General features: G+C 43.5%; 3 long non-coding RNA genes across 16 annotated transcripts; 1 reads left to right on the top strand and 2 right to left on the bottom strand.

Moving 5' to 3' along the window:
* Window positions 1–57,570: 57,570 nt before the first annotated feature.
* Window positions 57,571–111,489, bottom strand: LOC112671019 (uncharacterized). Of its 11 annotated transcripts, none has more exons than XR_007410567.1 (10): window positions 111,069–111,482; window positions 105,625–105,724; window positions 86,966–87,073; window positions 86,008–86,117; window positions 78,992–85,356; window positions 68,427–68,526; window positions 60,542–60,568; window positions 59,368–59,563; window positions 58,217–58,308; window positions 57,571–57,715 (listed from the first exon to the last, which is right to left on the bottom strand). It is a non-coding gene; the product is annotated as an uncharacterized LOC112671019 (long non-coding RNA). The 11 variants fall into 11 exon arrangements; XR_003143324.3 differs by lacking the exon at window positions 111,069–111,482 and adding an exon at window positions 70,011–70,122 and having other exon boundaries at window positions 85,239–85,356; window positions 105,625–109,623; XR_007410569.1 differs by lacking the exon at window positions 111,069–111,482 and adding an exon at window positions 107,475–109,621.
* Window positions 111,490–112,801: 1,312 nt separating this feature from the next.
* LOC112671021 (uncharacterized) lies at window positions 112,802–118,991 on the bottom strand. Of its 2 annotated transcripts, none has more exons than XR_003143333.3 (3): window positions 118,864–118,991; window positions 117,163–117,384; window positions 112,802–116,936 (listed from the first exon to the last, which is right to left on the bottom strand). It is a non-coding gene; the product is annotated as an uncharacterized LOC112671021 (long non-coding RNA). The 2 variants fall into 2 exon arrangements; XR_003143334.3 differs by having other exon boundaries at window positions 118,461–118,941.
* On the top strand, window positions 118,918–120,214 carry LOC112671020 (uncharacterized). Of its 3 annotated transcripts, none has more exons than XR_003143332.3 (2): window positions 118,918–119,330; window positions 119,433–120,214. It is a non-coding gene; the product is annotated as an uncharacterized LOC112671020 (long non-coding RNA). The 3 variants fall into 3 exon arrangements; XR_003143331.3 differs by having other exon boundaries at window positions 118,918–119,215; XR_007410572.1 differs by having other exon boundaries at window positions 118,918–119,215; window positions 119,437–120,214.
* The last annotated feature ends 23,965 nt before the right edge of the window (window positions 120,215–144,179 follow it).

Raw genomic sequence — 144,179 nt, forward strand, 5'->3', positions numbered from 1 at the left:
TTTGGGACATCTCCCTCATGAGCCCCTAAACATGAGGCTTGATGAGAGCTTCTGCATAGGGCCAGCCCCCAGCCCCATCGAAGCTAAGCACGTCTCCTAGGTATGTCCAAAATCCTTTATGAGACACAGGTGGTCCCATTTTTTTTCTTGACAGCAAAGTGGCTCAGTGAACCTGAGAGATGCCAGGCAGCCTGTGTTCAACCGAATGAGAGGTGTGTGCCCGAGAACACGCCGACTTTCAGGAGCACCTGAAAGATCCAAAGGTCCTAATGGAATTCAAGTTCTGGATCCGGTTATGACTTCAGGTTCAGCCTGTCCCGACCTTTACTGACATTTGGCTACTTAAGGTAACAAATAAGAACTTGTGCCTAAACTGTCGTTCTGACTTGGGTTCCAGGGCTTCCAGGAACTTGAACCCAAAACCGTCCTCGACCATGAGATGCCTTGATGGCTCAGTCAGCTAAGTGACAGTCTCTTGGTTTCAATGCAGGTCATTATTGCAGGGTCGTGAGACTGAGCCCCTTGTTGGGTGGATTCTACTGTAGACTCTCTCTCTCCCTCAGCCCATTCCCCCTCTAAGTAGGTAAATAAATAAAATCTTAAAAAAAAAAAAACAAAAAAAAAACTGTCCTCAAACAGCTATGGACTCAAGAAGTCTTCACTCTCCTGGATTGAAGGAGCTGTGGTCAAAGGGTCTCCACTGAAGCCTGGGCAGTGGCTGCGGACGGAGAGGTCGTGGCCTGGGAGGGGCTCCCTGCACTCCCGGACCAAGATGCTCTCTGGGTAGAGCCCGTTCCACACTGGCCGGCGGGGGTGGCGGGAGTCAGCTCAGGGAAAGGAGCTCGGTGTGGTCTCTCTGAGGACACATGGAAATGTGGGGCCTTCGGGGACAGGGCTCCTCCGGCCCTCCCGCAGCGGCAAATGCAGACCCTCCCTCTGCTCTTGCTGCCTTCCTTCCCTCTTGCAGACCTTCTCCATCTCCCCAAATAATTCTTCTCTCACCTTCTGTCTGGCTCTTCTGTCTCACGGAGACACTCCCTCCAGTCTGGCCACACCCTGTGCTTTCACGTCTCTGTCCTGCCTTTCCCCTCTGGCCTTCCCGTAGCCGTGGCTCCCTCCCTCTCTGCTCTTCTCTCGTCCTTCCCTTCCTTGTTTGAGATGACATCATCTGCCATCCCTGTGTCTGTGACCCACCCTCCTGTCTGTATCACTTGAACAGGAGCTCTTCCAAAGGCAACTGCCTTGAGCCTTGAGTTCCAGCTCTCCTAGGAAGTCAGATTGTTCCAGGAAGGGGGAAGCAACACGGGTTAGAAAGACCAGAGAGATTTGTTCGCCTCGCAAGCATGGACCTCAGTCCTCAAACATTCCAAAAAACAACCTTCCTGAAGCCTGGTTTGCTAACTTGAAAAGAAAAAAAAAAAAAAAAATATATATATATATATATATATGAGTGCCCTTGGGGTGGGGCCACTAAGTAACACTGCCCTGGGCAGAGATTTGGCAACATGTGCTCAAGGCCTCTCCTCATGATGCAACTAAAGCCACCACCAGAACACTCTGCAGATAGGGAGGCACCTGTCCTCTCCGGGGACTCTTCGGGCCCCACTTCATGCCTGTCATGTTCTCCCTGACCTGGGACATGGCCTCTCGGGTCATCTCGCCACCAGGGAAGGAATTTGCTATGCCCGGGGAGGACTTGAAGCTCAGCCTAATCCTGAGGCAGCCCATGATCTTAGAGAAAGGACAGCGTTTCACCCCGCGAGATGGCAACTGGGCCATTGGCACAGGCTTGGTCACCAAGACACCAGCCATGACTGGGGAAGATGAGAACCTCAAGTGGAGTTGAGTCTGGCCTCTCTGGCTCTGTCGTTGAAGGCCGCACTGCCCTGCGTTCTCTCCTACTCTGATGCTCCCTCCCCAGAGCGTGGGCTGCAGTCCAGCAGTGCAGCTAGACTGACCCTTCCTTGGTCAGGAGGGGCCCCAGGGCTTGCCAGATGAGGTGGGTCAATAAACTGTTCTGTGAATAGTGAGGGGAAAAAAAAATCTGAGGCCCAGATGTTTATAATAATAATAAACATTATTGGATGTTTGCTTGGAACCATCACAAGATCACCTTCTCTCCACACTTGGTAACAAGCCATATGTCCTACAGGAAGCATGGCCAGCTTTGCATCCCGGATTTTCTTTGAGGGGTGGGGGGTGAGAAGGGGTTGGGCACATCTCCAAGGAGAGAAGTGAGAATGGAAGACTATTTTTATTTCAGTAACTAGGGAACTGCAGATGTCCTGGCACTTAAAAAAAAAAATTATCAACTAAGGAGGAAGACCGTGGGCAAATGCAACCTTAAAGAAAGGCCCAGTCCAGTTTTGGCCTAAAAATGAGGCCACAGAGGCTCATGATGCTGGCTTTATTCAGTCACTCTCCCCAGAGGTCATGGCCACTCCTCTGCAGAGCACAGTGCCCGCATTGTCCCCTGCCCGTCCCTCCCACACAGGCAGCATCCCTGGGGTGCACAGCTACTTCTCTCCCATAGAGGCCCACTCACAGCGTTATCCTCATTTACAACTCTGTGTCTTCCCAAAGACATGGTTCTTTGAAGAAATCATCATTGCCAGAGCTACAGGTAATAGAAGAGCTGAAGTAAGGTCCTCGAAGATACGGGAATCCTTCTCATTTGGCCCCCACAGCACAATAATCCTTTCCCCTCTAGATACCGTGAACCCCAGCCCATTTAGCCCATGTGGTATGACAAGGTGTCAGGGTACAACATGCTATCCAGGGAAGTAGAGGCCCAGCGTGCATGTGCTCGCCCCCACCCCCCGCTCTCTACGTCCAGGCTCCAGGGAAGGATATTTCCTCTGTCACAGGGAGTAACGTGGACCAGGCACCTCAATGGAATAGTCAAGTCCACGGGGGCCCTGTTGTCACACAAAGAGCTGTCTGACAAGGAGGCTGAGTTAGGGCAGAGGTGGAGGCCACGGAAGGGTATCATTACTGGACACGGAGAGGGACACAGGGCCTTGACATGGGGAAGTTATGCCAAGTGTTGGAGAATGGCCTTGAGCGAATGGGTGGGCTTCCCAAAGAATCTGTCCTTGAAGATACAACGTGGGCCAGACGTAGGAGTTTGGGACCCAAGCTCTCCAGTTGGAGGTAAGATCCTGGCTTTGGGATAATTGGAAAGACATGGACCCATGTCAACCTATTTTTCAGCCCACCCTAAAGTTTCGTCTGTCGTCACGCCCCACCTCCTCCGCGGATTGCCAGGGTCCTTAGGACAAGGACTTGGTTCTATGCCCCGCGCGTGTCACCAAGTGCCTTGCGGGCGCCGACCCCCCAACTGGCTCACATGTTACCATGTGAAACACCAGCAAAGTTGCGTCTTCCCTGTCTGGCCCTTTGCAAGACCGAAAAGGCAACTGGTTCTGGAGAAAAAGCAGCTGTCCAGGACTCAGTGTCACTGTGGGGCCACATTCTGTGTTGAGCCTCCTTGTTCTGCTAATGCCTCAGAGGAGCAGGTGCCGGGAATCAAAGGTCGCCGCAAGTTCAGGCCCCGTCCCCCCTCTTCCCAGACTTTAGGGAACTGTCTGCTGCCACTTTCTGTCCAGTACAGGCTTGTTCTCTGCATGTTCCCTCTCGAGACTCTCTCTCTGGGAACCCAAGCCACGCAAGGACAGCTCTCATCCTGAGGGCCACGGGCCGGCCCTTCATCCTCAGCGAGGAGCCAGACCTGCGGGAGCGCCGTGGCTCTCCAGGCCAGGCCTCCCTCCACCTGGGTGCCTCCAGCCAACCTCTGGTCAAACCCCGGGGAGGCTCCGTCCCACTGTCTGACCCCCGAAGTCAGGGCGTGGGATGACGCGCTGCTGGTTGAAGGGCCTGAAGGCTGGAGCGCGCGGGCCCGTAGCGGCAGGTAACTGCTCAGTCAGCCCGGGCCTTCTGTCTGCCTCTGCTCCTGCCCTCGAGCCCCTCCCGCACATCCCGGGGAAGAGGAACAGGCCACGAGGGACAAGTCCAAAGAGGGAACAAGACAAAAGCCACAGGAGAGAATCAGGAGAAAGTGCTCTACGGGGCGGGCACTCCAGACGGAGACCCCAGCGTGGTTCCGCAGGGAACAGAGTGTTCTTTCACCCCCTCACAGCTCAGGAGAAGCAAATTCTAGTTAAAATTCAGACAGGTACACATTTCCCTCACATCCCTGCCCTTCTCTGACCTACAAAGAGGTGACGTCGGAGAGAGCTTCAGAGTCTCTCCACACGGGCTCCACTGGCCTGGGTACTCCGAAGGCCAATCCGCCTCTTCTAGAATCAGGCAGCCCCTAAACTATTCAGAAATATCCTCCTTCTGGACTGGAGACAAGGCCAGAACCAGCGACGGCAGCTTGGCCATGAATGGTTGGCTGCCAGGGGTCCAGAGTATCTGTGCTGAACCCAGGCTCCAGAGAAGTTTCTAGAAAAAAAAAAATTCAACTGTGGAAGCTCATCTAGAAGAAGACTTGAGTAGTCAGGATTTAGCCACCCAGAGTGAGTTTCTCACCCTAGCAAACACAACAGTAGAGGGGAAACAGGACCTTGGACCCCTGTTGTTAATTAATCTGCCCCCTGCCCGGGATGGCCATCCTGTTGCCTCAGGACTGAATACCCAGCGTCTTCATATGCACTATGCTCCTCCTTCCCTCCCTCCCTCTTCCCTCCTCCCTCCTCCCCTTCCCCCTTCCTCCTTCTTCCCTCTCTTCTTCCCTCCTTCCCTCCTCTCCCTCCCTCCCCTTTCCTTCCTTTCCTTCCTCCCTTCCTTTCCTTCCTTCCTTCCTTCCTTCCTTCCTTCCTTCCTTCCTTCCTTCCTTATTTCCCCTCTCTTTCCCTCCCTCCCTCCCTCCCTCCCTCCCTTTGCCCTACACAACCAGATGCACTGTAAGGCTCTGAGGTCTGGGACATGGCCATCGACAAACGGAGGCCTGAGTTGGACCCCTTCCTGTTCCGCATATCGGCTAGGAAGCTTTGACCAAGCAATTTAATGACTCAGTGTTTTTGACTTTAGAAAGGACCCAATAACACCTGCTTCATACCTCTGATCATCCCGAGCACTTACAACAGCGTCAAGCAAACACTCGACAAATAGAGCAAAGAACAGCGCTTGTCCTCAAGATGCTCAGGGCCTAGGTCATGGCATCCAGGAGAAGAGGAAGGCCGCGGCCGGGCAGGGGCTCTGCGGGCCTGCCAGGTGCCGCCACAGGGAGCAGTCTGAGGCCAGGCCCTGGAGCCCAATCTCTGGCCTGTTCCCAGCTAAGGGACGTAGGTGACAGGAGGTGAATCTAGAGACGGGTCAGACCGCTTGTGATTTAGGCCATTATTTCCCATCTCTTTCTTGCACAAAACAGGCTGCTTCTTCCACGCATGTGATAGCATTTCCATGGAAACCACTTCATCAGCTGGGCCCCATCTTACTGATACTGCAGTAGAATTTTGTTGTTCTTGGGAAACCGGCCTGGATTACCAAGTGGGGGGCACAGGCACTTGTAAGACGCCGTGTTTGCAAGCACAACCATGCCGTCCTCCACGCATCTTTTTCTTCCTGGAGCTTTTGACTAAGCTGCTTTGTTGCTGCTTAACCAGCGATGGTGTCATGATGCTTAAAAAACAGATACTTTTAGTCTGTCAAGGGCTTGGTTCTCATTCAGAGGTCACCAAGGAGGCAGAAAGGAGGGTCGGGGAGGAGGAAGTGATGAGCAGAGGACACAGGGTGCAGGCAGTTATGAAGACAAGAAAGTAGAGAGGAGGAAGGAAGAAGGTCAGGTTATGGATTGTCCACAAAGTCCAAAGTGCACACAGAGGGGACCCAGGCCCCGTGAGCTTGGACATGGGCTCTGGGCTTGGCACACCCCTGCCTGCCTGCTGGCTCTGCTGCCTGTACACACACCACACATTCACATAAATCACATGCATCACACACACCATCTTTCATTCACACACACATCCAACACCTCTCACACGCACCCCTACATCACACCCCCCAGCATAGCACACGCTTCCCTACACATCATACATCCCCTATGTCTCACATGCGTCACACACAACACATTAACATGCATCACACACAGCTCACATACACACACGACATCACATACACACCATACCACAAGCATAGCACACAGCACACACATACAATCACACATACCATACGCACATATGCACACATATACCACATACACATCACGCACACCATATACACACCACAGACACACATACATACACTGAGTGCAAGTGCATAGGATTTATACAGTCAACCAACACACACTGAACATACCTAAAAGTAAAACTTCATAAGTATTTATTCTATATGTTGGCAAATTGAACACCAATAAAAAATAAATTTATTTTTAAAAAAAAGTATTGTAAGGGATATAGTGGTGAGCAAGATGTGATCCCCACCCAGAAAACATTTTCAAGGAATGGAGCCTGAGGATGGGTACAAAGAAAACAGACATGTAAGCTGGTGTGTGTGCTGAGTATTAAAGCTGCAGCAGGTGGACCTCCGAGGGCCCTTACACCTGGAATGAGAATCAGAAGCTCAGGCTCCATTAACCACAGGGTCCAGGGTAATCGTCAGGCTGTTTCTGTTCTCTCACCTGTGCAGGGGGGGTGAGATGACTGACCTCACAGGACGGCTGCAAGGAGCAAATAAAGATTGCCCGTAGAGTGCTGTAGGGAATTGCTCTTACCAAATCTTACAGGAGTTTTCAGACAAGGCCTAGAGGAAGACGCACATAAGACGGTTCCTGAATTTCACAAAAGCTGTGAGGACAATTATATGGCAAAGGGAGTGATGTGAGCAGAGCCAGGCAGGAACCTGCTGTCCAGCTTGGGGCAGCCGGTGGTGGGGAGGGTCTGGAGTGCTTCGCAGCATGTGAGGGATGGGGGACACAGAGTTGGACACAAACTGTGAATGACGTTTAGTGTCCACGGAGCATTGGTCCAAGGGCTCAGAACCAACCTAAGTTGTCCCGTGGGGAATCAGAGCAAATAAACACATACTGAGTGAACACGATTATTTGCAGGGAATATACCGGGAAATGGGACCCACAGACTTGTTGACAGTACCGGGGCCCACCTTACACATGCTCATGACTTGTCTTTCAGATGCTAAAGCCAGGAAGCAAAGCTGAGGCAATTAAATGTCCTGATAGTTAGACTAAATAATGCAAAGCAACTGAATTTTTGAAACCAACCGATTATTTGTCTAAAGTTTTACTTTTTCATCCAAGCATTTGATGCGGAAGTCATCTAAATTCATCAGGAACCTCAGCAAACATGTCACAATGAAAGGCTCATCTGTTTCCTCCGAGGTGGAATTGCCCTTCTCAAACTGAGACTTTTGAATCAGAGCCATGTATTCCGGAATGTTGGAAACATTCCCATAATATTGTGTTAAAAAAAAAAAAAAGAGACAATGGGCCCCAAATGTTAATCCCCAAGCCACCAAACGGAGACTTAATACCTCATTTAAATACAATTTCATCCCCTCCCTGAAATGGAAATGACCCAATCTGCAATGACCTGACCAGCACCAGTAATGCAATCTGCATGTTAGACCCTGCTGTCCCCTCTAGAAATGGGACTTTGCCACAAACAACCAGCTCTTTGCTAGTATGACTTCCTTGGCCTGCCTTCTTCTGCTTATAAGTCTTACATTTTGTTCGACTCAGAGCTCCCTTCTATTTGCTAGATGGGTTGCAGTCTGACTCATGAATCATTGAATAAAGCCAGTAAGACCTTTATTTATTTTTTATTTTTTTAAGATTTTATTTATTTATTCATGAGAGACACAGAGAGAGAGGCAGAGACACAGGCAGAAGGAGAAGCAGCCTCCATGCAGGGAGCCCAACGTGGGACTCCATCCCAGGACTCCAGGATCACACCCTGGGCTGAAGGCGGCGCTAAACCGCTGTGCCAGCCATCCAGGGATCCCCCAATAAGACCTTTAAAATGTACTCAGTTGAATTTCGTTTTTTAACAATCTCAATAGCTAAGAGATTCTTGGGATAAGGGGTTGGTTTCCCCTGATACTAACTAGTAATGTCTGGCTGACATTGTTCTAGAATAAGAATGAATAGCTAATTCCCAAAGAGATCCTGGAAAACCAAATCTCAAAGTGTTGCACACCACGCCGAACTCTTAAAATAACCTGCGCATAAAATAAGGTTATGTTTCATAATAACCTGGACAGCAGTTGCTACCAAATCCAATTTGAAAAGAAACTGAAGGTCAGAGAGGCAAACTCAGGGTTGGAAGCCAGGTTTTCCAACTCCAGCTCCATGTGGACTGGAATGATGCCTGTTTATGTAACAACCGCCGCCGCTGCCGCCGCCACAGGCACATACCATCAACAAAAACAGTCACCCTCTGTTGAACACTGACCCTGTGCCTGCCTGCAAGGCCATAAGGGGTCCCCTGAAGACTGTGCTGACTCCTCGGCCCCCCTCACTGGCCCTCCACTTTCACAGTGACTTCCTATAACTTGTAGGATCAGTAGACCCTGAAAGTGGAGCCTTCAGGCCTTCCCAGGCTGACTGCTCCTGGGTCAGAGGGGCTCAGAGGACCAGCCAGTGTCATCAGGGCAAGTCAAAGATATTCGAGGAAAAACTCTACAGTGAAGAATAAAATATGAGTGCTTGGTGCCCAGAGAGATGCAAACTGCCTCTAGGAGAAAGGAACACATTTCTTCCACTGAGGATGATTCCTATCTGTCAATCTTCTTTAGACACACAAAGGTCTGAAGAGGACAGCCAGCTATTAAAATGACTAAGCACTTGCTAAAAGTACCAGTGTTCCCGGGGACAAGTTCATTCACATGTGAATTAAGTGTCCAGAGTAGTTAAAATCATCCAATTATATGCTCAGGATGGAAAGTCAATTTAAGACAGAAACAATGAAACTGTCTCAGGTCACAGGGATGTGTCTAGAAAATTCAGGGTGGGTTGGGTGGGAGGGGGTGCTTGTGAGCCTCTGGACACAGATGTGAGTGCCAGGCAGTACAGAACAACATTTACCTACTGAGAGAAGGAACTGTCTGTTGACTGGCTATGACGGACCAGGAGGTGCGCAGGGATTGACAGGACGATTTTGAGTAGTCATTTTGGAAAATCAGAATTGTACAGGGCCTCACAAGGGCATGGGAGGGCAGGAGGGAATCTGCTGATAGCGCTTGCTGAATTAAAGAGCCTGTGAGAGAAGAAAAGGCACCATCCCTTTCCTCCTCCATCTTCACCCCTTCCAAGTACCAAGCACGACTTCTGTGGTGGTCCAGGAACTCTTTGGATCCACGACCATCTGACCAGCCAACTCAGCAAAGGAGAGAAGACAGAGAAAGAGGAGAGCAGCAAACCCATGAAGCAGATTGCAGAGCCCGAATGCACTGCCTGTAGGCAGGGGAGGGGCAGTTAACCTCCTCTTGCGGGCCTACCTGGGGAGGGTGACACGCTGGGCTCCTCAATACTGAGGCTAGTTTTACTTCTCCTCTGTATAGAGGAAGAAAGCACAGCGACACACACTCCCAAGGGAGGCTTCGGAGGGGCTCTCAGAAGCCTGCTAAGCCAATATGGTGCTCTGTAAGACAGACTCAACATCGGTTGCTCCACGGTGTGGCAAAGGGCAGGGGGAAGAGCACAGAATGAGAAAGAATATTAAGACTTGAGAGAACATATGGCACTCAGCAAAACCCAGCCCAAAGTCCCATAGATCTTGGCCTGTTCATTCTAATGAGTTCACAGGCACTGAAATACAGCCCTCTCTTCTCCTTATGGAAGCATAAACAAATATATCAGCTCCTTTTCCATAAACTGGCATAAGAGTCTAAGATAGTGCAAAGCTGGGTTTTTTAAATCAAAATTAATTCACAGATTCACTGCAACCCCAACAGAAATGCCATCATTATTTATATAAATTAATGAGACAATTCTAAAATTCTTATAGGAGTGCAATGGTCTGAAAATAGCTAAAATGATCCTGAAGGACACAAACTAAAACTAAAGGATTTACGCTAACAGCTACCAAGCTACATCATAAGGGGATATTAATTCATGTAACATGTTATTGACTCAAGAATGAGCAAACTAACCAATGGAATAGAAACAAAATTCAGAAAACATAAAATTCAGAAACAAAGACATGTCTATAGGATCACATGATTAATGAAAAAATGGCACTGAGGGCAAGGGGGAAAGACAGTCTTTTGAATGAATTGTGTTCAGACTCGTGTGTGTGTGTGTGTGTGTGTGTGTGTGTGTGTGTGACTTACATCATGACCTGCACAGAGATCAGTCCCAGATGAATTATTGCAGAGGTAAGCACAGGAGATACCTTCATGCCCTTCAAATAGACGAGTTTCTTCAATAGGACCTGAGGGGACTAACCATGAAAGAAGATTGAAATTGGATAAATTAGATACTATTATTAAATTAAAGTATCAGGTAATGACAGAGTAGTCTGCTTCAGACATCCTGCCCCAACAACCTGAGGCTCAGGAAGCAAGACACACACACACACACACATTTAAAGGAATGTTGTGAAGCCAGCAGAAACCCGAGGAGGTATGACAGCTGGAAGAAGGGAATCCTACCAGCTGAGGTCACCTGGATGCAGCTTTACCACAAGGGCACTTCCCTACTTACGCAGAGCGTGCTGGGTGTGGCTCAAGCAGACCTCAGACACCTTGAGGCGAAGGGTTGGAGGTCCAGCGAGAGACATTTCTCCTTGGAGCTCTGGCATCCACGTTCCTGCACATGTTACGAGAGAATTACTGACCAACATTTGTTCCAATCTTTTCAAGGATGTTAGTGCAGCAGGCAGGCTTCGGTGATAAATATGCATCACCCTCCAGAGCGAAGGGCACGTGGGCTCGTTTTCTAATAGAATGCAGATAATGTTCCCTTCTGGGACAAAAAGGAAGCATGCTTAACCCATTTTTGGAAGATTCAAGATTCAAGCCACCTGGGTGGCTCCATCAGTGAAGCATCCGAGTCTTGACTTTGGCTCAGGTCATGATCTCGCTACCAGCTGAAGGCACACTGTAGAGAGGTCATTAAAGGAAAAGGACTAGAACACGTTACTGTTGATGACTTGGTGGCTGAAATCACACCAAAAGGCAGAGCTCTGGTACCTGATAGTGTAAAGAAGGAGCTCCTACAAAGAATAAGAACATTCCTTGCTCAGCATGCCAGCCTTTAAGATTGAATTAGATCGTGTTGTTTTGTGGTTTTATTTCTGAAAGTAAAACTTGCCATAAATTAGGAATCAATTTCCCAAAATAAAATCCTTTTTTGTATGATGGTATACAGTTTTCAGTAATGATGTATACATTGTATGGATTTTTCCCCTAAATTTGTTATTTTAATTAATTAATTAATTAATTAATTTATTTATTTATTTATGATAGTCTCACAGAGAGAGAGAGAGAGAGAGGCAGAGACACAAGCAGAGGGAGAAGCAGGCTCCATGCACCGGGAGCCCGACGTGGGATTCAATCCCGGGTCTCCAGGATCGCGCCCTGGGCCAAAGGCAGACGCCAAACCGCTGCGCCACCCAGGGATCCTTAAATTTGTTATTTTAATAAATATCTCATGAATAAAAAAAAAAATCAGGCTCTGTGCTAAGTGTGGAATCACCTGGAGAGTCTCTCTCCCTCTCCCTCTGCTCCTCCCCCTGCTCGTTCTCTCTCTCTCTCTCTCTCAAAAAAAATTATTTTTAAAAGATCCAGATTCTCTGAGTTCAGAGTCTCTCTTCTGTGACCGAATCTACTGCATGTGCAGGTATCGTCTGGCCCTTTTCACATCACCCTAAAGGGAACTGGAGCTCATGGAATTGCCTCGAAAATGCTGCTCTTCCGGCTACTGCGGTGGTGTGAGTAATAACCCATCTTTTGTGTCTGACTCAGGAATCCTGTGCCTTCTACCACCAGCCTTAAAACTAGGTTGAAACCGGGGCGAGCGACCTTGTTAGACTGGAAGTAGAGCAAATTCTCAGACCCTCTACAGCTTGTAGCAGTTGTTGCGAAGAAGATGGGATGTCGACTAAAATGTGACTTTCTGTAAGAGGAAACAGGGGGTCTCACGGGTCTATTGACAGGATTTAATGGAATTCCGTAGGAACTGGTGCAAAGATGGTCACGAAACTCTATGGTTCACCAGGTAGGCTTGGTCCTTCACATTGCTGCTCGAAAATGAAGAGAAATTGGGGAAGGAGCTGTAGGCTTGAAGAATGGAAGTGGGTTCAAATTGTTCAAAGACAGCTGCCTGGGGACACCTGGGGGGCTCAGCGGTTTAGCGCCTCCTTCAGCTCAGGGAGTGATCCTGGAGACCTGGGGTCGAGTCCCACGTCAGGCTCCCTGCATGGAGCCTGCTTCTCCCTCTGCCTGTGTCTCTGCCTCTCTCTCTCTCTGTGTCTCTCATGAATAAATAAAATCTTTAAATAAAAAAAAAAGAAGAAAGAAAGAAAGAAAGAAAGAAAGAAAGAAAGAAAGAAAGAGAAAGAAAGAAAGAAAGAAAGAAAGAAAGAAAGAAGAAAGAAAGAAAGAAAGAAAGAAAAAAAGAAAGAAGAAAGAAAGAAAGAAAGAAAGAAAGAAAGAAAAAAAGAAAGAAAGAAAGAAAGAAAGAAGAAAAAGACAGCTGCCTGAAGAGTGTGTTGGTCACGGTCAGCTGTCCTTAAGATGCGGGACTTGCTCACCAATCTGGCAGTGAAACTTAGTGCCCCCAGTTTCAACAGCTCATCCTTACACTCATTGTGGACGGGCAGCTAGTCAGAGACACACATCTACAGTGTAGGAGAGGGGGGAAGGCAGCAAAGAAAATTCTTAGGATTCGGGATGATTTGTGGGGAATGAGGAAGGTTGTGTATGATGCTCAGAAGGAAGAGGGTGGGAGCTGGATGATCTGGCGCTCAGGTTCTCCTACAATCTTTCGCGCCAACCTGAGCCTATTCCAAGGTGACCGCAGTCGCATTGTTCCTTCCCTTGCCCCGTGGGTCCTGGCTGCCGTACGGAAGCTTTGGCCCTTTCGAGATATTCCCCTAAGACACTTAAACTCTCACAGGGAAGCACAGATGAAACACCGGCTAGAATCATAACACGAGTGGAGAAAGAAACTGACCTGAAGGAATCTGGGTAGACTCTTAAAGGTCAACCCCGATGCTCTAGAAACCAGCCTCCCCGCCCCCGCACCGTCACTCATGTTAAAAAAAGACACACACTTACACACCTACACACACACACACACACACAGACATGAGATTTTATCATCTTTATAAGGCAGCCAGTGCCCCAGATTAAGGTGGATTCTTTTTTAAAAGTCAACGCAGTGCTAATCAAGCCTGTGTGAGGCAGGAAGCGATGTGGCTGTGGCTGTGGCTGCCTAACGAAGATGCCCCCAGAGCTCACGAGGATGATTTCAGAGTGATGATGAGCTATGGGCAGCCTCAGGGCCACTCAGATCTAAATGGAAATGCCCGCCGGCTCCTATCTGTCCTCCCTCCCTCCTCATTCTCCCCTGATCCCAGATACTCTGGAGATGAAGATGATTAGAAGTGAGGGGAGGACCCTGCTCTGAGGGCCACTAAAGATCATAGGTACCCATATGCTGGGAAGGACGTGCCCTCATGTAGCTTTGTTGGCCGTGGGCAGCCACATCACCATCCTACCCAGTCCATGGTTTAAAAAGTTGAAGGAAACCCAAATTTGACAAGGAGAGTTTAGAACAGGTTCATAGGGTGGAAGACAAATCCAGCTGTGTTGTGGGTGGGGCACCACAACCACCACCGATAACCAGAAGCATGGCTCTAGGTACGGTTTCTTTTTCCCTCTCTCTTTTCAGGTCTGTTTTCCTAGCCAGTAACTTGGCCTTGCATATTGAGCTCCAGCTATACGTTACGTGCCAAATTGGAGAAGCAATTCATATCTTGATTCACAAAAGTTTCAAACGCAGAAATAAGAGAAAAATGCAAAAGTGCTCTGAAGAAGAATACCTGTAGCAGGGAGGGGCCGCTAGCATTAGGGTTCTGGGAGAGGGGCATACAAGTGGCTTTAGCCAGCAAAATATGCCTGCAGTGCACCAGGAAGGCAGCCGGAGCTACCAGGTTGGCCTTGTTCTTAGCGGCCGTTGTGACGATTTTGGTGGCCAGTGTGTATATCTTAATTGATCAGCAGTTACGTCCTTATGGCCTCTTTGCTTCCCCCACCAATTCCACCCAACAGGTGTCTGCTAAGTAATAGAAGTGGAAGCAGTGGCTTGTCCTACTCCAAATCTGTGCCAGAGTTTCTGCTCTTCCTCATCAGGCACTTCGTCCCGACACAAGCTTGGCAGTACTGAGGAAATACAAAGAAAGAGGCCTAAATACATAAATACATAAATACATAAATAAAACAGAAGAAAGGGGAATACCAAGACTTCTAAAACCAGATCTTTCAGGGGATCTCATAGGAACAATGAGGGCAGGTGCTACGGAAGTACCACGTCCAGGGCAAATGGATTTCACAATAGATTGATCTTTAAATAATTCAATAGAAAAGGGTGAGAGGGGCCTGTTGAGTTGATTTTCAATGTCTTACTATGTGTGAAATTATGTGGTCACATAAAAAGGACGCTCTGGTTTTCCCGCTATTAACAGCACACCGCACACATTGAAAGCCACAGTAATTTGGTAAGAACTGTCACGTTTCATTTATTTATTTTTTTTTAATTTTTATTTATTTATGATAGTCACAGAGAGAGAGAGAAGCAGAGACACAGGCAGAGGGAGAAGCAGGCTCCATGTACCGGGAGCCCGACGTGGGATTCGATCCCGGGTCTCCAGGATCGCACCCTGGGCCAAAGGCAGGCACCAAACCGCTGCACCACCCAGGGATCCCAGTCATGTTTCATTCTATGGTTGTTACTTCTTGCCACTGTTGCGGTGTGTGTGTGGGGGGGGGGGGGTCTGTGTGTATCCTTCTTACCTTTGTTTTTTTTTAAGATTTCATTTATTTATTCATAGAGACACAGAAAGAGAGAGAGAGGCAGAGACACAGGCAGAGGGAGAAGCAGGCTCCACGCAGGGAGCCCGACGCGGGACTGGATCCCCGGTCTCCGCCTTCTTACCTTTGTTTTGCATGGTTAGTCTATGTTTTTTTGCTCTTCTTCTTCTCTCTCTCTCTCTCTCTCTTTTTCCCATGATTTTTCTTTCCAGGAAGACATCGTCATCTTATTTGTCTGCTTCTCCGGGTTGCTCCCTTTCTCCTGAATTCTCAGCTCTTAATTTCTTTCTTCCATCTTCTACCCCCCCACCATTGACTTGGCTGAGCTCTCACTGACTAAATCTTGTGTCTCAGTGTCACCCTCCCCTATAGAGATGAGATCAGGGGGGAGCAGAGACTCCCTCAAGTCTCTCTGGGAACCACATGGGTGGCTAGACTCAACCCGGAGACAGGATGGGCCATGGAGGAGGAGCTGTGGCCAGACAGACAGCTGAAGGCGGCAGACAGCACCTGCGAGCCAGGGAGCCGCATGGCCCCCTGCCCATGAATTCCAAGCAGTTTTACTCCTGATGAGAGAGAGGAACCAAAAGCTAAATTTGGAGTGAGAGAAACATGGTCTATTCAAAAATAGATACTTCTTCTTTTTACAAAGAGTTTAAACCTTACTCAAGCACCTCACATATGTTGTATCACATCTTATGAAAGGAGAATACTAGCCCTAGGTCCTATCATCGTGCTACCACTTATTGCTTCAGGAATCCCATATTCTTAGCATAAAACCAAGGAAATTGTCCACCAAGTGCTACAGAATTGCGATCCCCATTCCAAATATTGTACGTGTTATCCCATACGCAGTGAATTTGACTGTCTTTGCTTAACTCTTTGGTGTCCCGCTGGCACAGCCTCCGTGACTCGTTATTTTACCCTTAGCAACTCCATGTATGCGTGACAGGCTGTGCCACGAGAGACTGGAGCTCTGGGGTATGGCCTCTGCTCTGGGGTAGGGAGGAGACAGGAAACACGGAAAGGAATAGAGAAGGGAGAATAAAACAGGGGTAGGTGCGTGTGTGTGCAGATCTGGCTACCTGGGGAGCCTGGGCGGGCCTGGGTTTGCTGCCACATGACAGAGCTGTGGCCTCACACGAAGCCTCCTGCTCCAAACTTTTTAAATTAGATCTCAAGGGAATGGGGGGGGAGGGATGAAGTATCAGTATTTCAAATTTTTCTGTGCCAAACATATTGCTGTTTATCTACGAAGTCAGAACGTGGTAAATGAGAAGAGAGACTCATTCACACAAAGCAGGATGAGTGGTACGGTGGGAAGTGGGGATAGGCTCCTCACTAGTGGGCACGGTGGACTTGGAAGGAGAAATGGGAAATGGGGGAGGACAGGGGCCGATCTTCACAGATTCGTGCAAATGCCACAGACTTCAATGACACCGTGGGCTCCAGAGATGCAGGATCATTGAGACAGTGATTCACTTCGTGCCCAACAATTTCTGAACATCATCACCCAGGGCCGCGCATGCAGCACTCTCTCAATAGATATTTGTAGATTGAACAAATGACGTCATATACGTGTTCCCCCAGCACCTGCCCTATGAAAATAGTTGAGCATATTTTTGTGTAAAGATGCTTGAAAAATTCATATGTAATTCCATTGCCTTTGAGATAAGACTGATGTCACTGAGGCCCCAAAGCACACAAACCTGGAAGCGTCTGATGGGATGAGAAGAGTCTCCACCTGCGGCACAGCCTCCTCCTGCAGAAACCCTCCGTCTGCTCACAGCACCGCCTGAAGCCTTGCGGGCGGGCTTCCTTTTTTTTTTTTTTTTTTTTTTAATTTTTTATTTATTTATGATAGGCACACAGTGAGAGAGAGAGAGGCAGAGACACAGGCAGAGGGAGAAGCAGGCTCCATGCACCGGGAGCCTGACGTGGGATTCGATCCCGGGTCTCCAGGATCGCGCCCTGGGCCAAAGGCAGGCGCCAAACCGCTGCGCCACCCAGGGATCCCGCGGGCGGGCTTCCTCACTCACTTGGCCACGTGTTTGTGGGGTAGAGCCCAAGATAGGGTCCGTGTACCTGTTGGAAGGAAGTCAGATGTTCAAGCAAGAATACCATACCCTTGGATAAACATGAATCCTGGTCTGCAGGAGAGATGTTGAGATGGTTCTACCATTAACTGAATGTGCAATGGTGAGCAAGCCGGTTAATTTCTCTGAAGTTCAGTTCCCGTGTCTCTACCTGGAGATAATAACACTATCCTTGCGGGGTTATTGTGAGGGTTCAGGAGTGGGGTGCTGCCTCAACGTCTGGAGCACATGCAGAGCTTCATCAGGTGGTGGTTCCTTCCTGTCACCAGATGTGGAAAACCTCATTATCAGCACAAGGAGATTTCACATGATGGCACAGCCTGTGATAATGAGGAGGAGGAGGAGGAGGAGGAGGAGGAGGAGGATCTGAGACGCTTAAGGGCTCCAAGAGGTTGAAATTCTCACAGTCGGTCACATGCCAGTTGATAGTGGAACTGGACATCAAAGACAGTCTTTCCTGGTTCCAAGGCCCGTGATATCATCTCTTGCCTCCGGGTGACGTGGCACTCTCAAGCAGCCGTCACCGTGTGTTCTAAGCAAAGATTTTCTCTTCAGGTGTGAAATGAGCTAATGGCCTCATCCTGCTCTAATATTTTAAGGCCTGGAAATAGTAGAGCAAGCCACTGTGGGATTACGCTCTAGCTGAGGAATCGTCTACGCCTTTACAGGACAGTCTGCCCTGGAGAGATGGTTTGTATGTTCAGTTTGGAAGAGAAGTCTCAGTCCTTGGGGTCAGAAGTAACCCTGGGTCCAGGTAAACTTAAACACACTACCCGGCCCGAGCTCTCCCTTCTCTGAATGTAGAGAATATTTAGTGTGGTTGGGGAGGGAGTTGGTTTGTCAAACTGGCAGTAAGGATTTGTCTGAAAGCCTGTAAGAACATTCATTCTAGAAAAGAGCTGAGTCATGTCTACCAGCAGGCTGGAAAGGAGTTATTGGGGGAAATTAAAATGTATAAACCACAGGGTAGAAAGGCCGTACGGAGAGAATAATATCTCCACCTTAAAAAGGCAAGACTTACACATCTTACATCATTTCATCTTCAAGAACACTCTGCAGGCATCTGTGATTTTTATTACCACTTTATTGATGCCACAAAGAGGCACAGTGTGGTAAAGGGATTTGCCCCAAGTAAGAGTGATATTGCCTGGCCCCAGGTACCCTGCACAAAGGGATTCTGATAGGACCCCATACACGTTTCAAACACGTGCCCAGGCACACACAGACACATGCCAGCACCCACCACCGGGTGCTTTAGAAATACCCTATGAGGAGAGAAGGCGTGCTGTGCCGCAGAAGATAATGAAAAGGACTCAGGCCTCTCTCACATACAGGACACCCCGCGTACTCTCTTTGGGACTGAGGGGTGAGGATTGGTTAGTCAGCAGAAAGAATGCACTTTATGGCTCAGCTACACTGGTTTATGATGCCCTTCAGCTTCTCCTTGCCCCACTGCTCCTGCCCATTTCTAGACCAGCTCTTCCTAACATCTCAACTCACTCAGCTACACACACACACACACACACACCATTGCTATTGAGTGCTCAAGGAATGCAAACTTATTTTAATATTGATGTAGGCACAATTCCATTAGGAAGACGAATCTCATGATAAAAATAAATCTAGAATAAAGTCAAATCAGAGTGTCATCTGGATGATAAATTTGGGTGTTTCTCACAGCAGAACACACATCTTTCTAGCGGAATGTGTCATGCTGTCCAAGGCCCAACCTTACAGCTCTAGAAGGAATTAAGCCTAGTGATTAACAGTGTGAGGTTTGAAGTCAGATTTCAAGATGTATGACCTTGGACAAACCACTTTACCCCTCTGTGGCATTGACAAACGGGCATAAAAACCTCATCTATCTCACAGGGCAGTCCTGACAATTAAAGGGTGTAATCACATGAGGAATGTAGAAAAGTATCTGGCATGTAAAGTGTCACGTAAGCATTAACTCATTACAATTTACGCTCCTGCCCTGTTTAAAAGTCTGGTGGGTGAAACTCATTTCTTAGCATTTTCCCCCAAAGCACTAGCAGCTTGCAAAGTGTGCAGGAAAGCCACAACCGGCACAGCTCAGGGCTGAGGCACTGAGGCAGCACCAGTGCAAACCCCATAGACTGGACTGGGGACGGATCAGAGGCTGCATTTCTTCCTTTTGCTGACCTGACAAAGAGGAGCCCTCCCCGCCTCCCCAGCCCCAGACCTACTGAACCTGCTTCATCTCCAGGCTAACACGTGGCCGCCAAAGGTACCCGGAAGTTCAGAACCTACTATCCCACATACTTGAATATTGACTTGTGCCTGAGATAAAAGCAGCTGACTGGGCGGGAGGATCGGCTCCAAGGGATGCCAGGCACTCTCCCTGGGGCCTGCGGAGCCAGCCCACAGATGCTCAAGGCACAGGAACCCAGACGCCAGGTCCTGAGTCCCAGGAGCCCTGGAAAGAGGCAATAGTTCTGCAGGTGAGGCCCAGGGCAGGGGGGGCTCACATGGCACTGTGGGGAGAGCCCTGGCCCCAGCCCACCTGGTGCGCACCTAGGCTCTACTCCTCCCTGGCCTGCACGGCCTGCGGGGAGCGGCTTCTGCACGTCTGCACCTGTTTCCTCCCAGAGAAAGCAAGGCTAGGGGGGTAGATACATGGAAGGTCGCATAGGCACGACGTGGAGAAGTGGATGGGACTCGCAGCAGGACCCACCCGAGCCGGGAGGGTGGGAAGCGGCGCTTGCTGGGATCCCAGCCTCTGGGGAGAAGTCACTGCGCTAGCAGGTTGCGGAGAAGTGGAGGGGGATGAGGGGACTCTGGAAGCAGCAGGATGTGTGGCCTCCAGTGGCGCCGGGGGACAAGGGGCCCGGATGGCCAGGCATCCTGCAGGGGGGGATGAGCCCCGGCCGGGAGGGGCAGACCCGGTGGCTCCTGCCGAGGTCGGGGCTGCAGAGAAGTGAAGTCAGGGCCCAGGGCAGCGACGGTGCCGCTTGGCGCCGGCCGACAGGGGAGCCGCGAGCTCGCCCTGAAGCACCTGCACAGGCCTCGGGGGCCCAGGTGGCCCGGCCCCGCTCTCCCCTGCGCCCCGAGTCCCTTGGCTTCTGCGGACTGGCACTCTGTCCAGAACCCCGCCCGCCACTCAAGGGGGTGGGTGTTTCCCGAGGTCGCAGAGCAAACACCTGAGCCAGGATCCAGGCCCCGGAGCCTCCCGGCTAGATCCTCCCCGGCTGGATCCTCCCCGCTGGATCCTCCCCGCTGGATCCTCCCCGCTAGATACCCCCGGCTGGATCCCCCCGGCTGGATCCTCCCGGCTGGATCCTCCCCGCTGGATCCTCCCCGCTGGATCCTCCCCGCTAGATACCCCCGGCTGGATCCCCCCGGCTGGATCCTCCCTGCTGGATCCCCCCAGCTGGATCCTCCCGGCTGGATCCCCCGGCTGGATCCCCCCAGCGGCAGAGGCCCGGGGCAGCCGGCGCAGGCACCTCCACGCGGCGGCGCTGGCGGTTCACCTGCCGCAGGTGCCGCAGGGCTTCCGGGCCGGCCCGCACGAGAGCCGCGTGCACCCTCGGAGCCGGAGCCCGGCAGCGGGCGGGCCTCCTGGCTCCCAGCGACCCCCGCCACCCCGGCGGCCCGCGGCCCACAGGCGGCCCCGCGAGCGGCAGCGCACAGCTGCACGGTGCGGCCCAGCGGCTCCGGCATTCCGGGGGCCGCGCCCTCCCCTGGGGACACCCCCGGGGCCCTGGGTCACCCCGGCTCCCGCAAAGCTCCGCGCTGCCGAGGTCCTTGGGGGTCTCTCGCGGGTCACCCTGCGGGGCGTCAGCCTGCGGGGACCCCACGCCCGGCGAGGGGCAGGCCCACCCGGGCAGGCTGCTGGTTCCCGGCGGGCGCGGGGTCTGCGGGGCCGGTCCGTGGCCCAGGTCAGCTGTCCCCCCCCCCCCCCCCAGTGGCCGCAGGGGCGCGGCAGCCCGGGGTGAGGGCTCGGCTCAGGCCCCGCGAGGCTGCAAGGACGCGGCCGACGGCCCGGGCGGCCCGAAGGGACCAGGAGGAGGGGGTCCGGGGTCGGGGGCGCCAGAGGGCACGGGGCGACACCCACACACCCAGCTGTCCTGCCAGATGAGCCCGCCTCCCCCGGGGTCAGCTCCGGCCTGGGGGTCTACGCGGGGTCTAGGGGTGTCTAGGCAGGGTCTGGGGGGGTCTAGGCGGGGTCTAGGCGGGATCTAGGAGGGTCTAGGGGGATCTAGGCGGGGTCCAGGGGGTCCAGGGGTCCGGGCGGGGCCGCGGAGGGGTGGGGGCTCGGGCGGGTGGGGCAGGTGGGGTAGTCGAGCCCGAGGCCCGCAGCCGCGTGCCCCCAAGACCCGGCTGCTGGGCTCCTCGGCGTCTGGACGGACGGACTCTGAGCCCGAGGTCCCGCCGCTCCGGAGCAGTTGAAAACCCTTTAACCCTGAAGGGAACGGGCCTTGACACCCCCGACCGGGCCGTGCTGCGAGCAGGGGCCACCTGCCTGCTCCCCAGGCCTGAGGAGCCCGCACCAGGGCCCGGGGCAGGGAGACGCTCCAGCCACGTTCCGGGGGGCGGGGGGCTGAGACGACGGTGGCGGTGCTCCCCGGAGGGGAGACGGTGTCCCTGAAAGTCGCTTACATTCTGCAGAGCCTGTGACTCTTAGGCCTCGTAGTCCGTGACCCTGTTTCCAGGGATCCGCAAGAGGAGTGGGGGGTGCTCCCAGTCAAGGTGAGGCCTCCCGCTGGTCTTGGAGGAGGGGGTTGCTCCCAGTCACGGTGAGACCTCCCTCTGGTCCTGCAGGAGGGGGTGCTCCCAGTCTCGGTGAGGCCTCCCGCTGGTCCTGCAGGAGGAGGAGGGGGTGCTCCCAGTCAAGGTGAGGCCTCCCTCTGGTCCTGCAGGAGGGGGTGCTCCCAGTCTCGGTGAGGCCTCCCGCTGGTCCTGCAGGAGGAGGAGGGGGTGCTCCCAGTCAAGGTGAGGCCTCCCTCTGGTCCTGCAGGAGGGGGTGCTCCCAGTCTCGGTGAGGCCTCCCGCTGGTCCTGCAGGAGGAGGAGGGGGTGCTCCCAGTCTCGGTGAGGCCCCCCCGCTGGTCCTGCAGGAGAGGGTGCTCCCAGTCTCGGTGAGGCCTCCCGCTGGTCCTGCAGGAGGAGGAGGGGGTGCTCCCAGTCAAGGTGAGGCCCCCCGCTGGTCCTGCAGGAGAGGGTGCTCCCAGTCTCGGTGAGGCCTCCCGCTGGTCCTGCAGGAGGAGGAGGGGGTGCTCCCAGTCAAGGTGAGGCCTCCCTCTGGTCCTGCAGGAGGGGGTGCTCCCAGTCTCGGTGAGGCCTCCCGCTGGTCCTGCAGGAGGAGGAGGGGGTGCTCCCAGTCTCGGTGAGGCCCCCCGCTGGTCCTGCAGGAGGGGGTGCTCCCAGTCTCGGTGAGGCCTCCCGCTGGTCCTGCAGGAGGAGGAGGGGGTGCTCCCAGTCAAGGTGAGGCCCCCCGCTGGTCCTGCAGGAGGAGGAGGGGGTGCTCCCAGTCAAGGTGAGGCCTCCCGCTGGTCCTGCAGGAGGGGGGTGCTCTCATCGAGTCCACACGAGGAAATGAAGCCCGTTCCTGTAGCCGAGGTACTGACTTGTGAGGACGCGCCCGGAGCAGTGTGGGGAGCAGGGCTGCTCTCCTGGGTCCGCCCCATCCCGGGGGGCCACCCGCTTTCGGGCTCTGCTCCCAGGAGCCACACAACCAAGGGTTAGTAAATAAGTGAATAAGTCAGTTTTATTTCTGACAGAGGAGTCTCCTCTTGCCTTGTCCTGGAGCCCTGCCCCGCTCTCCGGCTCCCCGAGCTGACCTGTGGGCTGGAGAGGACAGGACACAGGGTTGGCCCCTTGCCTGAGGGTTTGGGGTCCCGGAGAAGGGCCGGTGGGGTCTGGTCTTTCTAAGGCACATAGGTCCGGGCTCCCCTGAAGCCTCCTGGGAACAGGATGAAGCAGGGGGGGAGCTGGGCCTGGCAGCACAGCCCAAGAGCACGGGAGGGCCTGCGAGCAAGTGTAAGGGGTCGGAGAGGAGCAGACCCCACAGGGAGCTCAGCCGGAAGCTGGGAAGCCACGGTCTCTCTTAATGATGAGAGACGCAATGTTCTTTAATTTCTAAAACCTTTTGTTAAACATTCTAAGAACATCATTAGCCTTAAGTATCAGGAGCCTTTAGCTATGGTGATGTAAGAACCTTCTAGATACACATGTATGTGGCTGACGCACAAACCCTAAATACGAATGATTAACAAAGCTGCTATAGATCCTTTCCCCAGACCCAGGAGGGCGCAGGTTCCTGAGGCCCTCGGGCGTCTGGGGACGAGTAGGCCCTGCCTCCAGGTTAGCTGAGTGGGCGAGACTCTGCGCTGGGTGCACAGGTGCCGGGAAAGTCTCCCTCCTTCCAAATACGCCTTTATTTCATTTTATTTACATTCAATCCATTAGCAGATCGTGTACTATTAGTTCCAGAGGTGGGGTTCGCTGATTCCCCAGTTGTAGAGACCACCTAGCACTCACCACATTCCACATACTTCTTTTCCATCCTGCCACAGCACCTGCAATTCCTCGCCAGACTTCAAAGTTCGATTTCGTATTTTCCTTCTCCAGGTGTCTGCTACTCTCGGGGCCTGGTGATCCCGAAGCCGCTTTCCCCTTGCGCTTGCCTTATGACTTAATGAATTCTTGGTTCCCACTGAGGGTCAGCAAGCTGAGAGCAGCCTCCGGCCGGGATGAAACATAGAAGAAATGTCCTCTGGGGGTGGGGGGGAGAGCAGGTAGGGAAAAAACCATAAAGCATGTGACTCGAATCCAGGCCCTAGAAAAGCAAAAGGCCCCGAGCACCTGCCACCATGAAAGTAAGTGGCTATGGAAATGCCAAGGGGAGAGGAGAGAGGACGGAAGGTCCCAAAGATCCGCCACGTTGATGTGGCTGCAGTCCTCCAAGTCCCTCACCTCCTGCCCTTCCTCCCTGTCTGCGCCTTTGCCTCTGCTGAGGAAGCCTGACCTGCCCGCATCGGCTTACGTGCTGCTGAGAGCAGGAGAGGCCGTTTATCACCCCGACAGGGGCCTCGCAGTTGGGCAGTCCAGGCCTCTAACGTGCTGGTGCCTAGGAGGAGACGAGGGAGTCAGACGGACTCATTCCGTGAGGCCCTTGAGCGGGACCCCTGCTGTACCAGGCGCCCCGACCCCCTGCCCACTAGTTGCTGACCTGCTCCCAGACGGTCCCTAGAGAGTCCAAAGGACTCGGGACTGGGCTCAGAGGCAGTGGGGCTCCCACGGCAGTGCCACTGCTTCCCCCGGACTGGGGCAGGGTTAGAACAGGGTAAGACCCCAGGCTGGCTGCTGGCCCATCGTCACCTGGCCAGGCTGGGGGCAAGAGAGATGTCTGGCTAGGAAAGGCACGGCCATAGGAGGGAAGCTGCCTGAGAAGACAGAAGTCCCTGCCACATTCTGTTGTTACAAACCAGCCACATCTCTCCCAGTCCCTCCAACCTCTGTGAAACACGTTGTCTCTCTGAACCTCCGTTTCCTCTGACGGGGTGGCCCATCGGAAAGAGATGGAGAGAGAAGTCGAATGTTATCCCTTCTACGGCTCCTTAGCCGTGCTCACAGCCTTACATGGTGTCGCTCAGGTTCACCCACTTACAAGCACCAAGGAGGCTGCATCCCATTATCCGGACGGTTCCCACCTCAGTAGTCCCACGCTCTTGAGGACAATCTGCATGACCCTGGGATCTGCCAGCTGTGCCACGCGGTCCTGGGGGCCTCATCCCCGGCATCAGCTCAGCTGAGGGAACAAACACACTGAGGTCTCCTCCTGCTGCTGGGCCGCTGCACAAAGGCTCTTGGGAGGCTCATTTTATTTAATCCCCACCGTGCTCCTACCTGATATTCTGACCCCCCATTTTTAGAAATGAGGAAAATGAGCGTTTTAGAGGTGAAGTAAATTCCTCAAGGTCTCATGGGCAGCAGGTGATAGAGGCAGATTTGAACCTGTGGCTCCCAGGCCTGACACCTATACTGCTCTGCTATATATAACCTGCCTTTCAGGTTTGGCTGTTCTTAGAGCCCACAGGGCCTGGTCTGCTTCCCCGGAATCTCTCCTCATAGAGACCTCCATGCTGGGCAGCCCCGGTGGCGCAGTGGTTTAGCACCGCCTGTAGCCCAGGGCGTGATCCTGGAGACCCTGGATGGAGTCCTACGTCAGGCTCTCTGTATGGTGCCTGCTTCTGTCTCTGCCTCTCTCTCTCTCTCTCTGCGTCTCTATGAATAAATAAATAAAATCTTAAAAAAAAAATTAAAAAAAAAAAAGAGACCTCCATGCTAGTCAACACCCACTGCCTCTGGAAGAACTCGGTCTCCTTTTGACCCCAGAAGGCCCAGTGTGCACAGAGTACCATGAGTATCCAGAACCAAAACTACAAGTCCCGCAGAGACATACTTCTTTGTTCACACTGGAACTACAGCCCACACTCCAGGTTGGTTTCCTGTCTCATAATCAGCCTCTTCCAGGGGAAGGGTAGCTTGGGCTCCTTCAGGGGCCGCCTCACCACCTGTCCCCAGGGGCTGACCTCTCCCTTCATCAACACCACAATCATGAGAGTAGTCAGTACCAAGATCAACACAACAGTGGTGGGTGGGGGGGTCATTTCTCATAACCATTTCTTCTAAATTTAAAAACAAAGGTCTTTTCATTTTAATTTTTCTCTTACCCCATATTATTCAATCTCTAAGTACCTAAATTGAACTGGGATTAGGAGCCCCAGCTGTAAACTTTCTGCATACTGTGCTCTGCCATAGTTTAAGCAAAGACAATGACCCTGCATCATGCATGTAGTGTGCTATAAAATCATCTAATATGAGAATCACAGGGAGTGTAGTAAATGCCCAGAAACAAGAAAGCAATTGTCTTTTAAACTTGCTTGACCACTGCGTGCAGCCTTTAGCATCAAATGTACTTTTTTGAACTTTAAAAATTTCTTTCGTTAACTTGTTTATGTGTATGCCATATCTTCTCAATTTCTAAGTTCTCTGAGCTAATTTTCTTTAAAGATTCTTTTATTTATTTATTCATGAGAGACACAGAAAGAGAGGCAGAGACACAGGCAGAGGGAGAAGCAGGCTCCACGCAGGGAGCCTGACGCGGGACTTGATCCCGGCAATCTGGGATCACACCCTGAGCCAAAGGCAGATACTCAACAGCTGAGCCACCAGGTGTCCCACTCTGAGCTAATTTTTGAGAGCTGTCACTTATCAGGCTACTTCCGCATGCTAGACAATGTCACAGGTGATATACCCGTTCTATTCACTTGGTCCTGATGGCTGCTCTGTGAGTTCATCTTAGGTGCTATGTAACTTGTCTAGAGTCACAGGTTGTGTGAGAGACTCTGAGGCCTGTCTGACTGTCAGGACTTGTTGAAACATGGCCAAGCCCAGTCCTCCATTAGCCAAGTGCCTTGAGCAGCTGAGCCTTTTCTGAAGAATTTCATATTCCTGTTATTAGAAACAGAGAATAAGCTGGAGGTGACCAATGTTTCGAGGTTCAATCATCCTGAGATTTACTCCATGACAAGAGGGCCTCCAATTTTTTAAAGCAACAAAACCTTTTTTTGTACTTACTGCTTATTTTTTTTCTTTTTTCCCATTTGAAAAACTAGACATTTAAGAATTAAGACACCCAAAAGTAACCACATCAAAGAGGAAATTTAGAAAACCATCACAGGGAAAAGAACATACTTAGATAGGACCTGAGAAGACTTTACACTTTCACCTCAGGCTAATCCCTGGCAAAGAGATACTCTTCGACATTAAAAAAAAAAATCAAACCTAGGGTAAGGGGAATAATCTGATTTCCAGAGTTACCATAAGTTTACACTGTCCAGTTTTCAACAACAACAACAACAACAACAACACAAAGCATATGAAGAAATAGGAAAGTATGTCCCACTTAAAGGAACAAAATGAATTGACAGAAACCATCCCAAAGAAAACTTAACACTGAAGCAGCTAGATAAAGACTGGAAAGCATCTGTTTTAAAGATGCTCAAAGAGAAAAAGGAAGACATAGTCAAAGACAAGAAAAAGACAAGAAAAAGAACAAAATAAGGCTATCAATAAAGACATAGAAGTCATTAAAAAATTCTGGAGCTGAAAACTATAATAATGGAAATTATAAATTATTGGAGGGATTCCAAAGAAAATGTAAGCTTTAAGGAGTGCCTGAGTAGCTCAGTCAGTTAAGCATCTGCCTTCTGCTTAGGTTGTGATCTCAGGGTTCCGGGATCCAGCCCAGAGTCAGGCTCCCTTCTCAGCAGGGAGTCAGCTTCTTCCTCTGCCCTCCCCACTGCTTGTGCTCTCTTGCTTTCCCTCTTAAATAAATAAAATCTTTAACAAAAGGGGAAGAATCAGTAAACTTTAAGATAGAGCAATTAAAATCACTGAGTATGAGGAACATTAAGAAAAAATAATGAGGAGATCCCTGGGTGGCTCAATGGTTTAGAGCCTGCCTTTAGCCCAGGGTGTGACCCCGGGGTCCCAGGATCAAGTCCCACATCAGGCTCCCTGCATGGAGTCTACTTCTCCCTCTGACTGTGTCTTTGCCTCTCTTTCTGTGTCTCTCATGAATAAATAAATAAAATCTTTAAAAAAAGAAAAAGAAAAAATAATGAAGAGAAATAAGCAGAACTTAGGGGGCCTGTGAAACATCATTAAGTATATGAACATAAGCATTCTGGAAGTCCCTGAAGGAGAAGGGAGAGATAAAAGAGCAGAAAAACTATGTGAAGAAATAATAGAAAAATGTTCTAAGTTTGATATAATACATGAGTGTGTAAATCCAATAAACTCAACAAACTTCAATTAGGATGGATTTAAACAGAGCCACACTGAGATACATTACAATCAAGCTGTCAGAAGAAAAGGCAATCTTGAAATCAGTAAGAGAAGTGACTTGTCAAATACAAAGAATTCTCAATAAAATAATCAGCTGATTTCTCAACAGAAATCTTGGAACCCAGAAGGTGGTGGGTTGATATATTCACAGTGCTGAAGAAAAACAAAACAAACAAACAAATAAAAACACTGTCAACTGAGTTTTATATTCAATAAAACTATTGTTCAAAAATGAGGGTGAAATTAAGACATTATCAGATAAATAAAAGCTGAGAGTATTTTACCACTAGATCTGCTGTACAAGAAATGTTAAAGGGATTTCTTTAGGTGGAAATGAAAGGACTTGAGACAGCAACATGAAACCATATAAAGAAATAAAGATCTCTGGTAAAGGCAAATATAGATGGGCAATTAAAAGCTAGCATTATTGTAATTTTGGCTTATAATTCTACTTTTTCTCTTCTACATGATTTTAAAGACAAATGTATAGATATAATCATTAACTCATTTTACTGGGCATAGAAATTATAAAGATGTAATTTTTGACATCAGTGAAAGAAAAAAAGGAAATGGACCAGTAAGTATAGGAGTATTTTGTATGATAATGAAGTTAAGTTGGTATAAATTCAAGTTAGTAGTTGGTATAAATTCAAGTTAAGTTGGTATAAATTCAATTGTAGCTTTAGACTATTAAATATAATATCCATGATTGACTTATTCCACTTAGCATAATGCCCTCTAGTTCCCTCCATACCTTTACAAATGGCAAGATTTCATTTTTTTTTTATAATAGAGTAGAATTCCATTGTATATATACCACATCTTCTTTATTCATTCATCTGCTGATGGACATCTGGGCTCTTTCCATAGTTTGGCTATTGACAATTATTGTATGGTCTTAATCATATGTGGAATTTAAGAAGCAAAACAAAGGATCATAGGGGAAAATAGGAAAAAATAAACAAGATGAAATCAGAGAGGGAAACAAACTGTAAGAGACTCTTAATTATGGGAAACAGACTGAAAGTTGCTGGAGGGGAGGAAGATGGGGGAATGGGGTAACCGGGTGATAGGCATTAAGGAGGGCACGTGATGTAATGAGCACTGGGCATTATAGAAGACTGATGAATCACTGACCTCTACCTCTGAAACTAATAATACGTTATATGTTAATTAACTGAATTTAAATAAAAATATGCAAAAAATTCATGGTAATCTCAAAAAATTACACATGGAATATATAAAAAAGAAAATAAGGGAAAAAAATGCCAAAACGTTTTATTACCAAAAAAGCAACTAGGGGGATGCCTGGATAGCTCAGTGGTTAAGTGTCTGCCTTCAGCCCAGGGCGTGATCCTGGAGTCATGGGATTGAGTCCCACGTTGGGCTCCCTGCATGGAACCTGCTTCTCTCTCTGCCTCTCTCTCTCTCTCTCTCTCTGTCTCTCACGAATAAATAAATAAAATCTTAAAAAAAATTTTAAAAAGCAACTAAATACAAATAAAGATGGTAATGGAAGAAATGAGAGACCAAAACCTATGAAGCTTATAAAAAACAAACAACAAAAGGTCTATTCTCTTCCTTATTAGTAGTTATTTTAGATGTAAATTTGTTAAATCCCTAATCAAAAGACAAAAATTAGAAGAATTTTTTTTAAACAATACAATACATTCTTCAAAAAGAGACTCAAGTTATATCCACAAACCCTTTGGAATAAAAGGGTGGGAAAGATATTTTGTGCCAAAACTAAATAAAAGGGCTGGGTGGCTACTCTAGTATCAGACAAAATAGGCTTTAAATCAACAAAGGTTACAACACTAAATGATCTTATATATTAATAAAAGGTTTCCTACAGCAAGAAGATATAAAAATTTAAATAACCATACACCTAATAGCACTCTCAAAATATATGAAACAAACATTGACAAAATTAAAGAGAATAATAGACAATTCATAGACAATTCTATGACAATGGTTGGATATTTCAGTACCTCACTTTCAATGAAGGATAGAACAGATAGAAAAAGAAGTGAGGAAATAGAGAACTTGGTAACACAATACATAAACAAGACCAAACAGACATATTTGAAACATCCTATTCACAAACATCAGACTGTGCATCCTCTCAAGTGCATTGTGGGAAATTTTTCAAATTAGATCACATTATAAGGCAACAGAACTAAGTCTTAATACATTTAAAAACACAGATATCATACAAAGTATCTTCTCTGACCGTAATGAGATCAAGTTACAAATTAACAGAAAGAAAACGAAGATTTACATATATGTGAAAATTAAATAACACACACTCAAACATTAAGTTAAAGAAGAAACTACCAAAAATTTTAGATAATTTATTGAGACCTTTGAAAATGAAAATACATCACACCAAAAGTTACAGGGTGCAGCAAAAAAACAATTTAAGAAGAAAACCTAGCTATAAATGCTCACATTAAAAAAGAAGAGAGGTCACAAATCGAAACCCAACTCTCTATCCATGGAACTAGAAAAAGAAGAAAAATTTAAATTCAAAGCTTAAAGAAGGAAAATAAAGATTAGAGCAGTGACAAATAAAATAGAGAATGCAGAAAAATTAGAGAAAATCAACAAAGAGTTGGTTCTTTGAAAAAATTGACAAATCTTTTGCTTGCTTGCTTAAGAAAATAGAAAACTCAAGTAACTAAAGTAAACAAGAAGAAACATTTACAATTTTACAGTACAAAGATTACAAAAGAGTACTATGAACAATTATACAGCAACAAATGGAGAATCTATATAAAATCATCAGAGTCTTAAAAAAGCACAAGGCACCAAGACTGAATCATACAAAATATACAAAATCCGAACAAAGGTATAACTAGTAAGGAGACTGAATAATCAAAAACCTTCCAACAGTGAAAATTTCTGTACCAGAAGAATTCTACCAAATATTTAAAGAATTAAGAATTCTTCTGAAACTCTTCTAAAAAGTTAAATAGAAAGAAATACTTCCTACCTCATTCTATGAGACTAGCATTATTCTTACACCAAAACCAGATAAAAGGAAAATAGTAGACCAATAGCCCTTATCAATATAAATGCAATAGTCCCCCCAAAAAATATTTGCAGATTGAATTCAGCAGCATATTATTTTTTTTTTTTTTTTACTTTCACAAAGTGGACTTTCCTCTAGAATGCAAGGGTGGTTCAAGATGAGAAAATCAACCCAGATAATGCAGCTCATTAATAGAACAGAGGAGAAAAGACACATTTTTGCCTCAACTAATTGCAGAAAAGGCATTTGACAGAATTCTATATACAGTAAAAATAAAAACTCTTAGAGAATTATGAACAGAGCTAAATTCTTCAACATGGTAAATAGTATTTAAAACACACACACACACACAACTAACATCATACCCAATGGTGGAAGACTTATCCTTTCTCTCTAAGATCAAGAACAAGACAAGAATGCTCATTTTGCTGCATTTTAACATTGTACCCAGAGTTCTAGCTAGAGCTATTATGCAATAAAAGAAATAAAAGGAAACCAAATTGCAAAGGAATATGAAAAACAATCTCTATTCACAGATAACATTTTCCCATAAAATAGAACATTCAGGGAATCCATAGAAAAGCTACTAGGGCTAATAAACAAATTCAGCAAAATTGCAGAGTACAAGATCAACACATAAAAATAAGTTATGTTTATCTACATCAGCACCAAACAGTCCAAAAAGGGAAAAAAAGCAATTTCATTTATAATAGCATCTAAAAGAACTGAGTACTTAGAAATAAATCTAACCAAGAAGGTAAAAGACTTGTATGCTGTAAAGTACAAAACATTGTTAAAAAGAAATTCAAGAAGGCACAAGTAAGCAGGAAGGCATCTAGTGTTCATGGATAGGAAGACTTAACATTACTAACACGACACTATTACCCAAAGTGATCTACACATTTTCATAACCCTTATCAAAAATCCAATAGCCTTTTCCAGAGAAATGAAAAAGTCAATCCTCAAGTTTATACGAACTATAAGGGAATCTGACAGCTAAAATAATCTTTCAATACAAGAATAAAGTTGAATTCGCACATCCCAACTTCAAAACTTTTAATAATTTCTTTTCAATATGAAGTGCTGGGAAAACTGTACAAATGCATGTGGAAGAATAAGTCATCCCTTTTCCTCATGCCATATACAGAAATTAACTCAAAGTATGCAAAATGCCCAAACTTAAGGGCTAATACTATAATAAAACTCTTAGAAGAAAACTTTGGGGATAATTTTTATAACTTTGTGGATCTGACACCTAAAGCTCAGGAAACAAAATGAAATGTAGATAAATTGGACTTGATCAAAATTACGAACTTTTATGTATCAAATGACACTATCCTGAAAGGAAATAGACAACCCTCAAAATGGAGATAATTTGCTAATCATATATATGATAGTGGATTAATATCCAGATTATATAAGGAACTCCTACAACATAAAAACAAAACAATGATGAAAAAATCAACCCAATTTTTAAGAATATTCAAAGGATTTCAACACATATTTCTTCAAAGAGATATACAAATTAACAATAAGCACATGAAAAGATATTCAACATGATTAGTCATTAGGGAAACGCAAATCAAACTACAATGAGATACTACTCCATTTGTTCTAGATTGGCTATTATAATTAAAAACAAACAAACTAGTGTTGGAGAATAATCTGAAAAAATAAAGTAGTCATTTATTGCTAATGGACATGTATAATGGCATGCTATTGTGGAAAAGACTGTTCCTCAAAAAGTTAAGCATAAAACTACTATTTAGCAGCAATTTCACTGCTAAGTATATATGCAAAATAATTAAAAGCATAGACTCAAGCCGATATTTGTACAACAATGTTAATTGCAGCATTGTTCACTATAGCAAAAAGGTGCAAACAACAGAAGTGTCTGTCAACAGATTAATGAGTAAACAAAATGTGGTATATGCATACACTGGAATTATCGCTCAGTCCTAAAACAGGAATGAAATTTTGACAAATGCTACAACATGAGTGAACCTTGAAAAACTTGGGTCAAGTGAAGTAGGCCAGACACAGGAGGAAAAGTACTATGATTCCACTGATATAACAGTTACAGAGAACAATCAAATTCACAGAGACAGAAGGTAGTAATACAAATTAACAAGGTCTGTGGGGAAGGCGGGAAGAGGAATTATCATTTCATGAGTACAGTTGAGGTTGGAGATGATGAAAAAAAATTTTTTTTAATTTTGAGTCTGGTTAGTGGTGATGATTATATAACATTGTGAATGCATTTAGGGCCACTGAATTATCTACCAACAAAGGGCTAAAATGGTAAATACCTTATTATTTACATTTTACTATAATAAAATGATTAAATAAAAAATTAAATACATATCTTCTACTTGCAGATTAATAAATGTTTAATCTACCTCTATAAAACAATAAGAATATTGACTAGAAATTGCCAAAGTCCACTTTATTATTCAGTTATTTCAATAACCAAAAGTTTGAAATCATCTGAGGAATGGTTATTCAAGAGAAATATCTGAATATTTGTTAAGAACAGCCAGCTTTGTGAGATTTTAAGTACCTTATTTCCATCCTCCTCTACCCAGCTCTGTGGTAGAGGTAGAATATCCTTCTCTTTTTATCCATAGTGGTTGTGAAATACGGAAGTCTAATTGTCTTTGGTTTTGGAGCTCCTGGAAAATCTGCATTTCAGAATTGTAAATATTAGGCCTAACTAGCTGTGCCTTAGAAGAGTCCCTTCACAATCTTTATCAATATTTGACCTGAAACCTTTCTCAGTGGGAAAATTCCTATCTTCAGGGTATTTGTTAAATACAATTAGTAGCAGTTTTTTGTTATCATATTATCCTGAGGCAATAATACAAATCGAGGCATACAAAAATTGCCCTTTACAAAAATATAATATATATATATATATATTATAAAGAAGACATGGGGAGGAAGATGTCCATGGGAGGCTGTCAAATGTTCCTGGGGTTCTAGAAGCCGTGTATGTGTGCCCATGAACCAGAAAACTAGAGAGAGCCCTGCTATTTTACCTCTTTCTTACTTTGAGCCCCTGTGCAAGTGGACTGAGTTAGAGCTTTGGATTTCCAGAGCAATGAAGGCTTGCCCAAGCTCACATACAGTGTCTAAGCAAAGAATGGAAAGTTGATCCAAGCATTAAGGAAATCTATGTTTGATAATTAGTGGGCCACTAAGCTAACCACACATACTTAGTGGTCACACAAAATAATAAATGTAGAGTTTACAGAATTAACTCAGGAAAGTCACTAAACAAATGAAAAACAACAACAGCAAAGAGCAACAAGAAATCCTGGGGAGCAAAGGTATGGTTCTCAGAGATGCCATATTGTATGATTTAAAATGTAGAGTTTTCAGAGCACCTGGGTGGTTCCGTTTGTTAAGTGTCTGACTCTTGATTTCAGCTCAGGTCATAATCTCAGGGTTGTGAGATTGAGCTCCACATTGGGCTCTTCTCCCTCTCTCTCCTGACCTTCCCTGCACTCTCTCTGTCTCTCAAATAAATAATCTTAAAAAAATAAAATGTAGGGTTTTTCAATGAAAAATTTACAAGATACACAAAGAAGAAACAGGAAAATATGGCCTGTACACAAAAGAAATAGCAATTAGTAGACTCTTCCTGAGGAAGCCCAGATGTTGGATTTACTCCAAAAAGTCTTTAAATATATAATGATAAATATGTTTAGAAACTTGGGACCCCTGGGGAGTTCAGTCCATTAAGCCTCTGCCTTCAGCTCGGGTAATGATCTCAGGGTCCTGGGATGGAGCCCCTCATGAGGATTCCTGCTCAGCGGGGAATCTGCTCCTCCTTCTCCCTCTGCCCGTCCTCCCTCATGTTCTCTATCTCTCTCTTTTTCTGTCTTTCCCTCTCTCAAATAAATAAATAAATAAAATCTTTAAAAATGCATTTTAAAACTATAGAACTCCATTTCTAAAGAATTAGAGGAGTTTATTAAAGCAAAGTTACCAAATAGAGAATACCAGTTAAGATGTAGAGATTATTACAATAAAAAACAACTAAATAGTATTTCTAGAATTGAAAAGTATAATAACTGAAATGTAAAATTCACTAGAGGGACTCAAAAGCAGATTTTAGCTGATAGAAGAAAGAATTTGAAAATAGGTCAATTGAGATGATTTGGTCTGAGGAACAAAAAGAGAAAAAGAATGAAGAAAAATGAAGAGAACCTGAGAGATCTACAATAACAAGCACATCAATATAGGCATAATGTGAATCCCAGAAGGAGAGAATAGAGGTAAAGCAAAAATGGTCAAACTTCTCCAGATTTATGAAAAAACATTAATCTACACACCCTAGCAGTTTAGTAAACTACAAGGGATGAACTCAAATATAGTTGTACTTAGGAGCCTCATAGTCAAACTCCTGAAATACAAACAAAAGGAAAATCTTGAAAGCTACAAGGGAGAAGTGATTCATTATATATGAGTAATCCTAAATAAGACTGATGCTTGACTTATCAAATATTAAGGAGGCCAGAGGCAGTGGGAGAACAAATTCAAATATCTGAAAGAAAAAGATTTTTAATCAAGAATTCTATATCCAGAAAAATTGTCCATCAAAAAATTAAAGAGAGATCATGAATTCAACAAAAATGACAGAGTTAAGAATTCTGAAAGGAGTCTCTTCCATAAAAGCAATGAAAACTTGGTGTAAATGTCAGAATCATTTTTTTTTTTTTTCAGAACTCTGGAACTTAAACAAAGGCTTAAAGAAATACAGGGAGTTTTTTTGTTTGTTTGTTTGTTTGTTTCCTAGGAAGATAGCCGAATCTTGAAAAGAACAGCAAGCTTTGCTATATTTCATCTATCTCTATTTCCATTCTCCTCTTTCTAGCTCTGTCATTGCCTAAAACCCAACAGTCTATAGAAACTAATGAAAACTAGCAGCCAGTAGCCAAGTGGTAGAAGAACGAGGTTAGAGCTTCTTCTAAGCCTCATTTCCAGAAAATTTGCAATATTTGACTTGTCTGCTAATTCCCTAGAGATCCTATTTTTAGAGCTGCCATTATTTGACCTGACTCATACCTAGTATGAAAACCCTTGCCCCAGGGGCATTTGTTGAAAACCTCTGGAGGTAATTGTTTAATGTAAAGGCTGCCTCAGGTGGTAAATAACAAGTTGGAACAAATCATAAGCTAACCAAAAAGCTTAAAAGAAAGCTGGGGATTTAGATGTTGACAGTACCACTGAAAACCTATAGCATATAGGTTTTCCTATATGAAAACCATGAGAAAGTGGAAGGTTACAGGCATATGGAGGACAATATTCTTGGCAGGGTGTGTGCATGTTCAGGAAAGATAGGAAAAGACCCCAAGTGCTCGTGTCTACCTGATATTAAGGCTCTGAACCAGCAAGGAGTGAAGGCCAATGCAGTCATCAGCTGCCTGTCTAAAGCTAAACATTGACAAGCACACAGAGTATCTTAGCAAAGACTAAAAGATTTCCATTTCATGTATTTGAGGAAATTTCTGTCCAAATTATAAGCTGAGCACTAAACTAAATGAGAAAAAACTTCAGTGTCCAGACACTACAAGAAATACATATTTTAAAGAATTAGATTGAAAAAGTCCCCAAACAAATAAATGGCCACAATAACAACAGCCCACATCCGGCTCCCTGTTCAGCTGCCTGCTGCTCCCTCTCCCTCTGCTGTGCCCCCTGCTTGTGCTCTCTTGCTCTCTCTCTCTCTCTCTCAAATAAATAAATAAATAAGATCTTTAAAGACAAACTCTTTAAACAGAGAACAAACTGGTGATTGCCAGAAGGTAGATGTGTGTGTGGGGAATGGGTGAAATAAATAAAGAATATTAAGAGGAAGAAACGCTCTGTTATAAGTCATAGAGATGAACAGCACAGCACAGGGATTATAGTCAGTAATATTGTAATAATGTTGTAGGGTGACAGACGGCGACTACACACATCAGGGTGAGTATTGAGTAATGTATAGAATTGTCAAATCAATATATTGTACACTTCAAACTGAGGCAGTATTGTGTGTTATTTATATTTCAATTTAAAAATGATTATCTTATATATGGTCTACAAGAAAACTCTTTTAGATTAAAACCACTGATAGCTAAAAGGTACAAAAATGGAAAAAGATATACAATGCAGACAGCAACCAAAAGAGAGCTGGAGTGGCTATCCTAATATCATGCAAAACAGACTTTAAGACAAAAATGTTACAAGAGACAAAGAATATTTATGATGATTCAAAGGTCAATCTATCAATAAAATATAACAATTACAAACATATGTGTACTCAACAAGAGGTTAATGAAGAAAATAAGAAATCTTTTAGAATTTGAGGGGAAAAAAAGTAATTCAGCAAAATGAACAGATACTTCAATAGCCCAATATCAAAAATAAATAGAAAAAAAAGCTAGACTGCATATTATAAAGGAAATAGTAGCTTTTAACAACATTATGTACCAGATATACTTGACAGACATCTAGAAATAGAACACTTCACTCAACAACAGAATATATGTTCCTATATGGATATGGAACCTTGTTTAGGGTACACAATATGTTAGGCCATAAAACAAGCTTTAATAAAGTTAAAAGTCTTGAAATAATGCAAGGTATGTATTTTTTAAAGTAATAAAATTACTAATCAGTAACAGAAGAATATCTAGAAAATTCACATACATAAAAATTAAACAACATACTCTTAAATAACTAATGGCTCAAATAATAAATCACAAAGGATATCATAAAATAGTTTGAAATGACTGAAAACAAAGGCACAACATGCTAAAATTTCTGGGCACAGAAAAAGTGATTGGAGGGATGGTTATATATACTCAGATCAATAACCTAACCTTTTATAAACTATAAATTAGGGGCATCTGGGTGGCTCAATGGTTGAGAGTCTTCCTTCGGCTCAAGGCATGACCCTGGGCTCCGGATCGAGTCCCACATCGGGCTCCCTGCGTAGAGCCTGCTTCTCCCTCTGCTTGTGTTTCTGCCTCTCTCTGTGCATTTCTCATGGATGAATAAATAAAATCTTTTTAAAAAGAAGCTGTAAATTAAATGCTATAGTAAGCCAAATGCACAGTAAGCAGAAAGAAGGAAATAATAAAGATGAGAACAGAAATAAATAAAATAGTAAATAGAGAAAAAGTTAAGAAATTCAAACTAAAGGTTATTTCTTTGAAAATATTCACAAAATTGGCAAAAATTTAACTAGCCTCAACAAGGAATAAAGAGAGGGTTCAAATTACTAAAATCAAGAATGAAAGAGGAGTAATATCAAAAATGGCAGGGTAGGAAACAAAAATTTTCTATATAATTTTTGGAAGCCAAATCAACTAATATATATAAAAAAGAACTGCAGACCATGACCAAGTCAAATTTATCCCAAGAATGCAGTTTTAGTTCCAACAGACAAAAATCAATTAATCTAAAACACTACATTTATATAATAAAAGACAAAAACTGCAGCAGCATCTTAATAGATGCAGGGGGAAAATACTTGGCAAAATGCAAAATTCTACAGTCTTTCATGATGAAAACACTGGGAAAATATTAATAATGTTAATAAAATCAAGCATAGAAGAAACTATCATGAGATGATAATATCCCATTAACAGTGAAAGAAGGAAAACTTTCTTCCTAAGATCAGGAACAAGACAAGAATGTGCGCTCTCATGACCCTTATTGGTCATTGTACTGGAGTTTCTAGTTTTGACAATTAGCAAAAAGGAAATAAAATACATCTAGTTTAGAAAGAAAGAAGTAAAACAGTTTCTATTTGAAGATTACATGATCGTATACATAGGAAACCCTAGAAATATTCCGAGGAAAAATTATTCAAACTAATGAGTTCAGCAAAATTGCAGGATATGATCCCCACATACAAAAATATCAATTGAACTTCTATACAATGGCAATGGACAATTCTAGAATGATACTTAAAGAGCAATTCCACTTAAAATAGCATGAAAAAGAATGAAATACTTAGGGATAAATGTAAAATGAGAGAAACAAGACTTGAACTCTGTTTATGCAAAAGATATTTAAACAAATCAAAGACCTAAATATATGGAAAGACATCCACATTCATGAATTGAAATGCTTATTATTTTTAATATGGCAATTCTCCCCAAATGATCTAGATATCCAATGTAACCTCATCAAATCCCAGCTGTCTATTTTGGCAAAATTGATAGATTGGTCCCAAAATTCTTATGGAATTGCCAAGGACCGGGAATAATCAAAAGAATCTTGGAAAAGAGCACAGAAGATTCAATGGTAGTTTCAAAAGATAATCAGAACTGTGCAGCACCGGTGTAAGGATACACATAAATATTAATGGAATACAATTGAGTGACCAGAAATAAACCCTGACTGTTGGTTAACCTACCGTGGCAGCCCAACTGTGTAAAAGAGTAGTCTTACCGACAAACGATGTTGGGACAACTGCATATCCACAAGCAGAGGACTGAAGGTGGATTCTTACCTCACCTTGCATCATACATAAAAATCTACTCAAAATTCATCAAAGATCTAAATGTCAGAGAACAGACTTATGAAATGTTGGGGAGATACAGATACCAATTCCTCGGTTCTTAGATTAGGAATTTTTTTGTTTTTTGTTTTTTGTTTTAGATATGACACCAAAAGCATAGTAATATAAAAGAAAAGTACACTGGATTTCATCAAAATCAAAAACATTTGTACTGTGACAGGTTATTTAAAAAAATGAAATGACAACCCACAGAATGAAGAAATATTGTCACATCAAATATATATTAAGGAATGAATATCTAGGATTACAACTTATTAATGGAAAGGCAACTAACCCAATTAACAAAATGGGTAAAGTTCTGATTAGAAAATTCTCTTATTTTTATTAAGGTTCATTTGACATGCAACATTGTATTAGTTTCAGATGTAAAACATAATGATTTGATATTTGTGTATATTGCACAATGATTACTGCATGAGTCTAATTAACATCCATCAGCGTACATAATTACAGGTTTTATTTCTTGTGATGAGAACTTTTAAGATCTACTCAGCAATTTTTAAATACATAATATAGTATTATTTACTGTAGCTGGCATGAAGTACATTACATCCTCATGACTTACTTATTTTAATAACTGGAAGTTTATACCTTTCTGCTTCTCTTACAAATTTGAGCTCTTCCCCACTCTCACCTCTGGCAACCAGCAATCTGTTCTTTATGAGTTTGGGTTTTTTTTTAAGATTCCATATATGAGTGAGACCATATGATATTTGTCTTTCTCTGATTTATTTCAATTAGCATAAAGCTCCCAAGTTTTATCCATGTTGCCACAAATATTAAGATTTGATATATATATATAATGGTTTTCTACCTATCTATGTATCCATCTATCATCTATCTATCTACATTTTTTCCATATATATATATCATGGTTTCTGTGTCTATTCATCTGTTGATGGACACTTCTGCATCTTGGTTAATTGTAAATAATGCTACCATGAACATGGAGGTGTAGATATCTTTCTGAGTTAGTGCTTTCATTTCCTTTGGATAGATTCCTGATGTAGAATTGTTGGATCATATGGCTGTTCTATTTTTAATTTCTAGAGGAGCCTCCATACTGTTTTCCATGATGGTTGCAGTAACAATTTACCTTCTCACCATCAGTGCATGAGTATTCCCTTTTTCCCACACCTTTGCCACACTCACTGTCTTTTGTCTTTCTGGTAATAGCCAGTCTAACAGGTGTGACGTGAGATCTCATTGTGGTTTTGATTTGCTTCTCCCTGATGATTATTGATGTTGAATGTCTTTTCATATTGGCCATCTGTATGTCTTCTTTGTAAAAAAAAAAAAAAGTCTATTCATATCTCTTGCCCATTTTTTAAGCTGGTTTGCTTATTGCCATTGTTTTGCTATTGAGGTTCACAGAAAGGCTGGGGTAGGTTTCTGTCTGCTGTCTGTACAGTGTCCTGGGGTTGCTGCCCCACCGAGAACTGTCTCTCTGATTGTTACAGTCCCAGAGGCCCTGAAAGCAAGCCCTGCTCCCTGCTAGAGCCAAGACATCGGTGTGTATTCCCTAGATAGCAGCCATAACACGGGTGCACAGATGTAAGAACCTGGGCACCAGGTATACGTAAGAGATCCCTGCCAAGACCCTGGAACTCTGGGGCCTGCAGAGGGAGCCCGCAGAATTAGCACCTGTCCCCTGAGGTCTCAGGAAAGGTTTGCAGTCGAGTCTCCCGTGTGCATTTAATTAGAGGCCCGTCCCTCAGGCTGCGGCCGTGATGATAGGTAAGAGGACTCCTTCTCAGAAGACTCGGCTCCTGGGTCTGTTGCCTTTGGCTGGGCCCTGGGCATGAGGGATGCTTGATAACTCTCACTATCGGATACAGTCGTGCAAGACCTGTGGTGTAGGCCCCACTGGACACCAGAGCTGAAGATAGAAAGGTGTCCCGGGCAGCATCCACAAAAACCATGGCACCAGACAAGGTTAAAAGCTCCTTTCTGGAAGATACCATTGAGCTGGAGTGACGCTTAGCATGTGACTCTGTCGTCACAAATGAGGTGCCTGCATCTCTTCCACCTGTCAAACTGGAGTTTAAACCCAAAACGTATCTTTCGCATGATGGTCGTGTCCCATTCCCTTAGCTTTTGAGCTTCCAGGCGCTGTGAACCCAGCGTGGCACTTCAGGGTAGTAGGTGGTAGGACCTGACTGCAGAAGGTCAGTGCCAGCCCCAAACTCTCTTTGCGGTGAGAAACCAGGCGAACACGTGTTAGGTGTCCCCTCCCCAGCTCCGCTGGTTTCTAAACTAAAGCTTTGCTGCCGATTGTGCTCAGGAGCCTGCAGGTGGTGGGCCAGAGCTGAGCAGGTGGTGGGCCAGAGCTGAGCAGGCAGGATCGGGGCTGGCCGGGCGGAACACATGCACTAGACCCTGCGGCTCAGAGCTGCCAAAGCTTAGAAGCAGGAAGGGGTCGGAACCCAGGTCTTACCCCTTCGCTCCCCAAGGTCTACTTAGGTGAGTTCCCGCGGCTACACAGAGCTGAATGACCCAGTGCACACCATCTGCCTGCAATGCAGCGGGCTTCATTTATGTAACAAAACCCTTAGAGGCTTTAGCCCAGGGGTGGGTGACTTGCAAAGTCTTGTCCTTTGTGAGACACAGACACCAGATCCTGTCCAAGGCGAGATTTAGCAAGTGTCCCCGCTGCCACAGTGCCTGTCCTCACGCAGGCCTCGGGCTCTCCTTGGTCTCATCTTCCCGCCCTCAAGAGTGGTTACTCTTCCCACGTGCAGGGGTTTTCCCTCTGCTTCTCTCCACTCCACACTCTGGGTGGTACCTGGTGCGTGCAGGGCCAAGGTGCCCCTGGATGCCCCTGGCCCAGTGGACCCTGTCCCCTACTCCCCTTCCCTCCCCGCAGGCATCTCAGCCCATCCGTGGGTGTGTGGCCTCCGAAGGGTTGGCGTCCCCCAGCGATGGAGACTGGCTTGCGAAGCTCTGGCGGCCCTGATGAGGGTCGGGGCAGTGAGCAGGCATGAGACAGAGGAGAGAAGATGCCAGGGGGACGGGCAGCAGGTGTGTTCACCTCGTAAGTCATTTTGACGCAGACCTTTGTCCGTGTCTCACAGCTCCTCAGGACCTTCCTTGGATCTGGAAATTTGTGTCACACTGAAGGCACTCTTCTCCTTAGCTGCTGATTCCTCTGGGAAGGGGATGCCGAGGACTCAGCTCTGACCCACACTTTACAGTCTAGTCACTCAACCGCAGCACTAAGCATGGCAGCAGCACACAAGCCAACATCCCGATTGCATGTCTGTGTGTTTATTTATCTTTGAGCGACCTGCAAAACACACTGCAAAATCCCCCCCAGGCTCAGGCCATGCTCATGCCGCAGGAGCCGGGAGACAGCCTAGCCGCGGTGGTCCTCCGAGCTGCTCTGGCATCATCTTTGGTTCTCAGCTCATTAGACCCAGAAGAGGACTGAGGGACCCTGTCAGTACCTGGTCTGAACACAATCCCGTTTTCTAGGAAGTAGCAATCAAAAGGGGGCACCTGGAGGGCCCCAGTAGAGAAAGAGCATCGACATTTGGACGTGCTGACAAAGTGCGGTCACCACTAATTCAGAGGAAATCATATAATGCTTTAAAAAACAATGCACCAGGTGCTGTATGCAACCGATGATGAACTACATTGTACCTCTGAAACTAATAAGGGAGCGTATGCTAATTATATTGAATTTAAGTAAAAAGTTTTTTATAAAAAGCACGCCTCTTGGAATCAGCCCAGAGAGCTTTAATGACATCGAGTTCTCTGCCAGGGATCATCAGCCCAATGGTGTGAAGTTAGAGACTGCTGACAGGTAACAGCTCTGTCTACCACCATGAGGTCTGAAACAGAGTTGCTGCCTCTCACCAGGAAGCCCACCTCCTGTGTAGCTGCTAAGCTTGACTTTGCTTCTGGCCGTGTTGCAGGCTTTTTGCAAATCAATATCAAGGGCTTGATAACTTGCTCACATTTAACATATGCCAGGACAGGGCATTAAGGGAAGCTATTAAGGCTCCAGCAACCAATCAGTGCTCGTCACTGTCAGATGCTTAATGCAAGCTGTCATATCAAATCCTCACAATCACCTTGGGATATAATGTAGTAACCCTCATGCCACATAAGGAAATGCAGGCTCAAGGGATTACGTAACCTACCAAGGCTGCAAGGCTAGTGGAAGGCAACGCTATGATCTGAACTCAACTCTATCAAAGGGGCAGACAGTTTTCTTTATACATCTTTGGTTTGCAAGGTAATTATCAATATGCCATAATAATATATTGAACTTTTAAAAAATATTTTATTTATTTATTCATGAGAGACACAGAAAGAGAGGCAGAGACATGAGTAGAGGGAGAAGCAGGCTCCTCACAGGGAGCGGGATGTGGGACTCGATCCCAGGACCCCGGGATCATGACCTGAGCCGAAGGCAGGTGTGCAACCACTGAGCCACCCAGGTGCCCCAATATATTGAAGTATTAATTTGTGTTCCTAATATTTTTGAACTCTCATCCCACCTGCCTAATCAGGTAGATTCAGGCCCCTTTATAGTTATTCCATCACCAAGATTTTTTTTTCAAGATGGAAAACTATTCCTGTCTATTGTAAAAGCTCACACCCATCAAAAAAGGAGTGTGAAATATGTACGTCAGGGAGAAAGAGAAAGAGTGACATTTAGAAGTGCAAGGAGTGGAGGAAGAGAAGATGAAGGTGGAGAAAAGAGACATGGGGCCCCATGGAGCTTCCTGTAATGTCCCAGGAGTTGACAAGATGTCCAAGGGAGATGTGAGCAGTGCAAGAGACGTCACCTCAGCACAAGGGTCTCCATCCTGACATAGACCCTAAGCTCCCAGACGTACTAGAGTCTCTAGACCCGAAGGAATCACATGGACTGGGGCATCCGAGATCTAAGAGACAACAGGGGTAACTGATGATTAATGGCCAGAAGGTACTGCCCAGTGCTTTGGCACAATATATGCCACGGGAACTTTGCCCAACTTGCAGGAGCCATGAAAAAGAATGATGTTGAGATTCCCACCAGCCCAGTAGGAGGGGACTGAGAACAAAGATTAAAGTGATTTAAAGAAACAAAGATTGCTAAATTTGTCACCTTAGAGTAAGGTTCCTATCTACTAATTTAATCTTGGTGGAATTATCTTATATGTGTTAATCTAGCCTCACATTGTACCATTTTGGAGCCCTTTGACATTTCAGTTGTTCTTCCTTTATTAGATTCAAAACTGATGAGGATATTTGCCTGTTTTAGATAGAGATGTTCTTACTCCATATTTCAAGCTCTTTGTGCCAAGCTAGGTGGATGAGGAGTTCACTGTGTGGGTTTCCCTGATGAGGGTAGAGTTGTGGCTGAGCTGATGGGGGATACATTGTGGACTAGGGCTGAGAACGTGTGTTAGTCAAGATTCTCCAGAGACAGAACCTAGAGGATTTATACAATATCTGATACTATATTGTATTATACTGTATAATACTATATATTATATATAAGGAGGTATACGCTAGAAATGATCCTGAAGAGAAATCATGTGTTTGTCTTTCCTAGAGACCTGTAGGATATCTATAGGAGCTATATCTCTATCTTCATATATCTGGGGCTTACTGTAAAGAAATGTCTCCCATGATTATAGAGGCTGAGAGGTCCCAAGATCTGCAGTCAGCTAGCCAAAGACCCAGGCAAGCTATTGTTATAGTTCTTGTCTGATCCCAAAGACCTGAGAATTAGCAAACCGATGTTACAGTTTTAAGTCCAAAAGCTGGAAGGCTCTTTAACCCAAGAGGTGTTGATGTATTGGGTTAGTGTGAAAGCAGGAAAAAACTGGTGTTCCAGTTCTAGGCAGTCAGATAGGAGTTCACTCTTATTCCTTGAAGGGTCTGCCTTAAAAAAATTTTTTTTATTTAATTATTCATGAGAGACACGGAGAGAGAGGTAAAGACATAGGCAGAGGGAGAAGCAGGCTCCCTGTGGGGACCCAGATGTGGGATTTGATCCCAGGACCCTGGGATCATGACCTAAGCCAAAGGCAGATGATCAATCACTGAGCCACCCAGGTGCCCCATGGGTCTGCCTTTTTAGCTCTTCAGATTTCAGATGATTGGATGAGATCCATCCACATGAGGGAGGACAATCTGTTTTACTCAGTCTCCCAATACAAATGTTATTTTTTTTCCCAAAAGTCCCCTCAAAGACATACTCAAAATAATGTTTGACTAAATATGGAATTCCATGGCCTAGTCAAGTTGACAATAAAATTGACAGAAATGACATATTCATACTAGCTGGATATTTGCCTTGAAACAAAGCCAAACATTGTATTTATTTCTGTAGCAAACATTTTATAAAACTAAGTTGGTATCATATGAATGTAGAAGTCAAAATAAGGGACAGGAATAACATATCTGTTATTTTTAATCAAAAGTTATCTAATCATCTCAGAGTGTTTACCCTCATCCTACAGATCTTCCAGAAAAACAAACATGATTTTCCTCCAGTATCAGCTATTGTGAATGTTCTTTCTGAAATCTAGCTTAAAAAGAGAATGTTATGGTAATATTGTCTACTACCAGGAGTTGAAAGTAAACAGGGTATACAAAAGTGTAGAAATGAATGAATAAAATGCAGCAGATGCACTTTTAGAAATACTACACAGTAATCAGGGAGATGAACCATGTGTATACTCAGCAACATGAGCAATGTTGAGGTAAAACAAAAAAAAAGGGCAAGAGGCAAAACATGATCCACAGAACTGCTATTGAGGAATAATAATAAAAACATGAAGAGATATGAATGTCAGCAAGACAATGGACTAGGAAGCTCCAAGCCCTTGTTCCCCAAAAGAAACATTAAATAAATAGATGGACTAAAATAACTTTAAGAGTATTGAAAATCAAAGATCTATAGCAACAGTGAATACCCAATCAAGCAAAAGCTATTAAAACAGTAGGAACTTTCATGGCATTTTTACTCACTTGTAGTCCACTACCCTACCTGGCATTTCTGTGGTTTGAGGAAAGCAGCAGCCTAGTGTTTAGTTCCTTTCTGTGAAGTGAAAAGAGCAAGGAGTGTATAATTTGCAACTATCTAAGCCATCTGGAGGCTGCCAGAGGAATTGGTTTCTGTGTCATCTAACTTAAAGCTTGTATTTTAGCTAAAGGTGGCACAGTTGAGATCTCAGGAGGAGAGGGCACAGCTCATTCACAGATTGAGTAATAGAAGTGAACAGCTAAGGCCTCAAGAGAAGCAGGAGTGAGATTCTGAGAGAATTTAAGACACGTCTATGGAAGAATCAGAAAATAGCACACACACAGGCCTAGGGAAGTGCACATCCAGAAAAGACCTGCGAAGACAGGTCTTCACTCAGGCTGATCTCAAAGCACAGAACAAACCCTGATAATTAGTGAAGATTGTCCTCCCCGTGGAGCCAGTCTATCAATTTTCAGTAAAAGACCACAAGGCATACAGAGAAACAGGAAAAATGACCCACTCAATGGAACAAAATAAATCTCCAATAAGCATCCATGATGAAAGACAGGCATCAGACTTACTAAACAAAGACTTTAAAGCAACTGTCCTAAATATGCTCAAAGAACTAAAGTTAAACAAAGACAACATTAAGAAAACTCAGGAAAATGACATAGGAACAAAATGAGAACATCAAAAAGGAGATATAAATTACATGAAAAAAACAAACAAATTCTGAGCAGAAAAATAAAGTAACCAAAATGACAGTCATCGAAGTGGGTCAATGAAAAATTTGAACAATAGAACAGGTTACATGAAATTATCAATTCTGATGAGCCAAAAGAATAAAGAAAAGTAAACAAAATCAAAGAGATGTATGAGACATGATCAAATGGACCATATGCATATTATGGGAATTCCAGAATGAGAGGAGGAACAGAGAAGAGCAAAGAGACTTTTTGAAGAAATAATGGCCAAAAACTTACCAAATGTGAGGAAAGACATTGACATACAAATCTAAGTACTATGAACTCTTTGTAGGATAATCTTAGAGACCCACACTGAAGCACATTATAATTAAAGTGTCAAAAGTGAGAGGCAGAGAGAGAATCTTGAAAGCAACAAAGAGAAGTGTTTCACCAGGTGCAAGAGAGCCTTCATTAAGACTACTGATAGATTTCTCAGCAGAAACTTCACAGCCCAGAAGACAGATATAAAAAACAAATACTGGTGTAATTTTAGTTTATAACTCCAATTTTATTTTTCTATAGGAATTAAAAGAGGAGTATAAAAATAATTATAAATCTATGATAACAGGTACACAATATATAAAAATGGCATTGTGACATCAATAACATAATGCAGACTAGGAAGTTATAAAGGACTACAGCTTTTGTATTTAATTTAAGTTTAGATGGTATCAACTTTAAATAGATTTGCCATAGCTTTCGGGTACTCTACTCAATCCCTGTGATGATCATAAAAAATATCGATAAAATACATACAAAAGGAAAGGAGAAGGTAATAAAAATATGTCACTATAAAAAAAACTAGATATGAAGAAAGGCAATAATGAAATGAGGAGTACAAAGGCCATAAAGCAGACAAAACAAGTAGCAATATAGCAATATTAATCCTTTCCTATCAATAATTATATGTTAAGTGTCCATCAGCAGTCCAATGGATAAACAAATCATGGTAGATTATTATGGAATTCTATATTATGTTTATTTAAACATAGGAAATGATGTTGCTTCTATGTTTCTGCCAGTGCTGATATCTTTCTAAACTCCTGCAGTTTTAAAAAACTCTTCCAGAAAAAGAAATCTATGAAAACAAATAAAAGCAAAGAGATATGTGATAAATATATATATATATATATATATGCCAGATTCTGGTGCTGACAATACTGAAGACATTGAAGCTAAAGGTAATCCCTCTCCATGTTGTTGACCAAGGTGTAGTTGATTACGGCTGTAAACCCTTTTCTTGGCTCCTTTTGAGAGATGAAGTCTGATTCCTTTCATTTTGAATCTTTGATAGTTGCAGTGATTTGTTTCACATGTACAATGTGGTGAAAATTACATTTGGAGATATTCAAGGCTAGGATATAAAACAGCCTTCAGCTTTCACCCGAGGCTCTTAGGAAAAATAATCTAAGTGAATGTAGGCACCATGGAAAAGCTGGAGGACTCCGAGGCAGCCAGGCTGAGAAGGCCACATGGAGGTTCTCTAGTCCATAACCCCAGCTAAATGGAGCTTCCAGCCACCCCTGCAAAACTGCGAGGACATGCGAGAGAAGCTATGAAGGCTCTCCAGACCTGCCCACCCACCAGCTAAGTCCCACCGAGTGACCTCAGTCTGTGCCCTGAGTAGCAGAAGACTCACCAGATGAACTCTGACTCAATTTTTGACTCAGTTTTAAACTGTGAGCTATAATAAAATGGCTATTATTTTAAAAGTCACTAAGTCTTATAGTAATTCTATATATATGATTATATATCCTATGTTTTATATCCAATAATTATATATTATATATTATATAATAATATATTATTCTAATATTATAATTATATTATAATATAATTATATTAATTATTATAATATAATAAATTAATATTAATAGAATAATATATTATATATTTAATATTAAATATATGTTTTATATATATTTTATATAAAACACCATTCCAATGGGTGGAATGGGTGTCAAACAGAAGATAGAAGGTCCTCAAGGAGCCTACTAGGGAAAAATGGCCAGGGAGAAAATTTTATTGGACATAGAATGCAAAGGATCCCTTGTTGTATAGCGATAAAATTTGAAATTATTTCTGCCTTCAGTAATGTGGAATGAAGAATAGAAACCTAATAAGCTGGTAGATTTGCAAAGATTTTTAGGAAGAATGTCAAAATTGCCAATTGGTTTCTCATTGCAGCTCATAACAAGATATGGATAAAGAAAAATATAGTAAAAAGCTCTCAAGCAAAATTTAGAGATAAATATCAAGTACCAAGGACTTGCCAGGCTCTACAATAGAACTCTTTCTTATTCCCAATCTCCCTAGAGCCAAAAAGTTCAAAGAATAAGAAATAACTTCAAGGTAAGAATCCTCTCCCAGGGTGTCTATAAGCTCTTTTGCTCAGACTTCAGGAATATCTAAGGGTATGTCTTATAGATGCTCTTAACTAGAGAAAGTGTTTCTAAGAGTATCAAGTATCTACAGAACACTGGCCCTCAGTACAAGCCAGGATGTGATTGTCTTAGAGATCTGTGAGTATAACTTTTGCTAGTGGACAACAAGATACTTACGTGAAATAAGATCACAGAAGCCCACAAAGTTTTTAAAAGGTTGTGTTGATAAATGCACCATCAACTTGGTCTAAATACAACAGAGACCATTTAAAATGAAGAGTCCTCTGGTTCCACCACTTTCCATGAACAACCAGAGAACGTTTTCCAGAGGCAAATATAGATCATTTCCTATACAGGGAAAGTGATTCAAGGGCAGAAACAAGATTTAAGAGGGCAGAGCCAAGAGTCACAAATAGTCATTTCTGTGTTTTAGAATGAGGCTCCAGTTAAGGAATTAGAAGTGTGTGCCTAACTAGGTTTCAGAGGTGCTATGACCTACACATTCTCTCCCTTTCTAAATTGGAGTATCTATTTTGGTTATCCTATATCTGCTCCATGAGTGCCTATTGGGTGCAAGAGGGGCAGATAATTTATCTTTTTATTACTTAAGTGTTTATATTGAGAACTAGACACAAGAAAGTATATCCAGGAAGGAGCCTTATCTGCTCCTGGACCTGATTTTAGGTAATAACATCCGGATTTAAGTAGTGATGTCCAGGCATTATTACCAAGGTGCCAGATAGAAGTGAAGCCATTTGAGTCCTCCAGACTTGCTTATGTCCCAGGCAAGAACCACTAAATAATCTCCGTCAGCACTGCAAGGAACAGAAAGATCACCCAGCTGAACCCTGCATGAGCTTCCAACCCACAGAATGATGTTATAATAAATTGATTGTTTTAAGCCAAAATTTGGGTTAGTTTGTTACAGCAGTGGAAATCAGAACACTGGCTTATGTATATGCCACATACCATAAGACTTTTTCATCCTGCCTTATAATTTACCTGCTTCCTATCTACATATTTTGTCAGAATGTAATTTCTTCAAAAGGAGAGATACTACCTTAATCATGGTTGTATCCTTCAAGTACTTAGCTCACAGTCCCCAGTCTGATTTAGGGACCCAGCACAGCAATATTTGGACCAGGACCAGGTGGGTTTCTGCTTTCATTTCTTCCACAAACACATTTTAGTTCTTTCTCTAATTCTAATCATTGTATTAAAGAGTGGGCATACAAGGGTGCAGGAACGGGCCTTTGTCAGAGTGCATAGGGGAAAAAAAGAGAGAAGAAAGTAGAAAAGCACAGGACAGTGGTAAATGTTGATTGTGGAGCACCTAACCCAGGTAGAGGAAGTTAGGAAATGTTTAAGGAAGAATAGCATAACCTGAGCCTTGAATCACCTATCATTATAGGTGATTTAAAGAATCAAGGATAGGAGATGGACATTTTATTAAGAAGGAAGAATATACCCAATGAGAAAGGTGCAGGAGAGAACCTTCTACTCTGAAAACAGCAGGCGGAACATGGTGACTCACTGCAGCATGTGGGAGTTGTTGAAAGTTGGCAGGAGGTAAGTGCTAGAAAAATCAGCAAGACTCTGTGTTCCATAGTAGGGATTTTAAATCAAAGACAATGGGAATCTGTTCCAAGATTTGAGCATTACATGGGGAAAAGCCCATTAATGCATCGGTAGAAGTAGCAGAAGTCACGACAGCAATCCAGGCAGGACCTGACGTGGATGAGAACTGAGGCGGTGAGGCGGGGATGGAAAGGATAGGACGGACTCGTGAGGCATTTATAAAGCAGAGTCCCAGGACTTGGTGTGGCAGCAACAAAAACTAACCAGAAAAAAATGCAGGTTCAAATTTGGGTAAAAGAGAGAGAAGGAGAGATGGGAGGCTGGAGGTAAGACCGAGTCAGAGTTGAGGCACAGGTTGGAGAGACAGCATATGATTAGAGCTGCAAACCAAAAGGAAATTCTAAATCCAGCTCAAATATGTTGCATTCCAGCCTCCTGTGCAGCATGCTCTGGAGAAATACAGCAGGCTGCTCCGGTTCACAAGAGGCCATGGGACGAAGGTTCACACTGAGGTGGTGACTACACCCAAGATGCTGCATGAGAACAGTCATGGAGAATGTGTGTGTGGGAGCATCCAGACTAGAAAAGGCATTGAGAAGTTGCATCTTGGGTAAAAGGAGGGAGAGCAATGCCACATAGAGGGAGGGTGTTTGTGTGTGGCAGGTGGGGCTTCAGAGCTTCAGAAGCAGGAGGTAGCCCTGGGCTTCCAGTGCCATAATAATGTTGCGGACGTTCAAGCGGTTATGGCAGGTGAGAACAAATGTGTGCATTGACAAGGGTAACGTCAGTTGTGTGGTGTGTGTGGGCGGGAGGGTGTTTCAACACAATCAGCAAAGACTTTCTTTTTTCTTTCAAGGGAAGCATATTTTTGGAAATAGCCATGGGACCTAGGTGAGCTCTGGCTGAGCGCATGGGCTGGAGAAGGAGGGACCATCCCTCCTAAGACCTGGCGCGAGGGAGCCATGTTCTCAGGGGACAAGCGGGTAACAGTGAGGTAGAGGGAAGAGAGGACCACTCAGTGAGGAGGTTATTGCTTGTTTTGTTTTGGATTTATTTTTCTAAGTGGCATAACCACCTTCCAAAGCACGTGGCTGCAGTGTTTGAGGGGGGTTGTGACAGATGCACTATGGAAGAATTCGAGTACGTGTGACTGGACGTGATGGACCTCTGACACTCGGGCAACAGCTGATGTTAACAGCTATCTAGAGATTACAGCTCCTTCATTCACACCTGGGAAACCTCAGGCTGAAGAATGTCTGAAAGCATTTTCTTTAGAAATTCACTTTTCCTTATCTAGAAAAGTGAAACCACCATGAATTCTCCATTCTTCATGGTGGTCTTTAACTTTTACTAAGTAAAATAATACAAAATTTAACAGGATAGGTTCTAGACTAAGAGCGCTCATAGTCAATTCCTGAATCCACCATTTACCAGCAACTTAAACTTGAAAAACCTTCCTATTTCCTATATTTTTCATGGTTTGTGAAATAATGTTCTTAGCTCAAAAAGGGTTGCTGGAGGATTAAATGAGATAATGCATGAAAAACACTTAGAATGTCCGATTCAGAATGAACTTTTTGTGAATATAGCTGATTATTATTATTAATAATAGTTATTTTCCAGTGGGCCCTTCAGGAGCTTCTTTGCGGGTTTGCCTGTGAACGGGGAAACGGGGAAGGGCACAAGCTGTTGAGCACACAGCACCAACCAGAATACCTTCTGCCAGGAGAGGGATCCCAGCTAGTTTCTTCGACTATGACACTGATTCTAGATGCTTTCTCTATTCTGCTGATCTAACTCCCATGCTATCAAAGTAAATATATAGGAGAATGAAAATGATAAATTTTAATTAGAGAGGGGAGGCCGGAAGGGACAGGGGAAGGGGGAGAGAGAGAACCGTTCGTAGGCTCCACACACAGCACAGAACCTCATATGGGGCCCAGTCTCACAGCCTTGAGATCATGACCTGAGCTGAAACCAAGGAGGGAAGATCAATGCACCACCTCATTTTACTGATGAGGTCTTGAAGTACCAGAGGGCGTGGTAAGCAACTCATTTTACTCACCTTCCATGGCTGCTCCTATGAGTATCCAAGGTCTCCAACAGCGAGAATATCTTCCTGGTGCAGGAAAATAACCATAAGATCACTCAGGAATTCTTCACACAGCAATTCCTTTGGGTAACTCAGAGGAGTCACTCCTCAACAACGCCAAGGGTATACCATCAAGACACTCCTGAAGGCTGCTCTGAGCTCACAAAAGGAAGATTGAAGGAGTAGAAGGAAACTACTATTTCCTCTTCCCCCTCCCTCTCTCTCTCCTCATTCTCTTGACCTTTAAGAGCCATTCAATGCCCTGGCCTGCTCCTAAGATGAGGACTGAGTGGACCCAGGATAGGTTATCTCTCCAGGGGAGACAGCAGCGAGGTCCAACTGCCAATGAATCCTCCCAACAAGGTGCTCCTTGACACAGGACACTTTAATGAGCCTGCCCAGATCTGTGTCCTGACACCAGGCTGGAGGAGGAGAGAGAGAATGATGGGATGCTCCTGTCATAGGAACAGAGAGAAATTATGCACATGGTCGGAGGGCAGCTGGTTCAACAAGAATATAAACTTCTCATTAACAGTCAACTGCTTCTTGGCAATGAGAAGGTGTTTGGCAGAGGCTGGAGGCGGAGAGAAGAGGAGAAGGAGGGAGGAGTTGTGCGGAGCTGCAGAGGGAAAACCCACACATAGCTGTGTTCCTATAGCAGGCCCTTGTTGGCTTGACCTCCACCGCCTCCAACAGCTGATCTGTCCTGGTAAGAGTAAGTATGGGTGATGTATTCTTCATCTCAACAATGACTCTCCAGGAAATAAATTCATCTGCCTCTCTGGAGAATTTATTTGAATGTTTTAAATAGCAGAAATCCCCATGAAGTAGATAGGTCCAGAAATACAGATTGCACTCAGAATAGATGAGCTATTACCTTGACTCTTAACTGTTATTCACCTTTATGTAATTTGGATTTGTTACCTGTAGTTTATTTGCCAGAGAAGGAGTGAAAATAATGAAAAATTTGCTTTTACCAGCATCTGTCTGCACACATGGCAGCCTGGTTTCCATCCCGTAGAAGAGACCATAACAGGTATGCACAGCAGAGCATGTAAGAAACAACTTGGAGATGGGGAAGTAGCCGGGTGCAGTGCAATGGGCCCTGGCTGGAGTCCAGGTGAACATCCTACACGGGGTACCATTCTCACTGTGCAACTTTAGACAGATATGCAGCCTGCTGGACTTCAGTGTCATTAAAGGCAAAATGATGATATTACCCATAAGCAGCAAAACTAGAAAAATATGGTGTTTTCACCAAAAGGCCACTAAACGGCAATGGGCAGAAATAATCCACAACTATACACCAGCATATAAATGGATTTCACAGGCATAACGTTGAAGGCAAGAAGCCAAACATAAACAAGTACATATCGTATTACTCAATTTCTATAAAGTACTAAGTGGACTAAACTATGTTAGATAAATTAATAAATTCCCCTAAAACAGGAATGACTGCAAAAGAGCTCAAGCAGGGGTACTAGGATGCTGGCCATTTTGCTTTCTTGACCTGAATCCTGATTAAATAGATGTGTTCAGTTTACGAAAATTGACCACCCTATACATATGACATATGCACTTCTCTGTACTTCAAATATACTCAGGAAGCAGTTAAAAACAGGAATGAGGACAAGAATAAATTGAATAATTTCATTCAATTAGTTTCATTCAGCCCTAACAGACCATCTTTCTAGTTTGGTAATCATTACAGTTTTTAGTTTCTCTTCTTTTTAAGGCTTCCTTCCTTTTCTTTGATGCTTTTTTCATCAGTACATAAGGATTCAAGGGCGGATTGCGCGGAATAGAATGGGGGATTTAGTGCCTTCACTTGACTTCCTGTAAGCAGCTCTAACTTCAGGCTCAGTGGGAAAAGAGCCTGGGCCCATGAGTTTCCATCAGGCTTGGCTTTATCAGTAAATGTAGACGATTGTCATTTCTGTATCCCTGGTAGAGAGTTCTCAATCTAATCCTTATCTCTGAGCAGAAAAATTGAAACCGTTCTCGGATTTGGTAGTTTGTAAAAAGCATTATAAGCGAAAGAGCAATTTTTTATTTTCTGTGAACAGAAATGATAAACTGTATTTTTTTCTCATTACCTTCTTTAGTTTGATGCCCCAACATTCATGGAGAGCACAGGGCGTCTTGCCCTTGATTAAGGTGTGCTATTTTAAGATGTTTGCAGCATTGGGTATGGATTTATGCAGCTTTTGACACCTTCTCCCCTAGCTCTCTTGTGAAACAGTGAAGCAGCTGAGTGAAACTCTAGGGTCTGGAGCTAATGAATAGAGCTGTGTTTTGCTCTGAGAGTGGAGGACAACAGTGCGGATTCCTCTTCACCCTCCATCCAAATCCTGTAGCATTTGATTTGTATCTGATAGAGAATAAAAGGCAACTCTGCTCTGAGTAAACCTCAGAGTTAGAGGGTTGTTTTTTTTTTTTTTTAAGTAGAAAATCTATTTACTTTTATTTTTTATTTTTTATATAAATTTATTTTTTATTGGTGTTCAATTTGCCAACATATAGCATAACACCCAGTGCTCATCCCATCAAGTGCCCCCCTCGTGCCCGTCACCCAGTCACCCCCACCCCCCACCCCCTCCCCTTCCACCACCCCTAGTTCATTACCTAGAGTCAGGAGTCTCTCATGTTCTGTCTCCCTCTCTGATATTTCCCACTCATTTTTCCTCCTTTCCCCTTTATTCCCTTTCACTATTTTTTATATTCCCTAAATGAATAAGACCATAAAATGTTTGTCCTTCTCTGATTGACTTATTTCACTCAGCATAATACCCTCCAGGTCTATCCACGTCAGAGTTAGAAGTTTTAAGCTAGGGGGTGGGTGAGCCACCTGGCAGGTGGGCAATAAATAAGCTGTGCCCATGACTGTAAGGTCAAGATGAAATTTCCAGTCCAAAATCAGGCAAAAGTAATGTGGTAAACACCTCACTGGGAGATAGCCTGAAACTCCACATTTAGACAGTGTAGATGGCCAAGGTCTGGAATGGCATTTGGGAGCCAGAAGGCCAAGATCACTGCAGGGCAAGTAGGGCGGGCTGGAATGTTGCAATAAGGTAGAGCAAAAAAGTAGTAACTCCACTTCAGTCAAAGATAACAATCTACCTTAGACAGGAGAGAAGCCCAGCTAAAGTGAGGGACTGAAGGATGGGGGAAGGAGGAGTGCAGAGAACAGAAAGCCTCTGGCCCGGGAAAACTGTCAATATAACTTTTTCAAGAGGCAGCTGTCACTGGCTGCCTATCGGTTTATAACTAAGTTACTCAAAAATTACTTATTAAGCCTCTACTCCCTGTCAGTGGCAGGCACAGTGTTGATGCACTAGGAATGCAAATGTGAAACTGACTGAGCAGCATACAGATGCATGGGCGTGCAAGGACAGACGAGCAACCGTGAGTGAGTCCAGGGATGTCTACAGGCAAGCACAGCTGCAAGATGGAGGAGGAAGGACGGTGCAGTGCAATACGCCACGTTGAGGACATTTTGACGACGTAACCCATTCACTGGACAAATAGTTATTGAGCCTTGTGCTCAGTGTACCGTGTAGGACACAGGACAGATGTGATCCCCATGGCTAGAGTGTGTGTAGGCAAGGACTGGACCTTGGTGAAAATGGTGATTTACGGCATAGGAAGGAGTTGGGTGGAATGATAACATGGGTAAGAAATTAAGGTTTGTGGAGGAAAGAGAGAAAGTGAAGTACTCAAGAGCTGTCTATGCCTTGTCTATTTTCACATGCACCAGTGACTTCCATCCTCTCTCTGCGTTGGTTACCGCCTCATCACATCCAAACTGGAACAGGAGAGTGGGGAGACCAAGGCTAACCCGATGCCCCACCACACTCAATGTAAATGAATGGAATGAAGTGAACTGGTTCCTATGAGGCTCAGACGTGGTCTTCCATGTCTTTAGGAGCATCTGATCTTACCTAAGGAGCTGCCTGCAAGCAACTTGAGAACCAAGGAACAGTCTTTTAGTCCAGCCTGGCGAGGCTTCCTCAGCCTTTGCTACCAAATAAGACAGATAAAGGTTTTGCTTCTTCACATTATGTTTGGGCTCAAGGTTTTCCAACCATCGTCAGAAAAAAAAATTTAAGCAGTGAATATCAGTATGAGGCTGAGGCAGTGAGAGATATGCTTTAGGACGTTTCTTAATAGGGTATATGAGTCAGAATGACTACTACCACTGGAAAACCACAAAATCTCAACAGCTTAACGTAAGAATGTATATTTTTGGCTTATACAAATTGTGATGTGTCTTGAGTTCTCTTCTCCAGGGAAGCTCTTTTCTTCTCCATGACATTGCTCAGGCATCCAGGCTGTTTTGGCTTGTGTCTCTTTCTTCTCAAAATGTGGTCTGTAGCCACAAAAAAGGGAGAGGATGAATGAAGTTGGCACACCAACCGTTAACTGCCTCAGCTTCAAAATGAAGTTTATAGCCAGAACCCATTGGCCAAAGTGCCCCAATCCAACTAATAAGTAGACTAGAAAAACTAGAGGAAACCAGGATATTCCATTAAATTAAATCTCTGCCACGGGGAGATCGCAACTTCTAGTGCTGAAAAGTAGACAGAGCAAAGAACTGTCTGACCCTCTGCCCAAGGCCCTCTGGGCCATAGTGTAAACAGTTCATCACTTCCTGGTCTGTCCATCCTGTCCTGGACTTTGGAATTACAGTTTTTCCCATCAGGGGATCTAAGAAGGATGAGGTCATGAGCTAGCAACTGTGCATAAATTAGTTCTTGACTTTGTTTAGAACATGCTTGGCTGAAAAATAAATATTGGCTAATTGGATAAATTAATATTATTGCTGACTTGGCTTTTTCCTTGATCCCTTGTTCAAGTTTATAGATCTTACCTTACCCTACCTTGTTCCTGGTCACCTGAGGGCTTATTTTGGTACCGGGATCCTAGCTCTTCCTAGCTTATCTGCAGTGTTTTCATATCCTTCTGTAATAAAACCAAACATCTTTGACTATATTTTCCCCTTCCCTCTGATTTCTTTATTACTAACCCCATGCATATGGAATGAACTTCTCTGCTCTCTAATCCTTGGACTTTCTCAACAGAAGGGGTATTAATCGGATGTGAAAATCAAGACCATTGACCAGGTGGTGATTAATAATGTGTGGGACTCGGGATCCGTGGGTGGCGCAGCTGTTTAGCGCCTGTCTTTGGCCCAGGGCGCGATCCTGGAGACCCGGGATCGAATCCCACGTCAGGCTCCCGGTGCATGGAACCTGCTTCTCCCTCTGCCTGTGTCTCTGCCTCTCTCTCTCTCTCTCTCTCTCTCTCTCTGTGTGACTATCATAAATAAATAAAAATTAAAAAAATAATGTGTGGGACTCAATGTGCATAAAAAGGAGCATCTATCTATCATCTATCATCTATATCATATACCTATCATCTATTTATCTCTATGTCTTCTCCTCTTCTCTTCCCTAGAGAAACTCGATTTCCTCTTTTCTACTTTTACCTTTACTTATATATTCAGGCACCATTCCAGGTGCTGGGACCACGTGGAGAAATAAAACAGACATGGATCTGCTTTCATGGGGGCTTGAGTCTAGTGAAGGAGATGGACATAAACAACTCAATTTTAAAAATTGGCCACATATCATGATAAGTATATTGCAAAGTAAATAAACAGCAGTGGTCTGAGAAATAATTTAAGCAGAGAAGAACAAAATTTCTTTTTCTAGGAAATGATATTTAAGCTTATTTCTGAAGGATGACTAGTGAGAAGTTAGGAAGGAATCAAAGGAAGAGTTCCCAAGCATAGGGAACAACATCGCCTAAATTTCTGGGGCAGGAACCAAGAGAAAATCAGCAAGGTTGGTTCTAGAAATTCAGGTTATGTGGTGACCATTAGCTGCCCTAATTTTATCAACATGATTGGTACAATTATTTAGAAAAATAGCTTTCTGGTCCTTCTGCCTAGTATTGAAATATATGCTACATCCAAGGGGAAAGGGTAAATGATAGAGGTCAACTGTTGGGGATGCACACCTTCATATAATCCTTCTATTTTCTCCTTGACTCCCATCATATGCCACTTCTGTTGACTCCAGGTCTAGAGATTCTCCAGAGGTGTCAGGCTGACTGGCCTCTCCATCTCATTTTTCTCTGTGTTTACATGACACGGTGACTTTTCCACATCACTATCCATAAATATGCTTCCAAGTATTTTCTGTCTTCTAGAAATCTGTTAAAATATCACACTGCCTATGGGTGTGCATTCTTTGATTTCATTGTCTCATATTTCTTTGAATTTATTGCATCACATTTTAATGGGGGTTTAGCATTTTGGTGAAGTACATGAAAGTGATTGGTTGGCTATATAGAACAGCTCAATTAGGGAATGGAAGTCAAGGGATTTTGATTCTGTTGTTGGTTCGTTTGCTTTCAGATGGAATCTACTTGATCAGTTCGAACACTGATAGGAATGACCCAAGAAAAAGGAAAAAGAATTTGTGAGAATTAGGGATCACTAGAGAAGCAAAATCCTTGGAAAAGTGAAGCAAGATTAGATCGAAAACACTTGGACAGAGACTGATAATATCATCTGATGTTAACACTATGGGCTCTGGTGCCAGATTTTCTAGTGTCTAATGCCATCTTCACTATTTAATACGTGGGAAAGTTTAGCCTATCATGACTCAGTTTCCTCATATGGAAGAAAAGGGAATAATAACAATGACTTTCTCATAGATTTTTTTTGTAATTATTACAAAATTATAATTATATAATAAATTATAATAAATTATATAAATTATAATTATATTATATATTATTATAGCAAGTGTGCAGTGGCTGATGCATAGAACAACCTTCATAAATACTAGCTTATTTCTAAAAGAGGAGAAAAGTTATTTCCTCTGCTTTATTAGGAGGGAGAAGATAATAAGTGAAATGTTAAAAAAAAAAACATGTAGTTTTTTGGGGGGAAGTGGACTTTGAGCTCCCATCTGACTTTTTCTATTTTCTAATAGGGGAAGACAGGCAATAATCTAACTCTGGGAGTGAGGAGCATTCTAAGAATCCATGTAAAATGTAGAATATATTAAAAGTTGATAAAGGGAATGGTAGACTGAGTTCATTTGAGAAACATGGTAGTTCTCTTACTCATACTGAGAAAGGAGATCATGAGTATAAAGTGATATAGTCAATCTTATGATATTACCTTTTTTTCAGCAAAGCTCCATTATACCTGTGTTGGAGAGGGGGAAAAAAAGCAGATGATTGATTCTTTTCAAAGTTAGAGTTTAAGAAAATATGTCTAGAAAAGTGAAAGAAATGAACTTATATTTAAGGATATAATTATAACAGTGGCCCATGGATTTAAGATAGGAAATAGAAAGACAGACAAAAGGTCCTGCATGGATAGAGTAGTGGAGTAGATGATATAGATCTTTATAAGGGTGAGGAATGAACTCGGTCAGGGTACATAAGCACATAAGTAGGATGTGTTGAGAGATAAGAGCCTAAGGTCAGAGTGAGCAATTTGAATTTATTTCCATATTTTTCTTGAAGATGGCAAGAGGTCCAGGGTATGACTGCATAGGTGGTATCTGCCATGAAGAAGACAATCACTAAAGAAGTCACAACCTGAGAGGCTTTGGTTTGGAAAAAAATGCATGTGGTAAGGTGTCCAAAAATGACGACAGGGTTAGGGGTAGAGGCAGGGAATGTGAGGGGGTATGGACATTTGTCATGAACGGAAAGGAGAGACCAGAACTCAGTGGATGACAGGAAGATAGGAACATCTACACGGCCAGTAGGGTGAGCCTCAGAGGGTCATCAGTGTGTGCGTGTGTGTGTGTGTGTGTGTGTGTGTGTGTGAGCACAAAGTGGAGGGAGGCAAATATCTCAAATAAAGACCAACCCTCACTATCCCACTGCTCACCAGACTCCGCCTTTCCTGCACAGCCTCATCTGTGCTTTCTGTTTGTTGCACTTAATATACAAGTTTCATGATAACTTCAGGAAACTTTCTCAGCTAATGCAATGTAGATGTATTCAGCTTGCTGTCTCATTTTACAAATACAATTTTTCCATCGATGTATATAATTGCCTCAAAATTCTTGCAAGGTTAAAAGGGAACTATCTCTTAAACATTAGTTTTTAAATTATGTATCACAATTAATTTACTGAATTTTTGAGCTTTATGACTTTTTAAATTGATTGTCTGAAAGCGAACTTCCAATTATCAAAGGATCAGATATTCTCCATTCAAAATTCCCCTGAGAGTAGCAGGAAGCTGGTTCAATATTTTCAAGATCCTGGGTCCCTTGTGACCAAATAGTAACTTGAGCCTCAATATGGGATCATCCAAAGTAAGCATTTCCTTAAGTGGGAGGTTTTGAGAAATCCAGAATCTAATTCTCAAGGCCACTGGAGCAATTGTTATATTTGGAAAACATCTTGCTTTCATTTTAGACACCAGGGTACCAAATGTGCTCTATTACATTTACACTGGAAATATGAAAACAGTCAGACAGCCCTGCCCAAATCCTGCCTTTCACAAAAGGATGAAAGCACAGGTTGTCAGAGGTGGTGGAGCTTAGTGTTAATCCTTCTTTTCTCAAGTGTCTATGGCATAGAAATAATATTTAGTTTATTGAGTGTTTTATGTGCAGGGCACTGTGTAAGTACTTTACATATATATCTGTATATCTCTCTATGATTATTTATATATATATTTAATATATATTCATAGACAGATGATGAATAGAAAGATAGATGATAGATAAGATCTCCACTTTTAAACCCTCTCACAAACTCCTCATTGTAGAGAGGAATTAGGACGCTAAAGTAACAAAAAAGAATAATTGGCTCTGAAGAACCAAACTAGAGTGGGGTCACTTATGTGAAGAATAAAATAAAAAAGGTCAGTGTAGGAGCATAAAGGAAACTTAACCTAATCTACAGGATTTCACAGCTCTTCTCAGAAATCACCCAGGATGCCAATCAACCCCAAATGCCAAGTCTGTCCATGCCTTCTCTGGACTGCCTTGTCCCCCTGACTCAGCTTTCTTGATCCAAATAAGAAAGACCACCAGGGACGCCTGGGTGGACCATCTGCCTTCAGCTCAGGGCGTGATCCCGGGTCCAGGGATTTAGTCCCACATCGGGCTCCCTGTGAGGAGTCTGCTTCTCCCTCTGTCTCTGCCTCTCTCTGTGTCTCTCATGAACAAATAAAAATCTTAAAAAAAAAAAAAAGACCATTAGGCAACCAAATAGCTGAGAAGTTAGCCGATAACTTCTGCATTTACTACATAAAAACCCCTTAGTCTGTAAGAAACTTAGAACTCCTGGCCCCCATGCCCCTGAACTTCCCAGCCTGCAGTTCAAAAACCTTGCAAAACATTTATGCGTCCATGGTGACTTTCCTCTGGGTGCCAGGCATGGGTGCTGTACCCACCAAGCCCTTTAAGTTCTCCATCCCCACAGAGTACGGGGAGTCACCAGAGGTAAACACTCTCAGACTCCAGTCTCCACTTCCTTGAACTTACACTCCTCCTAGTTTTATTGCAAGTTCGTTTATGTCTGGTGCATCGTACTGTCATGAGGCCCAGCAAACCTGAAGAGGCTGCAATTCCCTCCAGAACCCTCATTCATATCTCTTTTTGTCTAGATGGCACAGTCTTACAAAAACAGAGTTTGGAAAACAACAGCCATCTTGGGGATCTTTTGATCTTGGCAAGTTGGTTTTTCTGCATAGTAAACTAGAATGAAAGAATCCAAAATTGGGACACCTGGGTGGCTCAGCGGTTGAGCGTCTGCCTTCAGCTCAGGGCGTGATCCTGGGGTCCCAGGATCGAGTCCCACGTCGGGTTCCCTGCAAGGAATCTGCTTCCCCCTCTGCCTGTGTCTCTGCCTCTCTCTGTGTGTCTCTCATGAATAAACAAAATCTTTTTTAAAAAAAGAATCCAAAATTAACTACTTTGGGAAATGCTGGTGGTGCACACAAGGGCCTCCCTAGGCCAGTCCACAGTATCATCTCTTTGATAATTGCTGGTGTCCATAGTTCTGTTTCCTCAGTTCCTGTTGGTTTTGTTAATGAGCACATGAGGTCAATAAATAATAGATCTATTATTATGGGGAATCTTGGAAGCCAAAGCTGCAAAATTTGTAAGCACAAGTTAAGCACTGAAAAGCTATTAGAGCATTAATGACCTAAGTCTAAGACTCTCATGCTAAGATAAGTTGGTCACGGGTTACACTGACACTGGGTTATCCTCTGACTTCAAGAAAATTTCCACACCACAAGGTGCACTGCAAAACACCACACAATCTCCAACTCAGTGAGACATCCCTCTGAGGTATTAATTTGGCTCTGAGAAACCAAGTCTTAGCTAAAGAAATGGGATCCTCATGTTTTAAATAATTAAACATGCCACCTCCTGACCCACTGCTTATTTTATATCTAAAACCTATGATTCCAGAAGCTGTAGATATCTGCAAAAATAGCAAAATCTTACAAAGACAACCTAGGATTATAATGGCCATTTGGGGAATGTTCCATTTAGACAAGATTGTTTATTTAATAAACGCAATATGGTCTCATTCATCTGGGGAATATAAAAAATAGTGAAAGGGAATAAAGGGGAAAGGAGAAAAAATGAGTGGGAAATATCAGAAAGCGAGACAGAACATGAGAGACCCCTAACTCTGGGAAACGAACTAGGGGTGGTGGAAGGGGAGGTGGGTGGGGGGTGCGGGTGACTGGGTGATGGGCTCTGAGGGGGACTCTTGATGGGATGAGCACTGGGTGTTATGCTATATGTTGGCAAGTTGAACACCAATAAAAAAAATAATAAATGCAATGTAAGGATTTCCAAATCAAACAAGTACAATGGGATAACCATTTTAATTGGCATGCAGAAGCTTCTAAAAGGCTTCAAAATTCCAAAATGGCTTATTGAAATGTTCTCTGCCAAAGACTAATGACTAACGAAAAATTAAAGATGCAAGTGGTACCTAAAATCAAAAGCTAAAAGACTGACATGACCCCTATGACTCCCCTCTCTCCTCCTTACCTGAGTATTAACATTATACTAATCCCCGGATTGTCTTCCATTCTGAAGAGAATATAAAAGAACATGAACAAGAAGTTTGCCAGGCTAGTGGCCTAACCAACACTCCCAGATCTACCTTTGAAGGGACCCCCGTATGGGTCCCTCCCAGGCTTGACAATAGTCTCACAGATCTTCCTATGAAATGCTACCAGTTACTTCCTTTAAAAACCAAGGGGAAACTACAATTAAAATTAATGGAAAGTTTGCCAAATTTGGGTAGGTACAATGCTATATTTTCTACTTTAGATCCCACTTTCTCAGAAAGTACAGATGGGATCTTGCTAAAACTGGTAGAAACCAGTGAAAGTTGAGAATTCTTACCAGTTTCTGGTAAGATCTCTGTCTCTGGTACCCAGATTATCTTCAAGAGTGGCTCTGAATCTTCAGAGGGTAATATATTTTTGTTCCCTTTGGGGGAATGTCTCTTGGGTCCATGGAATTGTTCAATACAGCCAAGAATAGTTGCTGTTTGTTCTGGCTAACACCTGACAAGATATTAAAAATGATTATTTTGTTTGTTCGTTTTTAGGTAGCTCAATGGTCAGGAGTTGATCCAACTGAAAGCTGATATTCAGAGCCTATAGGAACTTTTTAAAGGCCTCCTCACCTAAGCTAAGATGAAATTCTGTACACAAAGGGAAAGAAAGAAGTTTCTGAAGTCTTTCAGAAGTGGGAGGATTAACTAAAATATTCCAAAGATGAAGAGCTTTAAATCTAAAAGAGGAATTTTGGTTTCCATCTTAGTTGAAGATTTTCCCCCAATCTAAAGAAGCAACTTAAAGATGGCGTAGTTGGATGGATGTGCCAACAACCTATGATGTCATCTAGGTTGCAACCCAATGCTTTGAGGAATTACAAACAATTGTCCTTGTCTTATAGATTGAATTTTTCCAAGAACAGAAAATGCAGCTCTAGAAGTAATCCAAGGCCTTCCTCTCCTGTCAACCAATCCCCAACTCCCCTGTTCCTCTCAAAAGGGTCATAGATATTGCAAAATTCTGTATTTAGGAAACAAAAATCTTTCTTGGAGGAATTTACATTCTTTTCTCAGCACCTTAGTAAACACTCTAGCCTGTCTTCTCCACGAACATTATGGAGGCCATCTCTTTGAACTGCAAACCTCAGTGAGAAACTCAGAAATAAAAAAAAGAATCAGAGATTTACTTGGAAGATTACTGTCTGTGAAAAAATTTTAAATTCGTCTCCGCAAATATTAGAAAGTCTGAGCAGATAACCTTAACTTACTCCATCTGCCAGAAACACTGTTTGGATCCAACTGTTCCTTTATAAAGTTGTGAACTTTGCATTATCATGCTTGTCTCATGGCTAACATTTTAAAATGAGAGCTAAAAGATTTCTGCTTCTGTCTGTAGGTTTATGTCTGTTTTTTTTTTTTTAATTTTTTGTCTGTTTTAGATGTGTGGTATGGTTCTACCTCCAGTGGTATTTTGAAAATTAATTTGTTTTCTTTCTTTTTAAAATTTTTATTTATTTTTAATTTTAGTTAACATACAGTGCAATATTGGTTAACTGAAGTAGAGTTCAGTGGTTGGCTTAAAGACAAACAAGCACTATATAAATTGTTTACTCTCAGAAAAACTTAAAAATCTAACCTAAATGATTTTTAAGTTCATGTGATTTAGGATAACCTTTGATAAATAAAAGCTAGGTTAAGTTTGTTGGCTTAATTAAAGCAGGCTGGTCTTTAGAGTTATCAGCATTAAACATAGCAATTCTATTCTACTGAGGGTTACAAGCAGTTAAGTAAGCTCGTGTCATCTCTGCTACAAAATTTGACAGCAAGAAAGACAATTAGAAATGGCGGTGAGCAGTTTATGATCTCATGAGTATTTTAATGAACTAAATGTATTTGGGTCTGTTAGTAAACATGGTTTCTGCCACACAGAAAAATTTGCTATGCTGAAGAATGTACTTCGAAAAATGATAAAATTTATTTACATTTTGCCAATCCGCAGACTGCTAGTGTTACCGACAGTCCAAAATTATTTGCTTTTTAGTTTTCATTAGAAATTACAGATTCTAAGAGTTAAGAATTATAACACACATAATTGAAACTGCCTAGAAATAATAAGGGTGAAGAGAAACAACTGTGTATAGGAAGTAAACAAGAAAGGTAAAATGATTGGTTGTTCCAGAATGAGGTCAAATATATGACAAAATCTGAATGCTTATAGAAAGGTTACAGAAGATTTGTGGAAAAGAAATCATTGGAAAGGAATTTTATGTGTGTTCAAATTGGCTAAGATTGGAATGGATTTATTTAAGTTATTTTTTAAAATATTTTATTTATTAATTCATTAGAGACACAGAGAGAGGCAGAGACACAGGCTGAGGGAGAAGTAGGCTCCATGCAGGGATCCCCACGTGGAACTTGATCCCAGGCCCCTGGATCACGCCCTGGGCCAAAGGCAGATGCTCAACTGCTGAGCCACCCAGGCATCTCTTATTTAAGCTTTTTAAATTGAATTTCAATATCAAAGGTACGTGGTACAAAATTAGAATTTGGTTTTCTCTCTGTTAAAGGGACAAAGTTTTCTTTGGATCGCTTTTGGTAATGGATTATGAAACTTCCTTTACTTTTCAATCTGTCTAAACAGCAAAGATTTTATGTTTTATGAAAAGAATTGACTGTACTTCTTATTGACTGTATCAGGTCCTTGATTACTTAAAAAAAACAATTTCTCAATATTAGGAAAGCTAAATTTTGTTCACAAATCCATAATCCTTTGTATTTGGCTTAACATCTTTTATGGTCATTTTGGTTAAAAAAATACATAGATATTATTTCATAATGATTTGTGCCTTTACTTAATATTCCAACTTTCTGACTTTCCGACAACGTTTCTAAAATCAAATTCTAAAATGAAGTCCTTTTGATCTAAAGTAACTTTGAGATTTCCCAGAGGGCTCCTGTAAAACCTCAAGACTTTTCTCATCTGGTAAAATGTTAAATTCTCAGATATATTTGATATGTTAAATTACGTGTGAAGCATAATCCAATAAAAAGTAATGTTTAACCCCGTTAGCTTATATTTATATGGATGCCTGTTATTAATGTTAATGTTCTAGAAATTGTGTGAAATTTCTAGATCTGATACACCCTGGTATAATGTTATCAGTCATAATTCCAATATTCTTAAAATGTTGTGTGCCACAGAAATAACTAAAGTTCCTTGACAATTCCATTATAATGAACTTGCATCAGATCTTCAACACTTGGGCATTTTAAAGTCTTTTGTTATTTAGACAGATAAATAAGGTTTATCTGCAAAACTGACGTTCATGGAAAGGACTTTACCAAGTACTCCTGACTAATGACAATCTACCAAGCTACCGAGTTACGTGTGTTGAAGTTTGGCTGCATATCTCACAGTGGAAGTAGGCTCCACCTGATATCTGGTCCTGTGCAAAGGCTGGAGACCTCAAAATCAAATTCTGAGGAATTTACAAGGAAAAGGTGTAGCTGACATCGATAGACTGCATCCCTTCCTGCCCCCCAAGATGTTGGATCAAGAACATTTCTTTCCATCCCTCCTTCCTTCTTTGACCAGCTTTGTCTTAGTATTTGTACCACAAAGATTTTTATGGTGATTTTGTTCACCGTTGCCTTACCTGGAAAGGTAATGCCATTGTTCACATATGTCAGGTCATTGCAAAGTGTGGGGGGAGGGTAGTAACCCAATCTCTAAGTCAGTGTTGGATTTGTCATGATGCTGATAAAGTCTTGACCATCACAAATTTATCCCTGATTTTCAATGCCTCAGTTTCTCCAGAGTGACCTTATCCCTCTCTCTATCATAGACACCTTAACCTGGGGGTTCATTTCCTTATCTCTGATTAACAGTCCCAAACTGGAAACCTCTCATCCAAGCTCCTACAAGGAAAGAGACACAAGGCAAAGATAACCAGAAACTCAACGACGACAACAAAAACCCCTGTGCAGTCTCATATACCCTTAAAACTTACTGGCCTTCATGGCTGTCATCTCTCCAGTCCTAAACCAGAGTTGAAGAGGGATTATTAGGAGACATTCATGATTCAAAATTTGCTCCCTTTCGTAAATCTCCTGGGTAGGAATAAATGCAAAAGAGTCTATGATCAGAAACCTCTCCTCAGCCCTTAGAGAAATTGCAGAATGCACTGCTAAAGCAATAGGTGCCCCTCTAAAATCTCTACACTCATAAAAGTTGTTCTTGATCGTTGAATAGTCTTCAACTATCTTTTAGCTGAGCAAGGAGGTACCTGTGCCATAGCCAAGGCCACTTTCTGCATTGGATTGACATTTTGTGGATGTTGAAACTCAGACACACAAAATCTGAGAGCAAGCCCATTGGTTATGAGACTAATTTGACTCATTGTGAAATTATCATTTATTCAGCTGGTAACTGGTGGGCTGGGCTCATGGTTCAGATTTATATCGCAATTTAATCTTTCTATCCTATTTGTCTCTGTATTTTGTGTTGTGTTTCTAAGTACTCAGATATTGTCTATCCAGCCTTTGTAAAAACAACTAACCTGATACACTGATGTTTGTCCAATGCTTCCAAATGATATCCAACACCTATATCCTTTACACAGACTCCCTGCCTATACTTTCTATTTTGACCCAATCTAAGAGTTGTTTAACTGTGGCCTTTTGATTGGTACTGGCCCCAAAATCTTCTCTCACCTTGAAGAAAGATGTCCAATTATGGAATGGTGAAGAAAAATAAACAAAATAAGTAATCAAAAGGCAATGTCTATGCAGAAAAAACACCTAGCAATATATTGGGTGATCAGCACCCTGTAATGGGGACTTAATCAATCGTGAGGGAATGTAAAACAAAACTAAAATAGAGTCACCTACATCAGGAGCCAAACAGAAATAGTCAACACAGATGCACCTTAACCTTAACCTAACCTTACAGGAATTTATAGCCTTTCTTAGAGGACATCAGCCAATCCCCCAAAACCAAGTGTGTTCATGCCCTTTCAGACTTTCTTGTTCCCTCTACTCCATGACATTTACTCATACAAGAAAGAAGACCACCAGGCAACTAATCAGCTGAAAAAGCCAAATAATTTCCACATTTACCCTATAAAAATCCTTGCCTGTGAACAACTGGAAATTCATTGTTCCAATAGCCTTGAGTTTCCTGGCTCACAGGTCAGAAGCCTTCTAATAAGTTTGCCTTTCTACTTTGCTTTACATTCAGCGTGCAAAGTTCATTTTTTTGACAGTTCAAAGTACACAGCTAATAGAGAGAGGCAGACCCTAAATTGAATCTGGGCAATATGACCCTAAAAATGAAACAGCTTCGGTTTGAACTTAGGTTCAAAAATTCTAAAATCCTAAACTGGGTGTATAAGGAAAGTTTTGAGGCTCAGGGATATGGGGGCCCTACCACAGATGTTTCCTCAAAAGTCTCTCTAATGACAATCCCACATGGAGAGAGAAAAAGGCTTCCTCAGGCCTATGGCTCTGACTTTGGACTCTGAGGAAGGCACAGGGTCCTGTTTGTGTCCCTGGTGATGAGCTCATAGAGCCACCTGACTTATTAAATCACCAACCTCTTTCCGCAACAGCCACCCTCGATGAATATGGCAATCGTGCTTGGGTCAATCTCTGTAATAGTCAAATAGACTCCTGGGCTGAGGCTTGATAGATGCTCCCTCTCTGGGCCTTTTAGAGACAATAAATAAGGAACCGTGTCTTGCCGCAGCCCCGGTCTGCACATCCAGCTCTGCACTGTCTGAGGGCCCAGCTTGTGCTGGGCTGGGAATTCGCGGATCCCAGGAGGAAATGGGTATAACGGAGGTTATAATGTGGTATAACAGAGGCGTATCTGCCCAAGCTTGGTGGATACCAGAGCACCCAGGAGTCCTCCTCGACACAAGGTCTTCCAGAGCCTCTAGGAAGTCCTCCCTTCTATCTTTCTTCTTGCTGTTTTCCCTGCTGTATCTCTCTCTGCAGAAGTCTCCTACTCCCGGCCTAACTTGCTCAGCCTCCCTGCCATCCCTGAGGCTCCAAGTCTTCATCAGAAGGTATCCATATCCAGGAAGCTGTGATGGTGCCTGCGTATGTCCTTCTCCTGTGGCTGCTTGTCTGGCTGCTTCCTCACCCCGGGAGGAAGTTGCCCCGGGACCTGTTATCCTATTCCCATGTTTGCCTCTTTCCTTTCCTGCTCCACCACTGGTCGTAGACTGTCCCAGCGCTGCACCCTAAACAGCCATATTGCCAGTGCCCAAAAAACACCACCTTACCAAGGAGTGGAGGCTGTAAGGACACAGACGGTACCCAGAAGAAGGTGAGATACAAGCCTTGAGCCTAGTCGCTAACTCCAGTCAAGCTCCTGGGGTCAGATCCTCATCCCCTGTGGAAAAGCTACAGCTTCTATTTGTTGCCACCTCTAATCCACTAAGAATTACTGCAAAAAGTAATCTTTGTAAGCTATTATTCATTCCCCTTAACCAAAAAAAAAAAAAAAACTTTAACAATAATAAATAAGTTACTGAGGTATTTATTATATGCTAAGTATTTTTATTATCTAATTTAAAGCTCATATAATTTTGTGAAGTACCTGCTATTCTTTTTTTTTTAATTAATTATTTATTTCTAGAGACACACTGAGAGAGAGAAAGGCAGAGACACAGGCAGAGGGAGAAGCAGGCACCATGCAGAGAGCCTGACGTGGGACTCGATCCAGGGTCTCCAGGGCCAGGCTCTGGGCTGAAGGCGGCACTAAACTGCTGCGCCCCCAGGGCTGCCTAGTACCTGCTGTTCTTACATGTACTTCCATTTAAAGTTTTAGGAAAACGGAGACTAGGATTGGTTAAATAACTTGCACGGTGCCACGAACTTGCAAGCAATGAGTGTGGGTGGTGAATCCAGGCACTCTGAGCCTTCCCCTTTGACCACGACTGGATACGACTTCCAAGTATGGGTTTGTGTGCATTGGCATGGAAGGAAACACACGGTATTTAATCTAGCTATAGCCAGCTAGCTCAGTCGGTAGAGCCATGTAATTTATACATATATTGCTTATTATATGTATATAGATACATGTATATATACTCCGCACAGACATATAGTACATTGTAAATCTCTCATAAGGAGGGACTGCATGTCTTTTCAGTGATTATACATCAGGTCTGTTGGCAAATTGAACACCAATAAAAAAAATTTAATATTAAAAAAATAGAAAAAAAAGGGTTATGATTATCTCTGCCTCAGTAACATCCCCATATCACCGGAACCAGAGGGAAGATTAATGTAATTGGTCAAGTAGCTATTATGTGCCCCACTGAAGGAATGGGTAGGCTTGGGTTAGCCCTCCTCTTCCACCTGTAGTGGGACATAGAGATTCTCTAATAATAGCAAGGAGATACCTTCATCTCTTACTTGAAACACTTCTGCTGCTTTTCCTTCAAATGTCCCTTCTACAAACCACCCGTCCATGGGAAGCCTCCAGACTCCCACCTCAATCCTTCTTGCCAACTTTCATGTTGCTAACTATCTTGGTTGATGCTGTTTCTTTGGCTGATCATTCTTTTCCGCGTCCTTTACCTATTCAAGTTATACTGATTCTGCAAGGCGCAACTCAACTTCCACCTACCTATGGGACCATATGATCATTCACTTATTTGCTTATTCAAAAATATTTATTAAATGCCTTAAATGCCAGGTGTTATTTTATGCTGAGTGGCAGGGATGGAAATGGGCCCCAAATAACTGAGTTCCTACCCTTACTGAGTTTACATTCTGGTGGGAAGTGTCTAGGAACAAGTGAACAAACATATAAAAAAGTAAGTTTCACCTTGGGACAAGCACCATAAAGAGAAACGAACAAGAAGCGAAGACAGTTATTGGGCAGGTAACATTCTTTACAGAGAAAGTGATATTTTAACTGAAACCTAAAAGATAAGAATGGACCATATCTGCGAGGAGCAGGAGGATGAGGGTTCCAAACAGAACAACATCCTCAAAGTCCCAGAATTGTATGCTTGGCTTTTGAAGAATAGACGCATGGTTGGAGTCCGATTAGGGAGGAGACAGAGTTGAGAATGAGGCCAGAGATAGTGCAAGGTCAAATCAGGTAGGGACTATGGGCCGTGTCCAAGCTCTGGATGCTACCCTAAGTGCAATAAAGTGCATTAGAGGGTGTTAGGCAGGGACTGGACATGACCTGATGTGTGTATTCAAAGGCACACTCCAGGCACCTCCTAGGGAACGGATTGTAAGGCTGCAAAAGTAGGATCAGGGATGTTAATGATCAACCTACCAAAGAAATGTAAGAGAAAGATAACTGCTCTCATTAGAGTGATGGCACCCCTGGGGTAATCCCACTTCATCATACCACGGTATCCTGCTTATGTGTTGCTGGAACCTAAGGACGAATTTTTGAGGACTTTTGCTTCTATGCTCGAGAATGGTATTTGTATTTTTCTTCTCTTATAAAATATTTGTCAACTTTTGGTTTAGAGTTGTGCTGGCCTCATAAAATGACTTAAAAACCATTCTCTTCCCTGGTTTCTGGACAGGGCTGTTATAATACTGATATTATCTCTTCCTTAAATTTTCTTTCTTTTTTTTTCTCATTTTTTAAAATTTTTATTTATTTATTTAAACTTATTTTTATTGGAGTTCAATTTGCCAATATATAGAATAACACCCAGTGTTCCTTAAATTTTCAATAGAGTTTACCAATAAAATCATCTGAGCCTGAAATTTAGTTTATGAGAAGACATTTTATTGAAATTTTAATTTCTTCCCCAGATAGAGTATTTCACTTTTTTCCTTCCTAAAATTGTTTTGAAAATGAATTTTTTCAATTAATTTGCTCTTCTAATGTAAGTTAGCAAAGTTGGCATAAAACCATTTTTCTTATATTCCTTCTTACAACTTTATATCTGTAAGGTCATGTAGGGATATCCCAACTTTATGTTGACAATCCGTATTCTCCGTTTTTTTTTTTTTTCTAAATCATTCTTACCAATAATCTATCAAATGTATTATTCTTTTCAAAGAATTAACTTTTTTAAAGAGGTGAAATTCACATATTATCAATTAACCATTTTAAAGTATAGAATTCAGTGACATTTAGTGTATTCAGTGTTGCACAACTGCACCTCTCCCTGGTTTCAAAACCTTCAAAACCCCAGAACACCCATACCCATTGAGTAACCATACCACATTCTTCATTCACACATCATTCACACATCCTCCCTCAACCCCCAAGCAACCTAATCTACTTTCTAACTCTAAGGACTTTCCTATTCTGGATATTTCATATAAAAGAAATCATACAGGAGCACCCGGCTGGCTCAGTCAGTGGAAATATGACTCTTGATATCCAGGTTGTGAGCTCAAGCACCACATTGGGTGTAGAGATTACTTAAAAATAAAATCTTAAAAAAGGGGGGGGATGGGGAGTCACACAGTATGTGACATTTTTGTCTGGCTTTTTAAACTTAGTATGTTGTTTCAAGGTTTGTATTATTACTCTGCTCAGGCTGTCACAACAAAATACCACAGACTGGTGGCTTAAACAACAGAAATTTATTTTCTCACAGTTCTAGAAACCAGAAATCCAAGAAAAAAGTACCAATATGGTTGTTTTCTGGTAAAGATTCTCTTCTGGGATCTTCGTGTGACTTTTCTTCAGTATGTGCTCATAGAAAAACAGTGCAATAGAGAACGAGCTCTCTGGTGTCTCTTCACATAAGGACACTAATCTTATCGGACAAGGCCCCACCCTCCATAGAGTTAAATGACTTCATTTAACCTTAATTACTTCCTTAGTAGCTCCTTCTCCAAATACAGCTTCCTAAGAGAGCTCAGGCTTCAACCCTGAAATTTGGGAGATCACAAACACGTAGTCTCTAACAAGATCCATCCATGTCACAGTAAGTATTATTAGGATCTCATTCTCATGAATCTGATGTTAAATCTGTGAATCCATGGCCAAATCTTAGGTCACAAAGATTTCCCCCCATGTCTTCTACTAGTTCAAGTTTGAGGTCTTGCATGTTTGTCTTTGATCCATTTCAAGTTAGTTTTTATATATGGAGTGAGGTAGAAGTCCAGTTTCCTGCTTTTCTGTGTATGGTTATCCAATTTTCCCAGCACCATTTGTTGAGGAGATTATTCTTCTTCCTTGAATGATCTTGCACCTTTGTTAAAAATCAATTAGCCAAAGGTGTTTAAATTTCTGGACTCTCAGTTACATTCATTGGTATCTTTTTAAACCCTTAAAACATTACCACACTGCTTCGATGACTACAGCTTCATAGTGAGCTCTGAAATAGGGACATATTAGTCATCCAGGTTTATCTTTTTCACTCCCATTTTTGTCTATTCAAGGGTACTTGCACTTTTATATTAATTTGAGTATTGACTTTTCCATTTTCAAAGAATTAACTTTTGACTTTGTAAGTTTTCTCCTTTTTTGTCCTGTATTTCATTGATTTCTGATTGCTGTTTCTTTGCTACTCTGGATTTAATTTGCTTTTGTTTTTCTATCTCCTTATGGTAAGAATATTAATTAGTGTTATTAATTAACATTAATAATTATTAATTAACATTAATATAATTAATATTTTAATTTTCTTACATATAATATATATTTATTATATATTATATATAATTTTAATGTAATTAATTAATCATTAATTAATATTAATGGTAATATTAGTTAATTAATATTAATGGTAATATTAATTAATATTAATGGTAATATTAATTAATATTATTAATGTTAAGCCTTTTCAGTAGACATTTCATCACTACACACATCTTTTGCAACTCTTTTTTTTAAAAGATGTTATTTATTTATTCATGAGACAGAGAGAGAGAGAGAGAGAGGCAGAGACACAGGCAAAGGGAGAAGCAGGCTCCATGCAGGGAGCCCGATGAGGGACTCGATCCTGGGACTCCAGGATCACGGCCTGGGTCAAAGGCAGGCGCTAAACTGCTGAGCCACCCAGGGATCCCACCTTTTCCTTTTCGAATATAAGTTTTTAAAGTCATAAATTTTCTATATAGGCTTAGAAAACCCCACAAAACTTTTAAATTATTTTTAAGATTTTACTGATTTCCCACAAATTTTGATATACTATATTTTCATTTGGTTCAGAATATTTTCTAATTTCTTTGTAAATATGATTATTTCATCTATGGTTTAATCAATGCAGATTATATAATTTTCACATATTTGTAGATATTCTGGATATCTCAACATTGATATGTAATTAAATTTTAGTCAAAAATATATTCTATAATATTTTAATTTTTTGAAATTTATTGATACTTATTTTGTGGCCTGGCATTGGGTAAACATACAAGATATCCCATTGTGTCCTCTAAAGTAATTTTTATTCCTGTTGGGTATAGTGTGTTCTATAAATATTAATTAAGTCAAACTGGTTAATAAATCGTTATTAATTTTTGTCTGTTTTATCAATTACTGAGGGAGGATGCTAAAATATCCAGCTATGCTTATGAATTTTTCCAATTCTTTTTTAAGATCTGTTTTCTCTTCATTTACTTTGAAGTTATGGGGGGGGGGAAAGCCTTAGGCAAAAAATGGAGATGTTTCTGTGTTCAAAGTGGGACTCTCTCCGCGTAAAGGAGGCTGCCTGCCACAGAAATTGGTCAAAAAGACGTGTCACTACATTTGAATAGTCTTGAATCCAAATACTAAGACCTTTCATATTCTTATTTTTTATTGGGCTTGTTTTGTTTTTTGTTTTGTTTTGTTTTGTTTGAGAGGAAGGGAGAAGATGTGGGTGAGTCCATAGAGTGAAAATTCTCCTTGTAGTTAATACCGCACGCAATGGAACCATCAATGGAAACATGTGCCTACCACTCATCCAGTCAGAGTCTGGGTCTTGGAGGTCGGGGGAGGTCACTGCATTAACTGGATTTCCTAATTTGCATTTGAGTTTAAGGAATGAAGAGTTAGCTTGCTCCGTGTGCTCCATTACAGAGCATGCTGGCCTCTACCCCTGAGTTATCTGAATGCCAGTGAGATTATGGATATCCTCTTGAGCTCAAGTCTTTCATGGGGGCAGGAGAGAACACAAGACTTTCTCACGCTGACTGTATCCCCAGTCTTCAAAATAAAGAAGGTAGGAAAATAAGAAAGGAAAGATAAGTGGAGGAATGGTTAAAAAAATAAAGGGAAGGAAAGTAAAATTCATCATGATACCTGGAAAATCTGTTCTCATTCATCCTTAATCCCCAGTCTCAGCAATAGCTGTTCCTAAAAGTACTTCCGAGTTGCCAACCTAGATGGAATCCCCATCCAGTCCAGTGTTCCCCCACGTTAGCCGTTTTCAGTCTTTTCATACAATCTCTTTACCATAGCCTATCATCAAGCCCTCAGTAACTTCCTACACACACACACACACACACACACACACACACGAAGAGAAAAGAAAAAAGAAAAAGGTGAAGAAGGGAGGAAAGAAGATGAGAAAAGTGAAAATAAAGAGACACAAAGTCCTGTACCCAAAGAGAATATAATTTCTGGCAAATGCCCTTATATGCCTACTGGCTTAGCCACTTTTTGTGTCTGTGCATGTGTGTCTGTGGGAGTGTGTGCAACATTCTTGCTGCATCTGCTTTCATCTATTATTAGTGCAAACTGTCTATAATCTGGCACTGGACCTTTCCCATATGTCTGTTGCAGCAGAGTGGGTGTATACTCATTGATAATCATTATAACAACAGCAATAATAATGATTGATGTTGCTGACTTCTCCAAATTTCTGTGATCCAACAGCAGCACCTGCTATTTCTGGAGAGAACACAGGTGGAAAACTATGAGGGGGGAAATATATTTTCAAACCAATGTACCAGACTTCCATTTTTGATTTTCCATAATAAGACGCACATAAATTGCTTAACAAGTATGAAAGAACACTAGTTAATGAGGAAGCTGACTTAGATATTTTTTGTCACGTCCAGTAAAAAACTCAATTTTGTTTCTGATAAGAGATACATAATTTCTAGACAAATAATTAAGGGCATCTTTGCATTGACTTAATATTTTTTCTTCTATCAAAGCTCTTCAAGGACTAAGTGCATCAATGTCTACATCTGTTACCCTGAACTTATTTCCAGTAGAAATCTTACTATTAACTTTGATGGTTTAGCATCCATTTGTCCTGACTTAAGTCATTTAAAGGATCTGGCAAAACAAATTACTAATCTGAAACTGCAGTGTTTCATTTCTAGGAAATGTTGGGATTTATAAAGCTCTTTTTGCTCTCAGGGAGGGTGTTCCTTCTGGCCAAGTGTAGAATATTATTGGGAGGGTGAGGCATTTTCCTTTCCACATTCTTCCTCTCGGAGGCTGGGAACATCCTGTGCATTCTTTCCTATTTTGACACCTGGCCCTCCAGTCACCCAGCTGGGGCTGCCTCCCCAATCCTTGCCTAACGGCCTCCTAAAGGAGAGGAGAGGCTTCTGATCAGTGTTTGTGGCTGGACAGGGACACAGGGGGGCCAGGTCCCATGTATCAAATTTACTTTTGGGCTAAAAGATTCACACCAGAACTTGTTCTTTGTTTGCTCTTTCATTCACTGGTCTTATAATCATGCTCCGCTTGCACTCTGTGCTGCTACGTTGGGAGAGGAGAAGTTAGCCCCTCTCTGGCTTTCCCTACTTCCCTCTACTTGGAGTTGGTAAGAAGTTTGATCTAAGATGTGCCGTTCAGATTTTCCTTATCTCTTGCCTGCTACTAGCTGGAAGGCTACATACAGGCCCGAGATTTAGAACAGAGAAGGGAGTGATTTCTGGACCTCACTTAGGCCTTAAGCCTAAAAATGCACGTTTGGTCAAATGATCTTTACCAAACTCTGCATTAACTGTTCCTTGGCCACTTCAGTCATTAATAGTGTTACTTAACTATTAAGAGCTAAGGGGCAGTTACTTGACTATTGCACCTGGGGCGCCTGGGTGGCTCAGTCCATTAAACTTCCTACTGTTGGTTTTGGCTCAGGTAATTATCTCAGGGTCCTGAGATCCAGCCTGCATAGGCCCCACACTCAGTGGGGAATCTACTTGGAGATTCTCCTCCTTTGCCCCAACTCTGACTCACGGAGTCTCTGTCTCTCTCTCTCTCTCAAATAAATAATTTATTTTTTTTTAAATAGTGCTACTTTGAGCTTAGAGGTGATTTACCAGGCAGGATCTATGCATTTCTGAGTGTTATAATATGGCCCACTGTACATGCCTATGTTATAATACCTAACATACCCTACTAGGAGTTGCTAGGTAAAACACAAGATGCCCCGTTGAATTAGAATTTCAGATAAGTAATTTCTTTAGTATAATTTCATCTCAAATATCTCATGGGACATATGTGTACTAAAAAAAAGCATTCATTGGTGATCTGAAATACAAGTTTAGCTGAAAATCCTGGCTTTTTAAATTTATTTGTTTGCTTCATTTTTGCAAAACCTTGCGACAATCAATGGCTATGAGTTTACTGAACGTAAACTCCAGGGCCACATTGCCTGCATTTAAAATTTCTGCTGTGACTTACCAGATCCATAGTGACCTTGGGTGATTTTATTTCAACAAATCCTTCCTCCCTCCACAACTGTAACAAGAACATGATAGTGTTACTTTTCTCATGTGCTTAGCATCGGGATTATATGAATCAACATACATAAGTGCTTAGAACGGTGCCTGGCATATGGTAAGTAGCACACAAGCACTAGCTGATTCTTAACCTGTGTTCAGTTAAAATTCTCAGGTCTTTTCAGAAGTTTTTTTTTTTTTTTGTACACAAAGTTTTCCCATTTTCACATTGTGTGATCTAAGTTCACTGTATATGAATTTAGGTATGTGTGAACATGCATGAGCACGTATGCATGTATTCATCCCTCTTCTCTCCCTTTTTTGCTTGTCATTCACTCCTTTGCTTGTCTCACTCAGTGTCCTTCCTTAGCAGACAAGTGGGGCACTAACCAAGGGGACAAATTGGGAATGAGTTAAGGAGGACAGGAGATGAGAATGGGAAGTCCTTTGCAGACAGCAGCAGATGCCAAGGCCAGAGGATGGATTATACCAAAACTGCCTAGAATGGAAACAGAGAACTGATGACCAACAAGGTCCAAAATGAGTAATGAAGAAGAGCAAGTCTTTGGGGACCAGGGGGAGTGGGGTAAAGTTAGGGTTCTCTACCTAAGGGTTTGAGCTGAGAAACAAAAGAACCGCAACCTAAAACCAGAAATGGTCAAAGAGGGTTGGATACTCTGATCTTGACCTGGCCTGTGCCCTCCTGGACTGACTCCTAACTGTAGAGCCAGGGGCATGGGCAGCCAACCTAGGACAGAGTCAGGTTCTGCTGGACAAAGTGCTTTCTAAGCCATCATTCAAGTTCTGATTAAAGTATCAAACCAGGTGTTCTGGAAGGCAGGGCACCAGCAGCCTCCTCTAGGTGAAATTGCCCAAATTATGAGTCTGCCTCCTACATGATCATCCTGCCTGCCTTTCTCCATCTCCTTCGCTAGGAACTCAAGAATATAATGTTGAAGTTCCTGTGAAATAGGAGGGAGAGAAAATGAGTGAAAATATCAGTGAGGGAGACAAGACATCAAAGACCCCTAACTCTGGGAAATGAACAAGGGGCAGTGGAGGGGGGGGCGGGGGGTGAGGGTGACTGGGTGACGGGCACTGAGGGGGGCACTTGATGGGATGAGCACTGGATGTTATGCTATATGTTGGCACATTGAACTCCAATAAAAAAAAAATTTTTTAAGTTCCATACAGATCTGCATCTAACTAGGACCCCACACCTCCAGAAACCCCACCACTACACAAAAACTCCCAGGGGCCATAAGCTCTCACAACCACTGGAAAAAGAGCCTCTAAAACTAACCTTGCCTTTGTTCCTCATGCCCGTGTCTTCTCCGGTCTCCATCTGCTCTCACATCCCCTCCCACACCAGCCATGAAACCAGCCTGAGCTCTTCCCCTGGAGCAGAGTAGACAGCTGCAAAGCCCAGAAAACAGGAAAGCCCATGACCCTCTCTCAGTCTCCATCTCCCTGCCTGGAGTGTTCAACATCCTTCCTCACCTTTCCTGTGTCCGAGGCATCACTTTGCCGACACTGACAGCGAAGAAGCTGCAGGTGCAGGGTGAGCATGGTGTTCCACGGAGAAAAGCACTTGCGGTCAGAAGCATCTTTCCCTCACACACTCTCAGAGGTTGATTCTGTTCTCGAACTTCGCTCCCCCAGTTCTGAAGGCAGGGCTGTGCCTGCCTGTGCTTGTAGGCATGTGCTGTTTTAGAAGCATTTAGCGCTTTATATTATATTATATTATATATTATATTATATTATATTATATTATATTATAGCATTTAGCAGTATGGATATTGTTTAGAGGCTGAAAAATGAGATACCAGAAGAAATGAATGACCCAAGCGCTGGTGCATTTTGGTCTTTACCAACAAAAAGAAGTAGAGCTCGAAGGCTATTAACTATGTAATTAGTGCTTGAAACTCTCTTTGCCTCAATTTATTTGGATATTTCAATTAACCCGGTTAATTACCTATATCGTTCATTTAGTGTATCAGTAAAAAATCCACGGACTTTGGTAACTATTTTCAAAATTGATTTAGCAAATGTTTGCTCGTTATCATAAGTGTATCATTGTACTAATTAGTATACATCATATTAATATATTATAATCAATACATATTATCATTATTATAATTTCATCAGTATCATAATTACTACTGTTAGTGTTATTCATTAGTTTCGTCTGAAAAAAATTTGAAAAAGAAGAACTTGAAAATGGTTTTACTTGAAGCTATTACAAGAATAAGAGGTCCTGAAAGTGTTTTTCCCCTAAATTCTGGCAATCTTAGAAATAGTCACAAGCATTTCTTTTAAAATTCTTTAGATGATTAAGAAAAAAAACCCCACATATTTAAAAATTGGTTTATTTGCACAAAGAGCAGTTTTGGGCTGGGCAAGTTAAAAGACATTCTAGCAAATGGAAGGAAACTGCCTTAGAATGGGAGGTTGAGGCCAGAGCAAGACTCTGTGTTTCTGACCTTGTGTCATGCGGGCTCCCCGCCCCAGCTCACGATTCATGGGCATCTTGCTCAGAAGAGAACCCTTGTGTGATGAGTAAAAGACTTGCTTCTCTTTGACCAGGGTCGCTGAGTATATAATTACTCTTCGCACCTGTGAATAGGTGCACCTCTCACGCAATTGTCCATTTATGCTGACTTATTCTGGCATGAGTCATGTCAGATACCTCCTGAGTGTTAGCACCAGGATTAAAATCAAGCCTGAGCTTTTCCCCACGCCCTGCTCTCTCCCCTCTCCACGCATGATCCTGGTGCAGGGTCAGTCCCACAGTACCCTTTGTCTGGCTGACACAGGCCCTTTTCCCAACTGCGGGGCCCCCAGGGCTCTAGAGGAGGCTCTCCAGTCAGTAAAAGACTGAGCCAGAGTGTTCCCCGTCCTGCTTCCATGCTCTGTCGCAAGGAGTGTGCTGCCCCAGGAACAGAGTGACCTCGATGAGACGGGGCGACCTCGCAGTAATGACCAGAGCTATCTGTCGTCTGCGTTCCCCAATTCACTTGAAATAAATTTCTAAGCCCAAGATGGAGCTTCTCTTGCCCGGGGGCCACGTCAGCAAACCACAACTTGGGTAACTTCTGTGTCCCTGTAAGTGCTCCGTTTGACCAGGATGTAGTATGTCACTCAGCCAGTCTCCAAGTGCCAGGCCAGCTCCGGGCTCCATACTTTATTCTTTGTCCCTTATTCTTGATCCTATAAACACTTCCTGTATTCAATCTCATTTTGTAGTTCTCTGGATGCTTGGGAACTCCTCTCCATAAAGTATTTAATAAAGTTTGTCTGTATCATCTAAATTGTCTTCTTTACTCATTTTTGACACTTTGCAGCAAGTGCTTCTTTGAAGGAGGATTCGGGCAGCTTACCTTCATTCCTACCAAAATCCATATCCTTTCACTGTTCAGACCCACTTCCATATGTTTGGGGAGCAGCACTTCCAGGATTGTAGTGAGTTTCCTCTTCTTGACAAAGGCTCGTGGGTTAAGTTAGAACCTACCCGTTCCAAAGGGCCTGAGCCCCTGCCCAGACTTCCCGTCTCCAGCCAAGGCTGTCTTTCCTGTCCATCAAGTCACAATAGGCCAAGAGACCACCAAGCTGGCCACTTGGGATCCTGCCCACATCATGTAATGTCATGCCTTCCTCCTCCTGATGACCAGGACCCATTATCTCTCCCAGTGCAGTGACTCCTTTCTTGCCTCCTGGTCCCTGGACACAAGGAGCCAGCATGCCCAGGAAGCAGTGGTAGCTCATCATGCAATGGGAGTCTTGCTATGTTTCTGGAGAAAACATGCCCTCACTAGAAACCATGATCTCCACACCTACAGAGCCCAGTGGGAAAAGGAAGCACAAAATCCTCCACGGGGTCATTGTAAATGAGGGTAAGGGGTGTCATTCTTCTTTTTACCTATTGTTTCCATCGCTATGTTTTCTTCCTCTTGGGAACATAGTACCGAATAAAGGTCTTTGATTCAAGGCATATGATGTAACCTGAAGGATAGCGTCTTAAAGCATTGGCTCTAAGTTGGCACTTTGGGTATACCTTCGGTAGGCTGTTTCCCCAGTGGTTTCTGAGTGGTATGAAGTGTGATACCGTGAGCCCTGTGCTGTAAGCTGGGTGACTTAGTCTGGCATGATATTACGTGAGACCTCACACCCGTGGACCAAACACTTAATGAGTCCTCAGACGGTGGTGCTAAACCGCTGGCAGGAAATGTGATCTCATACTTGGAATATTGTCTATTCCTGTGAGAACAAATCACCTCCCTTTGTAATGAGAAAGGGATACGAGTCTGTGATATCTGGGTAACAAGTGCTTAACATAAGCCTCCTTTGACTCCCGGGTGCCTTAGCAAGGTCCTTGCACTTGCCTCTCCCCAAGTCCCTTCCTCCTTAACTGACACCCGATGCCCTCTGTTTTAAGGTGATAAGTGGCCCTTACCGCACGCTATGGTAAACTTAGAAAAACAAGTTCATTTTTAGTGGCAGTTATGAGGACCCATTAGGATTCAAATATGACCGACAGGGTAAGGATTCATAGGAAATGTAGCTCCTCCCTACTTAATACATAGAGGGGAGGAACACTTTTATTTCTGTAATTCCATTACTCTTCCAGCTATTCAATCATTTCCGACCTTTGTCTCTTCTCCTCTGGGACAAGTATTACCAAACTTTGATCTCAGGGTTGATGTTGTTAGTGTAGCCATCTGGTAAATTCCCAGGTGGGAGATTGTGGAAAGGAGCTTTGGGATGGTCACTGGAAATGTGCATATAAGGTGAAAGGGGTCTCATGTGGTCAGTTGCCGCCAAGTGGTTGTGGATTTCCTCAAGGATTGCCGCCATATTGCGGGTGCACCATTGGTCTTTGTTACAGGCCATTAGGTCATTCAACAGTGATGGTCATTCTGTACGGTTCAGAGTGGGAGTCCATGCTGCTGGATCCTTGCATAGCCTCCACCTCTGCTGCTGCGGCGGCCCTTTTATTGATATGCTCATTGCCACTGGGTATGACAGAGGCTGGTGATATCCTCTGGCTAGGTCATTTGTCTAGTTGCTGGTTTGGTGTTTCTTCCATGGCAGCTGCTCTCTCATGGGCCTTAATATGTAATGGAAAAATTTTGACACATCTTGTATACTCCAGAATGTGCATCCCTGTGCCTCTGTCACCTCTATCCCAGACATTCTCATCCCTGATCTTCCAGTATTTTTCTTTCTAGGTCCCAGATCAGCAGGGTAAGTCCTTTCCCATTGCTTCCAAGTATGTATGATGAGGTATACATTTATATAGGTTGCAAATTTCTCAGGCCACCTTCTTCCTACACAAAGTGAATCACCATGATCATCACCCAAAGGTCTTTTGTATTGAGATGATTTTTCCTTGTCATTGTTTTCAAAGGCCACCTGTACGTAAAGCTATTAGGCAGCTGCCATCCATTTTTGGCTTATATTCATAAACCAAGCCAATCCATTTGTGAACCAAAAGTTTAGACTTTCCCCCCCTTTCTTCACCTGTTCATACAGGGTTCCTCCACAAAGGCAGAGAACAAGCTGAGGGAAGGGCACTGAAGCAACAACAGTAGCTCCCATGGCGATCCGAGATATCTGTTATATAGCTTGCTTATATCCCATGGTTCTGCTCCTGCTTAATTCATGGATGTTCTACTTCTGCTTTTCAATGGATTGATGCTGGGCCTGCTCAGTCTTAATAACATAGTAGATTTGATGGTCCTCAAATTATATTGACTGTTTTGGATGCATGGTCACTTGACCATGGGTTCAAGTAATCTGCCCCCACTAGGGACAAGCAACATAACAGAAGTCCATTTTCATAATATGTGTATTTCACCCAAAGTAGCATGGTCTAGAGCAGCTTTTCCCACTTGCGTTCCTCCAACATCAGAGATTCTGTTGAGTCATACACCCAAAGAGCAAGGCTGCTTCGCCTACTGCATGTACATACTGAAAAGCCTGGTGTGTGAGCCAGAGCAGTGTCCTTCGGTGTTAAATATGATGCCCCCTGCACCCAAGGAGCCTATCAGGTTCTTTGCTTCCTTCTTCAAGGCAGTAGGTGCGATATTTAAAAATGTGTATTTTACATGGAGGGGATGACCATGGGATTCCTGAATTTTTATGTATGTATAATACTCTTAAATCATTGTAGTATTTATCTCCAACTCTCTGATGTGTGCATTTCTTACCAAGACCTCCAGCGTGCCAGCATTTTCTGTCTCATGTGACTCAGTGGATATATCACATTAATGTAATGGATCAGTGAGAGGTTCTGGAGGATGCCCAGACAGTCCAGATGTTCTTGGTCTGTATTACGACAAAGAACAGGAGAGTTAGTATAGGTCTTGTGGAAAACTATAAATGTATATTCTTATTCATTACATGTGAATATGAACTGTTTCTGATCTTCTTTCATTATAAATAGAAAAAAAAAACCCAAACAAAAGGTCATTTGCCAAATGAATGATGGCATTCCATATACTTGAGGCATCATTAATATGCTCTAGCAAAGGTAGCACATCTGACCCAGAGGCTTAAAACAAGAAAATTATTCATTTGAATTTGTGATAATTTGTAAATTATGCTTCTGGATTCATTCTGCTTCTAACAGGTACCAGAGCATTATATGCAAGTTTTATAAAGTCCACCATCCTTCATCCTTTAGATTATTAAGAATGACACTAACCTCTGCAATCCCCACACCAGGAAATGTTATTGTTTTTGTTTTTTTGTTTTGCTTAGTTTTAATTTATCTTCCCAAAGAGAGAAGAGTTTCAGAGGTCTCCACTTGGCTCATTCACACAATGGCTCTTCCTGTACAAAATAAGTTTCCAATGTGGAGATTTCACTAATGCTAAGAATGTCCACACCAATTATACATTTGGGGATTAGAGAAATGGCCATAACATGGGGTTGTAGGACCTGTAGACCCATTCTAAGACAGGACTTTATTATTACCTGGACCCACTCTATTATTGTGCTTCAAGTCTCCCAGTATTGATGGCAATTGGATTCTGTGCCCAATAGTCCTAAAAGTGCTTGGATCCCTTTCCTCAGTGCACAGTTACCTAAGTAAATGGATAGATAACCATTTAAGGAAGGACTAGAGTAGTCAGGGTTTGTTTCTCCCCCCCCCCCCCCCGCCCCCAATGTTTCAGGATCCTTCCTTTTGAGAAAGAAGCTACATCTTTAGTCAGTGGGTTTAGGTCTGAAAACTGGTTCAGGTCAGGAAACTGGACAAAGGATCACAATATTTTATTGAGGCAACTGTCCTCAGCCTCCTAATCGTTCACCCTTGACTCATTCTGCTAGTATGAGCTGAGCATTACCCTTGTCGGCTGCCTATCTATTTGACCTCTAGGGATGTCAGGCTCTATTAATAATTTCTAAAACTCTTTATGGTTCAGGTCCTCTCGGCTGTCATTCTTACTTTGCCAGTCATTATAATGATTGCAATGCCCTGGCTTCTGGCTACCTGGCCCCTATTATTTTTAGGGTCATGTCATTCCAATTCTATTATAAAATCATCTTTTTACAAGGGAGAAATACCACTGAAATGTCAATGATACAAATATTACTATCGGTGGTGTACCTTGATAAATGATGGGTCCTATCCACCTTCTCATGGGAAATAATCCCCAGTGGCTCTTCCAGCCATACATAGTATGTCTACTCCAGCATTTCCATTTCACTAAGCTTTTTAATCCTTCTCATCCACTGTCTTCTATAGAAATTATGGCCATAACTTCTCCATGCTTCTAGCAAGTTCACACTAACTTCTGGGATCTTTGCTAGGATGTCAAACCCTAAGTCAATATACTCTCCCTATCAGGTTAAATGTGTCAGTCCCCAACACAGAACACAATTGGAACTCTAGTTATCTGGCTAGAATTTGGAGATTTGGGGAGTCCCTTACCTATCTTTTCAGGCTAAGCACATCTTTAGTTTGATTATGCTGTGAGTAATCATGAGGAAGGTGGCACATGACTTCTGCAACCAATTCCAGGAACAGGCAGTACTAGCTCTGAAATGGGAGGAATGGGTCATACATATAGGCAAGAATAGTTCAGACAAAGCAATCAAAATACAAACTAGTCAAAATCTTGCTTAGGTTTGTCAAAATCTTTGGGTCATATGTCCATATATCCTCAACTCAGGCATTAAGATCCCATGTTTTCCCGGTCAGAACAGTGGGCTCAGCATGACACATCTCTTTTTGTTGTTGAGTCAAATTTAAGTTTACCCACTCTATTAAGTCCTGGGCATGGTCCTTGGCAGGAGACACTTTTCAGGAGATAACAGAATTTTTGTCAGTCAGGCCCTCTGGATTTCACTTCTCATTTTCCATTTTCTGTTACTTCCAGATGTTCATAATGTCTCTCGAGTGCAATGATGGCACTTAAACATGGCCATATTATCTCTTTATGCAAAATGCTACTATTTTCTCCATTTGTTCTGCACCTGAAATAAAACACTCTTCCACTGGCTTACCACCTTAATCTCACCTCTTGTGAAAAATTTAACATCTGGACCACTAGCTGGTGCCTGAGACCAATTATGATCTTCCCACCACCACTGATGGGGTCCTCACTGACAACAAGGTAGCATGTGATCCAGCTCTTCTCCATATCACTCAGTCATTGAAAATGGACTACCCCAGGAAAGGATATCATCTGGAGCCAGGTGGCCTTCTGCAGAGCAGACTTGGAAGGAAATGAAAGCTGGAGACTGTCTGCTGATCTCACTGTTCATAAATAAGGGATAATTGTTCCTGAAGAGAGATACGGGCATGGATATCTATCTCTACCAACTACCAAAGGTTAAAGATAATGTGTACACATAAACAACCCAGTAGATTAAAGTCATCTGGTCAACATAATAGAACAGTCTTATTTTCTTTTAAGATCTATTTATTTATTTGAGAGGGAGAGTGTATGACCACGGGCAGGGGGAAGGGAGGTGCAGGCAGAGGTAGAGGGAGAAGCAGGCTTCCTGCCATGCAGGGAGCCAGAGGACCATGAGGCTCAATCCTTGGGATCATGACCTGAACAGAAGGCAGACTCTTAACCGACTGGACCACCCAGGTGCCCCTATAATGTTCTTACTATTTAGTTTCATAATGGATTCCTTTTGAAAAAGAGTGGGTAGTAGTGTTACAATGACAAGGATCAGAGAAGGATGTTCTGCCTTTATATATTGAGTTCTGCAATCAGAATTATACAACTGATATACACTAATCCTGAGTGTGAGTGGGCCATTATTTTCCAATTTACAAAAGAAGACCATAGGATTTATTTATTTTAATATTTTTATTTATTTATTCATGAGAGAGATACAGAGAGAGGCAGAGGCACAGGCAAAGAGAGAAGCAGGCTCCATGCAGGGAGCCCGATGCAGGACTCGATCCCAGGACTCCAGGATCACGCCCTGGGCTGAAGGCAGGTGCTCAACCGCTGAGCCACCCCGGCGTCCCAAGACCATAGGATTTAGAGTGGCAAGGTGATTTGCCCACATGTTGGAAAGTGGTAGAGTCCAAATTTGACGTCAGGCTTTTTTCTCTGCTGCCATCTAAATCAACAAAAGTCCTATGTGAGTGTTTGTTCTTATGTGTGCTGTGGCATGTTGTTTAGCAATATGAACTCCCACTTTTTCTTCTATTTTCTAGGAATTTGAACCATTTCCAGGATAGACTAAAAGTACCATGCTTATATATTGCTAATGCTTTAGACTCCAGAGCTGAAAGACCAGAAAGATGTTTTTCAAAGGCCATCAAGGACTTTGTGAGGAAAGAAGAGAGAATTGTCAGTGATAGAGTAGAAGAGTTTGAGGTTATAGAAAAGAAAGATAACAAGAAGGGGTATACCAACTACGAGTCCCTCCTCCAGAAAAAAAAAAAATATATGTGGCCTGAGAAAGAAAGCAATCCTACAGCCAGGGAGGTACTGGTAGTTAAGGGCATGGAGTGGGTTGAAGGCTAGAGAGAGGAGGAACCCCGGAGGGCTTGGAGAACAGTGTCTTTTTTTTTTTTTTTAAGATTTTATTTATTTATTCATGAGAGACACAGAGAGGGAGAGGCAGAGACACAGGCAGAGGGAGAAGCAGGCTCCATGCAGGGAGCCTGATGTGGTACTCGATCCCAGGACTCCAGGATCATGCCCTGGGCCAAAGGCAGGCACTAAACCGCTGCGCCACCCAAGGATCCCCGAGAACAGTGTCTTAAAGAGAGAAAAACTTTGTCATCAGCACCCCAAGGTGTTGTTAGTTGTTACTCTGTGATTCAGGTGAATCAAAAGGCAACCCACCCATGAGCACCTGTTAGACATGTGAGGCCGAGCACAGCTTCTGCCTTCGACCAAGACTAAGCCAAGAGAGAGAACTCCAGTAGACACTAGCATTGCCTTTAAACCACAGCACTTTAGAACAGGGCTTTTTCAAAATGTCATAAAATAAGCTTAATTATATACTAATCATAAACTTAAAAGACACCAAATCTTAAGCAAAAACTAGCAAGTAATATATTTTGAAATGATGGAAAATTTATATTAAATGTATACTTAAATTATGAAAGTTTATATTTTTAAATGCCCTTTAGAACAGCATCCAGAATCATTGGAATCATAGGAGAAAATTAATAAAATGTGTATAAAGCCTGTACACTAAACACTATACAACACTGCTGAGAAATGAAAGAAATAGAGCCTTAGCTACATAGTCAACACAATGCCAGTCAAACTCTAATAGTGATAATGGTTTTTACATTAAAATAGTTTCATAAGATAAATTTATTTTGTAAAGCCATAGGGTTCCAGAACATGGTTTATAATCCCCAGCCTAATTAATTCAGCCTTTGGCTCCTCCTCCAGCCCATCTTATTAATTTCTATCCTCCACTTGAATATTCGGGTTGCATTTCCAGTTCTTTTAAAATTGCCTTGATACAGAATACCTAATGGGATACAAAATATGAGACTCATTTATTATTGAATAATAAGTGTGTTAGAAGTTTCTTTTGCTGCACAACCCCAAGTGTTTTATTATTACATTTTACAAAACTAGGAGGAAAAATGAATGCTGGCAACTCTTCAAGAAAAATGTATAATACATCTACTGCTTGTTTATTTAGGTTGATATGGGAATTTTAGCCTTTACAAAGGGTTGACATTGTAACCCATTGGGTTGTCAATGGGTTGACATTTCCAGCATCACCTCCAAAAAAAATACCTGAGAAGTTTGATTCCAGAGTCAAAAAGTCTTAGTTAGGATGGACAGTGGGTAATAGCGAGTCTTAGCTTTAACTGAGGAAAAGGAGTTCTTTAGAAAAAGGACAAAGGACAGAGATTCTTGGCTTTTCCTCGATGGGAACAACTCGGCCTGAAGGGCATTAGAATATGTGGACGACAGGTGGAGGTTGCCAAGGTAACCCTAATGCAACTGCCTCCACCCAGGACCACCGTCCCTCACATCTCTTGGGGCATCAGGCCAGCCTAGTCTCCAGCCTCCATGTCCCTCCTCCTCCTCAGGGATGAGAGACACTAGTCAACAAGGTCCACTATGGAGGGAGAGTCTCCCTGTGCAGATGCTGCAGCTCACAGGCCTCTCCTCCTCTTCTGTTCATATCATCCGAGGATTTCTCACTAATTGTTGCTCTTGGCCCTATTCTGGTTTTAGAGGATGTCGTAGCCCATTTAATGATCTTAATCTAGTTTAGACCACTGAGATCTGACTGGAATATTTAAACAAGACCTTACTAACAGACCAGAGAAAACAAAAGGAACAAAACACCGAGTAATGACAACCAGGTCATGGGAATCATAGGGCAGACTTATTTTTCTTTCCCATGGGTTCCCTGCAGGTTTGTCTCCCTTTATAGCTCCCAGGGACCATTTCCTGCACAATGGAGAATTTTAACTACTCAAAGGTGTCCCGAAGCAAGCAAAGGCTCTTCAAGGAGCAAGCCCAAGAAGAACACAGCCTTGCTTACAGGGATGGAGGAATGTGTAGAGCCCGGTGGTGGGGTGGGGGTGGGGGTGGGGCTACTGTTGACTGTCTGGCTTATCACCAGCAGGGCCCACTGCTGAACTCACAAGGAAAAGGCAGATGCACAATGACAAATGGATCCAATCCTAGAGAATCCTGGAGGGAGGAACCCTACAAGCCCCTGCTCACATACACGGCAATTCCAGGATAACGTCTCCCTTGCTCTCCTCCCAAGCAGTTACTCTGCCCCTAATCTCAACAGTCTGCATCCCTCTGTAGGCCCAGGCGGTTTGCCCACGTGCATACATTCAGTTCTCGCATGCCCCTCTTCTCTTCAAAAGAAAAGATAAAGTAAAACAAAAAAAGAAAAATTTGATGTGAAAATAATTAAAACTTTAAATTTAAAGTTTTAAAAATTAAAATTTTTCCAAATCCAAACCTTTGGAATAAACTTCATTTTAATTAACAGATTTTATTTTAGAACAGCTTTAAATGTGCAGAAAATTGAGCAAAGGGGACAGAGAGATTCCATATGCCCTCTCCTTCCCTATCGCAGTTTCCTGTATTATTGACACCTTTCATTAGTGTGGCACATACGTTACAATTGATGCATAATTATGGATATATTATTTTTCACTCATGTCCGTAGTTGACAGTAGGGTACACAGTTCCCACTGCACATTCTATGGATTTTGACGATATTATCTATCCACCAATTATAGTTTCAGTCAAACTAGTCTCACTGTTCTAAAACCCTCCTCTTCCCCCAAACCACTGGAGGCACTGATCTAAAACCTGCCTCTAGAGTTACGGTTTCTCCAGAACGTCATATGGTTGGAATTACATCGTAAGTAGCCTTCCTAGATTAGTGTCTTTCACTGACAGTTATGTATTTAATGCTCTTCCATGTCCTTCATAATAAACCTTGTTATGATTGCTGACAAGACTCCATTACATGAATTACAACTGTGTATTTACCGTTCACCTACTAAGGAGCATTCTGAATGCTTCCAAATTTGGCAGTTACATATAAACCTGCTATAAATATTAATGTGCGGGTTCTTTGTGGGCATAAGTTTTCTACTCAATTGGGACAATAGCTGGGTATAATTTTGCTGTATTGTTTGGTAAAACTATATTTAACGTTGTAAGAAAACTGCCAGACTGTCGTTCAAAGGGACTACCATGTTGCTTTCCCACCCGTGACGAATGACACTTCCTGCTGCTGCACATTCTCACCAGCATTCGGAGTTCTCACATCTCTTTTAATCTAAACATTCTCAGAGGTCTCTAGTGCTATCTTACTGTTGTTTTAATTTGTAATCCCCTAATGACAAATGATGTTGTACATCTTTTTAAGTGCCTGTTTGCCATCTGTATATCTTTGATAGTTAGGGATTAGTTCAAATTTTTCCAACTTTTTAATTCACTTTTCCTATTAACTTTGAAGAGTTCTTTATATTTTTTTGAATATAAGTATTTTACCAGATACATACTTTGCAAAGGTTTTTTTTTTTTTTCACCTTTGTGGAAAAGGTGGCTTATCTGTGGCTTATCTTTTAATTCTCCTAATAGTGTCTTTCAAAGAGCAGATTTTTTTTTTAAATTTTAATGAAGTCCAGTTTGTCAATCTTTTTCTTTCATGGACTGTGCTTTTATCTAAAAAGGCGTTACCAAGCCCAAAGTCAACTCGATTTTTCTTTTATGTTACCTTCTAGGAGTTTTATAGCTTTGTATTGCATATTTAGGCTTATGATCAATTGTAAGCTAATTTTTGTCAAAGGCCAGTGTCTAAATTTACATTTTGCATGTAAATATCAATTTGTTCCAGCACCACTTGTTGAAGAGACTAACTTTTCTCTATTGAAGTGCCTTTGTCTCTTAATCAAAGACCAGTTGATGATATTTGTGCAGGTGTGTTTCTTGGCTGTCCATTCTGTTCTATTGATCTATTTGTCTATTCTTTCACCAATTTGTCTATTCTTTCACACACTATCCTGACTGCTGTAGCTTTCTTTTGACTCTAGAAGTAAGATAGTGTCAGTTTTCCAATTTTGTTCTTCTTCAAAATTGTGTTAACTACCCTAGGCCTTTGAGTTTCTACTTAAACTATAGAATTAGCTTGTCAATAACCACAAATAGCTGACTGAATTTTTACTGGGAAGGCATTAAATCTATAGATTGAGGGGGAAAGAACTGACATCAACAGTATTGAGTCTTCCTGCCCACGAACATGGAACACATCTCCATTTATTTGAATCTTTGTTGATTTTTTTTCCATCTGAATATTTCAAGTATTTTGTTAGATTTATCCACACGTACTTAATTTAGGGGAGGCACTAATAATGTAAATAATATTGTGCTTTTAAGTTCAAGTTTCTAGGATTCATTTCTAGTATAGAAGAAAGACTTTTGTATATTAACCTCAAATCTTCAACCTTGCTAGAATACTTAGTTCCAGGAATTTGTTTTGGTGTTTGTGTTTATAAATTCCTTGGGATTTTCTATATATTTAATCATGTTATATAATCATATTCTATATATTTAATCACAGTTTCATTTCTTCTTTCCAAATATGTATGTCTTTTATATTTTTATTACTATATTGAGTAGGATATACTGTACAATGTTGAAAAAAAAGTAGTCAGAGGGAACATCCTTGCCTTGTTCCTGATCTTAGGCATAAAGCCTTACTTCCTCACCATTAAGTATAATGTCATCTGTAAGTTTTTGCAGAATGTTCTTTTTCAGTTGAGGAATTCTCCTTCCAGTCCTAGTTTTCTCAGTGTTCTCTTTTTATCATGAATAAGTGGTGAATTTGTCAAATAATTTCTTGTGTAGGTTGACATGATTGTGATTTTTCTTCTTTAGACAGCTGAAGTGCTGGATTACATTAATTGACTTTTGAATATTGAACTAGCCTCACATACCTAGGATAAATCCTATTGGGTCACAGAGTATACTTTTTAATACATTGTTTGATTCACTTTGCTAATATGTTGTATGTTGTTGAGTATTTTTGCATGTGTATGCATGAGAGATATTAGTCTGTAGTTTTCCTTTTTTTTAAATGTCTTTGTATTAGGAATATTGACCTCATAGAATGAAGTATTTCCTCTGCTTCTATTTTCTGGGATAGATTTTTACAAAATTGGAATGATTTTTTCTTTAAATGTTTGAAGAATTTACCAGTGAATGAATCTTGGTCTGGTGCTTTCTATTTTGAAAGGTTATTAATTATTGATTTAATTTTTATAGATATAAACCTATTCAGATTATTTATTTTTCTTTGTGGGTTTTGATACATTGTGCTTTGCAAGGAATTGGTCCTTTCCGTCTAGTTAATCTGACTTGTGGGTGCTGGACTCAAGGGTTGAGTTACAGGATGTGATGCATAGTTCTTCATTCCTCAGGGGAAAGTTCCATAGTTTTTGTATCCCTTCCCAATTGTGGGTCAGCACACCTGGGATGGCCTCCTGGGCAAGACTAACTTCTGTCTCTCCTAACCATCTCACTGTGTCTCTACTATCTCTTGTTGTGGAGGCGCTGTACATCAAGTTTTCAGGCTATTTCAAAGGAAAATTATTCTATATGTAGCTATAAATTTGTTATATCCATGGATGAAGATGAGCTCAAGGTTTCCCTATGCCACCATTTTTCACTTCTTTCCTAGATGGATAAATTTTAATTACCTCAAAGAACCGCCTTTTGTTTTTGTTGATTTTCTTTATTTAATTTTCCTGTTTTCAGTTTTAGTAATTTGTGCTCTAAATTTTGTTATTTATCATCTTATGCTCACTTTGGGTTTGTGTTCTTCTTTATCCAGGTTCCTAAGGGGAAAGCTTAGATTATTGAATATAGATTTTTTTCTTCTGTTATATTCATTTAATGCTATAAGTATTTCTCTAAGCACTGTTTTTTATTACATTTCACAAATTTTGGTATTTTTATTTTCATTCAATTCAAAATATTTATTTATTCACTTATTGATTGATTTACTTATATTTATTTAGTTATTTAGTTACAAGATAGAGTTTAATAATTCATCAGTTACATATAACACTCAGTGCTCATTTCATCAAGTGCTCTCCTTAATGCCCATCACCCAGTTACCCCATCCCTCACTCACCTCCCCTCTAGCAACCCTCAGCTTGTTCCCTAGGGTTAAAAGTCTCTTATGGTTTGCCTCTCTTTCTGTTTTTATATTATTTTATTTTTCCTTCTCTTCCCCTATGTTCATCAGTTTAACCGTATTCTTACTGATTTTCTGTTTGATCCATCAATTACTAGTAGAGGGATTTTGAAGTCGCCAATGATAATAGTGAATATGTCAATATTTCCTTGCATTTTTGCCAGTTTTTGCCTCACTTATTTTGAGTTCTATTGCAAAGCACATACATGTAGAGAATTGTTATGTCAGTTTTTGAAGAAATGACATCTTTACCAATATTTAAGGCTGCTCTTTATTCCTGACCATGTTTCCTGTTCTAAAGTTGGCTATGTCTGAAATTAATATAGCTACTCCAGCTTTCTTTCAATTTGTCTCAACTTTGTATATCTTTACCCATTTATCTCTTATCTGTCTTACTATTGAAATTTGCTTTTCACAGAAAACATATCTTTGGATGATTGGATCTTGGATCTTGTCTTTTCTCCCACTCTGTTTGTTTGTCTTTTGTTATATTTAGAAAGTTTACATTTAAAGTGGTTTTTGTTATAATATCTACCATATAACAATTTTCTTCTTGTTTCCATTTGTTTCCTTTTTATCCTTCCCTTTTTTCTTTCTTCCCTTGTTATATTGAACATTATATAGTTGCATTTTGTCTCTATTAGCATACCAATTATACTTCTTTGTATGTACAAATATATGTTTTAATATATTTTTATATTGTATATAAATATAAATATATGTTATATATAAGGCAATATATTAGTGATTGCCCTTATGTTTACAATTTACATCAAAACTAATTTAAGTTTACTTTCTTTTTTCCCCATAGGACAAACTGAAACTAACATTTTTGTTGTTCTTGTCTATTATGTCATTTTTTAATTTTAAGTTTTCATTTTAATTTTAGGGTTTTAATTTAACTTCAGTTAGTTACCATACAGCGTTATATTAGTTTCAGGTGTACACTACAGTGATTCAACACTTCCTTACACCACCCAGTTCTCATCCTGACAAGTGCACTTCTTAATCCACATCACCTATTTCACCCATCTTCCCTCCCACCTCCCCTCTCGTAACCATCATTTTGTTCTGTATGGTTAAGACTCTATATCTTTGTCTGTCTTTTCGTTTTCCTTTGCTTATTTGCTTTGCTTCTAAAATTCTACTCTTCTAAAATCCTCTCTAAAATTTGAGAGAAATCATACGGTATTTGTCTTTGACTTATTTCATTTAGCATTATACTATCTAGATCCACCAAATCCTTGGAAACGTAAGATTTCATTCTTTCTATGGCTGAATAATATTTGATTATATGTCACATCTTCTTCATCCATTCATCTTCTTCCATTCATCTATCAATGGACACTTGGGCTGCTCCTATAATTTGAATATTGTAAATAATCCTGTCATAAATATAGGGGTTCATATATCCTTTTGAATTACTGTTTACATATTTTTTGGGTAAATACTCAGTAGTGCAGTTACAGAATCATAGGGTATTTCTATTTTTAACTTTTGAGAAACCTCTATTCTGTCTTCCACAGAAACTGCAACAATTTGCATTCCCACCAACAGTGAACAAATATTCCTTATTCCCCACATCCTTGTCAGCACTTGTTGCTTCCTGTGTGTTTGAATATAGATTCTGACATGTGTGAGATGATATCTCCTTGTAATTCTGATTTGTATTTCCCTGATGATAAGTGATGTTGAGCATCTTTTCAAGTGTCTATTTGCCATCTGGATGTTATCCTCAAACAAATATCTGTTCCTGTCTTCTGCCCATTTTAATTGGATTATTTGGATGTGGGGTGTTGAGTTCTATAATTCTTTATATACTTTGGATACTAACCCTTTATCAGATATAGAATTTGCAAATATTTTCTCTTATTCAGTAGATTGTTTTCTGCTTTGCTGGTTGTTTCCTTCCCTGTGCAGGAGCTTTTTGTTTTGATGTAGTCAGAAGAGTTTATTTTTGCTTTTGTTTCCCCTGCTTCAGGAGAAATATCTAGAAAAATATTGCTATAGCTAATGTCAGAGACATAACTGCCTGTGCTCTCTTCTAGGTTTCTTATGGTTTCAGGTCTCACATTTAGGTCTTTAATTCATTTTGAATTTATTTTGTGTTTGGTATAAGGAGGTTGTCCAGTTTCATTCTTTTCTATGTGGCTGTCCAGTTTTCCCAACACCATTTGTTGAACAGACTATCTTTTTCTCATTGGATATCCTTTCCTGCTTTGTTGAAGATTAGTAGACTATATAGTCTTGGGTTTATTTTGGGCTTTCTATTCTGTTCCATTGATTAATGGGTCTATTTTATGCCAGTACCATACCGTTTTGATTACTACAGCTTTGTATTATGGCTTTAAGTCTAGAATCGATATGCTCCCAGATTTGTTTTTCTCTTTCAGGATTGCTTTGGTTATATGGGATCTTTGGTAGTTCCATATAACTTTTAGGATTTCTTGTTGACATAAGCATATTTCACTTATGTGAAATATGTTGTTGGTACTTTGATGGGTATTGCATTAAATCTGTAGATTCCTTTGGGTAGTATAGACATTTTAACAATATTTGTTCTTCCAATCCATGGGCATGGAATGTCTTTCCATTTCTTTGTGTCAATTTGAATTTCTTCAACATTTTATAGTTTTCAGAGTCCAGGTTAGTTAAGTCTATTCCTAGGTATCTTATTATTATTTTTGGTGCAACTGTAGGTAGGAGAGTTTTCTTAATTTTTCTCTGCAGCTTCTTTCATAACATATAGAAATGCAAGAGATTTCTATAAATTGGTTTTTTATCTTGTGACTTTACTGAATTTATTTGTCAGTTGTAATAGTTTCTTGGTAGTCATTTGGGTTTTCTGTGTATAGCATCATGTTATCCGAAAATAGTAAAATTTTACTTCTTCCAATTTGGATGCCTCTTATTTCTTTTTGTTGTCTGGTTACTGTGACTATATATATATATTTTTTTTTTCCTCTGTATCCATTTGTATGTCCCATGACACTTCAGTTGTTCTGTCCTTTGCAGTTGTTCTATTCTTCTCCTCTTAGTCTTGGTGTTCTCCCAAGAGGATTGAGAATACTGGGATACTGTGGAGTATATTTGGATTCTGGAGAAAAACCCATCCTGTGCATCTGCTCCTTGAAGTGTGGTGCAACTTATAGATGACACCAAGCATTCACTCATTACTGCCAACCTCCCACAAACACTGTACCAAACAGAACACCAGATGTAAGAGGTGTGCAGATGTATTTGTCTATCAATCATTGTAAGAGCAGAGAACATATCTGGAAGAGGCTCTGCACCTCTTTAGCTGCCAATTCATGAAGCCTCCAGGGGTATGAGCTAGGACCTCCAATTCATTTTTGCTCTGTATACTTCATGCTGTCTTCATAATTATTAACTCTTAAAAGTCAAAGATACCATTTGTCCTCATAACATTAATATTTGTTCTAAGACTATTTCTATCAATTGAATGGGATATTAAAACCCCAGCTCATATAGGCAACAGGAAAACAAATGATTTTGTTTAAAATATTTAAGAGTAATGATTTCTTAAGTATTTAAGAAAAACCATCAAAAGTTGCACTTTGCTGCCTCGACAAAGTCATTCATCAGGTTACTTTCTAGCTAAACTTCTTATTCTATCTGTTTCAGTATCTACTAGGAAAAACACAAGCTCAGGGTAGTATAGGGTTCCTTTATTTTGTAAGAACTGCCAACCAAGAAACAATGATATTTAATTAGTGTATTTGATGAGGAAGACTAAACCCACAGTATTCCATTTATTGATATTTTTGGAAGTTTGGGTGAAATAGAACATGTATTAAAATAATATTTTATAATTTCAAAATGCTATTATATATGTATACACACATACACATACATATATACATATGTATTTTAATTGGTCCATTGGAAGCTCAAATAATAGAATTTAAGGCTGAATAGTCTTTTTCCTAAAACTCAGATCTTACTACTGGAGAGATTCTGATTCTCACTGGCTGTTATCTGGACTTACTGTCAGTCTACAATACTGTCAAGGGATCAGAGAATTAATAGCTGAGAGTCAGTAAACTAATAGATCTCTACATTGGCTGTGCTTCACATGTATCTAGGGAGCGTTGAAAAATCCTGCTGCTTGTGGCCTACTTCCTGACGGTATAAGCTAATTGATCTGGGACATGATATGGTTATTAGTATTTTTTAGAGCTTAATAGATAATTATAATATTGAACGAAACTTGAATGACGTGGATCTATAGCAGAGTTCTCAGTTGTTGTCCACAGACCAGCAGCATTAAACACCACCTGGAAACTTGTCATAAATATAGATTCTTGAGCCCTTCAGATATAGTGGATCAGAACTCTAAGAGTGAGGCCTAGCAATGTGTGTTTTAGCCAGTACTCCAGGTAATCCTCATAGACACTAAAGTTTGAGAATCCCTGATCTAGACTATTGACTCAACTTCAGTGGGCATCAAAATCATCTAAGAGCCTTTATAATACATAAGCTCAGGCCCCACTCTAGAATGAAGTGGAGATACAGGTCATCCTCAGTCTTAGGATTTGGTCAGTTATGTCTGGTGGGCAAATGTGGGACTGAGTACTACACGTTTTGCCTGTTGCATTGAATTAAACTGATAAATTCTTTGTATTAATAAATATTTTTCACCGACTCTGTGGCAATCTAATGGATAAGAGCTTGCAAACCAGATATCTCCATATAGAAAGTATTCACTTAGACTAGTTCATTCCAATAACAAATAAAATCATATTATTCAAAAATCTCATTTAAAAGAATTTCACCTAACAAATTGTGCTAAGAACACTTAACAAATTTTTAAGTGTATAATACAGTGTTGTTAACTATGGGCACACTACTGCACAGCAGATCTTTAAAACTTAGTTATCTTGCATAACTGAGATTTTATACCTACTAAACAGCAATTCTCAATTTTTGCCTCCTCCCAGCCTCTGGAGACCACCATTCTACTCTGCTTCTCTATTTTTGACTATTTTAGATTCCTCACATAAGTGCAACCATTCAGTATTTCTCCTCCTGTGTCTGGCTCATTTCACTTAGCATAATTATCTCACGTTTCATCCATGTTGTTACATAGAGCAGAATCTTTTTTTTAAGGATGAATAATATCCCATTGTATGTATTATACCACATTTTCTTTATCCACTTATCTGTCCATAGACATTTAGATTGTTTCCATTTCTTGGCTATTGTGAATAATACTGCAATGAGCATGGGAGTGAAAATATCAATTTGAAATCCTGATTTCAATTCTTTTGGATAAATACCTGGAAGTAAGTTTGCAGTATTATGAGGTATTTTTAGTTTTAGTTTTTTGAAGAAGTTCCATATGATTTTCCACAGTGGATGCATCATTTTACATCCCCATCAACAATATATAAGCGTTCTAATTTCTTCATATCCCTATCCATACTTGATATCTTTTGTTTTTTAAAATAATAGCCATCCTAACAAGTGTGAGATGTTATCTCATTGTGGTTTTGATTTGTATTCCTTTGGAATTCCCCTTGGGGCTCAAACTCACAACACTGAGATTAAGACCTGAGTTGAGATCAAGAGTCTGAAGTTTAACTGAGCCACCCACATGCTGCTTGATTTACATTCCCTAATGTAATGTTGAACATATTTCCATATTCCTATCAAGTCTTATGCTTATTTTTTTAACTTTTATGGGGTTTTCTGCAGTTGAGTTGGAAGTTTTAAAAATATTTTGCATATTAACTTCTTATCAGAAGAAACACCAAAGACTTTAAACATAAAACAAGAAAATATATATATGTACTTTAGTTTTATTAAATTTATCTGTTCATCAAAAGATTATTAAAACTGAATAAGCAAATAACAACTGGGAAAATATTACATACGTGGATAGATATAGATACAAATATAGATATATATATATAAAATAGGGAGGGTCACTGTGTATAATTCAACAATACATTAAAATTTAAAAAAATAAATAAAAAATAAAAATAAAAAATACATTAAAAAATTAAGTGAACAATAATACAGAAAAATTTAATGAAAATGGACCCAAAATTCAAACAAGTTCCTCACAAAAGAAGACATGTGAATACTAATAAGTCCATGAAATCATGTTCAGCATTATTTTTTATCAAGGTAATGCAAATTAAAACTACAATGAGATACCATTTCCAACCCACTAAAATCACTAAAATAAATTATTTGAAAGTTCTGACAATATCATACACTGTCAAGAATGTGAAGTTACTAGAACTTTCATTATAGCTAAGGAAATTAAATTGAAATATTTACTTGAGAGATTTTTTTGTTTGGTTAGTTGGGGTTTTTTTTTTTTTTTGACAGTTTTTTAAATAAAGTACACAACTGACCAATTTCACTCCTAGCTATTTACCAAAGAAAGTTTAAAAGATGTGTTAATGAATAGATCGTGCAAGAATACTTACATCAGCCTTCTTCCTAACAGCTGTAAACTGGAAAAAACACAAATATTCATCAACTGAAGAACAAATAACCACACCTTGGAACAATCATATAACGGAATACTACTTAGCAATAATAAAAAAAAAAAAACCTAATGAAAAGTGGAATAACATGATTGAATCTCAGAAACATGATTCTGAATGAAATAAGCCAGACACAAAAAAGCACATGCTGTGTGATTTCTGTTACATGAAACTGAAGACTAATCAAATCTAATCTACGGTGATGAAACTCAGAGTATAGGTTTCTTCCTGGGAAGGGACGAGTTATATAAAAGAGCACAAACTTGTCGGGTGATGGAAATATTCTGTATCATGTTTTTGCAATAGTTTTATGAGTATGTATAATCACCAAAATTGATCTAACTAAACAAGATAAGTTAGTAACGTTAAACAGTATGGTGTAAAATAAGAAAAATTATCTAATGTTAGCTGTTCAGTTTTTACCGACCAAGATGAAATGGCAACCTGAATAATTACCAGTGGCACAGGTACTGTTTCGTTGTACGGTACCACCTGAGATATTGTTTGCTGACAGGTAATGGACATGATCAAAATCACTCTCTCTTGCTTTTCAGACACAATCAGCTATTGTCTCACAAAATAATGAATCTGCCACACCAGAGAGTCCCAGAAGGTCTCGATAGAATCAACCCCTTGAATTTTATTTCTAACCTTACCCTTTCTTACACTTGAAATATTTCAAATTCTAGCAGCTTTCCTCATTAACCTCCACCAAAGAGCTGTAGCATGAAAAAAAGGTATAAGTACCATCACCAGCTCTGCAATACAGCCCAAGATATGAAGTTAAATAGGGAAACCAAGAGGCAGAGGAGGAAGACTGAGAGGATTCAACAGGAGAGGAGAAAAAGGAAGTGAACCAGTAGGAAAAAAGCGGGTATGTGTGTGTGGTGGGGGGGATGGCAGAGAAAAATAGAAAGAAAAATTAATTATTTACTTCTGATTAAAAAAAAGAAAGTATCCCGGGACACCTGGGGGTGCTCAGTGGTTGAGCCTCTGCCTTTGGCTCAGGTAGTGATTTCAGAGTCCTGGGATCAAGTTCCGCATTGGGCTTCCCGGAGGCAGCCTGCTTCTCCCTCTGCCTGTGTTCCTCATGAATAAATAAATAAAATATATTTTAAAAAAGTAGAAAGTCTCAGACCATAGCGAAAATTTGTATTTTCAAGCTAGGTTTCTACACCAGGTTGCCAGGAATTGAGTAATAAAAGATGTTTCGGGATCCCAAATATAAGCACATTGGACAGCTCCCCTATTCTACAAACACCAGACCCTGGTGTTTGACAATAAAGCAACTCCTCTCAGGATTAGCACTTTTTTATTTATTATTATCATTATTATTATTATTATTATTATTATTATTATTATTATTTTGAGACACATTCTGAGTATATTTAATGATCCTGGGATCTGCAGTATAATTTTTCCTTATGAAAATTTTCTTAGCAGCCTGGGTGGCTCAGCGGTTTAGCGCCTGCCTCCTTCAGCCCAGGGCCTGATCCTGGAGACCCAGGATCGAGTCCCACATCAGGCTCCCTGCATGGAGCCTGCTTCTCCCTCTGCCTGGGTCTCTATCTCTGTCTCTGTGTCTCTCATGAATAAATAAATAAAATCTTTTTTTAAAAAAACCCTTTGTTATAGCATCAGGGATCGTCAGTTTCTTGCTATTTCCTTAGAACTTTATTTCTCGTGTATGTATATTTATTAAGAATAGAGAAACTCCCTTTTTGCCCATTTTAGTTTTCAATAGATTTATGAAATATGTTTCATAGAAGACTGATCTTATCCAAAACATTTTTGTTACTTTTTTCAATACATTTAATGATACAAAATAATATTTTTAAAAAAATAGTAATAATCCATGACATAGCACTGTTTGAAGTCCCTCCTCCCCCATTTCTAAGTACCTAGAAAAGTGAAACATGACTGAAGGCCACTGCCTGTACCTGCACCTGTACCTGTTTCCATTTGTATTCCAGACCCCGCCCCTAATTGCAGCACTTCTGGAAGACCCTGGGAAAAATGATCTTAGATAAAAAAATCAGTTAGACAATTGTCTATGGCTAGACAATGAGGGAGAATCACAGAAATAGAGAGGTTATAAATATGTTTGGAAACTTTCTATAACTATAATGTATGAGATATAAGCTTCTACAAAATATGATGTGCATGAAAAATAGCTTTAGGATAGCTGAATATCCCCACTTGAATTGTAATAATTTGAGGGTGGGAGAAATTTGGTTACATAAACAACTTTTATTCTAAGATGATTTCTCATTCTGTCCACTTGATAGTGGCTATTATGAAGCTTGAGTGAGATAATGTACATTTTGAAAGTAATTTTAAGCTATAAAACACTTTACAAATATTGGTAATGGTTCTTTATGACACTATTAGTATTAATCTAGCCAAAAACCCATGGAACCTCCCAAATTATTTTCAAGTACATCACAAAACTATGTGGGATAGAAGACATTAGGCTTAATTGTTTCAATTTTACTCCAAGGCATAGCAGGAAAATATTTGATAATTTACGACAAAATTAGCACTGGTATCCAGGTCAATTGTCTTCTGAGATAGTATATTCCTTTTATACCACATTATTCCCATGCAGAGAAATTGGATCAGAACACTATAGCAGCCTAGCATAAAGGCATAGCTTTATTCGAGGGATCTGACCCCATGGAACTGTAGGAAACAGGCTAGCCGTCTCACCACAAGAAGGGCTTGTGGAAGAAAGAATATGGCATCCATTGGAGCCCCAGGTGTGTGCTCTCTCTGCCACTATGACACACATTATATTTTGGCAAACCCAAAGATACCACCAACGCTATGCTCTCCCATTATTCCACTGTACGGGCTGCAAAGCTCAATCCTTCTTTTCCTACCAAGATGATCATTAAGTATGGCTATGTGATACAGTTCATATGAATAAAATACATTTCTAGTATTTCTCTTTTCTAACGAAATGAAAAGTTAACATTGATGCTTTCATTCTCTCTTTTTTCTTACCTTGATTCCAGATATAAGATATGAAGCTACAGTTACCATATTATGACCATGAAGCCTCAAGCACAAAGAAAAATCCAATAGAATAATAGAAATATCAGTCTTGACCCTATCTAAGTGCTTGATTATTGGTAACATCTTCTTACCAAAAATCTGTGGATTTTTTTTTTTATATATTTGGGGAAAACTTAAACCTCATTTGTTTTAAAACACTTTAGGAAAGTGGATTTTGATTGTTTTTATACAGCTGGATGTACTTTTAACTTGTAGATTATCTTATTAATTTGCAATTGAGAATGGAAGTTACGTCCATGAGCAGGTGAAATAGATAACGTATCACCTACCGTGTCGGGTATTGAAATTATTAACTGAGAAAGCACGTACACATAGAAAACATTAAATATACTTTTTCTTCTTCCTCCTTCACTACTGTCTCTTTCTCCATCTCAATTACCATCAGTTCCAACAGTTTCCTCCTTACCCTTCTCTTCCTCCTCCTTCCTCTCCTATGAATCTTTTTGACTATTCTCAATGCAAAATTGAGACCATTTTCTTCCTTGGACAGACTCCAATACAAGATTTGCACTAAAGCCTATGCGCTAAGTGGAAGATTGCCAGGAAGCAGACTTTCTAAATATAGAAGAAAAATAATAAATTAAGTAACACAAAATGTAGAAACATCCATGAAACTTCTTAGGACCCACTATATTCGTTTGCTAGGGCTTCTGTAACAAAGTCCCACAAACTTTTTTAAAAAAGATTTAAAATAGCACTAGTTTATTGTCTCACAGTCTGGAGGTTAGAAGTCTGAAATCAAGGGGTTAGCGGAACCATGCTCCCTCTGAAGGTCCTGGGAAATGACCGTTCCATGTCCCTCTCCTACCTTCTCTGTAGCCTCAGGTGTCCTCGACTTGTAGATGCATCACTCAATTCCTCCATCTTCACATGGAGTTTACTCTGTGTTCCTTCATCTTGTTTTCTCTCTTCACATTTTTGTGTCCAAACATACCAGTTTACAAGAACACAAGTCATATTAGATTACAGCCCACCCGAATGATTTCACCTTAACTTAATCTTAATATTGATTAAAACTGAAATGACTCTATTTCTAAGCAAAGTCATATTAAGAGGTTTTGGAATTTATAACATGATTATATTTTCTTTTGGAAGACATAATTTAACCCATAACACTGCTTACAACTATTTTAGCCCTTCCTTAATGTTCTGCATTATGCCTCAATCAAGAAGAAACTTGCTTTCAGCTAGATGTCACAGTTTTATCTTATTCCCAGTTATACCTGTGTTTTCAGTTTAAGATGAATGTGATTATAATTTTCTTTTCCCCATGATCATTTATCTTTGAATGGGAGAATATTTAGTCCAGAAAACTCCAAATACTCTGCGAGGTGGTGAATAAGATATGAGACCTATAGAGACCTATATAGAGGGCACATGCTCTGTGATTCCTAAGGGCCCGATCTAATCTGAAAATTTATCACCTCAGCAAAAATCATGCTTAGATGTTTGATACTTATGGTGCGATAAATTTCCAGCAAAATAAATTCCTTTGTCTCTTTTTCAAGAATGACTTCTCTAGTCCAGATCCAGTGATTACTTGTCAACCTACAATACAGAGATTTTAAATGATGTTGATGGGCTTGCCTCTCTCCAGTGTCATTTATTTTTATTATTTATAAGCACTCAGATATTCCTGGATTTTTGCCACAAGGAAAACCAAGTGTGAAGTTAAGAGCAAGATTCGTTGGTTCAGATTCTCCCAAGCAACACATATAAAGAGCGTGATTATCAGTGTTCGTGAGATAGCCGTTTTCAGCACTGGACAGTGACCACCAGGCCTGGGCATCCAGGGCCGCTGTGTAAGGAGGGACCTGAGAGTCTGTAGAGAAGACATAGGGAAGAAAGGTTCCCCCTTCAGTAGAAAGGAAAGTAGAAACAATAGAGTCTTTTGTTTCTTTTGAAACAAAAGAAATCTGCCTGGAGAAAAAGAGGAATCCAATTAAAACTGGGAATTCTGTATTGGCAATTTTAGCCATTTCCTTTTTTTCCCTCTTATATCTGAAAAGTTGTTCCTATCTAATTATGAATCCATAGTTTTCAGACTGATTATCACCACATTATAAGAGACATTTTCTCCATTCTCCTCATCCCTGATTTTTTCCCCTTGTCTCACATTAAGTTTCCCATAATTTGTGCAGATTTTGTCCTCCAATATCTTTTCTGAGTGAGCTATTCCTCCCTTCCTCTCCTTCATTATAGTTTATCCCTCATTTCAGGCAGGAAATCTTACCAAGCTAGAGAAGAGTTCCCAGAGAAAATGACCCAGCAAGGGTGGGTAGGATGCTATATCTGGTCACTGTCTCTAGGGCTCTCTGCTAGCTGCTGACTAAACTCTGGTGTTGAAATTGCTTTTGCACTGCACTTCTTTCACTAAATGTGTTTAATCTGCTGTAAAATTGTTTTCATGGTTGTAGTCAATGTTATTGTAACTGTTTAACAATGTGCATTTCTTTGCTTTACAAAGGGCCTTGACAGCCTCTATGCAAATTAGTGTCTTGTCTGACGCCATTAAGCATGTTTCCTGGAAAAGCGACAAGTGGAATCATGGTTAAACCTCTACACTCAGTTTGGGGGATGAGGAAACTAGGGGGAGGAAGCAGAGATTCTATCTGTGATGCATGGACCAGGTGTTGCCTAGAGTTACATAATCTTTACCTTAACCTGTAGTCTTGTGTTGAGGATACAAGTAGATTTTATTAAATCAGCTGAACCTGCGTCCTTCTTATCATCTGGGGCTGTCAAACTCCACCCCGAACTGGAACACAATGGGTTTAGATTGACCTAAGAAGGATTTTTTTTTTTTAATTTGCATGAGTAATGACAGCCATGTCTCAGGTAGAAAGCATAGAGTACGTTCAAGGTCAGAAGACAGATTTAGCTTGTGATGTGAGGAAGAAGGGTAAGGATGTTTCCTTACATTGTTAATCCTTAATAATCATGACTTGAGAAGATGCTAGGACTAGAGAAAGAGCTAAAACTTTTCTCAAAGCTGAAACCCAAGCAGAATACTCCTGAAGCCACATTTTCCTGGCTTCACTACTCAGGAACCAGAAAAATCATCTGAGTATTCTAAATCAGAGATTCCCTGATTCTCCTGAGCTCTGAACCAACGCAAGCAGGTTTCCAGCCTCCCCACGAGCCCAGGGGAAGGGGCATGTCTGGACTACTTATTTATACACCCCTGCTTCCCTTCCCCTAAGAGGTACAGCAATGAGGAGTTTTCCAGGCTTTAATGTTGTTGGTCATGCTGCTTGGGGCCTAGAACTTTCTTAACTCAATAGCTGTTTGGAAGGTCCATTTGCTTCGTTGAGTAGGATCCTACCAGCAGCTAGTCAGTATCCTAGTGGCCTCTTCTCTCTTCTGCGGCAAATTTTACATTTTTTGGGTCTTTCAGACCTTTTATATGATTTTTCTGTATAAGCCTCCCCCCTCCTTCCCTTTTTCCTGCATGAACCAGTCTCTTGTGCCAGAAATTATGGCACCTACATCCTCCATGCCCTGCTGAAGGACTCTGCTCTCACCATTCAGTCTCTGTCTTTTTTGGAACATGTAGAAGTGCTTTAATCAATTTCTTAAAGCTACCAAGTTTCTTCCTTCTCTGTTCCACTCAACAAATATATATTAAGCATCTGAAAAGTGAACTGACAAATTCTTAAGCTCCAGAAGCTCGTAAAGTATGGGAGAAGACAGGTACACAAATAATTACAAATAAAATGTTGGATAGACCATAGTTGAGATACAGATAAGTCCAGATAGTGAAGATTTCGCATACCCTAGGTAAACATGCCCATCCTTCGATGTGCAAGGACATGAGTTGATTTTTGGGAAAATTAATACTTGATCCATGTAGGAAGTCCTTGATCTTTGTCAAAAGAGAAACTCAAACAAATCCAGATATTTGTGAGGGTCTGGGGATACTATGATGTAAGCCAGGTTAGAGCTAGAATGCACGATAGGTGAGGATGGAGCTTGACCAGATTTAGGAACATGACCTGAGGAATGAAGAGAAGTGATGGTTTCCACTGGAGGACTCGATTTAGTCACCTGTCATGACCCAGATACCCTTACAGGGTTTGTGCACTGTCAGAAAAATGATTGTGGGCGAACAGGAAGAGCTGCCCCAACTAAACTCATATTTCAGTCCACAAGCATCCCGACCCTAGGATCATCCTTACAAATCAGCAGAAGAGTAGAAAGGCAGAGCTGGCCCATTCTCTGTGACCTCATTAGTCTACCAGCTGGTGCTTCCAGAATATTTGAAAGAAAGTGCTCCCTACCTGCTTTCCCTTTGCTCTTCAGTAATCCTACCATCACATCTATACACTTAGAAATGGTTAAATGAAAAAAAAAAAAAAGAAAGAAAAGAAATGGTTAAATGGTAGGTTTTACGTTATACATTTTAATCACAATAAAAATTCTAGAAATTTAAAAGATATACCTAGACACAGACCTTACATCTTACACAGAAATTAACACAAGGTGTATTATAGAAATCAACGTAAGATGCAAAACTATAAAACATCTAGAAGAAATAGAGGGAAAATCTACATGACCTTCAATTTGGTAATGAACACTTAGACACAACACCAAAATTATGATTCATGAAAGAAAAGAGATCATAAGCTGAGTTTCATTAAAATTAAAAACTTTGGGATCCCTGGGTGGTGCAGCAGTTTGGCGCCTGCCTTTGGCCCAGGGCGCGATCCTGGAGACCCCGGATCGAATCCCACGTCGGGCTCCCGGTGCATGGAGCCTGCTTCTCCCTCTGCCTATGTCTCTGCCTCTCTCTCTCTCTCTCTCTCTCTCTCTGTGACTATCATAAATAAATAAAAAAAAATTTAAAAAAAATAAAATAAAATAAAATAAAATTAAATTAAAAACTTTTATTCCATGAAATATATTGTTAAGGGGATGAAAAGACGAGCAAGCCCCAAACTGGGAGAAAATATTTGTAGAGACATACTAATGAAGGTCTTAGATTAAAATTATATAAAGAACTCTTAAAAATCAGGAAAGCAAACAATACCATTTTAAAATTTTTAAATAAGAATGTAAAAAATTTTTTAAATTTAAAATTTCTCATTTTAAAATAAGAAAAATATCTATGTAAATACTCAAGAAAACATACATATAGCAAAAAGTTTATTAAAAAAGACACCCATCATCAGTTGTCATTATGAAATTGCAAATTAAGCAACAATATGATAGCACAATATGATAGCACTACGAGCGACCGTAAAAGGCTTTTTAAAATCTGAAATACCAACTGCTAGTGAGGGTAGAGAGCAACCGGCAGCCTAATTGCCGAGGATGATGTGAAATGGCATAACCCCTCTGGAAGACACTTTGTTTCTCACAAAACTAAATATGGTACCTACCATAAGATCCAGCAATCATCTTTTAGATATTTAGCCAAACTATTTGAAAAATTATGGCCACACAAAACTTGCACACAAAAGTTTACAGCGGATTTATTTGTAATTGTCAAAAACTGAAAGCAACCATGATACCCTCCCATAGGTGAATGAATTCAAAAAACTGGCGGGTCTGTTGAGGAACATGATTGAAAAGTGCCCACCAATGGACCTGTGAGCTGAGCCTACAGTTGGAGCCTCCTGGCTCCCCCCTGCTCGGGATGTGAGCCCCACTTGCCTTTCTCCCTCTCAGAGGCGGCCCGAGGACAAAGCCTTGAGGTGGGGTGATGCTGAGAGCTCCTGCGGGGCACACAGGACTGGAGACTGGAGAGGCCTCTGCAGCTCAGGTGGGCCAGCTGGGCAGAGGGACCCACACCGGGCCCTCCTCCTGCGTCCCCTCCGCCCTGCCACCAGCACTCCCACACTGAGCAGGCATTGATCAGCCTCGCTCCAAACCCCAGGGCCTTTGAGAGGCGACGACATGTATTAATTACGAACACGGGCCAGGACACTGCAGAGCAGCAGGGCGGGGACTGTAATGGAAAGAGAAATTGGTTCTCGACTTTGCATTTTCTTTCATTTAGTCACTTAGGTGGCACAGGCTCCCTGGGAGTCAGAAACACCGGCTTCGAGCCACCAAGTAAGCAACCCCCTGCCCCCCCCCGCCCCCGCCCCGGGGGTCAGTGACCACACCTGCACCTGAGAAGGCTGCAAGGCTCACGGCGGAGACGCTGGGGGTCCCAGCTCTGCCACCAGCTGGAGTTTGGGGACGGGCGAGTCGTTAACTTCTCTGAGTCCCGTTTCCTTGTGTGTCTAGAGGGGAAGCGTCACTTACCTTCCCTTACGGGGTCATGACGGGGTCACTGTGAGGGTTCGAGATGGCGTCCAAGGCCTGACGGGGCTCAGGGCACAGCAGCGCGCAGGGAGGAGGTGTCCCCGTCCCGCCAGCTCCAACGGCAACGTCCGACGCCGCCAGCGGTGAGCCCGGCTAGAACGCACGTGGACTGCGACCCCTGTGACCGCTGCGGACGGAGTCCGGGGCCCGGGGCCAACGACGGCCTCTCTGCCCGGACTCAGGTGAGAAAACCGACAGCGACAACCAACAGTAGGAATAATGACAGCGTCACGTACCAGAGCCTGCACCGAAGTCCTGCACCTGCGAACCCGCCTCCGCTCTCACGGTGCGGCCGGTCCCGGGGCTTCCGCGTCCCGTTGGTCGCGTACGAGGAGGCAGCGGCTGACGCGAGGCCAGGGCGCGAGCTGCCCCTTGGGGGCGGGGGCGGGGGCGGCGGCCGCGAGGCTGGGAGGCGGGAGCTGTGGGCGCAGCGCGCCGGGCACAGACAGCCTTGCGGGCCTGGGAGGGCGAGGAGGGGGGAGGGGGAGGGGGGAGGGGGGAGGGGGGAGGGGGAGGGGAGGGGCGGCCGGGCGGGGCCGGGAGGCCGCAGCGGGGGAGCCGCCGTCCACGTGGCCCGGAGGGCGTCCCCGCGGTCGTGTCCCCGCCGTCGCCCGGGGGCTCCTCCCCGACGGCTGAGCCCGGCCTTCCTCAGGGCGCCTCAGGCCCCGGCGACCCCTGCGCCCCGGCGCCCCCACCCGGCAGGGGCCGCCTCCGGACGCTCGCTCCCCAGAGCCGGAGCCGCGAGTCCTGACCCCGCGGCCTCAGCCTCTCCTGACGCGACGATGCTCCACCCGCACCGCAGGCCGCCGCCCCCGGGGCCCGCGCCCCGGCCCACGTCCCCGCCAGGCGCAGCCGCCCTGCTCCGGGGGCGCAACCCCGCCGCGGCCTGAGCGACGCTACCGGCTCGGCCGGACCTCGGGGTCCCCGCGCCACGGCCGCCCCCGCCTGCGGGCCTCCTGGGCTGCGCCACGGACGCTCCCGCTCCCTCACACGGACCCCCTCACCCCTCACACCCTCACCCCCTCACCCCCTCCACAGGCCCCCTGTCCCCCCCCCCCGCGGCCTCTCCCGCTCCCTCACACGGACCCCCTCACCCCCTCACCCCCTCCACCGGCCCCCCCGTCCCCCCCCGCGGCCTCTCCCGCTCCCTCACACGGACCCCCTCACCCCTCACACCCTCACCCCCTCACCCCCTCCACCGGCCCCCTGTCCCCCCCCCCCGCGGCCTCTCCCGCTCCCTCACACGGACCCCCTCACCCCCTCACCCCCTCCACCGGCCCCCCCGTCCCCCCCCGCGGCCTCTCCCGCTCCCTCACACGGACCCCCTCACCCCTCACACCCTCACCCCCTCACCCCCTCCACCGGCCCCCTGTCCCCCCCCCCCGCGGCCTCTCCCGCTCCCTCACACGGACCCCCTCACCCCTCACACCCTCACCCCCTCACCCCCTCCACCGGCCCCCTGTCCCCCCCCCCCGCGGCCTCTCCCGCTCCCTCACACGGACCCCCTCACCCCCTCACCCCCTCCACCGGCCCCCCCGTCCCCCCCCCCGCGGCCTCTCCCGCTCCCTCACACGGACCCCCTCACCCCTCACACTCTCACCCCCTCACCCCCTCCACCGGCCCCCCCGTCCCCCCCCCCGCGGCCTCTCCTGCTCCCTCACACGGACCCCCTCACCCCCTCACACACCCTCCACAGATCATCACATATTCTCACCAAGCGTTTGTTGAATGACTGCTGACCTGAGCCAGGCACCCGCCCTTCCTTAGCCCTAAGCCCGCCAGTCTCTGCTCTGACTAGAGGCTTCTACGGTGCCACCATGACCATGTGCAGGGCAGAGGCGAGGCCAGTGCTTGAGGAAGGCACAGATGCCGCCTTACAGAGCTTAACGTCCACAGCGTGGGACCCCGGTGCCCGGCCTGCTCTGCCCTCTCCTGCAACACACGTGTGCACATACCAGAGTTTGTGCGCACCTACACGTGTACGCACTCTCACCTCCACACACGCGCTATCTCCCGTCCACTGTGCTCACACACTTTTTGTTGATTTATTTTCTAATTGGTTAACACGTGGTGCATCAGTAGTTTCAGATGTAGAGTCAGTTATTCACTGGTTGCAGGTAACCCCCAGTGCTCAGTGCAGGGAGTGCCCTCCTTCATGCCCGGCCCGCAGTGACCCCAGCCCCACCCGCCGCCCCTCCAACTACCCTCAGTTGTTCCTGTTCTTAAGAGTCTTACGGTTTTCCATCTGACTTCATCCTGTTTCATTTTTCCCTCTCTTCCCCTGTGATCATCTCCTTTCCTTCTTAAATTCCACATGTGAGTGAAACCATGATAATTGTCTTTCTCTGGTTGACTCTTAGTCTCTCTCATCCTTGGTCATCCTTCAGATGAGTTATGAACACTTCAACCTTTTTTGCAATTCCAAGAATTGTCATTTCTAAAATCGCCTCCATTTTTTGCGACAGATAAGATCGCATATATTCAAAGTGTACAACATGGTGTGACATACGTGTACATGTGAAATGATCACCTCAATCAAGAAAAACTAGCACATCCGTCACCTCACGTGGTTCTTTGCGTTTGTGATAAGAATACTTAAAATTTACTCTTTTAGCCAATTTCGATATGTGACATATTATTAACTTAGTCACTATGCTGATATTAATTCCTCAGAACTGGGATCCCTGGGTGGCGCAGCGGTTTGGCGCCGCCTTTGGCCCAGGGCCTGATCCTGGAGACCCGGGATCGAATCCCACATCGGGCTCCTGGTGCATGGAGCCTGCTTCTCCCTCTGCCTGTGTCTCTGCCTCTCTCTCTCTCTCTCTGTGTGACTATCATAAATAAAAAAAAAATTAATTCCTCAGAACTTACTCACCTTTTAAGTATACCTTTGGTATCTTCTGACCTACTCCTCCCAGGAGCCTATCTGGCAGCTCCCGGTTCCAATCCCACATATCAGTGATGCCACATGGTCTTTATCTTTCTCTGGTCACCTCATCTCACTTAGCATAATGGCCTCTACTTTCATCCATGTTGTCACAAGCGGCAGGATGAATGTCCTCTTTTATTTTTAATTTTTTTATATTTTACATTTTGTTGTTGACGCATACAGCGCTATATTGGCTTCAGGTGTACAACACACTGATCTGACGATTCCCCACACTGCCCAGCACTCGCCGGCCTGAGGACAGTCACCCTTTGTCACTGTGCAAAGTTATTACAGTATTATTGACTCTATCCCCTACACGGTACTTTTTATCTCTGATTTATTTCCTAACTGGACGTTTATGCCTCCACATCTTTTTGACCAACTTCGCTCCTTCCCCCATCCCCCTGCCCTCGAGCAGCCACCAGTTTATTCTCTGCATTTATGGGTTTGTCTCAGATTTTGTTTGTTCATTTGCTTTGTTTTTTAGATTCTACATATAAGGGAAATCATATGGTGTTTGTCTTTCCTGTCTGACTATGTCACTTTGCATAACAGTCTTTAGGCCCATCCATGTGGTCTTTTAAATTCCGATCCATTTAGGAGGCCTTTCCCGGTTTGAAACTCTCAAAAGAAAGACAGCCGGCCCAGCGGTTAACACGGAGAAAAAACACCAGTGCCTCCTCAAACATAAGCTTGGTTATTTCCTGTCGACCCGGTTCCCAGGGGACAGGGCCAAGCCTTTCCTGTAAAATAGGGAAGATCAAATGGGTTGCTCCTCCCACTTCAGAGGAGGCCTGAGCCCTCCGTTCCTGTCTCAGAGCCCCCCAAGCACCCCTGCCTCCTCATCACCCCTGCCTCCAGCACGGGGTACAGCCACCCCTGCAGGCTATGGGTCCAGCATAAAGTCCAAGGTCTTTTAGGTCTGAGGCAGCAGCGCTAGGAGGACCCTTGGCCTCGACATGACTCAGGGGAGGCGGACAAGAGGTAGGGGCAGAGTACGCGATTATCCAAAAGTGAGTGTGGCTTCTGTACCTTTTTCACCCTTGTCCCTGCGTCCCCTGCGGTTGGGGGCATTCCCTCCTCCTAGGACGCCTGGCGGCCCAGGAGGGTGACCTGCGCTCCTGGGAGAGCCCTGCTGCCACCCTCCCTGGCCTGTCTCTGCATCTGTGAACCGCAGGTTGGAGGTGCGGATTCAGGGTCCGTCAGCGCTGACATGGGCAGGGCCAGGCCTCGGGCAGGAAGCTACCTGGGCTGGTGGCAGTTTAAGGAAAAGACGCACGAGGAAAATGCCTCCGGCACCAAGCCTAAGGCAAAAAAGCACCCATGAGGCTGGTGGCTGAGCCACCAGGGCACAGAGGGACACCATCCTACAGCAGCTCTGTGTGCAGACAGCACCTCTGAGCAAAGGAAGTAACTCCAGGGTCCTGGCCTCTCCGTCCTGCGACCTCAGGCAAGGCCCTATCCCATCCCAACCTCGGCCTTGTCATCCTACAGATAATCAGGGTGATCCCAAGTCCCTTCAGTTCCGTGGTCACATGGTGTTGATGATGACATGGCTCCCGTCGCTCCCGCTGTCCCCTGCATTGGAAGCTTCACTTCTGCTACCTACCTGTCCTTCGGGACCTTCTCCTGACCCTCTCTCCCAGAAAACCTCACCTGTCCTCTCCTCCTTGAGGTGCTTGCCCCTCTCTGTGGGCCTTTTACTTTTCAGGGTCTGCGGGTTCCACTCAGCCTCTGTTCTGAGCTGCTTTGCTTTGAGATCTTAATACGTCAGGTGTGTCTGCAGCTGGAAAGCAGCTGCCTGTCTTCTGGGTCCCCGGCATCGTGTATAGGATATAATTAGGGAGCTGTGAGAAGTTTATGCAAGTCGCAAATATTTTGGTATTTGGCAAACAGAGAATTCTAGCATAGTGCCAGAGCATTTTAGTCAATGCTCAAATTATGATTTTTGTTTGGTGAGGTTGTCAGAGTGGGGCAGAGGAGTCAGGGAGATTACAAAATACCAGAGATCCAAAGTAAAAGATGTCACTGGCTCTCACCTCCTGTTTTCCCTCAAACTAATTTCCAGCATAACCATGCACCGTATAGCAAGAGCCTGGAAAAAATACAAAGCAACGTAGCAGGACACCAGACTTCCTAAGCTTCTGTCTCCTGCGCTTACCCGCATCCTCGGAGCAGATAGAGGGATGGGGTGTCCCCACCCCTTCAGCATCAGGGCTCATCTTTCTGTATATCAGAGTCTACCAGCGATACCCGATGCACTGAGCACAAGAACCCTGTTAACAAGACCGTCCTGACATCCCAGAGCTGGGAAGAAAAGCCCAGAGCCCTCCACCCGCGCAGAGGGGGAGCTGTGGCAATTGGAAGGGGCTGCACAGCCTCTCCCACAGCTTCCTTACGTCTCCCTGTTCAAAATCCCTCCCCACCCTCTTTGGACCTTTGATGTGCCTCTGCCAGTGGCTGGCGTGAGGACAAGAGGAGCTGAGGGGCGGGAAGTGAGCGAGAGAGGACGGAGTTGGGGGAGGAGAGGCTGGCATTCAGGCAGGAGAGGGATGAGGGTGAGCAGAGAGGCTGCATGTGCAGAGTCTTCTGCGTTCCCCACGTAGGAACCCAGCAGAGACTGAATCTTTGTGGCATCAAAACCAAAGTTCCAGGAAGCCTTCCCTTTGAGACAGGCCTCTTGTGAAGGAGCAGCCAGAAAATGGTGGGACATGAGCCTTTTTCTTTAAGCTTAAGAGGTCAGGAAAGATGAATGGAAAACCACACACACACACACAAAGTGTAAATTCCTGATGGACGAGGCATAGTTCTGCTCTGAGGACTGGACCCAGTACCTCCTTGAACACCGATGAGCCTCCTGCGGGTGTCAGAGTCCATGCCTGGAGGAGCCAAGAACATAAAGAGCAGACAGATTCACGGCACCTGAGGATCTATTTAGAGACACTCGGGAGCCACCTGCAAGGCCCTGGTCACATGAGAAGTGATAGGACATGTTTCTAGTAACAGAGATCCATGAATGTACTACTGACAAGTGCACAGATTGGTACGACCACCTAGGAAAACTAATTATGTGTATCTTCTAAACAAGAACATATACATACATACCTTAGAGAAGGATGTGCATGGAATTGGGGGAAATTTCTGAGACATGTTGACCATTTTCTTGTGATTATCTTTCTCCTCCTCACTTCTCCTTTCTCAAGATCTTATCTTGAGCATAGTTGCTCTCTTAGGAATATCACCAACGTATATTCTCCAAAAACAAATAATGAAACGTTTGTGGAAGCATCGTCCATAATAACCCCCATAAGAAAACTTCCCAAATGCCTGTCAATAGAAATAAATACACAAAGTATAACATAGTCACAGAAACGCAATGAGAATCAGTAACTACAACACATGACAATTTTGAAAACCATCACAGACAAGGTCAAATGAAACAATTCAGATCCAAGAGGATGCATACCGTGTGGTTCGTTTATAGTAAGTTCAAAAACAGGCAAAACTGATGGCTCCTTTTGGAAGTCAAGGTAGGGTTTGTCCTTGGGTGCAGACTGTAATGATGAGCAACAGAGGAGCTTTTAAGATCCTGGTTATGTTCGTTTTTTTTTTTTTTTCCAGAAAAAGATTTTATTTATTAATTCATGAGAGACACAGAGAGAGAGGCAGAGACCCAGGCAGAGGGAGAAGCAGGCTCCATGCAGGGAGCCCAATGCGGAACTCGATCCCAGGACCCCAGGGTCATGGCCTGAGCTGAAGGCAGGTGCTCAACCACTGAGCCCCCCAGGAGCCCCATGCTCTGTTTTCTTGACCTGAGTACTGGTTACACAGATGTGTCCAAACTTTCATGTACGTCTATCAAGGCAGGCAGGGCCAACCGCCCACCCCCACTCCCTAATCCAGGGAGAGAAACTAATGCACCAAGAATTTAAACAACTTCCTCAAGTTCACACAAGGCTCAGTGGCTGGGCTGGATGGAAGAACCTGATCTGCTGACTCCTGGTCCGGTGTCCTGGACTCTCCATCCTCACTCTTCTCAAGAAAGTCTAGAGCTTTGCTGACCAGTATGGCAGCCACTAGCTATTAAATTGCTATTTAACAATTAAAATTGCTACATTTTAAAATTGTTAAAATTGCTGTTACATTGCTATTTAAATTAAAATTAATTAAAATTAAATAAAAATTAAAATTCAGTTTTTCAGTCTCCGTAGCCACTTTTGGGGTGCTCGATACTCAATGTGCCTAGTAGCTGCTGCATTAGACAACACAGATTTAGAGTAGCTTCGTCACCACAGGAAGTTCTGGTGGGTGGCACTAGTCTGGAAGGACCAATGAGAAAACTGGGACCAACAGAAGCCCTAGAGGCACTAAAGCTTATCCTAAGCACCTCCCTGGCCACTTACATGATCGTCTGGTGGAAGAGAAAAAGAGCCCAGATAGTGACAAAGAACCCAGCACCGGTCCTTGGCAAGCAGGTGTTGCACACCACCAGTGTCTCGGCCCACCCTCCTCTGCCCCTTCTCTCTCCTGAAGCTCAGTGCTCCACCTCCACCCCAGATGGTGTCATGGTGTTTCTGATCCAAGAGGGCTCATGCTGCAGACTTTAGCTTCGTGAAGATTTCTGTCCATTAAAGATACTTCCAGTCCAAAAGAATGAGAAGAAACAGTACAGAAAGAGAGCACTTTCCAGAACCTTTGAACCCACTCATCCTAATCCCAGACAGGTTGGAAGACACATCCATCCCTTCTTTCAGTGGCTCATGAGAGTGGATCAAATCTCCATCAGCCAGACTGGACCTCAGATACCTGTGCTCTTGACCATTCTGTCCACAGAAGGCCCAGGGCAGAGAGAGGTGCTCCCACGTCCCCTCGCCATGACACCCGGCCCCTTCCATAGGTGTGATGTCTCAGCCAGGGCATTGTCGAGGAAGATCTCCGAGCAACGGAGCTGCCAGGATTCTACGTCCAGTAACCTCTCACTTCATAAGGGAGCTTTACTCAACTCTACAGCTGTAGTCAACTTCCCTGAGCTCTGCACACATATTTCACTCCCCACGACAGCAGGGGAAGAGCTGTGAGCTCTCCCAAAGGAGTGGTCCGAGCACAGGCCTGAGCATCTCACAAGGCGGGGAGGAGGGCGCAAGCTCCTCAGAGGAAGGTGCCAGAGCTGGGCCGGAGCTGTGCCCGGCACACTGAGAGAAATCCTAAGTGGGAAGCACACTAATCCAGCTCAGAGCAGCCACCTCGCTGCCCATAAGCTCAGGGAGGCCATGGTGTGGAAAATTTCCCAAAGCTGAACATCCTCCAAGCCTCTCTCTTGGGACAAGGCTCTCTAGCTTCGCTGTGTCCGCTGATTGCTCTTTTTAACCCCTTAGGAAGCCATCCGGAACTAACGTTCTTAGGGTGATACCTACCGCCAAGGACTGCAATGGCCTTTGGGTTTGAGTCATCCTAGCGCTTGATCTCCGTCTCCCACGGCTGGAAAAAGACCAAACTGAAATGTGAAGTAAGCTCTGAAGGAACAGTTGGGAAGTTCATGCCTGTGTAGCCTTTACCCCTTTCCACCCTGAGCCCTGAGCCCACTCTCCCCTGTAGATCTATCTGGGGACTCACAGCAGTGCTGCTGTGCTGACAGTGTCTCCCCGAATCGTGTGGCAGAGCATTCACCGGCTTCCTCTCGAATAACTGCCATTCAGCCTTCCGCAGAAGCCCACGGGGGCTGAACGCCAGTGAGCTGGAGCTTCTTGTTCCTTTGCCTCCTTCCTCCGTGAACAGATTCCTCGGTCTGGGCCCCGCGCCGCCATCAGAGCAGCCTCCCACTCCAGTGTGCAAAGTCACACTTTCCGGACAACTGCCCACTGTTGACTGAGCCTCAGTGGCAGGTGGGGAGGGGTGAGGTTGAGGGGGGATGGTGGGTCAGGATTAGGTGTAGAGACCACGGCGGAGGCCTGTTCTGCAAGGCAGGTAGGGGACTCCGTGGCTCCGCTGGCGCAGAGAGAGAGGGACAGGTATCGTTACCTGGGGATGGTTTTCATTTGGAGACAAAAAGCTTCAAAAGTCTGGAGCTCTGGGTGCAGAGATTTGCTCAAGAACCCTTTCCTCCCCCCCAACTAACGCCCTGGTTGCTGATGTTCGGCTAAAAAAAGATCTTCCTTTACTTTCCTGTCTCCTTGTCATGTGATCTTCCTCTAGCAAGAGCCTCGGGGTAGGGATGACATTTTCCCATTTGAGAAATAGGAGCGCGGGATACCCACAGGCCGCGGGGCAAGTCTGTGCAGAGTCTAGCCGCAGCCTTCCGGTGTCCTACTTGCACGGTGCTCCTCCCCTAGCCTCATCTACTCATGCTACAATCTAACCCAAAGGCTGGATATGAAGGAGCCCGCATCACGCGAGACGCGGAGCACTTCTCTAAACCCAGTTCCATCCTAGTCTACCTCAGATCCGTTGACTATGTTCTCCCCTCCCCAGACCAGCATCACAGGCTGGGGGTGGCGGGCAGAGGCCTGGGAGGCCTGCGGGGTGGGGGCCAGAGTGGGGCTGCTGGAGGCCGGAGGTGAGCTTGGCCTATAGGTCTGTGCTGGGGGTGTCTCCCCGCAGGCATGTGCTCCCCGGGGTATGCAGGGTCTGCTTCAGTGGATTGTCAGCAAGGAAATGAGACAATCGACACATTACCAAAAATTCAAAAATGTTAGAGACTGTTCTCACTGCTGACTTTGTTACTCTTACCTTTTTCATGCTCTCGGGCTCCAGTCTTCTCCTTGCCTCACCCTCGGCCCTGCCCGTTGGGTTTTCCCAGTGGGAAGAAACGGGCAGGCCGCACAGAACCAAGTGTTCGGGTCACCAGCTAGCCTCAGGCCCAGAGGTGACAGATCAGGCCTTTCGGACAGCACAGCACTTACTGACCACCCCTTTCCATGCTGCCCAGCCCCCTCCGGACCCCACAGCTAGCCTGTCCTTCCCTAGGCCCCAGCTCCAAGATGCTCAGTCTTGAGCTTGGAACAAGGCCCTCCTCTACGCACAGAAGTGACTTAGCTCATGCAAAAACAGTTATGAGAAAGCGCGTGAATTCTTTTGCAAGCGAGGCCTCAATTAGATCCTAGACATCCATGAGCATGGGAAACAAGCAGTATCCCCAAAGCCACCGTTGGAAACCCTCCCTACCAAACACAATAGAGTTTTCTTTTGCCACTTTCGACAGAAAAAACAAAAACGAAAAACATGCAAGGAAAAAATACTGATAGGGCCGACCTTAGTGTGGTTCGAACGTCTTACCCTCTCCCTTCTTTTATTCATGAAAACTGAGGGCAACAGTGATGATAATGGATCAGCGGCGTTTTTGTGGACTATGATACTCTGGCTGTTTAAAGAAAAATGATGGATGTTATATCGCCCATTTTATAGAAAAATAAGCTAAAGTCGGGAGAACAGGCCGACCTGGGGTGGCGGGACCCCAGCACCATTTTATCGCACCATGTTCCACGGGCTTCTCTGTGGCTCATTCCCCTTGAAGCCATAGTGACTGCCCCTCCAGCAGACTCACGGGTGGGCAGGGGTGAGGAGCGATGCCATTATCAGAGAGGTCGTGGGAGCCCCGAGGTCTGCAGGTGCCAGGAGTGGCCCGCCACCAGCCACTCTTGTGGCCCCCCAGGCCGGCCTCCTTACACTGCTTTCCTCTTGTCTGCCTCCCTTTCTGGCTGCCTCCTCCTGCAGCTTCTCACCCAGGCCCACAGGGAAGCAACCCCATTGTTCTCTTCCTTCCTGCTTAAGCAGCAAGCAGCCTTCTCTAGCGTTTTGTAATGTTTTAATACTTTCACTATTGATGAGAAGAAAAAGTATACACAAAAGAAGCAAAGGAGGATCTAAAAGCTGTCCCTGGTGTCCTGGGCCTGTGCTTCCTCTCCCGTGGCAATCCCTGGCCGTTCCTATGGAGAGCTCTCTGCCCCCCCCCCCCCAGACTCCACACTGCACGGGCCCTTTCTCCCCGTCCCCCACGTGGGCCCAGAGGACCCGCAGGGCCAGAGGCAAAGTGGGAGGTGGAAGCACAGGTGGGAAGGTGAGCTTCCAGGCCTGGGCAGGTGTAGGCTCACCAGGGGACAGTCACACAATATCCGAGGACAGTCCGGTCATCCAGGAACAGCTGCAAGGGTCCCTGGCAGCACCACTTTCCTGGAGGCGACGGAACCGTGTTGGGGCATCCAGAGTCCGGGGCGCCGTAACCCATCTCCTACATGGTGGGCCCTCCTGGCCACGCTGAGAAACTGTCTCCCAAGTCTCTGTGTCTGTTCAAGAGAATCTCGAGGTCTTCAATTTGACAGGATCTAATGTCAACCCTTTGTCTCTCCATCAACGGAGTATTTCTTAATCTGGAAACCCGCCGAGAGCCCCGCACCTCGGAAGGGGCTAAGCGCAAGTAAAATGAAGAAAACAAAGTGAGAAAAAGCAGCAGGCGGGCATCTAGGAGACCCGGGCGCTCATCCCTAGACACTCAGCGGCGGTCACCAAGCGCAGGCACATCCTCTGCTCTCCCTGGAGCCTCCGCCACGGAACCGAGGGAAAGGCTCCTGTTTAAAGAGTCATCGTGACAAAATGAGGTGATGCACGCAAAGCTCCGAGGACAGCACCTGGCACAGAGAGTACTGAGGCGCGGCCGTTAGGCTTGGGGCCCCCCTCCCGGGGCGGAGGGGGTGTCAGTGCGGCGCGTGTATCTCAAGAAGGAGACCAGACGGTCGCTCAGCTCCCTCCACTTCCCCGTACGCCCCCTCTCCAGATGCCCACGTTGGGCCCACGGGTCCAATATATGAATTTGGTCACATGACCCGGCAAATTGCAGGAGCCCCGGACAGCGTGGACGCCGGTGCTCCTACTTCCCGGCCCTGGGATTGTGGCCAATGCACCGGACCTCAGTTTACCCCCAACTGTGGTGAAGAGTACAAGGTGGCTGGGTTACCTGCTGGACCTGCTAGACAGTAGGTCAGCAAGGTTTGCTGTGGCTCCTCATTGTGAGTGACCTGCCCCCCCGCCCCGGGCTTAGGGGGAAGAGGCGGAGGCTCGGGTGCTTATAACATTAGGGAGGAGACATTTCCTCTGGGCTTTCTAGGGTCCTACAAAGGGAATTCCCCCGTGAGAGCCACAATGCACAGGACAGTTCGCACGTCCTCCCGCCGCTTACCTGGAGACACGCACAGGCGGCCCCAACAATACTGAACACAATGGGGATTAGCACCCCGTCACCCCTGTGCATGGTTTCTAGGTGATACAGACATGGAGGCCGTCACCTATCCAGGTATCAACCTCTCCTTTCTCACCTTGGTGTCCTCCCTCGTTAGCAGACGAACCCACGAACCCACGTTCCAGAGCTCGGGTAGCAAGTCACCATCCTGGCTCCCAAGCTCCTCCCCACCTGCAGCACAGCAGCCCCGTCCCTATACGGGGCACCCAGTGTGTCTCCCGGCCTGAGGGACAGGTGACCCCCACACAGCCCCCCACATGCAGGAAGCTAAGCTGCCTTCGCCGTGCCCCACTGGCCTGTGGTCCTCACCGCAGCCCAGACCCTGCTTCTCCCACGGCCTTAGCAGGGAGCAGAGCACCCGGCTTTCAGGGAGCTCCTCTCCCGGGGCTGGACTAGAGCGCGGCTCTGCTCGCCTCCCCGGACGGACACCGGCTCCCTGGGATGCTTAAAGGGCCCAGGGACCGCTTCTCCGTGTCCAGCAAGCACCCTGCTGCCTCTGCCACCACGACTCCTCCTCGCTTTACTTCAGGGTCCTTTGCTCAGCCCTTTGCCCCTGGGGGACAAACCGTTCAGTGGATACGGAACAAGTCATCCTTCCTTCCAACGACATCAGTGTCTGGAGACCCGTGCACCTGCTTGAAGAAGTCTATGACCTAAAAATGAAAAAAGTCACAGAAAATACATAACCCAGTGACTTCAGGGCCACCCTCACCCCACCCCCCGCCGGCCCCGAGCTTGCAGGTGTCCTCACCAGCCTTAGGCAGATCCCTAAGTAGCTTACCTGCAGGGATGAAGTGCACGCTCGGGGCTCTGCTCCCCTCTCTGGCTGCCGTCCACAAGCATCCCTAGGCCTTCCTGCGTGTCACCCGAGCTGGGACGGTGGGGGACACCTAGGGATGAGGCTCTGTGCTACCGCCTGTCTGCCCAAGGTGGTCTCCTGGCTCCAAGCACAGGGCGGGAGGAGTAAGAGGGTGAGCATCTCCAGGGTGTGAGTGTGAACGAAGGATCATGGGGGGGGGTGAACGGGCAACGGGGTGAGTGCGATACGTTCAGCATGAGACCAGGTTTCAGTCTCTCCCATGTGCACTCATGCCCTTGGGTCTGGAATACAGGGGGAGCCAGTAAATGTGTCGCTGGCTAAGTAGACAAGAGAGCCACACACGTTGGGGTCTGTGGGGGCCACCACCGCAGTCCAGATGCCCACGGCAGTGAGCATGCCGAGCCCGGAGAGGTGAGGGGCAGAGTGGTCACTGAGACGGGGACCCCCTGCCAGTCCCCTGCTCTCGGGTCTCCCAGGTACGGTGGGCCGGGGTGGGAGGCACAGGCCCTGGCTCTTCAGTCCCTGTGGCCTGTGGGCGGCTGTTCACACCCAGAGTCTGGGCAGGGGCGGTGGGGGGGAGCTCCCGGGTCAGGAAGGGACACCGGGGCTCCCAGGGCCTCCCCACCCGCTATGCTCGGGCTGGGCAGGGGCAGGGGGCTGGTGCAGAGGGCGGCAGCCCGGAGTCACCCTTCCTCTGGGGGACAAGGTGTGGGGGACAGTGGGCGGCCCGGGCTCCAGGCCCTGTGACCCGAGCAAACGCAGCCCCTTGGGCACCCACTTCCCAGCTCTGAAGGGTGGGCCTTCCCCCACTCCCTCTGCAAGCTGTGGGCCTGTCCCCAGCTGCCGGCAGGGACAAGTGAGGACACTCGGGTGGACGACTCGGTCAGGGCGTCCCACTCCCCTGCCCCCCTCCCAGGCCCTTCAGGCCACCGAGCGGGTGGGCACCCAGGCCTGCTGGGAGAGCTCCGCCTATGGCTGCTGCTTTCCTTCTCCACCACTGAAACCTGCCCTAGGAGGTTGCACCTCTGCGCCCCGACACCCATGGCTCCGGGTGCCCTTGGTCCAGGGCGACCTCGTCACCATCCCCTTCTCAGGCCACACTCTCCTTCCGCACCGCCAGGGGTCCCCCGGCCTCAGCCTTTTCACCCGGAGGGCCACCACTGAGGACTCCTGTATTTGCGTATGTCGTGCAGTGCACGGCCCCAGGGAACGTAACCTCCTCGTGGAGCAGGGAGCAGCGTCCCCTGGGCCTCGCAGCAGACACCCGCGGAGCCCCACACGGAGACGCCGCAGCTCAGAGGTCCCGCAAGGCTGGGGTTGGCAGAGGGGCTCCCGGGGCCCCACATCCCCTCGCAGGCGCACAGGGAGCAGATTTCTGGATCCGGTCTCTAACGCCAGCTTTCAGGGTGTGAGAAATAGAGCATCAGGGTGCTAAGCGGACCCTTTGTACGGTGAATATTAATAAAACGGTCTAGCAGGGAACAAAACGTTCCCAAGGGACATTCCTGTAGGGCGGAACATGAAAACGGCCGACCGAGATCCTGGGGACAACGAGTGGCCTTGACGCAGGTGAGCCACTGAGCTGTGTTTCTGCAGAAGGAGGCACCGGGCGGCACAGGGGTCAAGAGCATAGGTTTTTCCTGGTTCACACTCGGGGCTCTCGGGCGCACAGCTGAATGCCCCAAGTGTGAATCGCCTACTTCAGCTTGTGTCACTTCACATAGATATCACACAGTCATAGAACCCCGGGGTTGGGATTTCTTAGAGGCCACCTGGGCAACTTCTCCCCATTCAATTCGTGCGTGTCACCCCCAATATCTCCCTCACTCCGTCTTCTGCTCTTTACTGCAATTGCTCAAACGGACTATTTGATCATCACCAAATTGCGCCTCTCTGTGAATCCTTTTTTCCTCATGTGTGAACCGGAACCCAAGAGTCTGAACACATTGCACCGGCCCCTGTCCTCACACCGAGGCTGGCCGCTGCTTCCGCGACAGGCTGCCTTCTGGACTCCACGTTGGCCCTATTTCCCCTCCATCCCGAGAGGGGTGTGACCTGCAGGTCCCCCCAGCTTGATGGCTGCAGGGCCCATCCCCCTTCAATGAGGACATCGCCTCCGGAAGCCAGACGTTGGGGCCGCCTGGGCCTTGGGATCGGCTTGCAAAGTGCAGGGACGTGACACCTAGAAGGGGCTCCCTGGTGCATAGGCCCTCGGGGGTCCGCCCAGCGGCTAATGGTTTCCATCACAAGGCCTCCTGACCCCCAGCTTCCACCAAGAGACCACCCAGCGGGACGGAGGGGAGCCGCTGCACCGGCAAGGGCTTGTGGGGGATCACACGGACTTTCTCCAACCCCCCCGAGCAGCCACAGGTTAGACGGCTGTTTGTGCAGAATCCAGTTCCAGCCTACGTTTCTCACCCATTTGAACCCAGATCATTGGTCTTTTGAGCAGCGAGCGTGCAAATCCTTCCTCAGCGAAGGTGACCTGGCCTTGCGAGCTGCTGAGCCACCCCGCTGTCCTGTTCGCTGGCTTCCATTGCTTCTGGAACCCGTGGCCCAGGTGTGGGCAGCTTCCTTCTCCAGAGAAATTACTTTTTATCTCATATGGATCTTCTCCAGTGGACGGAAGTCGCAAGCTACCTTGATGGTCTCCCCCCAGGGCCTTGGTCACCCTTTTTTAAGATCCATTTTTTTTAATTATCTGCCTTAAATATATTTTGTTAAGATTAGAACCTGTTTTCCCCCCTTAAGTTTCATTCTCCACATTTAAAAACAGGAAGTGAGCATCTGCCTCTACACGGGCTCCTTGCAATCACCTTTGCCAGGCTCAACGACGTCAGTCACGCTCTATCCCAGACCCACCCAGGCCACCCTTAAAAAACAGGTTCTAAATGCAATATTCTGTCCTGGGTTGGGCCCTGGAACCAGAGAGAGACATTAGTGACGTTAGGACACTGTGAAATCCAATAAAGACTGGAGTTTCGTTCATAATAACGTGCCGGAGATAAACTCATTGTTTTGACAAATGTACTATAATCATGTAAAATGTCAACATGAGGGGAAATTGGGTAAGGGCAATGTGAAATTCTCTGGTTTAAAAAAAAAAAAAAAAGAAATTCTCTGATTTATCTTTGCAACTTCTTGTGCATCTAAAATGATTCCAAGAAAACTATTTTAATCACACTGAGGGAAAGAACGTTCTCATTTGAAATTTCCCAAGGAGGAAGTCTCCGATCTTCTCAAATCTGGAAGTTTGAAAGACTAAAATGAGAATGGGAATTTAGATTTACCTTTAAAAAAAAATTAAAATAGAAAAAAATAAAATAAAATAAAAATAAATTTAAAAAAATAATAAATAAATAAATAAATAAATAAATAAATAAATAAATAAATAAATAAAATTGGAGACCCCTAGGTGGCTCAGCGGTTTGGCTCCTGCCTTCAGCCCAGGGCGAGATCCTGGAGTCCCAGGATCGAGTCCCGCGTCGGGCTCCCTGCATGGAGCCTGCTTCTCCCTCTGCCTGTGTCTCTGCCTCTCTCTCTCTATCATGAATAAATAAATAAAATCTTTAATAAAATCTTTAAAAAAAATTATAATCAATTACGAGCACATCAGCAGTCTTGGATGTAGTGCTCAACAGTTGACCAGTTGCACATGCCGCCCGGTGCCCCTCACCTGATGTGCCCATCACCCTGTCACCCCCTCCCTCCGCCCCTCCCCTCCATCAGCCCTCAGTGTGTTTCCTACAGTAAAGCCTCACTCGTGGTTGGCCTCCTTCTCTGATTTCTTCGCAGTTTTCCCTCCTTCCCCTGCGATCCTCTGTGCTGTTTCCTCTGCTCCACACACGAGCGCTTAGACCTGGGCTGCTCTGAAAATGCCTGAAGCACCTTCACACTCCTCTCTTGTACCTGACAAAGCTGCTGGATGAGTCAGGCAGGAGATCCACCCGGTAAGTGGGGAGTCCAGGCTCGGGGGGCGGGGTGGGGGTGGGGACGGCAACCTGCGTGTCGGGCTCTCAAGCCAGCAGGCTTCCTGAACGCATCCTGGGCCATGGCGGGCCACGGAGCCAAGACTCTGACCTTCTCACCAACAAGCACAAACTGGGATTCCGTGGTCCCGGGCTGTTGATCCACACCCTCTAGCCTCACCACGCAGGACACGGAGGGGATTCCAGCCCTGCTCTCTAGGCCGGAAGCCCAGGACTGGGGGCACGAAGTACCTGGGGAGAGAAAGCACATCCCCTGTGTCCTTTCCCTCTAAAATGCTCCTGCCAACCTCTAGTAGCCTCAGTGGTGCTGTTGCCTCGCTACGCACAGTAGCCCGAGGACCTGCAAAAACAAAAATCAGACCCTGTGGGCGTCTAGCTCTGCACCCGCAGGGGCTCCATGCCTCCCTCAGGGTAGGAGCCGGCACCGTGACAGTGCACCCTCCGAGCAGGATCCTGTCCTTCTCCTCTTCCCTCACTCGGCCCCAGTCCCTCTGCCTCAGGGCCTTTGCATTTGCTCTTACTTTGGCCTGGAAGGCTCCTTCCCTGAAGCACCCACACAACCTGCTCCGTACTCAATCCAAACTTCCCTCATGGGATCTTTCCAGGGAGGCCCAGCATAAACGTGCCACCCGCGCCCCTCATTCCCACTCCCAGGGCCTCTTCCAATTCCCGCCCTAGTACTCCTCACTGGTTCATACACGTGCGCGTTTATTATTTCTGTATTTTGGCTCTTGTCTGTCGCTTCTCACTGGAACGTGACCTCGTGGAGGACATGGCGTTCACGGTTGTGTTTGCTGTGTGTGACTCAACACCAAGAGTAGTAGGCATTCAGTAGATGTTCGCCAAATGTTGAAATGTTGATTAAATAAATGAATGAAAAATAAATAAATAGAAAATAAATGCATGAATGAAATGCAAGCTCAGAGAGGCCATTTCACTGTCACCTGCTCGTCACACAGAAGTTACATCAGCTCACGATTGTCTCAGGGCACTTGGCTATTTCCTTTGAGGAGGTGCCATGACTTGTAATTAATCGTATGATTGTGTCTACCTCTTCCAGGTCTTTCCCCCTCACTAGAATCAAAGCTCCCCAAGGGCAGCTACTGAGTGTCCGTCGTCGGATTTTTGCCCCAAACACCAAGCCGAGTTGGGCAGACTGGAGTGCTCATGAATCACCGTGCAGCAGACTACACAGGCTTATCATGTTTCAGAGAGTTAAAAATTATATTTTTTTTTCTTGAAAGTTGGCCGTGGGTGCGGCTGATGCACACGCACACACACCCGAGTGAACATGCACGTAGCAGCACTGACTGTCCATGGGCCCGAGGGCATTCTCAGCTCCTACGGCCACGTCGTGAGCTGTGACTTATTCACGGGAAAGTAAGAGAAAGGACGTTAGGGGTGTTGTGTATGTGCTTGTTTCCCTCACTGAGTTTAATGTGAGAACTTCATTGCCCTCAGCGTGTCTAGCCCTCATGCAGATCCCGGAACCTCTAGGTGTCTGGGTTCCGTGGAATCTTCCAGTTTTTCCTGGGAATCTTCAGCTGCCACATTCAGGAAAAAGAGGAATCTCCTACTTCCTTTTCCGAGTCTGATTTTTAAAGATCAGATTTACTTTAAAGGCTTATCCCTGGGCAGCCCGGGTGGCTCCGCGGTTTAGTGCCGCCTTCGGCCCAGGGTGTGACCCTGGGGTCCCGGGATCGAGTCCCGCGTTGGGCTCCCTGCATGGAGCCTGTTTCTCCCTCTGCCTGGGTCTCTGCCTCTCCCTGTGCATCTCTCTGTGTTTCTCATGGATAAATAAATAAAAATCTTAAAAAATAAAATAAAATAAAGACTTATCCCTCAAACCAGTTCTGAGACCAGCGAGTGGCTGCGAGGGGGTTGAGCAGGGGAGAAAGGATCACCTCATACTACATTTGGTAGGACAGCTCTCCCTGCCAACAGGCTACGGCCTGGTGATGGATCCTGTGATCACAGTCACACATGCACATGTGCACGAGGAAAGGGAGGTGCCCGGAACGGAGGATGGTGACCACAGCTGCCACACCCATGGCACAGCTCCTGTGGCTCCTCTCTGGGGGGAGCACCACCCTGAGGGATCCTGTCACCCTTCACTAAACATCAGGCTTCTGTTGGAAGGCTTCTGGTTGGAAGAGTCTTCTTCACCTGGTCCTGGGGTTGCTGCTCTCAGGCACCAAGACGGGAGGACCTTACTGCCTCCTTTACCAGCCACCTGAGAACACCCAGGGCTTCCCTTGGCCCAGGTTAACTCAGTCATGAGAAAGGATCCAAGAAAAGGGCAAAATGGAAATGAAGCTAACGTCAGAGTCAGGAGGAAACGTCATTGGCACCGCAGAAGATGCACTGCTCTTGGCTTCTCATTCAACACTCTCGACACGGTTGAGTGACCCTTGTTTTAACTCTTTCATTCATGACTTCTCTTTTTCCATGACAACTTCCACCATCATGAGCAAGACTTTTCCATTAAAACTGGGCTTATTTCAACAAGGATGCTATAACATCACCAACACAATCCCATCCCCTAAAACAATTCCTACAACTTGCTACTGCTTTAGCTTGCCTTCTACTCCCCCAGAAGGCCTCACTCAAACATTCCTTGGCTCCTAAATGTCCCCGCCCACCAGCTACCTGTCCCTCTAGAGTCTCACCTCCTCTCAGAGGTGTCTCCAACTCTCCCTCACTCAGATTCCAAAATTTGCCCTCTAGAGGACAAGTTCCTCAACAGTGCCATGAGTGTGGGGTATGAAACCCCAAGGGGCTCTGAGGGCCCGGCTTAGAGCCTTCCACATAGTAGGAACTCGGTCAATGTGGACCAACCTTGATGCCAATCCTGACAGGCTAGGGGGCCTGTAAGGCTGCACCTGTCCTCCTCTACAGGATGACGATGGAGCAGCTGCGCTTACCTCCCACAGGATGCCATCCTTCCTGCTTAGCCACTGCCTGATTCCCCTGCCCCAGCACCTAGGGGATTGTTCCAGCCAATCTCCTCTGCCCTACGGCTCCCCTGCAAGCTCAGCTTGCTTCACCTGAAGAGAGGAAGTGCTTTGTGAAAAGGCTCAGCTCTCAGCGGCTCTGCACCAAGTGATCTGGGCTGCAACCTGAGCACACTGCTTGTGCTTCCTCTCCTCCTCCCAGGGAGGCACTATCGCCTGACAGAAAAGCCCAGAAGAGGCTCCTAGGGCCCTGTGAATGAGATTCTATGGAAGCTGGAGGTCACCTGCACCCCACTGGCTCCCCTCCACCTCTCTTCTTCCTTCCCCCTTCCTCCCCTCCTCTGCCCATTCCTTCCTTTCCTTCTCCCTCCCTCTCTCCCTCTTCTTTCCCTCTGCATCTCCTTCCCCCTCCCTCCCCTTCCTCCTCCTCTTTTTTCTTCCTCATTTTCCCCTTTCCCCTTCTCCTTTCTATCTCCCCTTCCCCTCCTCCCTCATCCTTCCTCCTGCTTCCTCTCTTCCATCCCCTTCCTCCCCCTCTTCTCTCTCTTTCCCGTCTCTCCTTCCCAGCCCTTTCCTTCCCTTTTGCCTTCCCTCCTCCTTCCTCCTCCTCTCTCTCCCTTCCTCCCCAATCTCCCTCTCTCTTTCCCTCCCCCTCTCTTCTGTCCCTTCTGCTTCTTCCTTTCTCTCTCTTTCCCCCTTCCTCCCTCTCTCATCAGCCCTTTCCCAACCTACCTCCACATCTCTTAGAGGCAGTTCTCTGTGAAGCTTGGGCTGCATTATCTTCAGTGCTTTCTAGTTCTGGGACAAGAAGATACTGTGGTTGACACTTGGGGTTTGCCCAGAAACCATCTCTCAAACTAGGACATTTCTTTCATCTCCGAGGAGATGGGCCAGTCTCCTCCTCCTCAGCTGGGGATGAGCTGTAAGGGCCATGCCCTCAGCACCCGCCTGCCCCTCTGACTTCTAGCCAGGGCAGGGTCACTGATTGGGAAACACAAAGCTAGACTCAAAAGGAGGTTCAGCAGCATCCAAAGTCATGACTGTGTGAGCATATGTACTTAGATTCTGAGGTCTGACGCATCACACCTTTGGAGGGAGCAGGAGGGCAATGAAAGAGATGGTCACGGATGGGTCAAATGACCAAGGCCTTTTATTTTATTTTATTTTATTTTATTTTATTTTATTATTTTTTTAATAAATTTATTTTTTATTGTTGGTCAGTTTGCCAACATACAGAATAACACCCAGTGCTCATCCCGTCAAGTGCCCCCCTCAGTGCCCGTCACCCATTCACCCCCACCCCCGCCCTCCTCCCCTTCCACCACGCCTAGTTCGTTTCCCAGAGTTAGGAGTCTTTATGTTCTGTCTCCCTTTCTGATATTTCCCACTCATCTTTTCTCCTTTCCCTTTTATGCTCATTCACTATCCTTTATATTCCCCAAATGAATGAGATACAATGTTTGTCCTTCTCCGATTGACTTATTTCACTCAGCATCATACCCTCCAGTTCCGTCCACATGTCGAAGCAAACGGTGGGTATTTGTAGTTTCTAATGGCTGAGGAGTATTCCATTGTATACATAGACCACAGCTTCTTTATGACCAAGGCCTTTTAAAAGTGCCAAGTGACTCAGCACGTTTACCAAACTATATGCTCACATACTACAAGAATTACAGAAAATCAATTAATCCACTTTTTATACACTGGGTGAATACAGTGGCCTGAACTTTTTTGAGAAGCATTTACAACAGAAAAGTAGAGATTTCCTAGGCCAGGAAAGAGAAGGTTTTGGATTCCCACGAATAGATCCATGGAGTCAAAGGGCTTGAGAATTCTGGGGGCAGCACTGAGGAGAAGCCTTGCTGGGCTCTAGTTACACCATCAGGGACAGGTGACCAGACACCCTAAAAACTCCACCCTTGGCTAGAATTCTAACCATGGGTATTTCTTAGCATCCAAAAATAAACCAAATTATTCTGCCCAAATTAAAGTTTACTTTGTCATCAAGGACGGCGAGGTGCCATAAAACATACAGTAACTTTGTAACTTGGAGCAGCAGACTAAGTGAATCAGATTATCCCCAAAGATCAGAGTGAGAAATATATTCTCCTTGTTAAGTTCTGGAGTTTGTTTTTTTGCTTTTTCATTTAAAATGAAGGAAAGGAGGGAAGAAGAGGTAAGAAAAAAAAAGAAGAAGAGGAAGGCAGGAAGGAAGGAGAGGAAGAAAGGAAGGAAAGAAGAGAGAGAAGGAAGAAAGAAAACCACCAAAGCAATGTCTTCTCTAGAACCTCTAAGACCCTGCTTTTTTGCAGCGCCAGCGAGTAAGCCCAGAACCCCAGGCCTCAGGCCCAGCTTGCACAGGGAGCCAAGGAGGAATGCAGCCCATGTCCACCACCTGCAGGAATCATTATTTTACTGGTGGCTTGTGGTTTGTGTAAAACAGTCCTCAAAGGGAGATCACACTGCAAAGGGCTCCCACTGTTCACATGTCTGCCCTTGTAGGAAGCCCCAGGTTGGAATCATCATCATATAAACCAACCAGTACTCTATGTATGTCCCTATCTCTATATTTTGCCCCTAGATATAGGATAGTCTGTTACTTATTGCCATGAATCCTGTGAGTCAAAACATACTGATTAACACTTCACTTTTCTGTGCATTATAATCACCTTTCTTCTAACACTTAAGGTCTGGCTTCTCCCATCCCATTCCAGAATCCCAGAATCCCCATTCTAGAACACAGTGTCATTGCATAGTTCTTCACCAGAAATACTGGTTTTTTCAGAGTTCCTCCTTCACTGGACTTGTCAAATATTCCAGGGCCCCTCTACCTTCTGAATCCCTTCTTGCTTTAGTAAAAATTTCCTCCCGTCCATTCACAGAAACATGGTCAGAAGTATTCCCAAGACTTACATGGTAAATATATTCTAGCTTCTTTGAATTTATGAGACTTCTGAGCCCTTCCTCAGTGCTATACCAAGGAAGCTCCAACATCTCCACCTCATTTACTATTCTCATTGTCGTAGGTAAGCTTCAAGAATCTTCTGAAGCACCCTTTCAGAATACTTCCATAATTGCTCCCAGCTTCCTACTGGTACATATTACCCAAATCCTGCAACGTATTCAGCAACTAGGTGATTGTCTCTCATGGAAACAACTACACCTTTCATTCAGCTTAGAAGATAAATAAATGAGAAGAAATAGTTTCACCTTTACATGCATTTAAATGCTGCATACCTACTATTTCCTTTTGCAAGGTTTCAAATGCCACAAAAAATGTCAACAGATATCACATTTTTATATTTATCCCTGCACACATATAAACCAAGCACCATCACTATTCATATCCCAGGCTCTCAACTTCTAATTTTACTTCATCCCAATACAAAAGTCCTAGAATTTTGAGGCCAATGTACAGCAGGGATTATCACTAGTAGCAGTGTGGAGCCTAAAATCTCATCCTGAGGATTTGATTATAATAAGTATTGTCAAATTTGGGCACTCCAGATTATGTGGCAACAGATTATGTGGTACTGAGAACTTTGGCTTCTGGGAACATGACGTTGAAGTACTTTTCCCTATTATTCCTGTTAAGTATGAATAAAACACTGTACATTACATTTTTAAAAAATATAATACTAAATGATGGAGAGAAAAAGGCAGACCAGTAAAATAACTTGAGGAATAACACCAGGTTGAGTTCTCTGAATTTTCTTTTTATCTCATATTCCATATTTGGAGACAAGGACAGGAACCCAGAAACAGCAATGGGAATAAACAACAGCAATAACAAAACAGCCCCAACAAAAGCCTACTCTTTCTAGCCAAATGATGAGGAAAGGGATAACATAGATGACAGAAAATGTAGACAACAACCACCTTAATCCCGCCAAACATCACAGAAAATACCTGTGGTCCCAAGTTACTCAATGTCAGGAAAGGCTGAGTGGGGAGTCTTGATTTCCACTCTCACAATGCTATACTGAGGGACCTCGTCCAACCTACCTGCCCTTCCAGGGATGTGGTAGAAAGACTGGGTAAGAAGCAGAGATTTTTATCTCTTTGGGCATCAGTGTCAATGGAGACCATATAGGAGACATAGACTTTCATTTCTACCTGGCAGTAATGAGGTGCTCCTTCCCCCTCCCCATTGAGTAGTATCGGGAGACACCTCATAGAAATCAAGACTATCACCGCTGCCTCAGTGTCATTTAAGGACATTTGAGGAGCAGTAACCTGCTCCTTAACCAGGCTGATATCAGTGGAAGACCATGGGACCCAGAATCCCAATTCTTATCCAAGCACACTTCCCTACTTTGTCAGTTGAGACCAAGGGGTGACCTGAATTTCTACCACCACATGGCAGCAATAAGCCAGTAAAAACAGAAGGTTTAAATAAGATACAAAGTCTCATTACATAATATTCAAAATCTAGGTTCAATTAAAAATCATTTGTTATGCCAAGAAACAAGAAAATGTCCATTTGATTGGAGACATACAGGTGACAGATGCCAACACTGAGATAATAGAGGTGTTAGAATTACCTGAAAAAGATTTTAAAGCAGTCATTGTTAAAATACTTCAATAGGCAATAATGAAAATGCTTGAAACAAATGAAAAAATAGAAAATCTCAGCAAAGAAATAGAAGATAAGAACAATAAAATGGAACGTTTAGAACTGAAAAACACAATAAAGGACATTCAAAAACTCAATGCGTTGGTCAACATCAGAATGGAGGAGACAAAGAAAAGAATCAGTGAATTTGAGATAACAATAGAATTACCCAATTTGACCAACAAGAAAAAAATAGATTGAGGGAGAAAACTGAACAGAGATTCAGGGAATCGTGGGACTATATAAAATATCTAACATTTGTGTCATCAGAGTCCTGGATGAAGATGAGAAAATTGTTGGAACTGAAAAAATATACAAAGAAATAATGGCTGAAATTTTCTCAAATTTATCAAAAAACATAAGCTAATAGTTTTAAGAAGCCAAACTAATCCCAAAGTCATCCAGGCAATCCATAGACAAATTTATGAAAACTAAAGTCTTCTTATATGAAGGGGAAAAAATTGAATGGCAATATATTTCTCAACAGAAACCATGAAGAGAATAAAGTACTGGCACAATATTCTTCAAGCACTGAAGAAAAGAACTATCAATCCAGAGATATATCCAGTAAAAATATCCTGCAGGAATGAAACTGTATCACATCAGTGTCAAAAGAGGAAAAATTAAGACAATTTGTTGCCAGAAGACATACTTTAAAAGCATAAACAAGAAATTTCTCTAAACAGAAAATAATAAGAGAGGAAGTCTTAGAGCATATGGAAAGGATAAAGATATGGTAACAGCAGAAATATGGATAAACAGTAGCCTTTAGGACTCTTATTGGGGGATCCCTGGATGGCTCAGCAGTTTAGTGCCTGCCTTTGGCCCAGGGCATGGTCCTGGAGTCCCAGGATCGAGTCGCACATCAGGCTCCCTGCATGGAGCCTGCTTCTCTCTCTATGTCTCTGCCTCCCTCTCTCTCTCTCTCTCTCTCTCTCTCTGTGTCTCATGAATAAATAAATAAAATCTTTTAAAAAAAGAACTCTTATTGATTTTCCATATTGTCCTTGAACCTTTAAGCAAAAATTATAACACAATGTATAGGAAATGCCTAAGACAATTACACTGCAAATGGGGAGGGTAAAGGTCTATAAACTGTGGTAGGGATTTTACACTTCACTCAAACTGTAGAAAAGTTTTTGTTTTTTTTTTTTTTTTTTTTTTTTTTATTTTTTTATTTATTTTTTTTTTTTTGTAGAAAAGTTTTTGTATACTAAATTAAGTTAATGTTCATTCAAATTTCATGGTTATGAGTTAAAATGTTAATTGTAATCTTCAGGGAAAGCACTAAGAAATTAACTCCAAAGAAAGTAAAATTAATGAAAAGGGAATCAAAATGTTACACTAGAAGGTATTTTTTAAAACAAAGTAATGAAGCAATGGAGGAAAAGAGAAACCATTACTACCAACTTTACAGAAATAAAAAAGATAATAAGAGTTTATGAATAACTGTATGCTAACAAATTAGATAACCTTAGAGGATGTAGACAAATTCCTAGAAAGACACAAACTGCAAAACCTGACTCAGAAAAAAACAGAAAATATGAATAGACCTGTAATAAGTAGATAGATTGAGTCAGTAATTTTTTAAAAAAATGTTTTAAAGAACTTTTAACAAATAAAATTCAAAGTCATATGACGTCACTGGTGATTTTTACCAAACACTTAAGGAATACCACCATCCTTCACAAACTCTTCCAAAATGTGGAAGAGGAGAGAACACAATTCAGCTAATTAGACAAAGAAACCAGAAGAAATGAGAAGAAAAGAGATACATATCAATATCTTTTATGAACACAGATGCAAAAATTCTCAATAAAATACTGGCAAGCAGAATCCAGCAGCATGGATTCTAACATGATCTAGTATGATTAATGCCAAGAATTAAGGTTAGCTTAAGATATAAACATCAATAAATATAAAAAAAAACATAAGATAAAGAAAGAAAACATAAATATCTCAAAAGACACAGAAAAATCATTTGAGAAAATCCAACACTTTCATGGTAAAAACACTCAGTGAATTATAAATAGAAGAGAACTTCCCTGATCTAATAAAGGACATATTTTGAAAAAAACCAATCTTGAAATGTCTAATGGTGAAAGACAAAATCTTTCTTCCATTAGGCTAGGACAAGAATATCTTGCACTTTCCACTAAAGAAAATCCTAAGTAATCCTCTAAAATGCTATTTTGATTAATAAACGATTTCAGTAAAATTTCAGTGTGAAGAATCAACATACAAAAATGAGTTGCATTTCTCTACGCTAGCAATGAACAATCTGAAAATGAAATTAAGAAAATGATTCAATATATAACGCATTAGAAAGAGTAAAACACTTAGGAATAATAAATTTTAGAATAAGAAGTACAAGACTTGTATCCTGAAAACTAAAAAAATCATTGAAAGAAATTATATGTCTTCCTCTGTGAGATTTCTGTTCATGTCTTTTGCCCATTTCATGATTGGATTGTTTGTTTCTCTGCTGTTGAGTTTAATAAGTTCTTTATAGAACTTGGAAACTAGCCCTTTATCTGATAGGTCATTTGCAAATATCTTCTCCCGTTCTGTAGGTTGTCTTTTAGCTTTGTTGACTGTATCCTTTGCTGTGCAAAAGCTTCTTATCTTGATGAAGTCCCAATAGTTCATTTTTGCTTTTGTTTCTTTCGCCTTCGTGGATGTATCTTGCAAGTTACTGTGGCCGAGTTCAAAAAGGGTGTTGCCTGTGTTCTCCTCTAGGATTCTGCTGGATTCTTGTCTCACATTTAGATCTTTCATGCATTTTGAGTTTATCTTTGTGTCTGGTGTAAGAGAGTGGTCTAGTTTCATTCTTCTGCATGTGGCTGTCCAATGTTCCCAGCACCATTTATTGAAGAGATGGTCTTTTTTTCCAGTGGATAGTCTTTCCTCCTTTATCGAATATTAGTTGACCATAAAGTTCAGGGTCCACTTCTGGGTTCTCTATTCTGTTCCATTAATCTATGTGTCTGTTTTTGTGCCAGTACCACACTGTCTTGATGACCACAGCTTTGTAGTACAACCTGAAATCTGGCATTGTGATGCCCCCAGATATGGTTTTCTTTTTTAAAATTCCCCTGGTTATTTGGGGTCTTTTCTGATTCCACACAAATCTTAAGATGATTAGTTCCAACTCTCTGAAGAAAGTCCATGTTATTTTGATAGGGATTGCATTAAATGTGTAAATGGCCCTGGGTAACATTGACATTTTCACAATATTAATTCTTCCAATCCATAAGCATGGAATATTCTTCCATCTCTTTGTGTCTTCTTCAATTTCTTTCAGAAGTGTTCTATAGTTTTTAGGGTGTAGATCCTTTACCTCTTTGGTTAGGTTTATTCCTAGGTATCTTATGCTTTTGGGTGCAATTGTAAATGGGATTGACTCCTTAATTTCTCTTTCTTCAGTCTCATTGTTAGTGTATACAAATTCCACTGATTTCTCGGCATTGATTTTGTATCCTGCCACACTGCCAAATTGCTGTGTGAGTTCTAGCAATCTTGAGGTATAGTCTTTTGGGAAATCTCACAGAGGAAGACACAGACATGGCCAACAAGCACATGAGAAAATGCTCTGCATCACTTGCCATCAGGGAAATACAAATCAAAACCACAATGAGATCCCATTTCACACCAGTGAGAAAGGGGAAAATTAACAAGACAGGAAACCACACATGTTGGAGAGGATGTGGAGAAAGGGGAATGCTCTTACACTGTTGGTGGGAATGGAGACTGGTGCAGCCATTCTGGAAAACTGTGTGGAGGTTCCTCAAAGAGTTAAAAATAGATCTGCCCTGCGACCCAGCAATTGCACTGCTGGGGATTTACCCCAAAGATACAGATGCAGTGAGACACCGGGACACTTGCACCCCGATGTTTATAGCAGCAATGTCCACAATAGCCAAACTGTGGAAGGAGCCTCAGTGTCCATCGAAAGATGATGAATAAAGAAGCTGTGGTCTATGTATACAGTGGGATATTCCTCAACCATTAGAAATGACAAATACCCACCATTTGCTTCAAAGTGGATGGAACTGGAGGGTATTATGCTGAGTGAAATAAGTGAATCGGAGAAGGACAAACATTATATGGTCTCATTCATTTGAGGAATATAAAAATTAATGAAAGGGAATAAAGGAGAAAGGAGAAAATGAGTGAAAATATCAGTGAGGGTGACAGAACATGAGAGGCACCTAACTCTGGGAAACGAACAAGGAGTGGTGGAAAGGGAAGTGAGGGGAGAGCTGGGGTGACTGGGTGACAGGCACTGAGGGGGCACTTAGCGGGATGAGCACGGGTGTTATGCTATATGTTGGCAAATTGAACTCCAATTAAAAAAAAAAACAAATAAATCCTGTCATCCCATCTGGACAGTGAGCTCCTTAAGGACAGAAATTGTCTTTCACCTTTCTTGTATGCATGTAAGGAATAGAGCAGTGTTTTATGCATATTAAATACTTAATAAATAAAAAAGAAATTATAGAATACCTAAATAAATTGGAAGATATCCTGTGGTCATAGATCGGAAGATGCAATACTGTCAAAATGGCAATACTCCCCAAAGTAATCTACAGATTTAACACTATTGCTATCAAAATCCCAACTGTTTATTTTGCAGAAATAGAAAAGCTAATCCTAAAATCCATATGGAAAGTAAAGGGACCTGGAGTAGCCAAAACAATCTTGAAAAAGAAAAACAAAGTTAGAAGACTCACATATTCCAATTTTGAAATTTATTAAAAACTATATTAATCAAGATTATGTGGTGTTGGTGTTAAGATAGACGTATAGATCAATGGGACAGAATTGAAAGTCTTGTTTTTTAATTGAAAGTCTATACATAAACATACATTTATGTAATGGATGTAATAAATCCATACATTTATGGATAATTGATTTTCAACAAGAATTCAAAGACAATTCGATGGAGAAGGAAGAGTTTTTTTCAACAAATGGTACTGATGCAACTAGATATCCACATATAAAAGAATGATATTCAGCTCTTAACCTTGCATCATGTGCAAAAATTAACTCAAAATGAAAGATAAAACCAACTAAATATAAAATTAAAGCTAAAATAATCTCTTAGAGGAAAACAAAGAGTAAATCTTTGGGAAGTTAGGGTAAGTAATAATTGGACAAAAACACTATCAAGAAAGTGACTTCTTTAAAATTCTCGGAAAATTAAGTACAACTGACAAATCATTGGACACCACATCTGAAACTAATGATGCACTATACATTGGCAAATTGAATTTGAATTGAAAAAAAAAGAAAAAGAATAGGCTGGAAGTAACTTCTTCAACTTGATCAAAAATACCTGAAAAAGCTCCAGTTAACATTATATTCAATGATGAAAGATTAAATACTTTCTGCTATGTGGTACAAGAATGTCCATTCCACAACTTTTAGTCAACATATACCAGAAGTTTTAGCCTCAACAATAAGGCAACAAAAGGAAATTAAAGGAATGTAGATTAGGAAAGAATAACCACCGGTGTCTGGGTGACTCAGTTGTTTTTTTTTTTTTTTTTTTTTTTTGTTGTTGTTGTTTTTTTTTTGTTTTTGTTTTTTTTTATTGGTGTTCGATTTACTAACATACAGAATAACACCCAGTGCCCGTCACCCATTCACTCCCACCCCCCGCCCTCCTCCCCTTCTACCACCCCTAGTTCGTTTCCCAGAGTTAGGAGTCTTTACGTTCTGTCTCCCTTTCTGATATTTCCCACACATTTCTTCTCCCTTCCCTTATTTTCCCTTTCACTATTATTTATATTCCCCAAATGAATGAGAACATATAATGTTTGTCCTTCTCCGACTGACTTACTTCACTCAGCATAATACCCTCCAGTTCCATCCACGTTGAAGCAAATGGTGGGTATTTGTCGTTTCTAATAGCTGAGTAATATTCCATTGTATACATAAACCACATCTTCTTTATCCATTCATCTTTCGTTGGACACCGAGGCTCCTTCCACAGTTTGGCTATCGTGGCCATTGCTGCTAGAAACATCGGGGTGCAGGTGTCCCGGCGTTTTGGGGATGCCCTCGGACTCAGTTGTTTAAACGTCTGATCCTTAGGCTCAGCTCATGATCCCTGGGTCCTGGGATAGAGCCTCAGGTCAGGCTCTCTGCTCAGTGGGGAGCCTGCTTCTCCCTTTCTCTGCCTTCCCCCACCACCACACTCAGGGTCTCTCTCTCTCTCTGTCTCTGTCTCTCAAATAAATTAAAAAATAATCTTTTTTTTTAAGTGCTATTTGCAGATATGATTGTCTAAAGGGAACCCACCAAGAATTCACAAAGCAAGACTAGAACTAATAAGTAAGTTCATAAGGTCACAGCATATAAGATTAACCTACAAAAAACAATTATGTCTCTAAATACCAGCAGCCAATGCATGGATACCAAATTAAAATTACAATACCATTTATAATTATTGAAAGCAATGTGAAATACTTAGGAGTAAATCTAACGAAACCTATAAAGCACTTGCATGCTGAAAACTATAAAATCCAATGGGAAGAAATAGGACAAGATCTAAATAGAAGAACACACATCATGTTCATGAGTTAGAAGGATTCGAAGACAACATAGTAAAGGCGTCAATCCTCCCTTAAGTCGGTCTACGGTTTTAAAGCGATTATTATCAAAATTCTAGCAAGGTTTTTTTTTTTCTGTAAACACAAATAGGATTATTCTGAAATCTACACGGAAGGGGAAAAGAACGAGAAAAGCTAAAATAACTTTGAAAAAGAAGAAAGTAGGAGAAATCACTATCGTATATTCCAAGACATATTATACAATTAGAGTGACCAAGACTGCATGGTGTTGGTGGGGGGATTGACATAGAGGTTAATGAAATAGAAAGGAGAGCCCAAAAATGGACCCATAAATATGTCCACTTTATCTTTACCAGGGTGCAAAAGAATTCAGTGAAAGAAGGGTAGTCTTTTTAACAAATGGTTCGAGAGCAGTTGGACATCTGTCTATGGGCAAAATATTTAAAAATTAAAAAAAAATCATCGACCTACACCTTACGCTTTGTACAAAAATCAACTCTAAATGGGTCACTGACTTACATATAAAATATAAAGCTATGAATATTTTTTAAAATAGGAGAAAATTTGGGAGTTTAGGGCCAGAATTGATATCAGAAGCATGATCCATAAAAGAAAAAAAATTGATAAAATGGACTTCATCAAAATTAAATAAAAGCTTTTGCTCTGCAAAAAGGCTCTCTGGAGGATAAAAAGGTGGGCTCATAAGTGGAAGAAGATATTTGCAAACCCCATAACCAATAAAGGGCTAGTATCTAGAATATACAAAGAACTCTCAAAACGAAAAATGACAACAAAGCAACTGGAAAGGGGGCAGGTATTAATAGAGATTTCTCTGAGAAGAATAGTCAGTAAGCACATGAAAAGATATGCAACATTCCTTTTGCCAATTAGCCGTTAGGGAAATACAAAGTAAAACCACAATAATACATCACAATCTAATATATACCTATTAGATTGTCTGAAATTAAAAAACTGTGGCGATGCCAAATGCTGGTGAGATTTCAGGAAACAGGATCACCCCTGTCATGAGAGCGCAGGGTGGCGGCCCGTAAGCTGCCTTGGCCTAGCAGCAAACCCCAAAGGGCAGTGGTGATCACACGCCAGGGGCCCGGGAGCCAGGGCCGCGGCCGCAGCCTGGATCCTGACCAGGGCAGTGAGGTGTGGGTCCTGCCAAGTCCTTGGGGGGCAGTGGTGGCCGGGCCATACTCCAGAGCATCGTGGCACAGGACGGGAGGTCCTGCAGCTTATGGCAGGTGTCCCCCAAGCCCGACCACACACCCCGCACTGCTCAGCAGCATTATGAGGTTCGAGCGCAAGCACTGTTGCCCAATTATATAAGCTTTTCATGACTGGCCTCTGGTCTAACAGGCTGTTTGGGTTCCCGAGGCTTCCAGCCAAAGAATATCCCGGATTATCTTCAACAAATGTAGGATCCCTAGGGAAAGGCCAGGCTGCCTGAGTGGGGCTATAACGTAGGGTCATAGGAAGATTCCAGAAGGCAGGACAGCAATGGCCTCTGGATGTTGGAATGAGGTGGGGATGAAGGTTCTCGCTGAAGGACCTGTTGGGGTGGGGGCGTGGGGGGTGCTTAGGGAAAGGGGTGGGAGGGAGCCTGCAGCGGACGGCCACCCCACGCAGGACCAAACCCGTCTGTGCGCAGCGCTGACCTCACGACAGTCCTTTGCAAGGGACAACTCCGTTTCTGGTTTAATTTCCCATTTTTGATGCTTGGTAGATTTCACGTGGCCCGAGGGAGGCCACAACCCCCCACGTCAGCTCGCGATCCTCCTCACCCTGTAGCTTCACCTTGTTCTCTATGAGTAACCCCCTGGCGTAGAGGCCTCCCAGCACACCTCCGGTCTCCGTCCCTGTGCCCCCAGGCCACCCCTCACCTGCACTGTCCACACACCTGCCCTCCCCGCTGTCGGTGCCCGGGA

This window comes from Canis lupus, chromosome 5 (assembly GCF_003254725.2).
Source record: "Canis lupus dingo isolate Sandy chromosome 5, ASM325472v2, whole genome shotgun sequence".
NCBI lineage: Eukaryota > Metazoa > Chordata > Mammalia > Carnivora > Canidae > Canis > Canis lupus.